The 144,179-nt window shown below is 45.6% G+C and overlaps 2 protein-coding genes across 4 annotated transcripts; both read left to right on the top strand.

Moving 5' to 3' along the window:
• Nucleotides 1–69,956: 69,956 nt before the first annotated feature.
• On the top strand, nt 69,957–143,875 carry LOC120927474 (CD99 antigen-like). 3 transcript variants are annotated; one of them, XM_040338175.1, is made up of 15 exons: nt 69,961–70,114; nt 70,206–70,295; nt 110,142–110,174; nt 112,562–112,579; nt 114,021–114,071; nt 115,606–115,704; nt 116,701–116,736; nt 118,820–118,882; nt 121,952–122,002; nt 131,787–131,807; nt 134,513–134,536; nt 134,870–134,896; nt 138,715–138,828; nt 140,578–140,631; nt 143,795–143,875. In XM_040338175.1, exons 2-15 carry the CDS (start codon nt 70,241–70,243, stop codon nt 143,818–143,820), a joined length of 672 nt encoding a protein of 223 aa, XP_040194109.1. In that variant the 5' UTR covers nt 69,961–70,114; nt 70,206–70,240; the 3' UTR covers nt 143,821–143,875. The 3 variants fall into 3 exon arrangements, with proteins under 3 accessions (XP_040194111.1, XP_040194109.1, XP_040194110.1); XM_040338177.1 differs by lacking the exon at nt 114,021–114,071 and having other exon boundaries at nt 69,957–70,114; XM_040338176.1 differs by lacking the exon at nt 134,513–134,536 and having other exon boundaries at nt 69,965–70,114.
• LOC120927473 lies at nt 93,993–97,787 on the top strand. The gene is made up of 2 exons (XM_040338174.1): nt 93,993–94,335; nt 94,522–97,787. Exons 1-2 carry the CDS (start codon nt 94,014–94,016, stop codon nt 95,181–95,183), a joined length of 984 nt encoding a protein of 327 aa, XP_040194108.1. The 5' UTR covers nt 93,993–94,013; the 3' UTR covers nt 95,184–97,787.
• Nucleotides 143,876–144,179: the final 304 nt, after the last annotated feature.

Raw genomic sequence — 144,179 nt, 5'->3', positions numbered from 1 at the left:
GCAACTTCTGAGGCACTAAAACTGTTTAACGGTGTTTCTTATTATAAGGTTAACGAGAGTAAATCCTTTATCCTGGGGTTGGGGGTTGACTCCGATATTCGCTCTAAACTTCAATCTCAATATCCGTTTAATTGGATTGATAAGGGTATAAAGTACTTAGGTATTACTGTAACGGACACATGCATGCTGCCGAGACAGTTATAATCTTCGTGCAGGGGGACTACAAGGAACTGCATGGCTTGTCACAAGTGGATGTACCGCATTGTATTCTGAGCTCAAAGGGTTAATTGGACAAGTTTCTTTTCATTGTTGAATGCTAATGTTCCCTTCGCATAGATAATGAACTCTTCTTTTGTGTAGGTAAACAGCCCCCCTGTGAGGTGTATGCTGATGGGGATTATGTGTGAGTGATAATTGTTTTAAAGATTAATTGAATTCTATGTGCCTGGCCAGGAAATGTTAAGTGGGGTGAGGTGCCGAAGCGGCTAGAAACTGGCCAAGTGATTAATTCAAGGAGATGTCATTGTTTCAGGGGGTCTGTGTTGAAGCCCCCTACTGGGAAAAGGGGAGGGCGGAAACTGTCATTGTTCTTGTAACAGTTGTAACCAGATATAAGCAGGTGAAATATGCCAAATAAAGTCAGTCTGCTTGACCCTTCAAACGTAGCACGTCTCGTTTCTTGGAAGGGCGTTCGATGGGATATACAAGCGGTACCTGCATATCGCAGCTTGCCAGGGAAAAGGACGTCGCCAACGGCTGAGACCCTCACTACCAGTGGGTAGCCGTTACAATTACATTGACCGCTCGAGTGGAAGACCTAATCGCGGCCAACTACACCCCATTCCTTCATAGCCTGGGTAGTAAACTACAGGACCTTTCTTGGAAAGAATCTACTTGGTCTGGACGCCTAGCTGCGTTTAAAATGATGGTTTTACCCCAATTTATTTATCTATTTAGGAATCTCCCTATTCCTGTCCCAGATAAATTTTTTCTTACTGCGGAATCTCAAATTAATAAATTTCTGTGGCAAGGTCAGAAGGCTAGGTGCGCTGCGCACAAACTGTTAAAATCTAGAATGACTGGGGGAGTGGGACATGTTTCTCTTAAGGATTACTATATGGCCGCCATATTGGCCCAACTGAAGCATTGGTTTCCAAGTGGGACTACCACTAGATGGCTGGAGCTGGAAGCTTCTCAATGTTTTCATTACACTTTATACGACCTGATACTCTCCTGCAGGACTCTACCTAGGGTTCCTCCAGACCTGTCGCCCACTATATTAGCTTCTATACAAACATGGAAGAAATTCTTGAACAAACCTCTGGTGGAATCTAACCACAAGGCTATTCATCTCCCTATCTCAGGCCTTTACTTAGCCATCCCGAACTTAAACATTAGTACATGGGAGTCTAGGGGAATCTTAACCGTTGAGGACTTGCGCGTAGGCCCGGCGACCAAGCCCTTCAGGTCTCTTCAAATCGAATTCGGATTGGAAAATAGGGATCATTATGCTTATACCCAGATATCCCATCTACTAGCAACTTCCTTTACATCGTCCATTATGGTTCCTTGGCGAGTGTTCCTTTATCTGTCAAATGCCAACTCGTCCATTAAGGGAATATCTCTCTTTTACAATTTATTTGGCCAGAAGACTATGTTTGATAAAACACCATCCATGAGAACTTGGGAACTAGATTTGAAGCCCCAGTGGAAATTCGCTGTAACATCTACTTACAAAGCTACGAGGAGCGCTAACTTATGTGAGTTATCTCAAAAAATACTGCTTAGATGGTATCTGACACCTACGAGATTAGCTGGTTTTTCGAGGACGTTGTCTCCTTTATGCTGGCGACAATGCGGAGATAGAGGTTCATTGATACATATATTGGGGAGGTGCCCTAAATTGGAATTCTTCTGGAGGGAGGTCTTTGATCTTGTGGGTCAACTGACGGGCTCCAGGTTACCCTTTGATCTAGGTTTAGCGGTTCTTTCCCTGGGTATTGAGGCTGTGCCCCGTTCTCATAGATATATTGTAGCCCATATACTGATGAGCGCGAGATTAGAATTGATGAGGCGATGGAGGTCTGTGGAATTGCCCACCCTTAAAGAGGTGATTAGAACTACTAATTTACATATTACATACGAATCCATGTTTATGGCCTCTCAAAATAATTTAAACCGTGGGTGGCGGGTCTGGAACCCCTGGGTGGAATGGTACACGCAAAATGCAAATAGTCCTTGACACTGGTTTTCTTTTTTATTGGAGGTATTCTTATCTGTCGCATCCTATTCTCTCTTTTTCCTATTTTCTCCTTTTCTCTTTTTATCTCTTTCTCTCTCAATCTTCCTTCTCTCCCCTTTATTGCTAACCCATGATATGAGTTCAGAGGTTGTGTGCTGATTGTAGTTTGGAGGGGGTTGGCGGGGCCCTGTGGGTCGAGGACCCGACTCCCCGGATGCAGTATGATCCCTTGGGGGCGCCGGGGGTCTGGGTCTTTGTTCTTGGGGGGCTCTGAGGCCTCTTATATGTTATTGCTACAAGTTTAAATATGTTTCACATGGATGTAACGAACATTAAGTGATGATCGTACTAGTGAACTCATTTATTTTATTTTATTTTATTTTACTCTCTTTTCCTTTCTTTGTTGGTGCTATGTCATATATAAGTACTTGACTATAGAGTACAACAGTACAAGTTTTACTAAGTTGTATCTGCAAATATGTAGCACCTTGTATCCATTGCTTGAAATTTTGCTTGAAATTTTATATGTTATGTTGAACGTTGTGTTTTTCAATTATTAATAAAAATTTATTGAACGGAAAAAAAATCATTGGAATCCATGCGTCCAGCGCCCTGCATGTAGATTAGGGGATGGATAAGGGGACGGCGCTCCTGCGCCCTTTATTGATGAACTGTCACTTGTGGTAGGGGGTGTTTTTATTTTGATGCAGCAGCTGGAACAGAGAATTTTACCTGTTATACTCTACAGCTGGTGGTGTGTTGCTAGCAGACATGTTGAAAGGACCTGTGATACCTTTTGCTATATCTCATCAGTGAGGAGCAGGAGAATTGTAATGGCTGGTGCTTTTGCCATGACATAGATTGCAAATTTCAACAGTGTGATTGGCTGAACATGTGCTAAAAAAGGCCCACACAGCTAAACTGTGGAAATAGGGTGGCTGCTCTCTACTCTTCCATAATGGCTGCCTCTGGAGGACATCCTGCCTTGTTTGGGTTGTTTCTCCCCCTCACTTTCCTCTCTATTCAGCACCCAAGTCTCATCAGTGACCTCATCATCATCATCCCCTCCATCCTCCTCATTACTGAAGCGTGTTAGAAATATGCTGTGGCTGGGGAACATGACTGCCAGTTTGTTGTTCATCAGTGTTCTCCCCTTTCTTTGGGCTCATGTTACTCCCTTCCTCTACCTTTGAACCAACATCAGAATCAAGTAATGTCTGTGCATCCTCAAGAAGCAAGTGGCTGATGCTTTGTTTAAATAATTCAGCTGACTCCTTAATGCATGATGCTAGGGCTATGGCAGGAGTTGCTGTGGACAAGGAGGCAGAATAAGCCGCTCTGGCAGCTGCGGTGGACTGCGCACTAGTGTCATCTTGGGTCATAGAGGATGAGGATGGCTTCGTAAGCCAGTCCACCACCTCCTCTGCATGTTGTAGCTGGATAGCATGGGCAACATCACTAAACAGAGACAAACGTGCCCTGCCTGAGGACGGACCACATCCACCTTTGCCTGTGGACACAGACGCTGCTGGTTCCCTCATAGTGGCATGGGAACATCTGCCCCTCCTTGCTGGCCTCCGGACATAATGGGGGGGGGGGCTTATTACCCAAATTTAATAGAAACTGGACAATGTGTGCTTGGATGTACTTTATTAAATGAAGAGTGGTGTTTGGTGCACTTTAAATTGAGGGCTGACACTGACAAAAATTTAAAAACTATAAAGAAAGAAAGGAGGAACACCAGCGTCACAGTCAGAAAAAACTGCAGCTGAAATACAAAAAAAAGACAAGAAACCCCCCCCCCCCAAAAAAAAAACCCCCACTGCAACCAAAAAAAAGAAAAAAAGGGTACACAGCACTGTATACAGCACTAAATGTTATGTAATGCTGTGGTAAAGACTGCACTACACTAACACACTATACTGACACATTACACTATACTGACACAATATACTGTACTAACACTATACTGACACGCTATACCAGGGCTAAAAATTTCAAGTCTTGAGCTAGTAGCCAGGCCTTAGGGCTTACTTGCCACCAGTTGCCAAACCCAACCCTTACCATGCCCTGCCCCTATTCCCACCCTTAAACACAACCTCATAAATGATCTCTTGAAATGACACTTAACTGTTTCGTGCAGAAATAAATTACAAAAATTAATAACTTTATCAGTTTCCATTAGTGCAGTCTCACCAGTGCCCATCAGTGCAGCCAATTAGTGCACATCAGTGTAGCCTCACCAGTGCTCATCAGTGCAGCCTCACCAGTGCGGAAGTAGGAAATGACCTCATACAAAGGAACATTATACCATTTTCTAATATTTTCTATTATCTTTATTGATGACAAAGATGTAGAAACATTGTGTCTGATTATATATGTAGCCCAGAACAACTATAATGTCTGTGTAGAACTTGATAGCATCTATTTGAATACAGCTAGCACAGTCCCACAAAGTTCAAGCCTAGGAATTGTATGCTCAGACTAAAGCTGAGGGAAGTTCTGCTCTCCCCCCCCCTCTTTCTTTCCATTTGGCACTTTTTTGGGGATGGGGGGTGGCGCTCCCCCCACTTCTGGCGAGATTGCCATGGAGATCTCAGCAGAGGTTCCCCCGCAGCCTTCAAAAAGCGCAGAGCAGTTGGAAGCCAGCTGACAGTTTTCCTTAGTCAACATGTCAGCGCCTGAACCCAAAGCCTATTGAAGAATAAGCTTGAGTGAGGACAGCGCTGGATCCAGTGGCAGGCAAATGTCTTTATATTAAAAGTCAGCAGTATTTGTATTCTGGAAATGTCCTTTTGTCCTCTGAGAATGTCCCATTCTAGCAAAACTAAGAATTCATTATTCAGGTCCATAGCAGGAATCTGATCAACCTGGTGGAAATGGTGATATGCCGCCAGAATTGTCCCTGTCCCAGGGAATCGTCCCTGTTGTTGGGTAACTAGTCACATTTAATCAATGTTGGCGAGGGTATGTGCCAATTTTGTTTGATTGAGGAGACAATATACCCCTGCCACTTTTCCAGTAATCCATGTCCTTAGTCTGCTTGTCTTCAGGAAACTGTGGGCTTTCTTGTGCATCATCTTTGGAAGAGGCTTCCTTCTGGGACGACAAACATGCAGACCAATTTGATGCAGTGTGCGGCGTATGGTCTGCGCACTGACAGGCTGGCCCCTCCAACATCTGCAGCAATGCTGGCAGCACTCATATGTCTATTTCCCAAAGACAACCTCTGTATATGACGCTAAGCACGTGCACTCAACTTCTTTGCTCGACCATGGCGAGGCCTGTTCTGAGTGGAACCTGTCCTGTTAAACTGATGCATGGACTTGGCCATTGTCCATGCTGCAGCTCAGTTTCAGGGTCTTAGCTATCTTCTTATAGCCTAGGCCATATTTATGTAGAGCAACAATAATTTTTTTCAGATCCTCAAAGAGTTCTTTGCCATGAGGTGCCATGTTGAATTTCCAGTGACCAGTATGAGAGAGTGAGAGCGATAAAACCAAATTTAACACACCTGCTCCCCATTCATACCTGAGACCTTGTAACACTAACGAGTCACATGACATTGGGGAGGGAAAATTGCTAAATGGGCCCAATTTGGACATTTTCACTTAGGGGTGTACTCACCTTTGTTGCCAGCAGTTTAGACATTAATGGCTGTGTGTTGAGTTATTTTGAAGAGACAGCAAATTTACACTGTTATACAAGCTGTACACACTACTTTACAAAAGGGTATTTATAGCGCAAATGTTTTGCCTTCCATTTCTATTTTAAACTGAATGGGTTGTTTTACAAGGAGATGATTTACATATACTTTATGTAGCACCCTCTTGTGTTAGTGCAGTTGTTAATGTAGGAAGATTTAAGCTTGGCTGAGGGCCAAGCTTGGGGCTGTGAGTCTGGGTCAGGGTTCAGTAACGTAGGGGCGAAATGCCTCAACTGGCAGCTCTGTTTGGCTCTTCCCCCTGGTCTGGAAGTTTGTAGAAACTTTCAGAGCTGGAGGGTGAGAGTAAGGAGGCACTGCCATGCATATTCGAGCCCTCAGCCAGTCCCCAGCTTTGGGCCGGCAGGGGGCAGAGCTTACCTCATAAATAGACATGAGCATTGTTAGCAGGGCAGTTGGGTGGAAGATGGAGATGGAGTGCCTGTCAGTGTCCCTTGAGGGTGCACCCCAGTCTGGGTGGGGGGGGGTGACCTTGGGCCTGGGGCTCGTGTGCTGGAAGATTCCCAATAAAACAGATGGAGGAAGCCCTTCCTGGAGGCACGGGAACAAGGAGGGAGGACAGCAGGAGCAGGTCAGCACGTCTGGGATATCTCCTGAGAGTCAGTCTGGAAGACTGTGGGGAGAAGTTAGCCTGGAGGGTTGGCAGTGCCTGAACAGGTGGTGCTGGGACCAGTAGCCACAGGAGTAATGCAAGCTGGACACTGAAATTTTGCTACACAGCCAAGGGGCCTCGGGTTCCTGCATATAATCGGCTATTTCTTCAATCTGACTGAGTGATTGTCAGACATTCACAGTGTACCAGCTGGGTTCTGCAAGCAAGTGAGTGCTGGAGGAAGAAGAGGAGCTGTATATAGAGACTGTATAGGAAGAATTGTCCCTATGGTTTATCTTGAAGTCAAGTGGGCATCCCATAATCTTCCATCCCTGTCCAAGTTATTATTCCACAATAAACAAAAAAAAACAGTCACGGACTGTTCTCCAACTCTGGAGTGCCTGTGGCAATTTGGTTGTCCTGGCTGTGCAGGGTGGGGGATCCCAGTCTACTTGCAGGCCGGCTCATTAGGGGGTGCGCTACATTTAAATTGTCCATCCTATTTTGTGTGAAATGCAACAATATAAATGAGACTTTGTGCTGAATTCAACTACTGCCACCAACTATAGCCAGAAGACTTACTAGGGGGATGGAACCCTGAGAATAGTCAGTGCAAAATCCCTATACAGGCTTTGCAAAAGCCAGCAGTCATTTCTTCAGCAATTAACTAACCAACACTCTTGCTGTTGCCCGTGGGAAGGATTGCTGTGGAAACCTTCAGCTCCTCATACAAGTCTGCACTATTTGAGGGGAATGCAGAGTAATAGGGAAGCAGCACATGTCTAATCAATACAAGTTCCTCGTAGGATAAAGAGCATTTTTGAGCAAGTTCCTTTAAATCTGAAGCCACCAACTTAACCACCCGTTTCACATGATTTCCTTTAGGCGTGGCAATTAGATCAGATGTCAATCCAGGACAAAGACTTGTTATATTAGATTGCAGTATTAAACACAGCAGTTTATCCACATTACAGTGTTCATCTAGTTGGATAGACAATTTAGGTTTCTATATGGGACATTTTAATATACGATTTATACTGTGGTGGAGGATATATTGTAAGCATACAGCAAGAGAATCTCATTTAATTGCTGCAGTTGTTATATATACATGTATAAAAGACTTTATATATCGGGCCTTCTGCATGCTGCTTTTGTATCTAGATACAGTAAATTGTGTTATATTTGTATAATGGTTTTCATATACTATTACAAATTTCATTTTTATTTTAGACCCGGTTCACACTGGGGCGACTCGTCAGGCGACACAGCCGCCTGACAAGTCGCGTCCCATTGTAGTGAATGGAACCGTTCTAATAGGAGCGACGCAAGTCGCTCCGACTTAGAAAAAGGTTCCTGTACTACTTTGGGGGCGATTCGGGGCGACTTGCATTGACTTCAATACTGAAGTAATTTTGCAAGTTGCCTCTCAAGACGCCTTGAGATCGCCTTGCCGAATCGCCTCCAAAGTCGGGTCGCCTGTGTGTGAACCGGCTCTTATAGTAATAAAAACTTGACAGAAGTTCTAACCCTTACATACTTTAGCCAAAAAAAAAAGGAAATTATTTAAAGTATTTAACGTAGTGATAGGTAGATTCACAAAGAGTTAGCCTGGCTTATCAGTAGATAAGCCGACCTAACTCTGAATCTACGCCGGCGTTTGTTTAAGTGTATTCTCAAACAGAGATACACTTAAACAAAGCTAAGATAGGCCGGCTTGCGCCGTTCTATCTTAGCTTGCAATGTTTCTGTTGGCCGCTAGATGTCGCTTCCATTGCGGCCGGCGTAGATTATGTAAATGAGGGGATACGCCGATTCACGAACGAACGCTAGGCCTACACCGTCGCATTACGTTGTTTCCGTAAGGGATAGGCAGCCTAAAGTTATTCCACCTATGAGGTGGAATAACAATGTTAAGTATGGCCGCCGTTCCCGCCGCGAGGTTAGAATTTTTTACGTTGTTTGCGCAAGTCGTCCGCGAATCGGGATTTACGTCGTTTACGTCCGCGTCAAAATCAATAGGCCCGTACGGCGTACTCAGCCGCAATGCGCCCTGGGAAATGTAGGCGCAGTACGCAAAAACGTCAAAAAACTTGAGGTCAAGCCTCATTTCCATACTACACGCCCCCCTCCTAGTAATTTGAATTAGGCGCCCTTACGCCCGTTCGGTTTAGGCTACGCCACCGTAGATTAGCAGGTAAGTGGTTTTGAAAATCACTACTAGCCTAGTTAATTTACGGCGGTGTAGCCTAAAAACACTAGGCTAGGCCAACCTAAAGTTAGTCCTCTGTACGTGAATCTACCTATAAGTATTTAATGTAGAAGCTGTTCCTGTGGACTAGTCACCAGTAATGCCAGTGGGCTCCCTGCAGGGGATCTTCATCCTATTACAAACTAAAGATGGCCATACACTAGTAGAATTTCATTTACAACTTTTCTTCAAATTTGAAACTTTTCTACTTGTCAGTGGGGTCAAATTGGCATTCGTTTGTGGCAGCAGTATCAAGAAAGCTCAAAGTAGCAGGATTGAATTTTTTTCTTGCATGAACACATTTATAACAGATATTCACTTTTTGAGTTCAGGTCCACTTTAAGTACAAGGTAAATAAAGATGTTATAGAACCAGGGATTTAATGAAAATCGATCATAATCATTTTTATTTTACAGTTGTAGCCAGGTGCTTGGCTAAGAATGGAGAGCAAGAGAAACGATGGCTGCAGCTGCTCTCTGTAGCTGCTGCCCTGCGGTGCTGAACTGGTTAACAGCTATATCAGCAAGAGGAGGGAGCTGCTGAGCAGGAAACATTCAATAGACTGAGTTGGGCGGCACTGAACTGTGGGAACTGTAGTCCAGAGAAGAGCAATTCTACTGTAATTAAGAGCTTTTGAATTACATTTCCCAGAAAGAGATTGACAGGAGGAGGACAGGACACAGCTTCTTCTTGCTATAAGGAAGCCTTGAGAGTGCACATCCCTATCCAGTGTGCACTACACCTGCTGCATAACGACAGCTTGAGCAGGATTCAGAGTGCTGAGTCCAGGTGTGCTGACAGCCAGAGTCACCTAAGTGCAGAGCGGAGAGTGGACTAACTGCTGTGTGTGACTGGATGGTGAGCTGCATTATTGTTGGGACTAGTGAGCTGTTGCTGTGCTGATTTAATATCTGCTGCTAAATAGACTGATCCCTTTAGGACTGACCATACAGTCATCTAGTAGCCTTATCACTGCCTGTAGGCTTGACTGGGGCTATTCTCATGTGCACCAATGATAAAGCTGGGCCCCAATGCTAGCCAGCTGAAGAATTAGGACTAAAGACTGTCCCTTTACAACTGCTACAGGCAGACATTCACCTATTGCTTATGCTAAGAGATACCACTTAGTGGACATTGCACCATATCCTAGCCATTCTCCTAGAGTGCCCTCTAGACTAGTTATTATAATATTATTCACATTGCAGTTAAAGCTTATTTGGGCTGTGTATTACTGACTTTGCTGATTCATGAGTTAATCCCAGTCTAGTGGTACACAACTCTATTCTAAGTTACCTTGTCATTATTCTGTCTAGCAGATATTGTCTGAATCTAATTTCTATGTGATGATTTATGCTCAAAGCACCATTTATTGTAACCTGTATCAATACATTAGGTTAATATACCCCTAAATGGTCTTGTGTTTATTTCCTGGTACTAGCTCATAGCCATGTTTAAGGGATCTATGCTCGTGTTCTTATAAGTGCTTGCAGTGACTTTCATTTAACCAAGTTTATCATAGAGGCTGAGGTTGTTCTTGATGTCGATGCACAGAACATAGAGCCCAAATTACCAAGTGGCTATTTAGGGGGTGGCGCTATACAGTCCCTTATGGGACAAAGTACATGTAATCAAGCTCAGCATATCATCACTGAGCTTCTGCGTTGCAATGCAGAGGCTGGTGTGAATGAGCCCTTAATGTTGGTTAGCTGAGGACTTTCTAGGATAAATCATTTTAGATGTTCAAGTGTGTTCTCTGTTCTGTATCTGGCTCACAGCTTCAGTGGGTGGGGCCGAGCCCTCCTGCTGACATCAGCTGGGGAGGAGAAACAGAGCGCCGAGCCGCCGACAATCAGCTGAGCAGTGGGAGCGGAGCTTGTACAGGTAGAATTGTGAAGTATATTTACAAAACAAAGGCACAGGGAAACCTCTGATAATGGGGCAGAGAGGATGGGATGATGTAATAGAAGATATGAGAGCACATAGAGGAGCGAAGGGGGGGCGGGCACATTGTACGAGCAGAGAGGGGAGGGGGAGAAGGACTCAGGAAACAGATAGCAGGGCTGGGGCTAACGGAATCACACAAACAGACCACAATGTCAGGGCTCAGCAGCCATGATTATCGTGGTCTGTTTGCAGAGGGCTGGGCATAGCTAGGCAGGATCAGCCAGGTATGTCAGGTGATACGATGGTCCAAATGACACAGCACAAGCACTGTGCTATATAACAGGCTTTAGGAGACAGGATCTGTATATATTTTTTTGGGGTTAACAAGCGCTTTAAACTACCGTAGCCTCCTTTCTGTCTTCTGATACGTTGCCGCACTGTATGAACCTATAATTCCAGGTATGGAAATCCCCTTTTATGCATAATTGTTCCATGTGTGTGTCCAGCTGAGGGATACTTAGAATCCCTAATCACAATAATACCACTTGGATGCAATAATATCAGCCATTGATTTGTACAGGGTCTGCGGCTGTTGCAGATTCTCACCAGCCACCATCTGTGTGAACGGGCTCTAAGAAACTGTACAGTTTTGCATTTAATTGTATTAATTAATTAATTCCTGACATGTCTCAATATACAGCAACAGCAACCATTTCACAAAAGTTCCACCTTTCATCATTAAAAATCTGTCATAGACTTTATTCAAGAGACTTTGCAGAGATGTTGATGACACCATCAGTCAGCTGCAGACATAAAGAGCATTTCCTCAGTTTCCTTTCCTCCATGGATCAGGCTGCAACATTGTACCTTTTGTGAGGCTCGGTTCACATATGAGTCGCAAATACTTGTCGCTTCTGGTTTCATAAAGATGATCGTGGACATTGCGGTCCTCGGTCATCTCTATCGTAGGTCAGAGGATCCCCTGGCTACTGACCAATTAGTACCAATCCAAGCCAACCAAGCCTGCAACAACTCATCAGCACTTTGTCTATTCCAAACTCCCCACAATTCAGCCTGACAAAATGTAAAATAATAAAACATAATGAGTGATTCCAAAGAAAAATATGTTGGAGAAAGCTGAAATGAAATAACAAACTCCAAGAAACTAAGGCCCGGATTCACAAAGCACTTACGCCGACGTATCTCCAGATACGTCGTCATAAGTACAAATGTGCGCCGTCGTATCTGTGCGCCGAACCAGAAACCAAGATACGCCTAAAAATAGGCTTCATCCGACCAACGTAACTTGCCTACGCCGGCGTATCGTGGGCGCATATTTACGCTGGACGCATGTGGCGCTCCCATTGATTTTCGATTCACATATGCAAATGAGGGAAATACGGCGATTCACGAACATACTTGCGCCCAGCGGATAATATACGCGGTTTGCGTAAGTCGTACGTCCCGCGTAAAGTTATTCCCCATATATGAGGCGCACCCCATGCAAAGGTATGGACCAGGGAACATAAGCCGTCGTATTTTACGTTGGATGTGAATATGGCTGGGCGTAGGTTACGTTCACGCCGTAGGCAGTGATTCAATGTATCTTAGGCAGTTGTTTTGACGTGATTCTGAGCATGCGCACTGGGATGCCGCCACGGGACGGCGCATGCGCCGTTCGTTATATGTATCTGTCTGGCACTCGGCCCATCATTTGCATGGGGTCACGCCTCATTTGCATGTCTCACACCCACTTCCACCTATGCCGGCTTACGCCTTAGAAACCCAGCGCAGATTTGGGAGCAAGTGCTTTGTGAATTCGGTGCTTGCCTCTCTGCGCTGCGTCGGCGTAGCGTACAAAAGATATGCTACGGCGGCATAAATATGCGCCGATGTCTGTGAATCCGGGCCTAACTGTTTACCAGTCACTGCAGAGAGACTATAAATTGGCCCCATACCTGGAGGTGCTAAAAGATCCCAAAGATGAATGAATGAATGAATGAAAAATTTATATAGCGCGGCACATGCGAACTGAATCGCCTCTGGGCGCTTGTTGATTAAGTCTCATGCCTTTCAAAAAAGCAGGGTTTTGATCTGCCTTCTGAAAGACAGGTGGTTTTGCTCCAACCGAATGCTGGTTGGTAAAGCATTCCAAAGCCTGGGGCCCTGGAAAGCAAACCTTCTTTCTCCTTTGGACTTGTATTTGGTTATAGGAACCTTGACCAGATTTTGGTCGGTGGAACGCAGAATGCGACTGCAATTGTGCAGTTTGATCTTGTCGCATAGATATCTAGGAGCCTTCCCATGGATGCACTTATGTGTCAGGCAGAGTGCTTTGAATGCAATTCTGTCCTTCACTGGCAGCCAGTGAAGGGATCTCAGTGAAGGTGAGATTGATTCCCAAGATTTTTTCCCAGTCACCAGTCTGGCGGCCGTATTCTGTACGACTTGGAGACGAGCGATTTGGTACTTGGGTAGCCCGAGGTAAAGGGCATTTGCATAGTCCAGTCTGGAATTCACGATTGTTCCCACCACGACTGCTACGTCTTCTTTAGGAATAAATGGAATCAGTCTGCGTAGTAGGCGCATCAAATGGTGCGCCCCGCTGACTACGGACCCTATTTGTGCGTCCATTGTCATGAAGGTGTCAAACGTGACTCCCAGACTTTTGACTTTGGAGCTAGGTGCGATGATTTGTCCCAGAATGGGAGATGGTGTCCAGTTTGTTGTCGGTGGTTTCTTCCGCCTGGCATCAAAGATAAAGAGTTCTGTTTTAGCATTATTGAGTTTGAGATAACTCTTAGGCCGGGTACACACGGACAAACATGTATGGTGAAAGCGGTCCGTCGGACCGTTTTCACCATACATGTCTGCCAGAGGGCTTCTGTACGATGGTTGTACACACCATCGTACAGAAGTCCGCGCGTAAACAATACGCGGGGCGTGTCCGCGGTGTCGCCGCGTCGATGACGCGGTGTCGCCGCGACAATGACGCGGCGACGTGGGCGGCCCGCCTTTAAAATGCTTCCACGCATGCGTCAAAGTCATTCGACGCATGCGAGGGACGGCGGGCGCCTGGACATGTACGGTAGGTCTGTACTGACGACCGTACATGTCCGAGCGGGCTGAATTCCAGCGGGCTGTTTTAAAACAAGTCCAGGAATATTTGTCTGCTGGGAAAAGGCCCGGCGGGCAAATGTTTGCTGGAATTCGGCCCGCTCGCGCCCACACACGACCAAACATGTCTGCTGAAACTGGCCTGCGGGCCAGTTTCAGCAGACATGTTTGGTCGTGAGTATGGGGCCTTAGACATCCAGTTTTCTATTGAAGAGAGACATTTCTCTAATCTTAGATGATGATCCTTTTTGTGGCAGATGCGAAAATACAACTGCGTGTCGTCTGCATAGGAGTGATAAAGTAGTTCATGGCTACTGATAATATCAAAGAGAGGACGAAGATAGATATTAAACAGCACTGGAGACAAGGGGGATCCTTGGGGGACCCCACATGTCACCGTGCGTTTTTCAGATGTGAAGGATCCCAGTTTCACTGTTTGTGATCGGTTTCCAAGAAACGAGGAGAACCATGGTAAGGCATCTTCTGAGACTCCGGCGACTTCTGTTAGTCGTCTCAGTAGCAATTTGTGGTCTACTGTGTCAAAAGCAGCGCTTAGGTCCAGCAGAACCAGGAGACATGATTCTCCTTCGTCTGCGGCCTCAAGCGCATCGTCCCATATTTTCAGTAAGGCCGTTTCTGTCCCGTGTCCGGGACGGAACCCGGATTGAAATGGATCGAGTAGGTTGTGGGTGTCCAGATGCTGTTGCAGCTGATTTACCACCACTTTCTCCATTATCTTGGACAGAGCATTTAGACCTGTTATGGGACGGCGGTGAGTTGGGTCCATAGGATCCAAATTAGGTTTTTTCAAGATCGGCAGGATTGTGCCCTCTTTCAGCAGGGCAGGCACTATGCCTTCCTTAAATGACTGATTTATAAGCTGCGTGATCGGAGGCGCCAGGATGTCGGCACATTCCTTCAGTAGCTTGGTGGGAATGATGTCATTCGGTGCTGTGCTGTTGCGCAGCAGGCCAATAAATTTTTTTGTTGTATCGATGGAGATGGGTTCCAAAGTGAACTTAGTTGATTGTAGAGGCGTTCGGTCGTTGTTTTGATTGAAGACGGGGCTGAGTGGAGAATTGTTTTGCCGAATACTTACCCGAATTTAGATAGACAGACCCCAAGCCTATACAGCAGTGGTCTCCAAACTGCGGACCGGGGGTCGGATGTGGCCCTTTGCTTGCCTTTATCTGGGCCCTCTCACATCCATAATGGGAAGAATAATTCAAGTGATAAAAATGTATTGTATAAATTGCATATATAGAGTTTTAAATTCTATGAATTCACCGTTTATAGAATTTTCTCTAACCAATTATTCTTTAATCAAATATATATTACATATATATATTATATTTTACACGCATATTTCTCCATTTACATGAAGGGCATGTTAATATAACCCAGCCAGCACAGAGTTCCCACATATATCAGAGTCTGCAGGATTCCACCTTATAGTGCAAGGAAACTCTGATATAAAGGGGAATGCTGCGGATCATGATCTAAGGGGGAACCTGCAGACTTTGGTGTAAAGGGGAACTCTAATGTAAGGGAGGGGTGGAGCTCTGGTGACCAAAGATTACCTTTATATCAGAGTCCACTGTATTCCCCTTTACATCAGAGTTTCAACTTGCATTTAAAATGGGAACTCTAATGTGGAGGGGGCTCTGGAGCACCTTCCGCAGAGTGAGAGAGTCACAGACATGATACAGGAGATGGTCAGAGACTGGGGACATAGTACAGGAGATGGTCCGAGACTGCAGACATGGTACAAGAGATGGTCAGAGACTGCAGACATGATACAGGAGATGATCAGAGACTACAGACATGATACAGGAGATGGTCAGATGCTGCAGACATGATACAAGAGATCAGTGGCGGCTGATGCTCACAATTCTTGGAGGGGTGCAAACAAACTGAAAAAAAAAACATCCATAGCCGCCACTGTGCCCCATTTAACTAGCACCCCCCGCCCGCTCGTTGTCTGACCAGCACTTACCCCATCTTGGTGGCGGGTCAGGCAGCGGGTGATGGTGGCGAGCTGTGTCCTCCATGATTCCACCATGCACCTCTCCTATGTCCTCCTGCTAGACGTCCAATAGGTTTTCCTGTTCTTTCAACCAATCAGGTGATGGGTATCAGACCCGCGCTTCCTGATTGGCGGAGAGGTGGGTCAGTGTTAAAAAAGCTAATTAATTATTATTTATTTTCTAACACACCTAGGTGGGCTCAGAGCGCAATGCGTCCACCATATTTTGAAGCCTGTTAGAGTCTTTGGCTCTAATCAGGTGCTTAAAAAAACACCCCCGCCGCTGTAACTCAGGCGCCCGGTATCCTAAAAGGGGCTGGGCGCATGAATAGGGGGTGGCCGCAGTGGCCGTGGATAGATTCATGATGTGCGTGAATCTATCCGTTATACATATAGTGGGGGTGTCGTGATAGAGGGGGCGGCGCCCATGCATCCTTGAGTCCAGGTTCAAACTAGTGCGATCACAGACATTGCATGGGATTCGCATCCACGGTGGAAATCACATGCAATATCTCTGCAATGCAAGTTCAGCCACACAGTTGTATGGCTGAACTTGCATTAGATTTGCAGGAAAAAAAAGTGCAGGGACTTTTTTACCCGCACTGGAATCGGATCACATGGATGTTCTCACCTATCCGATCTGATTCTTGTGCAAGTTCACAGTTCGCACTGCAATCTGTGAACTGATCTGCGGGTGTCATTGACAATGTATTGACACCCCCAGGGGTTTGCAGAAGGCAGTGTGAACTGCCTGTGGGAGAGATGCGATGCGGGAACCAACGCTGTAATCTCGCTGGTTCCTGCATCACATCAGTGTGAACCCAGGTTAATGGACGGGCTGCCACTGTAGGGCCTCGTACACACGACCGAACATGTCTGCTGAAACTGGTCCACGGACCAGTTTCCGCAGACATGTTCGGTCGTCTGTACGGCCGACCGGACCGGATTCCCGGCCGAGCGGACAGGTTTCCAGCGGACAAATGTTTCATAGCATGCTATGAAACATGTCCGCTGGAAGCCTGTGCGTCGGACATGTTCGGTCGTCTGTACGACTCACCGGACATGTCCGCTCGCATGCGTCGAAGTGATTCGACGCATGCGTGGAAGCATTGACCTTCCAGGGTCGTGCACGTCGCCACGTCATCCTCGCGGCCACGTCGCGACCACGTCACCGCGTTCGCTGTCCGCGGGGATTTTGGTCTGATGGTGTGTACATACATCAGACCAAAATCCGTCAGCGGACATGTCCGATGAAAAGGATTGTCCGTCCGTGTGTACGCGGCCTAAGAGATGGTCAGAGACTGCAGACATGAATGGGTTGAAATTACACTGCACTTGGGTGACATGTAGGGATGAGCCGAACACCCCCCTGTTCGGTTCGCACCAGAACTTGCGAACACACCAAACGTTTGTGTGAACTTTAGAACCCTATTAAAGTCTATGGGACTCGAACGTTTGAAATCTAAAGTGCTAATTTTAAAGGCTAATATGCAAGTTATTGTCCTAAAACGTGTTTGGGGACCTGGGTCCTGCCTCAGGGGACATGTATCAATGCAAAAAAAAGTTTTAAAAACGGCTGTTTTTTCAGGAGCAGTGATTTTAATAATGCTAAAAGTGAAACAATAAAAGTGAAATATTCCTTTAAATTTCATACCTAGGGGGGGTGTAAAGTTAGCATGTGAAATATCGCATGTTTCCCGTACTGTCCGTACTGTCAGAACTGTCCCTGCACAAAGTGTAATTTCAAGTGTTATTTACTCCCATAGACACCAGGGCATTTTTTACTCACACTGGCCCCAGTCTGGCCCCCCCAAAGTCTGAAGGCCAATATATTGGCCCTTTGTTTAGAAATTTTGGAGACCCCTGCTATACAGACTGAGCGCCCACAGCATGGTCTCCAAACTGCGGCCCGGGGGCTGGATGTGGCCCTTTGCTTGCCTTTATCTTGGCCCTTGGGGCACTGTTCCTCCCACTGACAATAGGCCATAATTAATATCACTGCTACCAAGAATAGGGCACTATTTTACCCACCGATACCAATGATGGGGCACTTTTCCTTCCACTGACACCAATGATGGAGTACTATTCCTCCCACTGACACCAATGATGGGGCATGATTCCTCCCACTGACACCAATGATGTGGTACTATTCTTTCCACTGATACTATTGATGGGGCACTATTCTTTCCACTGATACCAATTATGGGGCACTATTCTTTCCACTGGTACTATTGATGGGGCACTATTCTTTCCATTGATACCAATGATGGGGTACTATTCTTTACACTGATACTATTGATGGGGCACGATTCCTACCACTGACACCAATGATAGGGTACTATTCTTTACACTGATACTATTGATGGGGCACTATTCCTTCCATTGATACCAATGATGGTGCACTATTCCTCCCACTGACACCAATGATGGAGCTTATTCTTACCACTGACACCAATGATGGAGCTTATTCTTACCACTGACACCAATGATGGAGCTTATTCTTACCACTGACACCAATGATGGGATTCTATATACTCCCATGTTAGGCCTTGTACACACGATAGGATCGCCAGAGGACAACGGTCTGAAGGACCGTTTTCATCAGTCCAAACCGATCGTGTGTAGGCCCCATAGGTTATTTAACCTTCGGTCAAAAAAATGAGAACTTGCTTTAAAATTGAACCTATGGACTGGTCCTTCAGACCGTTGTCCTCTGGCTATCCTATCGTGTGTACAAGGCCTTACGTAAGTCTAGTCATGGACACAGTGAGGCATGGGCACAGTGAGGCATGGACACAGTGAGGCATGGACACAATGAGGCATGGGCACAGTGAGGCATGGACACAGTGAGGCATGGACACAGCGAGGCACAGTGAGGCATGGACACAGTGAGACATGCACATGGACACAGTGAGGCACAGTGAGGCATGCAGATGGACAACCTAGGCTTATACTCGAGTCAATACGTTTTTTTGTGGTAAAATTAGGTGCCTCGGCTTATATTCGGGTTGGCTTATACGAGTATATACGGTACTTACATTGGTCAAAGCTGAACCAATTTTCCTATGTAAAAATTGCTGTACCCAAACGTCAGCTTTAGAGCTGAACTACAGGGATGGTTTCTTCATTTGTATACCTATATTGGGCCAGCTTAGCTCACTGTAAGTGTGTATACGTGATCCCTAAATATATTATAGGTGTGATTAAGTTGCAAATACTGACCTGCCCTTGAATGTTACCAATGAAGACTTATCACATACATTACAGTACATGATTCTAATCTCTGTAAAGGCACAGATCAGAATTGCATGACAAATAAGCAACTGAAAATGAACTTGCATAACCGTGAAATAGACAGGATAAAGAGAAATTACAGAGACCAAAATAGAGTTTATTTTAAAAAGAAAAATCTGTTTTTGTCTCAGGAGCTGTAGTCATTGTACTACAACCTGCTATTCTGGAGGTAAAAAGGAGATTTTTTTGGTGAAATATTTTAATGTTTAAAATTGATGATTTTTTTTTTTTTTACAGTGTGTACCAAAAGCTCAGCTTGGCCACAGGTATGCCTATGTGATATCAGATCAGCCTCTGTGAAAGCTGTAAATGACTGTAGTACCCCCATCTAAAACAATGATAGCCACATCCTTCTAGGTGCCCAGTGAATGCCCTTCTGCATGGTAACCACAGAGGGTGGCTCAGGCTACTATGGTGATTTACAGCTTCCACAGAGGCCAATCTGATATCACATACTTACATTGGGCCAAGCTGAGCTTTTGGTACACACTGTGAAAAATTGAGTTATTTTAAGCATGCAATTATTTTGACAAAAAAAGTTTTTTTTAACACCAAAATTGCAGGTTCTAGTACACTGAGTGTGAAAATAGCTCCTGAGACAAAAACACATTTTCTTTTTCTCAAATAAACCTCTATTTTGTTCTCTGCAATTTCTCTTTATCTTTTTTTGAAGAGCTGTTCTAATTTCCAGCTAAACAAATTAATAATCATTTGGTTATATGTCATGGCTTTCTGATCTGTGCCACTACTGAAATTAGAATCATTTGCGTGATAAGTATGTATATATATATATATATATATATTAGAAACGCTTCTAAACGCAAATGCGGCAAAACCCAGCAAAACGGACGCTTTGAAGGTTACTATCTGTCAAGCGGGGGTTTACCCTAAAAAAAAAACCGTTTTTTCTAACATGCCATCTAGCATAGTAGCGTGAGCTACAGTATGCCTTTATTTTATTTTTTTGCGCCGTACTCACTGTTTAATCCCGGAGATAAGTTTCAGTCTAGTAGGCGTTCCTAGTCAGAGGGTGTGATACATTTGCCTATATGTCTCAGTTTACTGCTCCCTGCTAGCCATATGGGTTAGAGGTAGAAAGGAATTTCATGTGTGATTCATTCCTCTGACAGGTTATTGACGTGCTAATGTCCCCTCACTATTCTAAACGTTAATTGATCTATTGTGTTGTGTGAAGAAGATCTGTGTTTACCCTTAAAAGATGTGTATTGTATCCTCAGGCTAAATGATTAGAGAAGTAGTATGTTAATTATTCTGATTGCTTCAGTGTATTAATTAACTCCCCTGATGTCTTTATCTAAAGAAATGTGTCTGCATGGTCGGCTCCGACTTGTCTCCTATAATCTGTATGGGAAACCCCACTGTGTGAGGGGGGGCGTTCCTAACAGGCTGTAACCACATATAAGCTGAGTTTTTGTGGCAATAAAGTGTCTTGTTCTAGCAGTAAGCTTGGCATGTGTGGCTTTCTGGGCGACCCCAGGGATATCCCTCCTCGTGGAATATTGGGGTGATTTTCGTTATGGGAAGAAGGGAACGTTGACGGGGATATCATACCGATACCGTCACAATTGGTTGGTAGCAGCGGGATCTTCCCTTCTATTCCCCTTTACACCTGGATTCCAAGCAGACACTGGAAGAACTACTGGAAGTTCGTGGAAGGATTGCTAGCAACAAAACCAAGCGGGTCATCATAGCAGAATTAATGGAGCTAGACCAGGAGAACGTGATTGCAGCAACGCCAGCAGTACAAGAGATGGAGACACCAGTGATTCAGGAAGAGGAATCACCAGCCAACAAGCTAATGAGAGAGAAGCTAGCTTGGTTCGGCCCGAACCCAACGCCGGATGTGGTGCTGAAAGTGATGGACCTGTTAGCGAAGGAGGCTAAACAAATAAGAGACGCAGAGCTACAGGAGGCTAAACAAAGAAGAGACGCAGAACTACAGGAGGATAAACAAATAAGAGACGCAGAACTACAGGAGGCTAAACAAATAAGAGACGCAGAGCTACAGAAGGATAAACAAATAAGAGATGCAGAGCTACAGTTAAAACTGGCAGCAGTCCAACCAGCAGCCGCACATTCTCCAAACAGTGAGTACAGCACAGCAGACGCAAGGAAGATTCCGTTTAGCGCTTTTAAAGCTTTTGATGAAAAGGACTGTGAGATTGATAACTTCCTGGCGGATTTTGAGCGACAATGTAACCTGCACCGAATAGCTAGAGGAGAGTGGGTCGCAATATTGTCAGGCAAACTGTCAGGCAGAGCTTCTGATGCTTTCCGGACCGTGCCAGATCAAGATATCCATAGCTACGCCCGGGTTAAAGAAGCGCTCCTGGCTCGTTATGCAGTAACCCCAGAGTCCCACCGACAGAAGTTCAGGGACTCACGCAAAACCACGAAAGACTCTTATGCGGAATGGGCATGCCAGTTGTCCCGGTCAGCCTCTAACTGGGCTAACAGCAGCCAGGCCACCACCGCAGAGGACATTTTGCAACTAATGCTCCTGGAGCAATTTTACAATCACATCCAGACGGACGTCAAAGACTGGGTGAGAGATCGCAGGCCAATGACTCTACCAGAGGCCGCGAAGTTGGCGGATGAATATGCGGATACTCGCAAGACAAACCAGGTCACACCACGGGTACAACCTCCACGACCAACGGCGCCCTCACACCCACCAGCCGCTAGATACCAACCTCCTAACAGACCGATGACATCTAGCCCTCGCTATCCACGCCAGGAGGACAACGAACAACGCTGCTTCCGGTGCAAACAGCTGGGTCACTTCAAGCAGAATTGCCCCCTGAATGACAACACCAGGTCAAATTGGTCTCAACCTGGGTACCGCCCACCAGCAGCAGCCCATTGTGTAGACTCGGCTTGGGATCTCCAGGAGCTGGGTCCGGAAGAACCATCGGACACCGTTTACGAAGTCCTCACGGTACAATCTGGTATTACGGACAACAGGGAACACCATTGTCAGCTGGTCATGGGCGACAGCCATGAGACGGAGGGGCCCTGGAGGGAGCTGGGCAGAAAGAGGCACCGCCAGCCACCCTTCAAGAAGAAGAGGTCCTGGAAGCCGTATAACAAGCTGACCTGGGAGGAGAAGAAGCGACTGGAGGAGAGGGAGTCGCAGCGGGCATCCCAGATGCGGGCCGAGATGTTCACCAAGGGCCCACCGGTGGCCCCTTACACCACCACCCAGTTCCTGATGATGAAGGACCACGTGGAGAGCCTGCAGGACATGAGCAAGCAGGAGCTGATCCGTGAGTACATAGAGCTGGAGGAATGCATAAGCCGCATGGAGGAGGAGAACAACCACCTGAGGTCACAGCAGGCTGACCCCCCCAGGCTCCATGAACTGGAGATGGAGCTGGAGAAGCTCCAAGAGGAGAACCGGCGGCTGCGGAGGGAGCAGGGGGTGGCTGATCTTATGGGGCTCTGATCCCCCCCCCCCCCGGACTCTGAGCACCAGTGCTACAGCATTTCAACAAATATAACTTTTTCTTTTTATGAATCTCCTGTGATTGTCACTTCAGAGCCATAACCTGCCCCCTCCCATAGCGGGACACCTAGATGGCGGCGCACAGACCCATTCGCTGTCTTCACACTGACTTCTGGTGACTTTGCAGATCGCACAAAGACTTGGGGACTGAACGGCGTGTGATCTGACGACCCGGTGACATACCTGAGTCTGAAGCAGTTGTCAAGGGAGGTCAGTCATGCCAATGGAGTTAACCTCGGACTAAAAGCTCTGAACCCGTCAACCCTACTGGACCAGGGAAGGTCCAACCGGGTTTGCCGGAGCAGGGAGCAAAAGGGGGGCCATTGTGATACATTTGCCTATATGTCTCAGTTTACTGCTCCCTGCTAGCCATATGGGTTAGAGGTAGAAAGGAATTTCATGTGTGATTCATTCCTCTGACAGGTTATTGACGTGCTAATGTCCCCTCACTATTCTAAACGTTAATTGATCTATTGTGTTGTGTGAAGAAGATCTGTGTTTACCCTTAAAAGATGTGTATTGTATCCTCAGGCTAAATGATTAGAGAAGTAGTATGTTAATTATTCTGATTGCTTCAGTGTATTAATTAACTCCCCTGATGTCTTTATCTAAAGAAATGTGTCTGCATGGTCGGCTCCGACTTGTCTCCTATAATCTGTATGGGAAACCCCACTGTGTGAGGGGGGGCGTTCCTAACAGGCTGTAACCACATATAAGCTGAGTTTTTGTGGCAATAAAGTGTCTTGTTCTAGCAGTAAGCTTGACATGTGTGGCTTTCTGGGCGACCCCAGGGATATCCCTCCTCGTGGAATATTGGGGTGATTTTCGTTATGGGAAGAAGGGAACGTTGACGGGGATATCATACCGATACCGTCACAGAGGGGAACATGATTGACGGCCGGCTATGGCGCGTCACGCCTCACGGAAATAGCCGAAATAGGACGTGGCTCTTCACGGCGCCTGCGCAGTCAGCTCCGATGTCTGTGCGCAGGCGCCATAAAGCGACGTGAAAAGCCGAGTCCTACTCGGGAAGCGTGACGCGCCATAGCTGGCCGTCAATCATTGTCCCCTCTGACTAGGAACGCCCATTCCCCGCGGGGAGCCTGAAACTTATCTCCGGGATTAAACAGTGAGTACGGGGCCAAAAAAATAAATAAAGGCATACTGTAGCTCGCGCTACTATGCTTGATTTAATGGTAGAATGTTGTTATTGAGGGTGAACCACCGCTTTAAATCATTCAGGAGAGGTTATAGAAAATGTCCCGTGTACATTAAGCCTAATGCTGCGTACACACGAAAGGTTAGTCTGATGAAAATGGTCTGATGGACCGTTTTCATCAGACCAAACCGATCGTGTGTGGGCCCCACATGGTTATTTATCCATAGGTTAAAAAAATAGGAACTTGTTTTAAAATTATCTGATGGATAGAAAACCTATAGAAAAAAACGATCGTCTGTGGGTACGTCCATCGGTTAAAAATCCATGCATGCTCAGAATCAAGTCGACGTATGCTTGGAAGCATTGAACTTCATTTTTTTCAGCACGTCGTTGTGTTTTACGTCACCGTGTTCTGACACAGTTTTTTAACTGATGGTGTGTAGGCACGACTGACCATCAGTCAGCTTCATCGGATAACTGATGGAAAAATCCATCAGACCGTTTTCATCAGACTAACCTATCGTGTGTACAGGGCATTACTGTTGCATTCACCGGACAGTAAGTAAATGGAAATTCTACCAGTTGGCTAGAGTAATGCCGCGTACACTTGAAAATTCCGAAAACAAAACCGTGGATTTTTTTTCCAACGGAATGTTGGCTCAAACTTGTGTTGCATACACACGGTCACACAAATGTTGTCGGAAATTCCGAACATCAAGAACGCGGCCACCTACAACACTGCGACGAGACGAGAAAAATTAAGTTCATTGATTCCGAGAATGCGTCAAATTGATTCTGAGCATGCGTAGGATTTTTGTGCATTGGATTTGCATCCAGACGATCGGAATTTCCGATAAGAACTTTTGTTGTCGGAAAGTTTAAGAACCAGCTCTCAAATTTTTATTGTCAGGAAATTCCGGCAGCAAATGTCCAATGGAGCATACACACTATCGGAATTTCCGACAAAAAGCTCACATCGAACATTTGTTGTCGGAATTTACGATTGTGTGTACGTGGCATTAGACCCCTTTAACACTGGATCGCTTTGCAGGTGCTACAACGCTAAAAATAGCGCCTGCAAAGCGACCTGAAACAGCCGCTGCTGTCTCTCCAGTGTGAAAGCCCCAAGGGCTTTTACACTGGAGCGGTGCGCTAACAGGACGGTAAAAAAAGTCCTGCTAGCAGCATCTTTGGAGCGGTGTGTATACCGCTCCTCCACCACTCCTGCCGATTGAAATCAATGGGGCACCGCGGCTATAACGCCGGCAAAGCGCCTCTGCAGAGGCGCTTTGCAGTGGTTTTAACCCTTTCTCGGTTGCTAGCGGGGGTGTAAAAGCTCCCCGCTAGCAGCCGAACCACGCCGCGATATTGACGGTAAAAAGGGGCCTAAGGGAAGGCAAGATCACTTTAGATTTTTATTTATTTACATGACCCTGTTGCAGATGTTCACTCACTTCTTGTCTGTTAAAACCGTTGTCAGCGGGTCGAAAAGTGGTATAAACCAGACAGGGGTTCTAATCTTTCCCAGCAAGCTGCGATATATTACATTACATAAAGTGTGAGGGTGCTCTCGTGCCTACCAAATAAACTCAAAATGAGAATGAAAATAATAAATGTGAAATGAAAGTTTCTAAAAATATTACATTACATACACTAAACTCTTTGGTTTAGATGCAATGTCACCTTTTGACTCCCTCAGAAATCACCAAAGTGAGCAGGCTTCATTCATAATCAGTTGCATAATTTGAATTCCATGTGCTATGTATCCTTGTCCTCAAGCATTTAGAAACTGATATTTTCCCAGATGTTCTACCAGTATAACTTGTTCTCTTACACCCATAGGGATAATGTTAGTTTCAATATATATTTCCAATAACACCATGTCCTATTTACATCTCATGTATTTAATGACCACATTTTTATGCCATGAAAGTTAGCCCCCATTCACACCTAGGCGTTTTGTCGCCTGTAGTGTGACACCGCTGCCGCCAGAGGGATGATTTAACATTGCCCTCTATGGAGATGGTTCACATCTCCACGCCTGCCGCCTGCCTATATATAACGACGTGCGGCGGGAAACACACAGCTATTCAAATGAAAGCTGTTATGTTCCCCGAGCGCCGAACAACTACATGGCGGTGGGGGGGGGGGAGACCTACACAAGGCTGCATTCTGGGGGAGAGACGCAAGGCTGAATTTTGGGGAGACCTACACAAGGCTGCATTTTGGGGGAGAGACGCAAGGCTGCATTTTGGGGAGAGACACAAGGCTGCATTTTGGGGAGAGACGCAAGGCTGCATTTTGGGGAGAGACGCAAGGCTGCATTTTAGTGGAGTGACGCAAGGCTGCATTTTGGTGGAGTGATGCAATGCTGCATTTTGGTGGAGTGACGCAAGGCTGCATTTTAGTGGAGTGATGCAAGGCTGCATTTTGGTGGAGTGACGCAAGGCTGCATTTTGGGGGAGACACAAGGCTGCATTTTGGGGGAGACACAAGCCTGCATTTTGGGGACACATGGCTGCATTTAAAAAAAAAGTATCGGTATTCGGTATCGGCGAGTACATGAAAAAAAGTATCGGTATTTGTACTCGGTCCTAAAAAAGTGGTATCGGGACAACCCTAATTCAAATACATTCACCTCATTCCATACAGGTGGTCAGATGCTTGCATACATTGAATATACTTGGTATATTGTATTATTTCTTCCTTCACATTTTCACACTCTTTGCTTTGTCTTTCTCTTTTCTCCCCTGTTTGCATCCAGCAAGTTGTCTTCACCACGTCTAAATACCTAAATGCATTGAGTTGCTGCCATGTTATTGGTTGATTAGCAATTTGTTTTACGAAGCAATTGAACAGGTGTACCTAATAAAGTGGTTGGTGAGTGTAAATTTAGCCTTCTAATGCCGCGTACACACGATCAGGCTTTTGCCCGGCCAAATCACATCAGAATTCCATCGGAAAAAAATAGAACATGTTCTATATCTAAACTCCGATGGAATTCATCGGAATTTCCGATAAAAAACTCTGATGGGGCTACACATGATTGGAAAATCCGATGGAAAAAGTCCATCAGACTTTTTCCATCGGAAATTCCGATTGTGTGTACGGGGCATTAGGTTAGAAAGTGAATTCTTCTTCTGGCAATGGGTTCTGTCAGCCATTTGACTGAAGATAAGGCTTGTTTTGAATAACAAAGCTTATTCTAGTGGTTCCTGCTTTTGGGGAAGACATTTACATTTAAGTGTTTAACATTTTTGACAGGTTGGCTGTAAGTGTATGGCTACTGTTTGGAATTTCCACAGCAGTGTTAGCCATTCTAGTTTACCCAGGTGTGAGTACCAGTGTTGATTGTGTGTGTTCTCTCTGCGTGAGGTCCTGGTCTAGATCTCTGTAGTTTTGCTAGTCAGAAGCTTGGGGTGTTTCCTAAATAAAACATTTGAGTGCAGAAATATCCTGTAATTCATAGTCTAAAATATAAAAAGTGTAATGCCTCGTACACACGACCGTTTTTCATGTCATGGAAAAACCAACGTTTTTCTCGACGTGATTCCTCTCAAGCCTGCCTTGCATACACACGATTGTGATAAAAAATGCTTGAGTAAAGCGTGGTGGCGTACAACACGTACAACGGCATGGCGCCACCATTTGATTATGCAAATTTACCTTCTCATAACTTGCTTCTGAGCATGCACATTTTTTTCCCGTCGTTAAAGCCTACACATGACCGTTTTTCACGACGAGAAAAACGACGACGTGAAAAACGACAAGAAAAAATAGAGCAGGTTCTACATTTTTAATGCCTATTTTTCTCGTAGAGAAAAATGCTCTGGAGCCTACACACAACTGTTTTTGACGTCCAATTTAAAAAATGGCATTTTTCTCGTCATGAAAAACGGTTGTGTGTACGCAGCATTAGTTATTATTGGGGCAGAGACATAAATAATCACATTTAATACATTAGGCTGCTGATTCCATTATAACCAGATGCATAGGCATCTAATATTATGACACAAATGTTAGAAATGTGAACAATTCACAGTGTTCCCCTCATTGTCAGGAAATGAATACGTAATTTCCAAAAAATTCTCTTCCTCTTTGTTTTCCAGAGCCAATAGTCATGTTTCAGCCAAGTTTTCCAGTCTGGTTCTATTGTTACAAACCAAGGTGGGATTTTCGTTGCTGAATGGAATGAAGCTGTTTCAGAGGCTGATTACTAACTTGAATATCCAAATGTGATGATCAGCAGCCAAAAGGATAAGGAAATTGGCACATAATGAATCACATTATCGCTGGTGCGTTTAATTGTGAATCAGCCGTATATCCCTAGAAGACTTCCCATTTCAAACAGCATGTTACCATTTAGAATATGGTCTTTTTCTCTGTTCCGGCTTTCCAAACACAGATAGATGCATTTATAGTTCATTTAATGCAGTGCTTTTACTGATACTTCAATACCACTAATGGTAAGGTACATAGAGTTACATCACGCTTTGTGGAGCACGGCATCTGCTCGATCGGGACACAGTGTCCTTGACCTAGTGGTAGTTGTCAAAAGCAGTGTTTTAAGAACTAAAATGGAAAAACAAGCATTTGTGCATCTGAATGGAACAAAGGAAAAGCAGTGCTGTTAAAACTACAAAATACCGTGAAGGCATGTTTGATTAGACATGAATATTTTAGATATTGCCAACTGTTACAGAAAAGCCATTATCTTCAAATAGTTTTTAATGGCAAGATACAGTAGTTTCTAAGAACTCTGGTACTTAATAAAACATTGCTGTAACTTTTACTGGGGACCAGAGTGATACTGTACTATTTTCTGGGAATCCAGTTGTTGGCTTGTTCTTGTTTTACTACTGTGGTTTCTAATGCCTAGTACACACGGGCCGAATGTTGGGAGACATGGCCGGTTCTATAAAAAAAACGGCCAACATTGGGCACTTGTGTACGTCAGCCGGTCCGACAGAAGCTGGCCATTTGACAAGCATGCTGGAAAACCAGCAGCCAACTGGCTGAGAGCGCTGATCGGAGTGTTCCGGTGGGGGGTCGACCCCCTCTCAGAATACAAAAGTTCAGCGGGGGACAGTGGCGGTGCGTCCATAAAGCGCCCCCTCTCTCCTGCCACCTGTCTATCACCATAGATAGATTCATGCATTACATAAATCTATCTATAGTCGCCGCTGCCACCCCCGATTCTAATAGGCGTCCAAAAAGGTGAACAGCTGGCGCCATGCTTGGCGCTCGCAGTTCACTCAGCGATGTGTTAGGAAAGCAAATTAATATTTGCTTTCCTAACACTGAACCGCCTCTCAGCCAACCAGGTGCTCGGGTCTATTACCTGTCAACTGATTGGCTGAAACGACAGGCACTGTGTTTCCAACCAATTTTTCTATATGCTGTGATTGGACGCCTATCAGGCGTCCAATCATAGCAGAGGATGGGAAGAGAAGACGGTTGAAGACATTGTGGATCGTGGAGGACATCGCCGCCGTTACCTGCTGCCCCACCGAGACAGGTAAGTGCCGGGCAGGCAGGGGATGCACACTGGCAATATTTGATGGGCACAGTAGCGACAATTGAAGGGCACACTGGCAGCAATTGATGGGCACAGTAGTGGCAATTGATGAGCACAGTAGCGGCAATTGATGGGCACACTGGCAGCAATTGATGGGCATACTGGCAGCAATTGTTGGGCACACTAGTAGCAATTGATGGGTATAGTAGCTGCATTTAATGGCACAGTGGCGGCAATTTATGGATACAGTGACTGCGTTTGATTGGCACAGTGGCTGTGTTTGATGGCACAGTGGTGAAAATTGATGAGCACAGTTGCTGCAATTGATGAGCACCAACCGCCACTGGCGGGGGAGATCGCAGTACTAACGTTGGATTGTTAGTGTAGTGGCTCCAGTTTATTCATTCAACCCAGCTGACCATAGATTTCTTCAGAAAAAAGAACGGATTCCTCCATCCACACAATCAATTTGCTAAACCTGGAGAGTGCAAAATCTGGTGCAGCTGTGCATGGTAGCCAATCAGCTTCTAACTTCAGCTTGTTCAATTAACTACTTCAATACCAGGCACTTTTTTTTTTATATCATCCAGTTTATTGAAAGGAAGGCAAGATAAGCTTAATTTGGGAGTCGCAGCTCCCAACCAGAATACAATACAAAACAATTCATCAAAAAGGTACGATATCTAATGATATTACAAATGGTGGCAAGTAAACATGTCTATAAATGTCAAGTGACAGCAACAAGATATACATAACATAGGGGTTGACATATGTCAAATAAACACTAGAAATAAATCTACTGCTGGCTGATTGACTTTTATCCTTGCTCCTGCCTGATTATTAGACCCTGAAACCACCCAGTTGGTCTCCGGATGCCAGCTAAGACCAGGCACAAGGGAAAGAGGCTTTACTTTCCGCCGATCGTGGACGCCGTCTCGCCCAGTGTGAATCCACACGTGGAGACCCTCGCTACACGTGGTTGTAACATGGCGTCGCAGACGGAGATGGAGGAGCAGCCGGCCAGCATGCAGCTTGGCTTCCAGGAGGTGATGGCGGCGATCGCTACCTGTCAGGCCACTCTTACTGGCAAGATAGAGGCTGTGCAGCTGGACGTTGGCCTCGTGCGCCAGGACCTGGACAAGCTCCGCTCACGGATGTCGGAGGTAGAGCGGCGGACTGGCCAGACAGAGGACGTTGTGCAGGAGCATTCGGTGTCCATCCGCACGCTCCAGACGAGGGTCCGGGCCTTGGAGTACAAGGTGGACGACGCCGAGAATCGGAACCGAAGGAACAATCTTCGGATTGTCGGTCTGCCGGAGGGCGTGGAGGGGAAGAACCCAACGGTGGAGCGTGCCCATCGAATCCCCCCGGTCCCCGGACCACCTGGAACTCGCCCGCGTACATTCATTTTCAGAATGCTCAATTTCAGGGATCGGGACGAGATCCTCCGAGCTGCCCGTAAGGCGGGGGACATACGATTTCGGAATGGTACCCTGCTTTTTTTCCCCGATTACTCTATGGAGACTCAGAAAGCCCGTAGGTCTTTTGACCAAGTTAAAGTGGGGCTCCGAGCGCGGAACATGAAATACAGCATTCTTTTTCCCGCCAAACTGAGGGTACAAGATGGAGAGACAGTCAAGTTCTTCACTGTCCCACGTGATGCCGCTGCATGGCTGGAGTCGTTACCCCCTCTACGCTGATGGATGATGGTTCCTCTATTCTGGGATGTTAGCGGTTACTTCTCTACTGTGACTGGGCGCTTTGTTTTACTGGACTGTTCCCGTATGTAGCAGCTGGACTGCAGTAGTCATTCTTGGATTGTCTGATGGCCTGAGGTACTGAGGACTGCGGTGTGGAGGTTCGGATGTTGTTTTCCCGGTCACCTGCACTGCGGAGGTATTGTGTCCGCAGGTACATGTGGGGGGTGCTGCTGTTCTCATCCCCCCCCCCCCCACTGACATGTTCACCTTGGTTTGGGTGCCCGGACCGTACGGGGGGTGGTGGGTGGGGTGGAGACCTGAGTGGGGATGGCCCTTGCAATGGTCACTCTGTTGATACATCTCCCGTACCTGTGCCTAGGCAGTATCGCCTATGTCTCCCTTATCTCCCACCGCAATACCATCCTGGATCGTAGACCCTCCTGCGAGACGCTGACTGGGTCGGATGGCTGGGGAACTATGTCCTCTGCACTGAAGTTCTGGATGCGGGACTTTACCTTAGTAGACTAGGACATACGGGATCCGGCTGGTTGGTGTATGCACACAGCGACAATTGCCCTCGTTTTTTCTGCTGTTCTACACTGGATGAGTAACTAAGTTTGTGCCCCTGAGAACATTCAGGAGACTGTTTATGTGTTTGCTTGCCAGCATCTCTGTGGATCTGCTGGGAGATACTTTTCGCTCTAAGAGCTCGCCCTCTTTAAGCTAGTTATGTTGGGGTTCGGGGATATGATGCATCACCATGTTTTGCTGGGGGTGCGGGGTGGGAAGGGGAGTTTTCTGCCGTTGCAGATGATAGGGGACTGTTATGTTCTGTTGTTCTGTCAGGAGTTATCTTACAGCAATTGGCAATATGCTACCTCACATGTACACTGTGCTTACTATGCTAAATGTCAGGATGTACTTAGCTCTCTAAGGGGGAATGTGTTTACCTTGTGTATGTGCTCTTTGGGTCTGGTTTGGGAGGAGGGGGGGACCTGTGTGCCATGCTCGACTTTTACCTGGTGTGAACTATGGCGAACGTTTCTGTGATTTCCTGGAATGTCAGGGGCCTAAACTCAGCCATAAAAAGGTCGCTGGTTTTTAAGTATTTGCAGAGATATAACCCCCATATATGTATTCTCCAGGAGACACACCTGGTGGGTAATAGAATCCTGGGCCTCCGGAGGGCGTGGGTGGGGGCTCACTACCACGCCACTTACTCTACATATGCTAGGGGGGTGAGCTTATTGGTCCACAGGTCTCTCCCGTTTCGGGTGCTGAATATCCGTGCGGACCCTGGCGGCAGATTCGTAATCATACATGCTTTGCTCTATGCTAAAGAATTGGTCCTGGTGGGATTATACCTCCCCCCTCCTGCTACTGATCAGCTATTATATGAGATTATGCAGATAGTGTTGGGCTTTAATACGCAGGAGGTCCTTCTGTTTGGAGACTTCAATATGGTGCCCTCACAGGACCTGGACAGGCTACATGCTGCCGCCCGGCCCTCGTCGAGTTTATTGCATTGGGCTGACACATTTGCTCTCACGGATGTGTGGCGCCATTTTCATCCCGCAGCCAGGGAATACACTTGTCACTCCTCCTCCCACCGTGCTCTGTCCCGTATAGATCTGGCGTTTGCCTCTGCTGGGGCATTGCGGTGGACGAGGAGGGTTGAGCACCTACCTCGCGGGATTTCAGACCATGCCCCCCTTCACCTTTCCATCTCCCTGGGTGGGCCCCCAAGTCTGCGGCTGTGGCGTCTGTCCGGGTTTTGGGCCTTGGATGGGAGGTTAATGGAACCCATGGTTGAAGCTATCTGTAACTATTGGACGCTAAATGGGGAGTCCGCTAGTGCTGCTGGTCTGTGGGATGCTTTTAAGTCATGGACTAGGGGGGAGTATATATCTCACATTGCTGCGATACAGAGGGAGGCCTCTAAATCTCTGGAGGCGCTGGAGGGGGAGGCTGGCCAATGCGAGAGGAGATTTGTTTCATCACCTGATGAGGCTACACACCGGGCCTGGCAGGGGGCATTGCGTGATCTCTCCCTACATAATGTGGAACAGACTAAAAAGTCCATGCTGTACTCTAGGCAAAGAATATTTGAATATGGCAACAAAAATGGTAGACTGTTGGCATGGCTGGCGAGATCCCAGGGGTCCTCTACACACATTGCTGGTGTCCGGGATGTCCATGGGGAGCTGCTCTCCTCCCCTGAGGACATTAATACTAGGTTTCTTGAGTTCTATCGGGGAGTCTACTCCTCCAGGGTTTGTTGTTCTGCGGCGGACCTGCAGGAGTACCTGAATGCCATCCCCTTTCCCTCCCTGTCTGATGAGCATAGGGTACAATTGGAGGGGGACATTTCGCTGGAGGAGGTCCAGGCTGCGATTGGGAGTCTGCAGAGTGGCAAGACCCCGGGTGCGGATGGCCTTCCTTCTGAGTTCTATTCGCAGCATGCAGATATCCTTGCCCCTAGACTTAAGACTCTCTTCTCTGGGCTTGCGGAGGCCGGAGCGCTTCCCGAGTCTATGGAGGAAGCCATTATTGTCTTGATACCCAAGCCCGGTAAAGATCCCCAGGACTGTGCATCATACAGGCCCATCTCGTTGCTAAATGTGGATGCCAAGATATTGGCAAAGATTTTGGCCACCCGCTTGTCCACGGTGATATCCACGTTGATACATGTAGATCAAACTGGATTCATGCCGGGCAAGGGCACGGATATTAATATTCGGAGACTCTTTTTGAACCTTGCGATTCAGCATGAGAATGTGGGGACCCGGGTCATTGCCTCCCTTGATGCCGAGAAGGCATTTGACTCGGTGGAGTGGGAGTATCTTTGGGGGGTGCTGCAACACTTTGGCTTTGGGCCTGGCTTTCTCCGGTGGATTCGGCTGTTGTATCGGGCGCCAAGGGCCAGGGTGCGTACGAATGATTGGGTCTCAGAATCTTTCTACCTCCACAGGGGTACGCGACAAGGGTGCCCTCTGTCCCCCGGCCTGTTTGCCCTGGCGCTGGAGCCCCTGGCGATCTTAGTCCGGGAGTCTCTGGAGGTTCGGGGTATGCGGATTGGTGGACTGGAGGAGAGGATATCCCTCTACGCCGACGATACCCTACTGTACTTGAACGATGCGGGCCCGTCCTTGGCTGCCGCACTGGATCTATTTGATAAGTTTGGCTCCTTGTCTGGTATCCGTATTAATTGGTCAAAATCTGTGCTTTTCCCCCTAGACTCACAAACTGTTGCGTCGTCCAGCCCTACCCCGTTGCAGTGGGTTACCGAATTCAAGTACCTCGGGGTCAGGGTAGCTAGGTCCCCCTCACAATACTATACACTTAACGTGCTCCCCTTGCTCCGGCTCCTCAGAGAACGCTGCCAGTCCTGGTCCGGCCTTCCGTTGAATTTAATTGGTCGAATTAACATCTTGAAGATGATTCTCCTACCTAAATTTACGTACGTGTTCCGGAACAGCCCGACTTGGATCCCGGCGGCCTTCTTTCGGGAGGTGGATGGGTGCATCCTTTCCTTTATCTGGAATGGGGCAGTCCCTAGATTGGCTAAATCCACGTTACAGCTTCCTACGCAACAGGGGGGACTGGCGCTGCCGAATTTTAAAATCTACTACTGGGCTGCAATGTTGGTCACAGTGTACTGGTGGTTTGCGGCTAGACGCTCTAATGCCGCGGTCTGTGTGGAGGCAGCCTGGTTGGGCTCTCTGCAGGCACTGCAAAACCTGGCATTTCGGGGTCCAAGGGCCTATGTGGGTCTTCCGGACCCGACCAGAGTGACCCTTAGGGTATGGGTGGCGGCTAGGCGTAGGTTTTTCCGGGAGGGACGTTGGGCCCCGATACAGCCTTTATGGGGAAATCCTAACCTGCCTCACTTCCAGACCATACCTGATCCGCAGGTGTGGGCGAGATTTGGCGTTAAGATTTTAAAAGACATCATGCCGTCGGGTACCCTGCTGTCGTTCTCGCAATTGACTCAGACCCATAAGCTACCTGGCTGGATGTTTTTCCGGTACGCTCAGCTTCGACACGCAGTTAGGGCCCAGTTTCCCGGTCCTCTGGAGCTTAGGCTAGACCCGGTGGAGGACCTCTTGTCTTTTGATGACCTCTCGAAGCCTCTATCTGCCCTGTATGGCGTGCTGCTTCCCGTGGACTCCCTTAAACTGGACAGGCTCTGGGAAGCTTGGAAGTTGGATATTCCGGGGTTGGAGAGGGAGGATTGGGAGGAATGTCTGGAGCGTGCTCCCAAGTTGGTAATCTCTGCCGGAGATAAGCTTATGCAAACGAAATTTATGCATAGGGTCTATTTCACTCCGGTGCGTTTGTCCAGGATCTACCCTGGCAGGGACCCGTTGTGCCCGCGGTGTCGGGTGCAGCGGGGCTCCTACCTACATATGTTTTGGACGTGTCCGGCTCTGGGGCCCTTTTGGGTGGGGGTGTTTGACCACCTAAATGCACGTTTGGAGCTTTCCGTCCCCATGCCACCCGCGCTGGCCTTGCTGGGTGTCATGGACGACGATCAAAGGTCCCACCACGGTAAATTACTGATCCTATATCTCCTGTTCTACGCCAAAAAAGAAATACTAATTAACTGGACCTCCCCGACTCCCCCTTCAATATCTGCTTGGGAAGATCGGGTAAATGCAGCGCTTCCAATGTACAAATTAACATATATTAGTCGGGGATGTCCCTGGAAGTATGATAAGGTGTGGTTGCCGTGGACGGGACTTTAACCGTCCGAGTGGTGTCCCGTCTCCCGGGACTGGCACCGTCCATTATGTCTCCCTGGGTCGCATTCTTCTTTCTACCTTTTACGCTCCTTGGGTTAAGGTGGTGGTCCTGTTCAAATTGATAACTGTGCATAGTATGTGGCATATGTGATGTTCTGTTCTGTATGGCACTACTCTTGTATATCGAATTGTCTGTATTGCTGTTATACTGTGTATTCTACTTTCCTACAATAAAGCACTCCTGATTGTTAAAAAAAAAAGAAATAAATCTAAGCTCAATGTAGATAAGTAAAGAGAAGGCAAATGGGGGGAAGCGTAGAGAAAGGGGAAAGAAATAATGTGAAAAAAAAGGAAGGTGGGGGAGGGGGACACAGAGGTGGTCAGACACACTCCAGCTCCAGCGATATGTCTGTGGACCATAAAGAGTACTGAAAGGCAACAGGTGCATGGGCAAGATATTCTAAGCCCCACCTGTCATATTTACGTAAGTTTGTGAGAATTTAAATTGGATCCAGGGAGACCACGTTTGAAAAAATCTCTCAATGCCGTCGGTGGACTGAGCTACAGTCTCCTCCATGTTGTAAATTTTAGTTACCTTGGACAGCCAATCGCGAATCGAAGGGACTCGCAAAGACTTCCAGAACAGGGGTACCAGGGCCTTGGCTGCATTCAAAAGGTGCTTAGAAAGTGAGTTCCTGTACCTTTGATATGACCCGTTTGAAATATGCAAGAGGCAACATGCCGCATCATCTCCATCTTGGTCTCCATGATCACCTTAATTGTCTCACACACCTCCTGCCAATAGGGAGCAATCAGGGGACACTGCCACCAAATGTGGAGGAGAGTGCCCCTGTCCTCACCGCATCTCCAACACGTATCCGGAGTCTGTGGAAACCAAGAAGGCAGCTTCACAGGCGTAGCGTACCAGTGGGTGAGTAATTTGTAAGCAGTTTCCTGTGTCCTTTAGCTAAGGGAGCACTTGTGGGCCAGAATACATGCTCTCCACTATTGGGACTCCGAAATCTGCATGTCCAGGGCCTGCGACCATCTCTCTCTGAATCTGTCATCTCCACAGACCGGCTGATCTCGCAACCATGCGTAGGAAATCAAGGTTGTTTTCTGAACGGGTTCGCCCGCCAGGCACACCGACTCCATCTCTGTAAGAGACCTACTGAAGTTAAGTCTTCTAGGGGCATGGTTCAAATAGCTCCTCACTTGGAAGTAGGTCCAAAGGGGCAGGTCAGGCGTGTCAGTGTCTAGTTTAAGAGCACTAAAGTATTTGAACAAACTATCCTTAAAGCAGCCAATGGCGAGGAGTGGTTTAGTTGCGTTGGGTGGATGGAGAAAACGATTCTCCAAGCCCGGGGGGAAGTCGGGGTTGTCAAACAAAGACGTTAGTGGGCTCAGTGGGGTGGATAGGTTGGTCACCTTCGACAAGCTATGGAAGACTCCCAACGTGGCACCTAACTGTGGGTGTGACTTTAGAGAAGTAGGATATTTTGTCCAGGGCACCCAGGGGGAGAAGCACAAGGGTATGGGGCATAAGTCTTTCTCTATTCGAATCCAGTCCTTAAGTTTGTAATGGCAGTGCTAATCAATAATTCTAGTGACATGGGCTGCGAAGTAGTAGTTTTTAAAGTCGGGGGTGCCTATACCCCCCTTGTGTTTGGGTAGTGCCAGCAATTTGGCTTTAATTCTTGGGGGTTTGTGGGCCCAGATGAATTTCTGTTGGAGTGAGGAGATGTCTTTAAAGAATCTCGAGGGGATCTTGACCGGTTAATTTGCGAAAAAGATATAGAAGTTTCGGCAAAATGGTCATTTTGCATATGGCCGCCCTACCGAACCAGGAAAAGTTGCGGGTATGCCAACTTCTCAGGTCCTTGTCTAGTGTCTTAAGAATAGGTGGGAAGTTACGTTCATAGATTTGTGAAATGTTTGGCGTCAACCACACCCCCAGGTATCTAAGGGCATTCAGTTCCCATCTAAAGGGTCAATTAGTTTTAAGTGTCTCGAATGACTGTGTGGGAATGTTGATGTTCATCGCTTCCGATTTCGAAAAATTTATTTTAAAGTTAGATATGTACCCGAACAGGGAAAATTCCTTCATTAAGGATGGTAAAGACACGTAGGGGTTTGTCAGGAAAAATAGCAGGTCATCTGCGTAGGCCGCAATCTTGTACTCTCTACCTGCCAGTGGGAAACCTTGTATCGCCCTTTCAGCTATTATCCTCCTAATAAAGGGTTCAAGGGAGAGTATAAAAAGGAGGGGCGAGAGGGGACAGCCCTGCCTTGTGCCGTTGTGTATTTGAAACGATTCAGACAGGGATCCATTGATCCTAATACGAGCTGAGGGATTCCTGTAAAGGGCGGAAATCCACGACATCATGTGTGACCCCAGCCCCACATGGCGGCAAGTGTCCAACATGTAGTCCCAAGCCACTCGATCGAAGGCCTTCTCAGCGTCAGTCGACAAGAGAAGGCCCTCGATCCTCCGGGTACACGCCGCATAGATTAGATTAAGTGCCTTGGTGACATTGTCCCTGGACTCCCGTCCGGGCATGAAGCCAGCTTGGCTTGGGTTGATGATATCGTGCAGAAGCGGTCTCCATTGCGCGCCAAGCCACGCCCCCATACCAGGCACTTTTAGCCCCTTCCTGCCCAAGCCAGTTTTCAGCTTTCAGTGCTGTCACAATTTGAATGACAACAATGAAAAAATACTTTTTTACTGAATGAAATAGATTTATTTAGTTTGCTTTGTTTGGATCAGTTGTGATTGTCCAGAAATAATCACATGGTACAGATAGGCTGGGATTGGCCCTGTCTGTACCATGCGATCACACTGACCAATCACAGCTAGCAAAACAATTGTACATAATGGATGACATGAAAAGAAGCCATCCATTGTTTACAACTGTCATGTGACCTGCTGTGATTGGTCATAGCGATCACATGGTACTGACAGCGAGCTGGTAGACTGATCAGTCCTTGGCTGTGTTCAGAAAAAAAAAGTTTACTTTCTGCTATAAAACATATCCAATAAAAAAAATTGAAACCATCATTAAAAAAAAAATTATATATATATATATATATATATATATATATATATATATATATATATATATATATATATATTTACAGTATATGTATCCAGAAATTAGACCATCTACCCGCTTATTGGACATATAGAATTCCTGTCTAGTCTACCCATAATGGCCTTGGATTCCCTGTGGTGGGGCTTACTTTCTTTTTCGTGACCTCTCCTCTTCTGTTTTCCTTCTCCCTTTGTCTCATCCTTATCCTGTTCCTTTCTTTTTTCTGTTCCCTCTGTTTCCTTTTATTGTTATTTTTTGGCAGTAGCCAGTGTGCTGAGCCTTTATTGCTCTCTGTTTCTTCTTCTGGTGTCAATCGTTTGCTGGTATTGTTTTTTGGCCCAGGGTTGGGGCACTGCCCTCTTGAACATCTGTAGGTCAATGGGATCATTTTTTTTTTCTTTGACCCCTATAAGGGCGCTCAGGCCCTTTCTCTCTCTTTATTTTATTATATGAACATGGGTCAATCACAGGTGCTGCTCAGTGTATTCTACATGTTGATCTCTGAGACATTGGGCCAGATTCAGGTAGATCCACGCAATATTTGCGTGGGCAAAGGGCAACGATTTTTGCTCTGCGCCCACGCAAATATTTTGAAATGCCCGCGATTCATGGAGCAGTAGCTCCGTAAATTGCGCGGGCGATATGCTAAATAGCCCGGCGTAAGGGCGCCTAATGTAAATGATCCCGCCGGGGGCGGGAATCATTTAAATTAGGCGCGCTCCCGCGCCGAGCTAACAGCGCATGCTCCGTCGGGAAACTTTCCCGACGTGCATTGCGGCAAATGACGTCGCAAGGACGTCATTTGCTTCTAAGTGAACGTGAATGGCGTCCAGCGCCATTCACGATTCACTTACGTAAACGACGTGAAATTTAAATTTCACGAGCGGGAAGGGCGGCTATACTTTAGCATTGGCTGCCCCTGCTACAGCAGGAGCAACCTTGCGCTAAAGTCGCCGTACGGAAACTCCGTACCTTGCGTGCGCAGGGCCTGCGCAACTTTTGTGAATCGGTGGTAGTATGCAATTTGCATACTATACGCCGATCACAATGGCCGCGCCCCCTAGCGGCCAACGCAAGAATGCAGCCTGAGATATGAAGGCATAAGGAGGCTTATGTCTGTCATATCCTAGGCTGCAGTCCGCGTAGCGATGTTCCTGAATCAGGGGCATTCGCTACGCGGGAGCAAAACAGCTATTGCGCCGCGCAACCTATGGTTGCGCGGGCGCAATAGCTTCCTGAATCTGGCCCAGTGTTTGTTTATGTGTAGCTCACTCTATGCTTTGATCGTCAAGAGTTGCACTGATCACTGTTTTCCTAATGGACCGTATTGGTATTGAGGCACCCTCACCTGGTTACCTTTTGTCTTTTTTTGAAATTTTTTATTTATCATCAAAAAAGCCGATCCACGTGTGGACCAAGATCAAACAAACACAACATTCGGGGACAACATTACCCTTCATCAGACAGAAAACAGCAAGATTGTACAGTCACATATACAGGCAAAAAAAAAAAAAAAAACATCCTTCATCTTACTAGTCTGAGACCGAAATCTCTCTTTATGTCTTCCAGTCCCGTGAACCAGGTCCCCACGGGGCGGCTTCCCGACCCATTTTCCGTTTTCTAGTGAAGCAGGGAAGAAAAAAGGACAGAAGAAAGAGTAGATAGAGGATAGGTAAAGTTTAGGTAAGAGTTGGGGAGGGGGGGGGGAGGGGGCTGCACGAGCATGGCAAGCCCCAAAGGCACCCCTGAGGGCGTAGTGAAGAGTTTAGTTCTCGTTTTGTTTCCTGGTGGATCAGGTCATCCCGACTACTGGGGCATTCCCCACTACCGGTCGAATCGCCTGGTGGTCGTCCGTTTCCCTGAGTCTCTGTCCCTCCTCTGAGAATCTAAAAATGTTGTACAGTTGCCATGTGTCTGAGTATGTTTCCCTTCGCTGTTGGCTGGAAAGGACTAGATCTTCCATACGGCTGATCTCATCCACCTTGTTTAACCACATAGCCACAGTTGGCGGACGAGAGGACTTCCAGAGGAGAGGCATGCAGGCCTTGGCAGTGTCCAAAAGGTGGCGCACCACCGACTTTTTATATACTCTAGGTGATAAGTCGTTAGCATGTAGGAGGAAGTATGCTGGGTCATTTGGGACTACACTGCCCGTAAATTGCTGGGTGACCCGACGTACCTCACTCCAGAAGTCTCCAAGCCGCGGGCATGACCAGAAAATATGCAGCATGGTGCCTCTATCCTGTTGGCATCTCCAACAGGTAGCTGTGGTGTCAAGAAATAGTTTACTCAACAAGTCGGGGGTCCTATACCACCGCGTGAGTATTTTATAGTTTGTTTCTTGCGTTCTGGCGCATACCGACGATTTATGTGTGAAGCGGACTATGTTTTGCTTTTTGGTGGCTGAGAAATGCGTCCCCAAGTCTTCCTCCCATCTGGCTAGGGCCGGGATCTGGTAGTCCCCTGGCGGTGTGTTCAGTAACGTGTACATCTGGGATAGGGTGTGGGGGATTACCCCAGAGGTATTACATATGTCTTCCAAGGTCGTCAACGGAGTTTGTTCGGTCTGAGGTACCGGTATGCTGTTCAAGAAGTGGCGTAATTGTTGTGTTCTCAGGAAGTCAAGGCGGAATATGCCCTCCGGGTCCATCAGTTCCGCCGCTGACTTCCACCTCCCCCCTGCACTAAAATGAGATGCCTGGAATAAGTCAGCCCTCGCCAGGTCGAGAAATCTCCCGTCTTGGGTTCCTGGTTCAAAAAGGGGGTGGCCAATAATCGGTCTCAATGGGGAGCTCCGCGACGAGAGGGAGAACTTTTCAAAGAGTTCTGCACATATTCTAGTCATCTGTCCTATTAGGGGATGTCATGAGGTATGCGTGGGGAGTGATGAGTGGCACCAAGGGGCATGTCGGAGGGGAATCCTACACTGACTTTGTTCCACCTGTGTCCAGAGCTTAATGTGCCCATGCCTGCACCAGTCAATCAGCCTGACCAGGTGTGTCGCCTGGTAGTAGGTTCGTACGTCCGGTAATGCCAGGCCGCCATTTAGCTTGGGGAGAGAGAGTACCTCTCTTCGGAGTCTGGACTTTTTCCCCGCCCATAAGAAGTGGGAAAATATCGAGTGTAGTTGACGGAAGTAGTCTCCCGGTATGCAAATCGGAATCGCCTGTAGGAGGTATAAGAATTTCGGTAGTATGGTCATTTTCAGGATATTGCATCTACCCAACCAAGAGTGGAGGCCACCCGTCCACTGTGACAGCAGCTTCCGGACCTCTGCCAGAAGGGGGGGGGAGTTCAGTTTATACAGATGTGACAGCGAGGGGGGGATGTGCGTGCCTAGGTATTTTAATGCGACCTCCGTCCATTTAAATCTAAAAGTGTTTTTAAGCCGTGTGAGCTGGTGCTGTGGAAGCCCCACCCCCATCGCCTCCGATTTTGTCATGTTGATCTTCAAGTTTGAGAGCTTCCCATAAGCCTCAAACTCTCGGAGGAGAGCTGGGAGTGATGTGTCTGGGTTCGTAAGTGTGAAAAGTAGATCATCCGCGTAGGCGGAGACTTTGTACTGTGTTTCTGCAACTTGTATTCCCGTGATTGCGTGATTTTGGCGCACCCGGCACAAGAAAGGTTCAAGCGAAAGTGCAAAGAGCAGGGGTGAGAGGGGGCACCCCTGTCTCGTCCCATTGGAAATGGGGAAAGCCTCCGACAGCACCCCGTTCACCCGAACCTTCGCCGTCGGTCCCCTGTAAATTGCCGCCACCCAGTTCCTCATTTTCTCTCCTAACCCCACATGCTCTACAGTGGACATCATAAACTGCCAGTCTACCCGGTCGAATGCCTTTTCGGCATCCGTCCCTATACACAGGCTAGGTGTTTTGCCGGAGGAGGCAATATGCAGCAGGTTAAGTACCTTTACCGTGTTGTCACGGGCCTCCCTAGTGGGTACAAAACCCACCTGATCCAAGTGTATTAAGTGGGGGAGGTGGCTCTGTAGCCTGGAGGCTAAAACTTTGGTGTATAGCTTGAGATCAGTGTTAAGGAGGGAGATGGGGCGGTAGCTTCCGCAGTTAGTAGGGTCTTTTCCCTCTTTTGGGATTACGGAAATTTGAGCCTGTAGTGTGGTGACATGAAAGGATTTTCCTGATCCTAGTTCATTGAACAGTCTCACTAAATGTTGGCCCACTGATGGGAGCAGTGTTCTGTAGTATGCCACTGTGAGGCCGTCTGGACCAGGGGCTTTACCTGGTTTGGCTGACTTCAGTGCCCCCTGTATCTCAGGGAGGGTAATGGGGTCTTCCAGACTTTCCCGTGCCTCAGACGACAGGGAGGGCATTAGGGACTCGGAGATATATGTTCTTATCTCCTCCTGTGTAGGAGGGGGCTTTGTCAGATTGTAAAGGGAGCTGTAGTATCGGCGGAATTCTCGCGTAATTTGTTGGGGAGTGGATTGTTTCTGTCCTCCCGGGGATAGCACATGGGGTACGTATGAGGCCAGGCGACGCGCGCGTAGAGTGTTGGCTAGCAGCCTACCACATTTATTACCTGACTCGTAGGTGAAACGTCGGCATGTTTGCAGCGCCGCTTTGGCCTTAAAGTGTAATAGGTCTGTTATCTGAGTACGAACTACATCGAGTTCTGCTCCTGACTGTCTGTTCGGTGTCACCTTGTGCGTCGTTTCTAATGTCTGTAATTTGTCCAAAAGCAGGTTCAGTTGTGCCATACGTTCCTTTTTGAGGCGCGCGCCGTGTTTGATCAAAAGTCCACGTACTACCGCTTTATGGGCTTCCCACACTACCCCCACGTCGCTGTCAGGTGTTGTGTTGGTGGAGAAGTAGTGTCCCAGTTCTCTCACCACCTCTGTCATAACTTCGGTATTCTGTAGGAGGCTCTCATTCAACCTCCATACTGGTCTCTGATCCCTCGTCTTGTCAAAAATTGAGTACTTCAGAGTGATTGGGGCGTGGTCCGACCACGTAATTGACCCAATAGCGGCCTCCCGGATCGCGTCTAGTTGTCCGTGGGGTAGCAGAAAATAGTCGAGTCTCGAATACACCTGGTGGGGTTTAGAAAAAAAGGTATAGTCCCTTTCTCCAGGGTGTAGAAGCCGCCAGGCGTCAACTAGTTGCATGTTGTGCAGGGAGGTGTCAATCCGTTTGAGAGTGTCACGCGTCAGGGCTGATGTTCCCGTGGATGTGTCTTCGGTCGGAATTAGGGCGGCATTCAGGTCCCCCCCCACTATCAATTGGCCCTCTGTGAAGCGGCCAAGCTGTCTCAGCCGTTTCCTAAGAAATACGTCCTGTTGGGTATTTGGGGCGTAAAAGTTAGCTAGTGTCACCGTCTTGTCTCCTACCTTGCCCTTCAGGAAGAGGAAGCGCCCCTCCCTGTCCGTCAGAGCATCCATGGGCGTCCACGGCACTCTCACCGAGATCAATATGGACACTCCCCTAGATTTGGCCTCCGAGTACTGAGAGTGATGTGCTATCGGGTAAAATCTGTTTTGCAGGAATGGTAGTCTACTTTCTTTAAAGTGTGTCTCCTGTAAGAGGACGACATCCGCTCCCATGCGGCGCATGTCTTGTAGCACCATACGCCTTTTTTCGGGCGTGTTCAGGCCCTTCACATTAAGCGAAACTACGGTAAGGGTGTCCATGCTCGTGCAGCAGGGGGGGTGTAGAAGTGGGGGATCAGGAAAAGCTGACCGGCGCTACGATTTGGGCCACGTATTCGACGCCCTAGGCTATTGAAGTGGGGAGGAGGAATGGGAAAGGCAGGGTTAGGTAGTGGGTAGAAAAGGGAGAGGGAGAGTAGATAGAAGAGGAAAGCAAGTTCAGATGGCAGGCTCCAGGTGGGGCCTCCAGATAAAGAATACTAAGGCAGCCAAGATTGGCTGTATACACTCTTCGGGAGTATCCCGAGCACCGAGTGTCTTCCTAAGTGGGGAAAGTGGGCTAAACAGAGGCCGAGAGCGAGCCCCCGACCCTCTCCACCCATCCCCGGCCAAAACATGTATTATGAAAAAAAAAAAGGTCAAATCTGTAACCGACATCATATACTATATGTATCTATAGTTGCAGGACTGTCAATAATGAAAACATTTAAGTGCAGAGAACATAACAATGCAAACAGTGCATACAATGCAATTGGGACGTTACGTTACCCATAAGGCCATGAGATCAAAATCCCCAACCCTCTGTGACCGATACTGCCCGGCTCTCCAACCCAGAACCCGCTCCCCACCCCACCAACCCCATGCCAGGCCAGCCCCCCTCCCGGGGATCGGGCCATAGGCCGAGAGGTAGGTATGAATGGTCCCTTATATAACAACCCTGGTTGCCTCTTCACAGTGTCTAGTTCTGCAACCTCAGGAGGGACCATGACAAAGTGAATCGTCCCTGTGTTGTCCAGGGGTCCCCAGAGGGGGTGCCCCCAGACTTTCCTTCTCAGGCCCCTCGGGAATCCCTCCCCCTCCCAACAAAGCCCCCACGTCCGTGAGAGAGCCCCCCACCCCGGAGGCAAGGCCTCAAAGCCCTGGGGGTGCCAGTTGCCAACGTCCTGACTACCGGACCCTGCGTCTCCAGCAGCAACGGTTCTCCCCCCACCAGGCGTCACAATCCACATCAACCTCCCGACCCCACACGTGGCAGTTCTCCTCCAGGGAGGCATATACAACCCCTGCGGTGGCTCCGTATCGTGTAGTCCAGGCCAACTGGTGGGGGGTCCCCCCCCAAAGCGTCAGCGAGGACATCCCGGCCGGGAGTCCCCACATCCGGGCCAACTGAGTCTGCCATGCTGCGGGGGTCATTAAGGGGGGATATCCCCAGTTCGTGGTCAGTCAGGGGGGGGGATCATCAGGCACAGGCATCCAGTGCCATCTACCCACCGGGTACCCGAAATGGGGGTGCAGAGGGAGGCGAAACCGAGGGCCGGGAAGGGGGTGGCAGCGGGGATCAAACCCAGGGGGAGTCACAGTGCATGTAACCATTACACAGTCCGTCGGGGGGGGGGATCGGGGGTCATCAAGGGGTATCGGAACGGATCCCCGGGGGGATTCCGCGGTGCGGGCAACTTGCGGGCAGTGGATAACAGAGCAGAGGGGGGGAAGTCAACTGTACGGCCTACGGCCTACTCACGTCCCGCTCCACCTCGCGCAGAATGGCGTCTCCTCCTGCCCCTCTGAGGCCTCTGCATCTGGGGGCCCCCGATAGGCCGCAGCGCCAGAACGGCCAGTTTGGCGGGGGATAAACTGTAGCCAGTCCGGTACCTGGATCGGCTCTGCACCCAGGTATCTGAACAGGGCGGGTAGATCTGCGGCGGTCTGGAGCGAGAAGGCAGTGTTGTCCTTGCGAAAGGTGACCGCCAGCGGGTAGCCCCAGCGATACGTGTGGCCTGTTCGCCTGGCCAGGTCCAGCACAGGCCGCAACATGGCTCTTCGGCGCAGGGTCGCCCTTGAGAGATCCGGGAGGATACGTACTTGGGCCCTGTCTACATCGAGGTCTCCCAGGTCCCATGCCCGCCGCAGGATGTCTTCCTTTTGACCATAGCGGTGTAGGCGGCATACCACGTCCCGCGGCCTGTCTTGATCTGCCGGTTTGGGCCCCAGCGCCCTGTGCGCTCTGTCCACCACTACCTCCGCCTCGGGGTCCTCCAGGACCAGCCTGAAGATGCTCAGGACCCTGGCTCCTACATCTTCCCCCCCTTCGGGTTCAGGGATGCCACGGAGCCGCAGATTATTACGGCGGCTCCTGTCTTCTACATCCTCCAGGTGGAGCTGTAACGAGATGGCGGCCTCCTGGTGACGGTCCCGGGCCTGCTCCAACGCCGCTACACGGTCTGCCAACGAGGAAACAGTTTCCTCTCCCGAGGTGACCCGGTCGGTCAGTGTCGAGACCTCCCCCCGCACCTCCTGGATGTCTCGCCTGTGGGTTTCCTCTAGGCGGAGGATCAGGGCCTCAATGTCGGTTCTGGTTGGTAAGGCTTGCAGTATGGCTCTCACATCCGGATGTAGGCCAGGGTCTGAGCGGACGACATGTCGCTTTGTAAATTATTCTCCGGGGGCTGATGTGGAAAGGTCATCCAGTCCTCCGATCCCCCAGCCTCCAGCTCCTGTTCTCTTGGGGTTTCTCCGTCTGGTTGTGCGGGGCCTCGTGGCTCAAGTAGGCCGGAATCCAGGGGCGACTCCTGTAGAGTCTTAAAATATCTCTGGATATCTCCTGAGATCTTCCCCGCCGGGGTCCCCCTTGTTGCTGCTCTTGTCCCGTATCTTTTGGCAGTGTTCATGCCAGTATTATTATATATTTGGCCGAAAACAGGGGATCAGGCCGGGAGCTCTGGTGTAAAGCAGCTTCACTCAGCCATGTCCAGGCCACGCCCCCTACCTTTTGTCTTTTATCTGTTGTTATTGTTTATACCATATAAGAGGCCTGATTGTCTGTGGTATGTATGCTTCCAGTTTTGAACTACTTTTGGCGTCTGTTCACTGTTTTGTATGTTTGCGTTTTTACTCAATAAAAATATTGTGAAAGAAAATTGAAATTCTACCCGAAAAGGTGAACTTAGCCTTTAAATATGTAAAAATGCACATGTATTCTTATTTGAAGGTTTATGTTGAAATGAATGGTCTGGCAACAGGGTCTCTTTAAATCAGAAAAATGCTTTTTTTTTTTATAGGAATAGTATTTGGCCAATTAAAGAAAAGAAAAAATGACAAAGTAGAAATTGTGGACACAGTGGGTGCTTGGCGATCGTTTGGAGAATTATTTGGACAATTATCAGATCTGTCATCATTGCTTCCACTTGGGTGATTTAATGCTACTGAGAGTTGCATATCATTGTCCGAGATTTTCACTAATTTTAATGTCTGACAATCCTCATTCATCCCTCTTGAATGGAGCTGGCATTAACACAGAGAGTAGCTCAGCAATTATTGTGGCTATGGGAAGACAAGAAATGCAGAAAAAAGTTTAGTTGGCAGCAAAGTATCTACAGTCTTCTCTTGCAGCACCTGATTCACTAACCGCTAGGGAAAACATTTACACAGAGTCATAGGTGTGCGCAGCCTATGGTATTAGGGTGTGCACTCCAAAGCTCAAACAGACATGTAGCAGTAGGGCAATGGACAGTACCAGTAGAGCAGTGGACGATATCAGTAGGGCAGTGGATGGTGTCAATATTAATATTTTTTTTATTTTTAATTCTTTTACAAAAAATTTTTTTATTATTATTATTTTTTTTGATTTACAATACATTTTTTTGAGGTTGTTTTTTTAGAAGCCCTATTGACTGGCTATGATGAAATATCAGGGGTCTAAACAGACCCCTGATAGCTCAATTTTTAGAGAGAGAAAGGAACTGAGGACGTAGATTCCCCAGTCCCTTTCTCTGCAGCCAAACAGCAGGGGGAATCTGCGCAGCACAGGGTGATTAGGGTGTGCCCACACCTGGCACACCCTGTGCACACACCTATGCACAGGGTATGTTCTTCCTTGTATTTGTTTGGGTCTCCAGTGATTGTTCTGATTACTGGCATGTTAAAACTGAGTTCTGACCCCAAAAAAAAAAAATCATCAAAAGTCAGCAGCTACAAATACCGCAGCTGCTGACTTTTAATAATCGGACACTTACCTGTCCCAGGGTCCAGCGATACGGGCGTACGAAGCCCCGCTCCTCTCCCCCTCCTCTTCACGGCACAGGCATCACTACTGTGGGCGCCCAGGTGAAGCTTCACTGCGCATGCACGAGCCACGCTGCGCACTGTGACTGGCCGGGCAATCATCTGGGACCTGTGACCTGTTGCATATGCTGTGTGTGAGAAATAACTTTTTATTTTGAAAATTTTGTGAGAAAAACAAAAACAAAAAAATTCTTCCTTTTCCCAAGAATTGTGTGAAAAAATTACAACTTCAAAAAATGTACCATGCCTTTTACAAAATACCTTGGACTGGGGGGGTATTTGTACTGTTCTGACATGTCAGGGCCTCAAGAAATTAGATCGGGTGTGATCAATTTTCAATGATTAGCACCATAACTTGTAGACTCTATACCTTTCACACAGACTAAATAATATCCACTAATTCAGGTTACTTTTACCAAAGTTATGTAGCAGAATAAAAAAGGTGTTTTTTTTTCAAAATGTTCGCTCTAATTTTTTACTTATAAACGCAAAAAATTAAAAACCCAGTGCTGATTAAATACCACCAAAAGAAAGCTCTATTTGTGTGAACAAAATGATAAAAAATGTTCTTTGGGTACAGTGTTGCATGACTGAGTAATTGGCATTCAAGTTGCGAGAGTGCTGAAAGATGAAAATTGGTCTGGGCAGGAAGGGTGTATAAGTGCCCTGTATTGCAGTGGTTAAGATTAATGAGACTAAGTAAATACAAAATATCACAAAATAGGAAAGTCAGGTATGCTGGCACATCTAGCACTTATGAATTATTCATTTATCAATAAGTATTGTCAGGGAAAAAAAATCCCCCTAGCAGCTACAGTATTTGTATCTGCTGACTTTTTTTCTGCAGGAGCCTGCAGGTCCTCTTTAAAGTGTAGCTAAAAGCAGAACTATTTTTTTTTGTTTTTGATACAGAGCAGAGGCATTAGGACATCTGTCAGTTTTTATTACTGTCTGTGCCCCCGTTAGGGAGATTTACCCTCCCTATTTGACCTGTTATCATTGAAAGTGGAAGTAAAAGAATATCAAATTTTTGGTTGACACTGGAACTGTAAGGGCTCTTTCACACGGAGCGGACCGTTTCTGGGTCCGCTCCGTGTGTCCGCCAAAGCTCAGTGGGGATCCCCGCTGAGCTGTCGGCGGATAGGGCGGTCCCCGCACACAGTGCAGAGACCGCCCTGTCACTGCTCCGCTGTCCCCTATGGGGGACCGGATGCAGACGGACCGTCTGTCCGTCTGCATCCAATCCGTTCCGCCGAACGGAAGAAAAATAGGGTTTCTTCCGTTCAGAAAAACCGGATCCCGACTGACGCGGACGCTAGCGGATTCTCCATCCGCTAACGGACGCGTTCCCATAGGGATTCATTACAAGTCCGTTAAAACGGTCCGCTCGTGTGAAAGGACCCTAAGGCCACGTACACACGAGAGGATCCATCCGCTGAAAAATCTCAGCGGATCAGTTTCAGCGGATAGATCCCCTGGTGTGTACGTTCCAGCGGATATTTATCCGCGGATATTTCCGATTTCCAGCAGATAAAAATTTGTAGACATGTTTACAAATCTATCCGCTGGAATCGGCTCCAGCGGATCGATCCGGTGGTCTGTACAGACTCACCGGATCGATCCGTCCGAACCCGTCCCTCGCATGCGTCGTAATGATTCGACGCATGCGTGGAATTGCTTATATGACAGCGTCGCGCACGTCGCCGCGTCATCATCGCGGCGACGGTGCGACACGTCACCGCGGTGTAAATTCGGCACGGATTTCGATCCGATGGTGAGTACACTCCATCGGATCAAAATCCTCAGAGGATTTATCCGCGGATCAATCCTATCGTGTGTACCAGGCCTAAGAGAAGGGAAATCTTCCAATGGGGACACTAGTTCTGGTGACACTTTGGAGGGATTTTCTCTCACTTCCTGTTTCCTGAATTACATTCTTAAGGATACTTTTCAAGTCCAAAGACTGCTGCAGTAAATAGTAACCTCTATCTTTTCGTTTTTTCTAGGCCAGGGGTAATGAATTAAAATTCATGGAGGTCCTATCAGTAACATTTACTTTTAGCAGAAATCCAAATTGCATGTTTGTGCGATGACTCAGATCCTTCACAACACACACTTATTTCACAACCCCATCCCTACATCAGTGTCTAGTCTCACATCACAGTTTCCTTTTCACAGCAGTGTCACCTGCCCCTCCCCTTCACATTAAAGCTCCTGCCCCCGCCACCCCCTTAACCATACCTCCCAACATTTTAAAACTCCACTGCGGGACATTTTTGTTGAGGGGGGGGGGGGTTGGCCGATAATCAAAGTTGTTGAGCGGGGGGGCGTGTACCATCAAAGTTGTTGAGCGGGGGGGGCAACGATCGCGGGTGAGCAGGGGGCCGTGGATGGATGTGAAACACTTGTTACTCACCACTGCACAGCCTGTCAGTTCTCCTCCCATGTCTCCCCTCTGAACTTTTTCTTCTCCTTCCTGTGCGGGAAAGTTAACCCCTTCGCGGGACTGCGGGAGGATGCAGTCTGTGCGTGAAGTTCCCGGGTTGGGAGTAGGGTGAGTAGGGTGAGCACGTGTCCAGGATTGCCCGGGACAGTCCCGCATTTTGCAGGTCTGTCCTGGGCACATTCATTCCAGGACAGTACAGTGTCCCGGAATGAAACTGACACAGCCACCCCCCCGGGCCAATCTGATGCCCCCAAAAAAAGGCCTCCACATCACCGCTTTAGTCACTGACAACACTTGTCCTGGCTGGGAATGCCCCGAGGAGCACAATCCTGGCCCCCTGCTTGTGATTGGAGAAATAAATCCCGCCTCTTGTGTCCAATCACTGTGCTGTGATTCGTTACAGCACAAGCTGATTTTTGGGAAGGGAGGGTGTCCCTGAATGGTAGTTTGGAAATGTGGTCACCCTAGTTGGGAGGTACGCCTCCACCACCCACAGTGGTGTCCTCCGTCTCCTTCCATATCACCCCTCCCCAGTAGTGTTCTCTGCTCCCCTTCACATCACCTCCCCCACAGTAGTGTCCTCTGCCCCCCCCCTTCATATTATCTCCCCCACAAAGCAGTGTCCTCTGCCCCTCATAGCGCCCCCCCACAGTGGTGTCTTTTGCCCCCCTTCACATGATGGTCCCCCACAGCTCTGCCCCATTCACATAACAGCCCCTGCAACTCTACCCCCACTCACATCACAGCTCCCCACAGCTCTGCCCCCTTTACATCACAGCTACCCCCAGCTCTGCCCCCCTCTTCACATCACAACCCCCCCAGATCTGCCCCCCTTCATATCACAGCTCTCCGCAGCTCTGCCCCTCCACATCACAGCTCCCCACAGCTCTGTCCCCCTTCACATCACAGTCCCCCCCCCAACTCTGTCCCTTTTCATATCACAGCTCTCCACATCACAGTCCCCCTTCACATCACAGCTACCTCTAGCTCTGTCCCCCTTCACGTCACAGCCCCCCACAGCTCTCCCCCTTCACTTTTCTACCCACCATGCCTTTTACTAAACATCTTGGACTGTCTACTGTCCAAAAAGGGGTAATTTGTGGGGTATTTGTACTGTTCTGATATTTCAGGGCCTCAAGAAATTAGATAGGCCATCAGTGCATCGGGTGTGATCAATTTCCAATGATTAGCACCAAAGTTGTAGACTCTATACCTTTCAGACAGACTAAATAATATGCACTAACTCTGGTTATTTTTACTAAAGCTACAGGGAGGCCCGGAATGGAGAGACAAGAAATAAAAAGTAATGAAGGGCCGGGCATGACGAGGAGGAGAGGCAACAAAGGGTTAAATTATGGGGAAGTCTAGAGAGGAGGAGGCAGGAGGTTAAAATGAACTGGGGGGAGGAGCGGTATAAAAGAAGAAGGCAGGAACTTCCGGGATCACTTTGAGGAGTTTATACAGAGAGAGGAAGCTTTTTCCACCCACCCTTCCTGTTGTGTTTTCTTTTCTTGCAGGATGCATGGATTCAAGTCGTCATAGCAGCTGTGAAAAGGCGGCGTCTTTGGTCTTTGACGGTGGCAGAAAACAAATGTCATGGAAGTGGTGGGGGGCTCATTCGTTGGTATGTGCCCCTCTGATGTATTCCAGTGGAACGGTGTCTGCTGGAATACGGTCATAGGCGTGAGCAAGGGGTGTTCCAGGTGTGCCTGGGCAAACCCTAATCCTAGGGTTGTCAACCTGTCAATGGTGGGCAGGTGACAGGTAAACCGCAATCCTAACTTGCCAACCCTCAGAACCTGGACAGGAGAGGCTGCGCAGGTGAAATATAGCGATACCGATCTGTCTTTTCCTCCTGCAGCAGCTGAAAGTATTCTTCTCCTCCTCTTCCAATTTTCAACATTCAGCTGCCACAAGAGGAAAATATAGGGGATCAGTACTAATATATGCCACCCCTCCTTTCCCTGTTCCTCTTCCTTCTGTTGCCTGGGTCCCCCATGTGCTCCCTTGCTCCCCCTTCCTCCCATTGTTTCAGGATGGAAAGCGGGGAAGAGGCCGGTAAATATGTCAAGTGCATATATGTTAGAGCTTAAGGGTGCACACCCTAATGCACACCTATGAATACGGTTATGGTTCCACTGCGGGAGGGGGTTTTCTCCGAGCTGTTGATACGGCTGGAGGCCTGGTATGGTAAAATGATGGTCCCGCAGTGTAGTGGTGGAAAGTGTAAAAGTTTGGGGTGCCGTCAGAGACCAACAGACTGGGAGTTAAAAAACTGTTGTTTAAAGATGTTGTAGATATGTTAATGGGAAGTTATTTATTAAAAGTTATTTAAGGTTTGGAGTTATTTATTATGTTAATAAAGAAGGCTGTTATGGCCAGTTATACTCCAACTCCGGTGTGGTCTATATTTGTGGTAAAGGAGGTAAGATAAGGGGATGTGTTAAAATAATGGTTTAAAAGGGGTGGTATTGGAGAGTTGGGAATATCTCGAATACACTGTATGTAGCAGGAAAAAAAAAACTTTTTATTTTTTTTTAATTTTCTGAACATTGATGTCTTCTGCTTGCTGCAGTTGAGTGTTCTCTAGCAGTTGGAGTGAAATGATACAACATAAAGGGTTATGAATATTTATTTTGCCTTGGCCAAGCACTGTAATGTTTATTCCAGTGCTGCATGCTTAAGGAAGGAAATGCATATTCAAGGTGACCTTCAAGAAAGATCTTTCGCTCCCAGGTTTGGCCTGGAGAGGATGCTAGTGAGCCTGAGAGATTTCATCTGTCCTGCTGGAGGGTACATCCAGAGCCATAAGATTGCTGCCTGTGTGGAAAATTATAGGAGTAGGGATGAGCTGCTGAGGCGTGTTCAGGTCCTAGTCAGAACCTATTTAACCGCTTAACGACCGCCGCATGTACATATACGTCAGCAAAATGGCACGGACAGGCAGAACGACGTGCCCGCACATCGCTGCCTAGACGTGAGTCGGGGGTCCGATCGGGACACCCCCCCCCCCCCCCGGTACATATGGCGGTCGGTAAGCCACTGGGAGCGATCCGGGATGAGGGCGCGGCTATGCGTTTCTAGCCGCCCCCTCTCGCGATCGCTCCCCGGAGCTGAAGAACGGAGAGAGCCGTGTGTAAACACGGCTTCCCCGTGCTTCACTGTGGCGGCTGCATCGATCGTGTCATCCCTTTTATAGGGAGACACAATCGATGATGTCAGACCTACAGCCACACCCCCCTACAGTTGTAAACACACACTAGATGAAACATAACTCCTTCAGTTAACTCCCAAACTGCAACTGTCATTTTCACAATAAACAATGCAATTTAAATGCATTTTTTACTGTGAAAATGACAATGGTCCCAAAAATGTGTCAAAATTGTCCGAAGTGTCCGCCATAATGTCGCAGTCACGAAAAAAAATCGATGATCGCCGCCATTAGTAGTAAAAAACAAATAATTAATAAAAATGCAATAAAACTATCCCCTATTTTGTAAACGCTATAAATTTTGCGCAAACCAACCGATAAACGCTTATTGCGAGTTTTTTACCAAAAATATGTAGAAGAATACGTATCAGCCTAAACTGAGGAAAAAAAAAGTTTTTTTTATATATTTTTGGGGGATATTTATTATAGAAAAAAGTAAAAAATATTGATTTTTTTTCAAAATTGTCGTTCTATTTTTGTTTATAGCAGAAAAAATAAAAACCGCAGAGGTGATCAAATACCACCAAAATAAAGCTCTATTTGTGGGAAGAAAAGGACGCAAATTTTGTTTCGGTACAACATTGCATGACCGCGCAATTACCAGTTAAAGCAGCGCAGTGCCAAATTGTAAAAACACCTCTGGGCATTTAGCTGCATATTGGTCCGGGGCTTAAGTGGTTAAAGCGGGGGTTCACCCAAAAAAAAAAATTTTAACATGACATTCAGCCGAGTTGTCAGAATGACAATCCAATCGGCTGTTTTTTTTTTTTTTTTCAGTGCCGTACATACCGTATTTTCACCACCGCTTCCGGGTATGTAATGTGTGGGACTGGGCTGAATGTCATGTTAAAAAAATTTTTGTGGGTGAACCCCAGCTTTAAGTTGTCCCACCAGTAAGCTGTCACTTCACACTGTCAAAAATAAGCAGCCTAAAGGCATTCACCGCCCCACAGCTGTACGTATACACACTGCTTGCACACATGTTGCTGCAGGGCGGGGAATGCCTTGGCCGCTTCTGAGTGGAAGTATGCAGTGACAGTTTACTGGTGGGACACCTCAGGTGGGTTTCAGACTAGGACCTGAACATGCCTGAGCTCATCACTGCTTAGAAGAAGGCTTCTGTGTGCTGAAAGGTGTCCTGGAGAGCTGGTTAGAAGATGATGACTATGGACGGTGCAAGAAGTTCTCACTGTTTTTCCTGAAAATATTAAACATGTCTTACTTTTCTGCTCTGTGCAATTGTTTTGCACAGAGCTGCCCCAAACCTTCCCTTCTGGAGTCCCCCGCTGGCGATCCTGGCTCCTCTTCTTTTCCGAGTGCTCCCATAGCAAGCTGTTTGCTATGGAGGTACTTGTAAAGGCTCAATTCCAAGCCGGGCTGTGTCCATCCCGCCCCCCCCCCCCCCTCATAGGATTTGACTGATAGCAGCAGGAGCCAATGGCTCGAACAGCTGCCATGTCTCCTGTGAGAATAGAGCGGGGAAGAGCTGCTGCAGATGGGCAGAGCACTGGATCGAGACTGGGCTCAGGTAAGTGTTTAAAGCGGGAGTTCACCCATTTGTAAAAAAAAAAAATTCTCCCCATAGCTTCCTGCTCGTTCGGTCTAGGGGAATCGGCTATTTGTATTAAAATATGATCCGTACTTACCCGTTTTCGAGCTGCGTCCTCTTTCTGTCGCTTCCGGGTATGGGTCTTCGGGAGCGGGCGTTCCTTCTTGATTGACAGCCTTCCGAGAGGCTTCCGACGGTCGCATCCATCGCGTCACTCGTAGCCGAAAGAAGCCGAACGTCGGTGCGGCTCTATACTGCGCCTGCGCACCGACGTTCGGCTTCTTTCGGAAAATCGTGACGCGATGGATGCGACCGTCGGAAGCCTCTCGGAAGCCTGTCAATCAAGAAGGAACGCCCATTCCCGAAGCCCATACCCGGAAGCGACGGAGAGGATGCATCTCGTAAACGGGTAAGTACTGCACATATTTTAAAATAAATAGCCGATTCCCCTAGTAAAAACGAGCAGGAATCTAAGGGGGAAAAGTGCCCTCTAAGGGTGAACCCCCGCTTTAAGGAGAGGCTGGGGGGAGCAACTTTTTTACCTTAATGCAGACAATGGCAGTGTTGCCAACCACCAATTAATTTACGGGCAGCCCATAAAAATGATGGATGCGGGACGACGTGCAACTGTGCATGCGCCGTTACAAAGCCTGCCAGGCTTGGAAAAGCTTGTACACGCTCGCTCATTATCGGCCAGGCGGGGACACTCTGAGGTAAAGGGGAAACTCTGTGTTGGCTGGGTTATATTAACCTGACCTTTATGTAAATGAAGAAATATGTTTTTTGATGTTTGTTTAACTTAAACACTCTGGCCCGGATTCAGAGAGCAATTGCGCCTGCGTAACCATAGTTACGCAGCGCAATTGCTTACTTGACCCGGCGTAACGAGTTCTCCTGATTCAAAAAGCTCGTTACGCCGACTACAGCCTAAGATATGCGTGGCATAAGGCTCTTATGCCCGCATATCTTAGGCTGCATTCTTGCGATGGCCGCTAGGTGGTGTTCCCGTTGTGCTCAGTGTATAGTATGCAAATTGCATACTAACGCCGATTCACAACGTTACGCGAGCCCTGCGTACGCAGTTTACGTTGTTTGCGTACGGCGGTTTTCGCGTAAGGCTGCCCCTGCTATTAGCAGGGGCAGCCAATGTTACGTATACCCGTTGTTCCCGCGTCGCGAAATTTGAATTTTACGTAGTTTGCGTAAGTGATTCGTGAATGGCGCTGGACGCCATTCACGTTCACTTTGAAGCAAATGACGTCCTTGCGACGTCATTTGCCGCAATGCACGTCGGGAAAGTTTCCCAACGGAGCATGCGCTCTACGATCGGCGCGGGAACGCGCCTAATTTAAATGATTCCCGCCCCCTACGGGATCATTTAAATTGCGCGCGCTTACGCCGGGCATTTTGCCTGAGCGCACACGCAATTTACGGAGCTACTGCTCCGTGAATCGCGGGTAGCGCAGAAAATTTGCGTGGGCGTGGGGGCAAAAACGGTGCCCTGCGCCTACGTAAAAAAAGCGCAAAGGTACCTGAATCTACCCCATTGCTAATAGCACTAGCTACACGTTTATGCTTAAATATTAATATTTGCACTGTAGCACTGATAACAGCCATTTTAGGTACTTCACTTTTTTGCAGTGTCAGTAAAAAAAAAAAAATGTTGGCGTCCTGCTAGGAAATTTCACTGGGTGGGGATTTGGCAACACTGGACAATGCATTAAAGTAAAAACAACATTTGTCTTTATAACCACTTTAACTATAGACACTGGCTGCTTTCATCGAGTCTTAAAAGACTAGCTATTTTTCCTGTTTCCTGTGTCCTGACCCTCTCTCCAGAGTGTATTGAACATAAATAAACCTTTGCAAAAGACTATAGGCTACATTTACAATCGGTATGTTGCTGCATCCCAATATGCGGTAACATACTGCACAGCGTTTTTCCCCCCAAAAAAATTCTATTCACTAAAAACGCTGCTAAAATAGCACTTGCACTATTTTTATAAAGTCATGTGGTATTTTAGTAGTGAAAGCCTGTGGTAATTTATTGCCGGCTGTAGCTGGAATCCTTAACAAACAGTGTAAATAGCTGGTTATTAAGGAGCGGGCGGCCGTTGGTGTCCTTAACAACCAGTAAACAACCTTGATCATCGGTTGTCAAGACAAGGTGGCTTACCGCTCCTTAACAACCATGTTGTTTACTGGTTGTTAAGGATGCTGGCGGCTGCTGATTCCTTAACAATTGCATGCCAGGAACACTACTTATTTACTGCATGCATTTATTTATTTCTTTTTGTGAATTTACTGTTTTATGCGGTATTTACCAAGCGTTTTTGCTTTACGTGGTAAATGCATAAAGCAATAGTGAATTGACATTTTCAGGATCGCTTGTGGTATTTGGGAAAACACCTAAATACCGTATGTGATCTGCTATGTGAATGGAGCCCTATGTGAATGGAGCCCTATGTGATCTGCTATGTGAATGGAGCCCTATGTGATCTGCTATGTGAATGGAGCCCTATGTGATCTGCTATGTGAATGGAGCCCTATGTGATCTGCGATGTGAATGGAGCCCTATGTGATCTGCGATGTGAATGGAGCCCTATGTGATCTGCTATGTGAATGGAGCCCTATGGCTACCCATACATGGATTGAAATTTGGAGGTTTTAGCATTGATTAACTGAATTTCAATCCATGTATGGGTAGGGTGGTTGTGCAGAAATCAATTTACTGATTGACAAGTACACACGGGCAGAATGTGGAGAGACATTTGGGGAACAAACCCGGTGCATTTAGATGTAAAGGGGAACTTTGCAGATTCAGATCTAATGGGGAACTCTGTTGAATCTGATGTAAAGAGGGACTCTTGTGATTAACTCCATGTGATTAGAAATGTTATTTAATCACAGAAATATATGTACAGTGTATACTACATAAAAAAATTGCTGTGCATTGCTTTGTACAGAGGTAATGAATTTAATGTACCACAAAAAAATTAAAAATATTGGCGTGAGCTGCTAAAGTATTTGGGTTTGGCTTGACGAAAAGGTGGAAACCCTAGTGTATACACCAATGCAAAGGACCATCAGCCTTGTCCCGAGTATGGCCTTGTAACACATATATGCAGCCCCATGGATAAAGACCCACTTCTGTGAAGCCTCATCTATCTGTGTGCGCTCAGCAGGAAGGGATTAACATACAATGCAGGAGGACGGTTTCTACATTTTGAACTCTTTGTTAGGACAGACAGTGTGTTCAGATCTAGTTTACAGCTGATAATGAAGAACTGCAAACACAATACAGACAGGGTTAATTATGTTAAACATTACTCCACAGCCCCCTCCGAGAGCTCGGAAGACTTTTTTAAGCAAGTAAAAAACAATCAAAAACCAGTGGGTTGAAGGAAAAAAAAAGCCTAAAGAGGAGTTCCGCATCGCCCCCCCCCTACCCACACCAAAAAAATGTAAAGTCAGCAGCTACAAATACTGGCCCATTTTCTCTCTAAATGTCCGCGGGTGGCGCGTAAGGCATTTACACTCCGCCGCCCCAAACTACAGGAGCAAGTGCTGTATTCCCCAAACACTTGCTCCGTAGTTTGGGGCGGCGGAGTGTAAATGGCCCGGCGTAGCCACGCGTATCTTCAAGGGGGAGGCTTCTATTCAAATTAAGCGCGCCCCCCGATTCTAAGTAACTGCGCATGCGCCGGGCTTAAAAAAGCCCAGTGCGCATGCTCCAGTTCTCGGCGGAAAACGTCAATGACGCCGACGTGTGCGTCATTGACGTAAAGTCGTATTCAAGAACTACTTAGGGAAACGACGTAGCCGACGGAAAAACACGATGCGGACCCGACGCTATCCGTAACATGGCCTACGTGGGACATGCGGAAACGTACTCCTCATATAGCAGGAGTAAGTTTCCGCTTACGCAAACGACGTTAGCGACGGGTACGCGACGCGAAATCGTTCGGGAATCGGCGTAGCAGGCTCATTTGCATAAACAAATGAGACCTTCACGTAAATGCCATCTAGCGGCGGGCGGCGTAATTACATTTAAGATCCGACAGTGTAAGTGACTTACACATGGCGGATCTTAAGTGTATCTATGCGAAAATGATTCTAAGAATCAGTCGCATAGATACACGGGCCAAAAAAGAGAGATACGATGGAGTATCCTGAGATACTCCATCGTAACTTCTCTCAGAATATGGCCCTATGTAGCTGCTGACTTTTAATATTAGGACACTTACCCGTCCTAGCAGATTCTCTGATGGGCTCTCGGGAGCTACCGCCTACCGTCCCCATTTGTGGTAAGGGAAACCGGCAGTGAAGCCTTTCGGCTTCACAGCCGGTTCCCTACTGTGTGAAGTGCGCTGCGCTTTCTAACTGGCGGAGGAAGGAGGAGGGGGTCTCCCAAAGGTGGGTGATGGGTACCTGTCAAAAACAGGTACACTCTCCCCCGACAGGGGGAGGAGGCAGATAAGCTGAGCTTCCACTTTTGGGTGGAACTCCGCTTTAGGTTGCAAAGCCCAGTTTGTGTAATCTGTGCGTGTATCAATGGCTGACTTATTGTGTATACAGAACTGGGCATTACAACTCATTTCGGCTGTCACTTATCAGAAGAAAAAACAGAGTGCAGGAAGTGTCCTGTCTCATTCTGGGGCTTTGCAGGAATAGTAGATGATGGCCATTGTGTCCTGATGCTCAGGGTCATTCATAAGTTGCTGATTTGTTTGTTAAAGATAATGACTGCTCTTTGGGTGGTCTAGCAATTAACACTCGATCTGCCATGCCCAACCCAAAAGGTGGATACAGAAATGTTAAAAAGGGAAAAATGCTTTTACTTCCCCCTTGTATTAGGAATACATTTGGCACATGAAAATTGCACTAACCTTTTCAGGGCCCTCCTACAGAATTGTACAAAAATTTTACAAAAAATTCCACCTAACTATAGCTCCAGCGAAATCTACACTGCACAAAAATGTATATATATAAAAAAAATAGGGCCAGATTCACAAAGGATTTACGACGGCGTATCTCCAGATACACCGTCGTAAGTCCGAATATGAGGCGTCGTATCTTGGCGCCTGATTCAATGAATTAGATACGCCAGAATTTGTCCAAGATACCACTGACGTAAGTCTCTTACGCCATCCTATCTTAGGTGCATATTTACGCTGGCCGCTAGGGGGGCTACCGTATATTTCCGCGTCGAATATGCAAATGAGCTAGATACGCCGATTTACGAACGTACTTGCGTAAGGCGTACGACCGGCATAACTTTACCCCTCATAAAGCAGGGGTAAGTCATGTTAAGGTATGGCGTATAAGGTATATTTTACGCAGTTTGCGTAAGTTGTACGTGAATGGGGATGGGCGTAGGTTACGTTCACGTCGACTAAGCATTGAGCCGGCGTAACTTAGGGAGAAAATTTGACGTGATACTGAGCATGCGCGCGTATGCGCCGTTCATTAGGTGCGTCATTTACGTGGGGTCACGATTCATTTCCATACAACACGCCCCCTACCAGCCTACTTTGAATTACGCGGGCTTACGCCGGCCCATTTACGCTACGCTGCCGTAACTTAGTAACTTAGGGCGCAAGTTCTTTGTGAATACGGTACTCGCCTCTCTAAGTTACGGCGGCGTAGCGTATTTAAGATGCGCTACGCCCGCCTAAACTTAAGCCATTCTTTCTGAATCTGGCCCATAATATATATAGATCTATATATATATATATATATATATATCATGGAGAGAGAGAGAGATCTATATATATATATATATATATGTGTGTGTATATATATATATATATATATATATAAAATATATATATATATATATATATATATATATATATATATATATATATATATACACATACATACATACATACATACATAGGTAAAAAAAAAAAAAAAAACAGCTCTCGTTTTTTCCCGGCGGTTTCTAAGCTGGCAGTTTTCCTATGGGAAAAGACTGCGGTGGAGCATACACACGGCCGGGTGCTCCCATGGCAGTTTTCCTGTCAGGAAACCCGGTCGTGTGTAGGGGGAAAATGTTATTGAGCAGGTTCTCGGTTTTCCCCTCGGGTTTCCTGGCGGTAAAAAGTCAGCTGGGAAACCCGTACGTGTGTACGAGGCTTTAAAGATTGCTGTTCACAAGCGCAAACCATCCAACTTGAAGGAGCTGGAGCAGTTTTGCAAGGAGGAATGGGCAAAAATCTCAGTGGTAAGATGTGGCAAGCTCAAAGAGACTTATCCAAAGCGACTTGGAGCTGTGATAGCCGCAAAAGGTGGCTCCACAAAGTATTGACTTTAGGGAGGTGAATAGTTATGCACACTGGGCTGGATTCAGAAAGATGATCGCATCTTTCTGCGGGCGTAACGTATCTCCGATATGTTACGCCGCTGTAACTTTGGGCGCAAGTTCTGTATTCAGAAAGAACTTGCGCCCTTCCTATACTTCCGCCACACATACGTTACGCCGCCGTAAGCCTGCCTAATTCAAATGGGGATGTTGGGGGCGTGTTTTATTTAAATTTTACTTGACCCCACGTTTTCGACGTTTTTTTTGAACGGCGCATGCGCCGTCCGTAAAATATCCCAGTGTACATTGCTCCAAATTACGCCGCAAGGACGTATTGGATTCGACATGAACGTAAATGACGTATTCGCGAACGACTTACGCAAACAACGTAAAAATTAAAAAACTCGGCGCGGGAACGACGGCCATACTTAACATTAGCTACACCTCATATAGCAGGGGTAACTTTACGCTAAAAAAAGCCTAACGTAAACGACGTAAAAAAAAATGCGCCGGCGGGACGTACGTTTCTGAATTGGCGTATCTAGCCCATTTGCATATTCCTTGCGTAACTATACGGAAGCGCCACCTAGCGGCCAGCGTAAATATGCAGCCTAAGATACGATGGTGTAAGACACTTACGCCGGTCGGATCTTAGGGAAATCTATGTGTAACTGATTCTCTGAATCAGGCGCATAGATACGACGGCCCGCACTCAGAGATACGACGTCGTATCTCCTATCTGAATCCGGGCCATTGACTTGTTCTGTTTATTTTGTCCTATTTGTTGTTTGTTTCACAATTAAATAAAAAAAAAAAATCAAAGTGGTGGGCATGTTCTGTAAATTAAATGATGCAAATCCTCAAACAATCCATGTTATTTACAGGTTGTGAGGCAACAAAACACGAAAAATGCCAAGGGGGGAATACTTTTGCAAGGCACTGTATATATACACAAACACTTTTGCAAACCCAGATATTACCTTCTAAAAGAAGAATTGTCCTGTATCCACAGAATACGGGCTTATACCAAAAATAAAAAAACTGTACTTGCCACAACACAAAATAAAAAATACCATCTGAAATATAAATCCTCAAGGACTAACCCACTTAACAAAAGCCAGTTATACAGCGGATGGCTGTATGCGGCCCCTACTTTGATATACACCAATATTTTCTTGCATAGGCATAAACATGCGCATGTTTGTATTATGTATTCTCTGAACACAGATTTTACACCTTCAGGGAATATGTCACACACACATGCATGTTTTTACGCCCATAAGTGAAAGCATCAGCATTTACTTGAGTGCAGCCATGTATGCACTTCTACAGTGGGCTGTACACCACCCATGCTTTACCAGGCACAATGTGCATGAGGTCCTATAATGAGGAGCCACTGGAACAGCAAAAGGTTTGACCGCACTCACAGCTTTGAAACAAATGTGAAGACTTTATTGAAGATAAAAATCATGAGACAACATCGTAGACATCATGACATCAATGCAGACCTGGCAGAAGTCCCATAATGAGGAAGCTGGTTTATCTCATCCTAATCTCAGCAGGGCAATGGCTAAAGTTGGCCATACAGTAACTAATATATATATATAAAAAAAAAGTATACTGTATTAGCTAGATTCTGGTAGGGCGCCGCATCTTTAAGGCGGCGTAGCGTATCGTATTTACGCTACGCCGCCTTAAGTCAGAGAGGCAAGTACTGTATTCACAAAGCACTTGCCTCCTAACTTACGGCGGCGTAGCGTAAATGGGGCCGGCGTGTTTTATGTAAATGTTTGGTGACCCGACGTGATTGACGTTTTTTACGAACGGCGCATGCGCCGTCTGTGTACATATGCCAGTGTGCATTGCTCCAAAGTACACCGCAAGGACGTCTTGGTTTAGACGTGAACGTAAATTACGTCCAGCCCCATTCACGGACGACTTACGCAAACAACGTAAAATTTTAAAATTTTGACGCGGGGACGACGGCAATACTTAACATTGACTAGGCCAGCTATTTGTTTGACTAACTTTACGCCGGAAAACGCCTTACGTAAACGGTGTATCTTTACTGCGACGGGCGCACGTACGTTCGTGAATCGGCGTATCTAGGCATTTACATATTCTACGCCGAACTCAACGGAAGCGCCACCTAGCGTAGGGTGACCAGACATCCCCAGTTTCAGGGGACAGTCCCCTGATTGAGGACACTGTCCCCGGACCAAGTCTGTCCCTGGTTTTGTCCCCAGAATGGATTTAATAGGGGGCAGGGACAATCAGTGCAGAATTAAAAAAAATTGAATTCCACCCCCCCCCCCCCGCTCCGCCGTGCCTACTACCATAGGGGGGTTATATTTTTCCCATCATCTGTGCCCCTTTCTGATGATCATGTGCTGGTCGGAGCACATGATCATGAGCATGACCATTCAGCTCCGCTCGCATGTTCTTCTGCCTTGGCTCAAATCCCGGCCAGCCACCTGCCTATCTCTTTGCCTTCTGTGGCGGAGTAATCTTCCTCCGCTCCCCATTCAGTAGTAGCCGGGGCCTGAAGAGTAAGACTTGAGAGGCTGTGAGGTGGGCGGCGACGGGCAGAGAGTCGCTGATTGTTCCCATTACTATTAAAGAAAAAAAAATATGTCCCCGGATTTCATTTTAAAAATCTGGTCACCTTAAACTAGCGACCAGCGGAAAAATTGCACCCTAAGATACGACGGCGCAGGCTGTCGTATCTTAGCTAGGCTTAAGTGTATCTCAGTTTGAGCATACACTTAAACTTACGATGGCGCAGATTCCGAGTTACGTCGGCGTAACAGAGTTTCTGTGCAGTGCACTCTGCAGCCACCTCAGAGATATGTGAACTGGCTCCATAGACTGCATAGAGAGCCGGTCACATTCTCCTGCTATGCAAATTATCCACCCTGCTCACACCAGTCTGCACTTGTTATGGTCTTTATGACGAGAATGGCCTGAGAGGGATAAAGAATGTGGCCTGAACAGCATGGACATGTGACTGCCCCTCAGGCAGCTATCCTGTTTAAAAAAAGAGTCATGGTCACTTTAAGAAATCATACAGTATGTCAGGCGGGAAAATAGGGTCATGTGACATTGGAGAATAGTAAGGAATGTCACATGACCACACTGGAATGTTCCAGAAGGTCACATGACCAGTGGGAACATTCTGGGGTATGTCTATATAAAGGGGTCACCCACGGGAATCTCCTCACAGATGGTCAGAGTACAGAAACAGCATAAATAAGTGCAAATACATACAAAAAACTTCTGAAAAAGTAGATGCTCAAACTGGAGTAAATTGTGCAAGAGGCCTAAGACCCCTCTCACACTGAAGGTGGTTTTCAGCTGCTTGCAGGAGGGGAAAAAAAGTCCTGCAAGCAGCATCTTTGGGACAGTTTAGGAGCTCTCAAACCGCTCTGGCCATTAGAAATGAATGGGCAGCGCTGTCAAAGCACCTGCAAAGCTGACGCGCTGCAGCCCCAGTGTGAAAGGACTCCATTCACACCTAGGCAGACAAATTGTCGCCGCAAATCGCGGTACAAATAGCGGCGTTTTGTACCGCGATTTGCGGTGACAAAACGCCGGTATTGTCCGCCATCTCCTAGTCGAACGCCGAAAGCCGCCTGAAAAAAAGGTCCGGGACCTTTTTTCAGGCGGCAGGCGTCCGGCGTTCAGCGTGGAGATGTGAACCATCTCCATAGAGGGACATGTGTTTTCATCCCTCTGGCGGCAGCGGCGTAGCACTACAGGCGTAAAAACGCCTAGGTGTGAATGGGGGCTAAGGGATAATGGCACCCACATACGCATTGTGCAGCGATCACCACGCAATTCCAAATTGTGAGGTGTAAATGGTGCCTTTTTGAAGCTTCACAAAATGAATAATTCATTCAGCTCTATGCACAACGCCACACTGAGGTGTGTTGTAAAGTGTTGTGTGTTGCACTGAATGAAAATGTTGACATGCTGCATTCATACGCAACACATGCCCTTAATATATGTGTAGCCATACCCCCGAAGGAGCTGCTGGTTTGATTTATGTGGCACGTTACCTCTGTTTCTCCGCCGTCTAGGGTACTGGATGAGAGCTGTAATAAAGTCAATGTCCACACTGTAGGTATCTTTCTTGTGCTTTATTACCCAACGGGGTAAAAATGGTAAAAGTAGTAGTAGGTAAGATGACAGCAGAAGTGGTGAATAATGGATTCAGGCTTGTAACTGGGTTCCCGGAGGCACTCCTTCTTCCAACAACAAATTGCGTCGCCACTCTAGCCAGAGTGGGTATAGTGCATCTGGATAGGCCGCTCTCACCTGACTAGCAACCAGAGTGTCACTCGGAACTTTAGCAAAGTCTCTGCCACAGAACTTCCCAAAGGTGGAGACGTTCTCGGTCCAAAATCCTTCTCAACACTAGATTAGGCACCCGAATTTCCCTTGAACAACGTTTAGCAATCTCAGTACTGATAGGTGACCATCGTCCAGCCTCTCAGAAACAAAATGTCCTTCGATGAAGCAGTAGGCCTCTCTCGAGATACCAGCCTCGTGTGCTCGGTATTTCCCAGACAGGTTCTCCATCGGTCAGCTCCCTCCCTCGGGGCAGCCGCAGACCCAGTCTACACACTGAGTCTGCTAGGTAGATTCTTTGCTCCGGACCAACGTGGTCCCGGAGCCAGGAACACAGAAGCACACACCCCGGCCATGAGGGTGACACACAGGGTGGTGGGACGACTGCCCAGGTGGATGGCGGCGAAGACGACCCAGAACCAATGGCGTCCGCCCCCTAAATACCCCCCCCCCCCCCTAGCATGCACAGTGAGGCGATCAACCCTCCTGTCTCCTGATTGGCTGCCAAGGAGAAGTATCCACACTACCCTGACTCCACTGCTGCCACCTGTCGGTCCGGGGTGTGAGGCCTCCCGAACAACAACAGTTGACACACAATACAGCCAAAGCTGATGCAGAGGCCCTAAAATGTAGTCAAATTAACACGGTCAGAGGCAACTAACTCTCTGGCCACCCTCTAAATTTACAGCAGCACCTGCTATGAAAAGTAGCCAGGCGCTACACATGAATCGAATTGTATTTTAGCATGAAAAGTACAAAGCGTATTCTTTTGTAAACAAGACAGGTGAGAGAAAAGTGAGGATTGTGTCCTGAGGAGCAGAGACGTGACAATTGCGGCAAAAATAAGAGATAATGGCACCCAAACACGCGTTGTGCAGCGATTCCAAATCGTGAAGTGTGAATGGTGTCTTATTGAAGTATCACAAAAGGACAATTCATTCAGCTCTATGCACAATGCCACACTGCAACATGCTGAGGCGTGTTGTTAAAGGGGTGTTCCAGCCAATTTTTATGTTTATTAAAGTCAGCAGCTACACAAAGTGTGCTGCTGCTCCCCCCGCCATCCCCAGTGAGGGAACCAGGAAGTGAAGCGCTCCGGCTTCACTACCCGGTTCCCTACGGCGCATACGCGAGTTGCGCTGCGCCGCTGATTGGCTCCCGCTGTGCTCTGGGAGCCGAGTGTTCCCAGAGCACAACGGGGGGAGGACGGGAGGTGACGTCATGCCCGCAGTTTTCCTGAAACTGTGTGGCCGGAAGTGGGTGCAAATACCTGTCTTTAGACAGGTATCTGCACCCCCCTCCCCCCTCAAAGGTGTCAAATGTGACACCGGAGGGGGGAGGGTTCCGATCAGCGTGAGTTCCACTTTAGGGTGGAGCTCCGCTTTAAGTGTTGTTGTGCTAAGTGAAAATGTTTATACGCAATGCATGCCTTTATTAGATGAGTCGCCATTGTATTTCATTTCAGCATGGTAAGTACAAAGCGTATTCTTCCGTGAATTAAACAGGTGTGAAAAAAAATTTGTTTTTTTGGTGTACGAAAAGCGTATTTTCGTAAGATTGCGTCCTGAGGAGAAGACAGGGAATGCGTGAAGTGAAGCTGCGTTGGCCTTTTAAGTATATAGAGTGTTTTTTTTTTTAAATGTGAGAAAAGTGTTTTTTTTTTTTGTGTACGAAAAGTGTGTTTTCGGAAGATTGCGTCCTGACTCCTGAGGAGAAGAGAGGGAAGGAGTGAGGTGAAGCAGCGTTGGCCTTTTATGTATACAGAGTGTGCTGTTTTTTTTTTATGTGAGAAAAGTATCTTTTTTTTTACGAAAAGCGTGTTTTCGTAAGATTGCGTCCAGAGGAGAAGAGAGGGAAGGAGTGAGTTGAAGCTGCATTGGCCTTTCATACATACAGAGTGTGTTGTTTTTTTTTTTCTTTTTTATGTGAGAAAAGTATCTTTTTTTTTTTATGTGAGAAAAGTTTTTTTTTTTTTGGTGTACGAAAAGTGTGTTTTCGGAAGATTGCGTCTTGAGGCGAAGAGGGGGAAGGAATGAAGTGAAGCAGCACTGGCCTTTTGTGTATACAGAGTGTGTGTTGTTTTTTTTTTTTATGTGAGAAAAGTGTATTTTTTTTTGGTGTACGAAAAGCGTGTTTTCGTAAGATTGCGTCCAGAGGAGAAGAGAGGGAAGGAGTGAGTTGAAGCTGCATTGGCCCTTTATGCATACAGAGTGTGTTGTTTTTTTTTTTGTGAGAAAGGTATATATATTTTTTTGGTGTACGAAAAACGTGTTTTCGGAAGATTGCGTCCTGAGGCGAAGAGGGGGAAGGAATGAGGTGAAGCAGCACTGGCCTTTTGTGTATACAGAGTGTGTGTTATTTTTTTTTTTTATGTGAGAAAAGTGTATTTTATTTGGTGTACGAAAAGCGTGTTTTCGTAAGATTGCGTCCAGAGGAGAAGAGAGGGAAGGAGTGAGTTGAAGCAGCGTTGGCCTTTTATGTATACAGAGTGTGCTGTTTTTTCGTTTGTTTTTTATGTGAGAAAAGTATATATATATATATATATATATATATATATATATATATATATATATATATATATATTTTTTTTTTTACGAGGCGTGTTTTCGTAAGATTGCATCCAGAGAAGAGAGGGAAGGAGTAAGTTGAAGCTGCATTGGCCTATTATACATACAGAGTGTGTTTTTTTTTTTTTTATGTGAGTAAAGTATCTTTTTTTTTTTTTTTGGTGTACGAAAAGCGTGTTTTCGGAAGATTGCGACCTGAGGCGAAGAGGGGGAAGGAATGAGGTGAAGCATCACTGGCCTTTTGTGTATACAAAGTGTGTGTTGTTTTTTTTTAATGTGAGGAAAGTGTATTTTTTTTTGGTGTACGAAAAGCGTGTTTTCGTAAGATTGCGTCCAGAGGAGAAGAGAGGGAAGGAGTGAGTTGAAGCAGCGTTGGCCTTTTATGTATACAGAGTGTGCTGTTTTTTTGTTTGTTTTTTATGTGAGAAAAGTATATATATATATATATATATATATATATATATATTTTTTTTTTTTACGAAAAGCGTGTTTTCGTAAGATTGTGTCCAGAGAAGAGAGGGAAGGAGTAAGTTGAAGCTGCATTGGCCTTTTATGCATACAGAGTGTGTTTTTTTTTTTTTTTTATGTGAGTAAAGTATCTTTTTTTTTTTTGGTGTACGAAAAGCGTGTTTTCGGAAGATTGCGACCTGAGGCGAAGAGGGGGAAGGAATGAGGTGAAGCATCACTGGCCTTTTGTGTATACAGAGTGTGTTTTTTTTTTTTTTTTTTTTTTATGCAAGAAAAGTGTATTTATTTTTGGTGTACGTAAAGTGTGTTTTCGTAAGATTGCGTCCTGAGGAGAAGAGAGGGAACAAGTGAGGTGAAGCAGCGTTGGCCTTTTATGTATACAGAGGAGCCTTGCTGCTTTCACAGGGACACACCCATACTGCCAGTGTCTTGTTACTAAAACCTTGTAGAAATTCAGGAGGGGGCTGGAACAGCTCAATCCTCCTCCGCTGCCTGTCTATTGGCCCTGGTCAACCCCCCCCCCCCCCTGGGCACATTTTGGGAGGAGAATGGTACAGGGGGATGGAAAGTTCTTTGCAGTCTGATTTTTTTTTTTTGTAACAGGGCGGAAAGTTTTCTCCAGGCTGTGAGAGAGAATTAGGCACGCTTTCCCCTCCCTGGAGCTGCTGAACTTGCTATACTGGTAAGGGACTGGTGCTCACAGCTCACAAGCTTGCTCTTTTCTGAGTCTGACCATTGTTTATAAGACCTTTTCCTATTTGTGTACCCAACAGCTGGCTGGTCGCTGGAAGTGAAGACGCACAACACGATGGCGAGACTCCCTGTTCTATTCTGTTTGCTGTTCCTCATCGCAGGGATCAGAGGTAAGATCACCTGAGTGGATCTCCAAGCTTTACCACCACCATACGTCTCCTTCTCTCAGCTGTGTAACTGACATTTTTTAAATATCATTGCACTTAATACCAATAACTGTCACTTTTTTTTTTTTGGTAATCCAGGTTCCTTATCCTGGTGTGTTAGCTTTGTGAATGGAGCCGTGTGTGTGTCAGGCTGGAGCGCTCTCTTTGTGTACGCCGTTCGATTTGCATGCTTGGGGAAGAGCAGCTGACAACTGTTTTAGGGCTTTCTAAATATAACCGGTGTGTGTGGATCTGTTTGAAAGAGATGCCCCTCCACCCTGCAGTGTGTGTGAATGCCAGCTCTTTGTCTCATTCGCCTGCAGATGGGTGGGGCACCCGACTCATTGTATAGGTGTACAAGGGGATTCCAGTGTTCAGGGAGGTGAGCCGCCCCCCCCAGGCTCATCATGTCTTCCTCCAACAATAGGTAACAAGGTGTGTGCCGCTTCTATACATACCTCTGTTCCAGAAGATACCGTCACGTTTGATGGGAAGAATTATTATTATTATTATTATTTATATAGCGCCAACTGTTTGTGCAGAGCTTTACAAAATAAAGGGAGACAATACAAGACCAGAGGGTCAATGTTATGGAAGAACGGTTTGCTATATTGTCTATGGGGCCCAATCACACCTAATTTAAAAGGCTTTTGCACCACACGGAAAAAGCGTTTCCTGTGGTGCGACATATTGCGTTTTTACCCCACAAACCTCAATCTGTGTGCATTTATAAAAATAAAAGCCATAAAAAAAATGTTTTCAAAACAAGTGAGTTTAGGGTAAGGCCTGATTTGCAATGGCATGCATGTATTTAAAGCGGATGTGCCACTAAACAAATATATTAAAAGCCAGCAGCTACAAATACTGCAGCTGCTGACTTTTAATATAAGGACACTTACCTGTCCTGGAGTCCAGCGGTGATCGCAGCAGATGACGAGCCGATCGCTCGTCACCCTGCTGCTCCCCCCGCCATCCACGCTGAGGGAACCAGGAAGTGAAGCGCTCGGGCTTCACTGCCCGGTTCCCTACGGCGCATGCGCGAGTCGCGCTGCGCCCGCCGATTGGCTCGGTATCTGCACCCCCCTCCCCCCTGAAAGGTGTCAAATGTGACACCGGAGGGGGGAGGGTGCCGATCAGCGGGACTCCACTTTAGAGTGGAGATCCGCTTTAATAATATTATTACCGGATGTATATAGCGCCAGACATTTGCAGGACATTCCTAAATACATGTAATGATTTTAGGCTGCCTTTACACCTCCTAAATCAGGGATCCTCAAACTACGGCCCTCCAGCTGTTGCAGAACTACACATCCCATGAGGCATTGTAACACACTGACATTCACAGTCATGACTAGGCATTATGGGAATTGTAGTTCCTGAACAACTGGATGGCCGTAGTTTGAAGACCCATGTCCTAAACGTACAACAAAACACGCAAGAATGCCCGTTTTTGCACTTGCGGTGCCATTAAGTGTTTAATGACGCTCCAAACACGTTTTGCTGCACGTCTTAAAAAAATAAAAATAAAAAATGCAACGCTTTACGACTGAAAAGGTTCTAGAGCTGCTTTGGGGCGCCTGTCGTTTTCAGGGCAGCCCATTCAAGCGACTGGGCTGCCCTATGCGTGACGTGTGTGTGAACGCGAGAGGGAACACGCATTCCTGCTACTCGGGTGTGAACGCAGCCTTAAATAAGATCATTCACACTGCGTCTACCTGCTTTTTAGGTGCATTCAGTTTAACTGCGTTTAGTGAAAATACATTTCTGTGCGTCCGGGGGAAGATTGGATGCGTCTAAATTTATCACACTCCAGCCATCATGCAACAAGTGGAATCCCGGTATTTCCCATGAGGCCTATTTACACCTATGTAACAGGCCTCCATTATTGCCTAGAAGGCCAATACACACCTATGTAATGTGCCTCTATTAGGGCCAATACACACATATATGCAATGTGATTCTATTATTGTCTATAGGGCCAATACACACCCATGTAATGTGCCCGTAGGGACAATACACACCCATGTAATGTGCCTCCATTTGTGCCCATAGGGTCAATACACACCTATGTAATATGCCTCCATTAGGGCCAATAAACACATATATGCAATGTGCTGCCATTATTGCCCATAAGGCCAATACGCACCCATGTAATGTGCCTACATTAGTGCCCATATGGCCAATACACACCTACTGTATGTAATGTTCTGCCATTAGGGCCAATACACACCTATGCAATGTGATTCCATTATTGTTTATAGGGCCAATTCACACCCATGTAATGTGCCTTCGTTACTCGCACCTATGTAAGGTGCATCCATTATTGTCTATAGGGTCAATTCATACCTATGCCATGTGTTTCCATACGACACGGAAAAACCATTCAGGTGTTTCTCTTTTGGTATGACATGTGTTTTTGGGCCCCATAGACTTCAATAGGGGTGCGTGGAAAGGCGTACGCACAAGTGTGAACGTGGCCAAGAGTACTTGACTTGGAAAGAATAAAGTTTGTATATACTGATAGCTACTAACCTCCTGTATCTAAATAACTTATCGCATGAACTGGGAAAGTTAGAGGTTGAATTTGATTGGTTACTGTTGGGACAGTTTGTGTCCAGGGCCATTCACCCATCCCTGTACGCCAGGGATGGACTGGCCATTGGGACTACAGGGAGTTTCACGGTGGGCCGATGGCTCAGTGGGCCGGCTTCAGTGACAGGGGACTGCCGCCCCCCTCCGCTCCCCTGTCTCTCCCTGCCCGCAGCGCTCATCTCCTCTCCCTCCCCACAGCACTCACCTTGGGGAAGCAGGGGAAGGACCAGAGGATCAGGCATGATGACAGAGGAGCAGACAGCTGACTCAACAGCTATGGCCTGGGAGTTTCTCACTTCTGCCCAATCTTAGCCCATGGGGGGGCACCAAACTGATTCTTTGCCCCGGGTGAAATAATGTCTAGCTTCCCCACTGGTACTGCCTATAAGAGTACCAGTACCAGCCGTTCTACTCTAATAAACTAGAACGGCTGGTGGCTAGTGAAGGGGGGAGAGGCGGCTTGGGTGGCTGGGGGGGTTGCGGGAGTTGTCCGGCCGCCATGGGAGAGACCTGTCAAAGTGGGCCAGTCTGGATGAAGTCCAGGGCCAAATTTTTGTCCCAGTCCAGCCCTGCTGTACGCATATAAGCGCTCCAATGTGTGGTTTTCAGCCAAAGCCTGCCATTGATTTGTATGCAAACCCCCATCGCTCCTGGGCGCAGAAATGTACGCTTTTATCGGCGGTGTGCGGCCCTCTGCGTCCCCGTAAATGAACCCTTAATACAGAGTATGGCTATAGACTGGCAGATGCTGCAGTCTGCCCATCCCTGGAGCTTTTGTGTGGTGAAGGGATTGTTCTTTTTTTTTTAAAGCAGTTGATTGGCAAAGATTTTACAGCATTGATATTTATTTCTATAGCTCCGGCTTCCTTGGCAGAGCTTCATGGTGGATCAGCTGATTTCGTGTTAGTAAAAGACGATTCGCGCTTTTCAGTCTGTTACAGCGTGATGAATGTGCTTACTCCATTACGAACGCTAGTTTTACCAGAACGAGCGCTGCCGTCTCATTTGCTTCTGAGCATGCACGTTTTTTTCACGTCGTTAAAGCCCACACACGACCATTGTTGCATGAAAGAAATTTGCACAGTATGGCCTGCCTTAAAGAATTTTTTACCCTAACAATACTACTTCTAATTCCTTATATGTGCTTGTATGAGAAAGTATCCTGTTCTCTTTGTATTGCTTCCTTTATGTGAAATCCCTGGTGTTCCTGTAATTCCCCTGCTATCCTATTAAAAACTGACCACACTAAGCAGGAGAGCACATTGTGGTCAATTCTCTAGCTATGCTGGGAACATAGCCTGCTCTCCCCCAATGATCAGACTTGTCCTGACACGCCCCCCCCCCTGCACAACCATTTGCTGGGAAGCTCAGTGTACTGCTGCTTCTCCTCCCCTCAGCTATAATGCAGCTGAGAACTGAGGGAATGTTATCCCTTATAGCTACAGTGGCACCTCGGATTGCGATTAATGTGGTTAACGAACGTTTTCCAATAAGAGCACTGTATTTAAAAAAAAAAATCCTAACTCAGTAACTGTTGTCTTGCAAAACGAGCAGGATTCTAACCAAAGTGGTGTGCAGTTCCGCGTTTGGCCTAAGGTGGGGGGGGGGGGGGGGCGCCGGAGCCGAGCCCATCGGCGCCGTTTAGAAAATCTTGGGATGTTGCATGCCATTGAAGTCATTGCGGAACAAATTATTTTAGTTTCCATTGACTTCTATGGAGAAACTCGCTTTGAAATGCGAGTACTTTGGATTACGAGCATTCTCCTGGAACGGATTATGCTCATAATCCAAGGTTCCACTGTATATGAAAATGTTTTTCCTTTAATTTTGTATTTTAAACTGAATTGGTTATTTTACAAAGTGATCGTTTACAGACACTTTAAGGTAGTGGTAAACCCTCACATATACCCACTGAAGTGACTGGCCTCAAGTGATATACAGAGATGAAACAAATCCTCCAACATAAGTTTTTATTTATTTTTGTACCTGTTAAAAGTGCTCAGTTTGCACAGCATTTCTTAGCTCCAGAAGGTGGGGAATCAGATGTTACACACTGCACAGCAGGGAGCAGAGTGTAATCTGAGACCTGAGTGTAGTCTTGTAAGGAAACATGCACAGCTGAGGCTGTCAATCACTTACTGTGTGCTAGAGGGGGGGCAGGGCCATCTCCTGGGATTCTTTGGTGTTATTAGTGACTTGTGTGATGGCAAGGGAAGGTGTTGTCAGACAGAAAATACACAAAGTGCTTTGGATTGAGGCTGATACACACGATAGAAAGATGCTTTGTTCATTTTTTTTCATTTCAGAAGTTTACAACCGCTTTGATTAACCACTTCCCCCCTGCCATATAGCAAAATGATGACTGCAAAGTGGTTCTGTTATTCTGACTGGGCGTCATATAACGTCCAGCAGGATAAGCTGCGATCGGTGGGGTGGTGTGTCAGCCTGACGCACCGCATCTCCGATCGAGGTAAAAAGCCTATGACGTAGGCGTGGACACATGATCAGCTGTGTCCAATCACAGCTAATCAGTGTAAACAGGAGTATCTGTGTATCGGCTTTTCCTCTACTCGCACTGACGGGCACGAGTAGGGAAGAGCCGATCGGCTGCTCTCCTGACGGGGGGGGGAGTCTGCGCTGATTATTTTATCAGGGATAACCACCAGGTTGGCCCACTAGTGCCCATCAGGGATGCATATAAGTGCCACTCATTACTGCCTCAACAATGGCCGTCAGTGCCCATCGGTAAAGGAGAAAACCTGCTTACTTTACAGTTTAATTTTTTGAAATTTGCGGTCTTTTTTTTTTTTTTTTTTTTTGTAGCACAAAAAATAAAAACCCCAGAGGTGATCAAATGAAAGCTCTATTTGTGAGGGGGAAAAAAACAAAAAACATTTTTCTTGGGTACATGGGTACAGTGTTGCATTACCAGTGTCTAAGTGCCCAGTATTAAAGTGGTTAAAGCATACCTTTCAACTTCAGAATGAGGGACAAATGAGCATACCCCCCAAACGAAGTTGTTGAGCGGGGGGGGGGGAATTCCGTGGATCAGAGTTGTTGAGCGGGGGGGGCACCGCGGATCGAAGTTGTTGAGCGGGGGGGGGGGGATTCCGTGGATCAGAGTTGTTGAGCGGGGGGGGGGGGGTCCGCAGATCAAAGTTATTGAGCGGGGGGGATTACGTGGGTCGGAGTTGTTGAGCCGGTGGTGGGGGGCCACAGATCGAAGTTGTTCAGGGGGGGGTCGGGGGGGTTGGCGCCAACCGATCGCGGGACTGCAGGATTTACCACAAATCGGGGGGGGGGGGTGCAGTGAAATCGCGGGACAATAGCACTGCTCGCGGGATGTTCCCGCGAAACCCGGGTCGGTAGGGAGGTATGGTTAACGAGAGGCTGAGGAGGAAGGGGTTAAGTGGCAGTAGTGATTGTATGTATGTATGTATGTATGTATGTGTATGTGTGTATGTATACTCTCTAGCTGAGAAACTAAACCTAAAATGAAGAAGACAGCCCTGGTATATAAATGACATCAGCACATATTGTTGTTTTCTGCCTAAACCTTTCCAGCCACACTGAAGCAATATTTATTAGTTGGCAGCTTGGCCAATGCAGAGCGTTGTGCGGCCAAAGTGTACAGAACTGTACAGGTATGACTAAGGCTGTTCAGCTTTGTTCAGAATATCCAAGAGAAGCAGCCTAGGCCAGGTCACACATGGATTTGGGGATTTATTGTAGGTTTATGATCTAACCTGAAATCCCGACTTCCCATGCAGTGTGATCAGACGTAGGGCAAGGCGTTTGCTGCACATAGTCAGCCTTAGATGTGTCTACAAAGAGTGAAAAGGTAAAAGCGTCAATCGCTAGTCTGAAGTCAGTATATACTCATTAGGTTACTCAGATGGAATTAAAGGCTTATATTAAGGTGTGTCTTAGCCCACAACGCGCTCATCAATATGTGCATAACCTCATACAAATGAACAGGCAGCCTGCTATTAAAAGGCTTTATGTAACTTGCTGATTAACAAACACACAACTTGTCTTTCTGAGAGCTTGTGTAGGTTTAAATTAAAGCCAAACTTTCTTTTTATTATTCCTTTAAAGCTGAACTCTGGGCATTACACAAACACCCTTGGGGCTCATTTACACTGTTTTCTGTGAAACGTGACTCACCGTGAAGCAAGGGCCAGCTTGCAGGCATTCAGGAGGCAATACTGCCATCCCCTTGAATGCCTGTGGTGGGGTGTGGGTGTGTGTTTCCCTTTTTTTTTTTTTTTTTTTTTTTTTTTTTTTTTCTTCAGCCAAACCTTTTTTTTAACCACTTAAGACCCGGACCATTATGCAGGTTAAGGACCTTGCCCCTTTTTGCGATTTGGCACTGTGTCGTTTTAAATGACAATTGCGCGGTCCTGCCTCCCAAACAAAATTGGCGTCCTTTCCCCCCCCCCCCCCCAACAAATAGAGCTTTCTTTTGGTGGCATTTGATCACCTCTGCGTTTTTTTTTATTTTTTGCGCTATAAACAAAAATAGAGCGACAATTTTGTAAAAAAATTCTATTTTATGTTACTTTTTGCTATAATAAATATCCCCCAAAAATATATAAAAAAATAAATAATTCCCTCAGTTTAGGCCGATGCGTATTCTTCTACCTATATTTGGTAAAAAAAATCGCAATAAGCGTTTATCGATTGGTTTGCACAAAATTTATAGCGTTTACAAAATAGGGGATAGTTTTATTGCATTTTTATTAAAATATATATATATATATATATATATATATATATATATATATATATATATATATATATATATATATATATATATATATATATATATATATATATATATATATAATTTTTTTTTTTTACTACTAATGACTGCGACATTATGACAACACATCGGACAATTTTGACACATTTTTGGGACCATTGTCATTTTCACAGCAAAAAGTGCTATGGAAAAAAATAGTTTACTGTGAAAATGACAATTGCAGTTTAGGAGTTAACCACTATGGGGTGCTGTAGGGGTTAAGTGTGACCTCATATGCGTTTCTAACTGTAGGGGGCTGGACGTGTGACGTCATTGATCGTCTTTCCCTATATCAGGGAACAGACACTGCCACAACGAAGAACAGGGAAGGTGTGTTTACACTCACCTCTCCACGTTCTTCAGCTCCGGTGACCGATCGCGGGACACCGGTGGCAATCGGGTCCCGTGGGCGCAGTCACGGCGCTTCGGACCGGGTCGCGAGCGCGCCTGCGACCCCACGGCTGGGCTTAAAGAGACTCGTACAGGTACGTGATTGTGCTATTCTGCCGACGTATATCGGCGTGAAGGGGTCCTTAAGTGGTTAATGGGAAGCTTGGGGTTTGGCCTGCAGTTGGGTAACTTCAATTATAGTAATTTTTGCCACAAAACATTGTGGATGCCTTGGTTAGGAGGGGCAGTTGAGTGAGGTAATAACTATTTTCGCCAACCTCAAGTGTAATTTAAAGCTGGCCATACATGGGTCGCGTGTTTCCCAAATAATCACCGGCAACACTGATCGTCTGTATTTTGACAGAGGGGAAGGCTTCCCATTATCAGAATACAATAACACTGCAGGAGGGATTACCCCATTCACATCGAATGTGTAGATGGGGCAATCAAGGCTTTTTTTTTTTTTTCCTCCAACCTGCTAATGTATGGGATGCCTAAGGCTTGCAGTGCACCCCCATCACACTGCAAGGGTAAATACTCATTAGGACCCCATTTATACAAGAGTCAGAGCCAGAATGATAGCTATCACTGCTCTGCCTATACAAAGAAATGACAGGCCGATGAAGGCTACAAATGTCTGCTGCTGATTAGACTTCAACCAATTACCTGCGGTTAGAGAAGGATAATTGCCCCTGGATGCAGACAGACTGGAGGTCATTTTACTAAAACTAGAGCGTGTAAAATCTGGTGCAGCTCTTCATAGAAACCCATCCGATTCTAGTTTTTCTTGCCAAAGCTTAACTGAACAAGCTGATTGGCTAACATGCACAGCTGCACCAGTTTTTGAGTGCTCCAGAACCCCCCCCCCCCCCCCCATTGCATCCAAGGATGAACATTGGTCCCCAACAGCTAATTGCTGGATGTGCGAATAGCCATGGACAGCTGCGGCCACTATCAGGCTGTTATTGCTTTGTAGAAGCTAAGTGGCCTTGGCTATTTACAAACACCTGTCATTCTGACCTCAGGAATCTTCTGGTTCTTGCTGCTGGAATTTTGCCCTATAGCCTTAATCGCACACGTGAATGAGGCCTACGTTTGGGGTAGAGGAATAAGTGTAATATAGCGTATTCCCTGCTTTGGCAGACCTCTGACAGTCACTTCTCTCCCATGTTCCAGGTTGTGAATGAAGCCTCGACGTCCTCGCATACAATGCAGGGTTGTTGGCCCTGCATTGTATGTGATTGTCAGTGTGCGGCTGCTCCTGAGCACCTTTTAGGCTGGATTCATACTTGTGCGGTGCGAATTCCAACTCTGTTATTTCTGCAAAGAGATAACAGAGCTGTTCAGCAGATCATCTCCATTTTAGCTGCGAATTTGGAGACCTGGGTGTATTAAGGAGAATGAGAGAAATCCTGATGAGAAATGAACACATCTGCTTATCAGATGCGTTCCCATAGAAGATAATGGGCCTGAATTCGCAATGCCTAGAAAACGTTAACGGTTTTTGGGCAATGCGAATGCATCGCACATATGTGAACCAGCCTCATTAAAATCAATGGGGCAGATTCACGTAGATGGGCGTATTTCTGGGCGGGCGTAACGTATGTGATTTACGTTACGCCGCCGCAAGTTTTTCAGGCAAGTGCTTTATTCACAAAGCACTTGCCTGTAAATTTGCGGCCGCGTACCGTAAATCACCCGGCGGAATTCAAATTCGGAGGGTAGGGGGCGTGTTTCATTTAAATGAAGCGCGTCCCCGTGCCGAACGAACTGCGCATACGCCGTCCCTAAAATATCCCGGCGTGCATTGCTCTAAATGACGTCGCAAGGACGTCATTGGTTTTGACGTGGACGTAAATGGCGTCCAGCCCCATTCACGGACGACTTACGCAAACGACGTAAAATTTTCAACGCGGGAACAACGGCCATACTTAACATAGGATACGCCACCTAGGGGGCAGCTTTATCTTTACGCCGGCATACCTCTTACGGAAACGGCGTATCTTTACTGCGACGGGCAAGTGTACGTTCGTGAATCGGCGTATCTACTAATTTGCATATTCTGCGCCGAACTCAATGGAAGTGCCACCTAGCGGCCAGCGGAAATATTGCACCCTAAGATACGACGGCGCAGGCCACCATATCTTAGGTAGGTTTTAGTGTATCTCAGTTTGAGCATACACTTAAACATGCGACGGGCTTAGATTGCGAGTTACGTTGGTGTATCTACTGATACGGCGGCGTAACTCTTTGTGAATCTGGCCCAATGTATTTTATAATGTTATGCGAATTGGATGCAGTTTAAGCCGCACTCAATTTGCATAGGTGTGAACCTGGCCTTAGAGAAGAGGCTTTAGAGAACCAGTCGCAGAGTATGGAGGATGCCTGCTGGAGCAAGGAATAGGGTAAGTATTCGTTTTGTTCCTCCACCTCCTAGACTTAATGAGTATTTTTAATCCTTTCAGTGCTGGAGGCTCCCTACAAGGATATTTTTGTGCAATCCAAGGAATTTTTAATTTAAGAGTTTTGGGTGAACCTCTGTTCTTTTTATTGGTCCTATAATCATCTCGCTTTATAATCTGACTGAGGTAGGGCCTTCTATTACAGCATTTTGGCAAATCTAGATTTTTTTTGTTTTGTCAGGTGAGCTTTATGCCCCTTTTCACACACTTGTGCGCCTTGGGACTGCAAAGTCGCATGACAAGTCATACACCATGATTTCCAGTACCGTTCATCTCTGTGTGACTTCAAGTCGCACCGACTTCAAAGTAGTTCCTGTACCACTTTGGTCCGACTTTGATGTGAGTTGCAGGCATTCCCTGAAGTTGCGGTGGTGCTAAAGGGGCCTTTCAGGGATATACAATGGTATGCTGTTCAGTGGTAGCTAAATATCTTAAAGATGTATGGAGGAAGCCCAGTGAGTTCCTGGGCTAGTATTGTTTTTTAATGGGCTTGTGTTGATGGCCAAAAGGCAGCTTGCCGTTAGCCTTGGTTCACACCAGGAAGTTGACCTTTTCCTGATCTAAGCTGCAAAGCCCTTCTTTTGTTTATCAATTAACTGTTTTTTTTTTTAAAAGGGCTGCTCAGACCTAAGCAAAAACTCATGTAGATGATCCCTATTGGTGTCTGATCTAGACTGGGAGATTTCTTCTCATTTCCTGTCACTACTGGGAGCGGTTGCGCCTCTGTGGTAGCATTACTACCTAGCAAACATTGACTTAAAGCTGATCCAGGCAGATCTAGACTCAAATAGTGCAGCTCTTGCATCATTAATGCATAAATAATTAAATGTATTTTTAAATGCAAGTCGTGTAAGTACCTGGATTGGAATCCCTGCAGAGCAGAGATCAGACTTTAAGAAGAAGCAGCACAAGGAGCCAGTTCTTTTTTTTTTTTTTTTTTTACTTCAGTGTTGCCAACCTACCAGATTGAAATTTACTGGCATTTCCACAAGTTACAAAATTACAGTTTTAAGTGCAATTTTAGAGTATTTTGTCTACAAACAAATACAACATGCCATTAGCAATATCATTTAAGGTAGATAAGGCAAAAAACATATTTTATTTTTGATATGGTAAATAGCTCAGGGACCTGCCTCAGGAGGTCAAGAAATTAGACTGCGCGGCACACACATAAAATTGACTCTCGCAGTGACACTGACAGCAGTGTGTAGCAGCACAGATGATGATGTCACAGTGACAGTCTCTCTCCAAACAAAGTGGTCTCTTCAGTCTAAACAGCACTGACGGTCCTGGTCCCAGCCTGCCTTGCTCCCATACCGCAGACCAGCACACGAGGCTCTGGCTGTTCTGCTTGGCTCCATTGCACCATGACCTCACACGACATGCTCGGGCACCACCTCCACTAGAGATTGCCTAATCGCACTGTAGCATACACTCGGATGGTCCCAGCTGGCTACGGACCAAGCCGAGCGTTAGACATATTTTTTTACTGGCAACCTTTTACTTTTACTGGCGAGAAAATTGCCTTTTTTTTTTTTACTGGTTGCCAGTAAAAATAGTGGCGGTTGGCAAAACTGGTGCTAACACACAGCATGCTGATTGGTTGGAAGAGCAAAGTGATAGAAAGATGAGCTCATTAGTGTGCTCCTCCTTTCATAAGCTTGACATAAGCGAGTGGAAAATTCTATCTATCTATCTATTTATCTATCTATCTATCTATCTATCTATCTATCTATCTATCTCTCTATCTATCTCTCTATCTATCTCTCTATCTATCTATCTATCTATCTATCTATCTCTCTATCTCTCTATCTATCTCTCTATCTATCTCTCTATCTATCTCTCTATCTATCTCTCTATCTATCTCTCTATCTATCTCTCTATCTATCTCTCTCTCTATCTCTCTATCTATCTATCTCTCTATCTATCTCTCTATCTATCTCTCTATCTATCTCTCTATCTATCTCTCTATCTATCTCTCTATCTATCTCTCTATCTATCTCTCTATCTATCTCTCTATCTCATATATATATATATATATATATATAAATGTGTTAAGCTTTAAAGGTAATCCTGGCAGGTATAAAAGGCACAAGTGCAGTTCATGTTGTCAACACGCTAAATCAATGGACCCCCAACAAATCTGCATTGCAGTGCTTTGTAATGCACTGCGCACTGGCGTGCTGCGTTGGGAAATAAATTTGGCAAAGGTCCATGTTTTAGGTTCATTGTGGTGCATTTGGCAGCCCATTGAAATTGGCATTTCCATGCATTAACACCACTTCAGACTGAATAGGTTAAAATGTATGTAAACCTCAACAATGAACTTTGCTTATTTAGTGCCTTTTTGGTAAAACTTTTTGATAGATTGGAAAAAAAAAACACCTGTTGATCCTGCCGGAAATCTTGCGATCTGTGCTGGCTGTTATGTAGTTTTTGTAATCCTCACAGCAAAAATAATATCAGTATGGCAGCCAGGCAGCTAGCATTTTCAGAAGAGGGCAGCAATACAGGCTCCGTTTGGTTTTAAACATTACTGCTGTTTTTGAGTTTCTCCTTTTTTCCTTGTGCCCACCAGTGAAATGAGAGGATGGACAAATGGAAGTTTGTGCAGTAACTACCCAGAATGCTTTACTGGCCCAGTGTTTACCTATAACCCCCTCATTTTGAGAAAGTACATCATAGAACGGAACAGACTTTTCCGACAGTTGTCTAATTTCAGTTTAGTTTGGGACAAAGTGGTCATATTAAAAAAATAGAATAATAAGCAAGTTGCAGAACCTTAGGAAGCTAAAAAATATTCCCTACACATTCTTATACCTGTTGCCATCATCCACTGCTATTTTTATTGGTTGAATCTTGAGGAGAAGATCTATGACATAATAGTGAGCCTCATGCACATGACTGATTTGAAAAGTTGTCCATGCTGCATCTAACCTGCTGTGTCTCCATACACTTTACACTGGCTGCCGGCATGCAGAGCCTGGTAGCTCAAACCACATAAACAGATTCATGGTGTACAGGCCTCAGCACTTGTGTGAATGAGGCCCATTTAAAGGGTACACTCACCATTCAAAAAAAACTGTAGGGTGAACTTACCCCCCCTCCTCGCCCCGGTCTTGCTGACTTGGATTGCGGGGATCTCCTGTTCTGAGCCCCGGTATATCCACGTCAGGAGCTTGGGGCTTAGAAATCCCCTCAGCTGAATGTCCAAAACGTACCTCATCAGCAGGGACATTTTGGAGCATTCTAATTGGTCTGCACCGCCCATGTGATAATGCTGACCAACTGGCAGCCGCATAGCCCATCCTGTCAGCTATGAAGACGATGCATGGATGCCGAGGGGATTTTCAAGCTCCTGACACGGACATACCGGGGCTCAGAACGGGGGATTCTGCCTTCCTCATAGCATGCTATGAGGAAGGCTCCGGCCGAAACATGTTGGCACTTTAGATGTCGCACTGCTGTTAGTGATCAATAAAGATTTAAGAAGCAATCGAGTTGCTGGCAATTCTTTCTATTTTGATGTTTATGGGACACAACAAGCCATTTACATACATACAGTGTAAAATACAATTAAAATCAGAATTGTGAACGCAAACTTTTTTATTTTCTTGCTCTACACAGCTAAATGCTATCGATTAAAACCAATATGTGCGAATGGACCCGCAACATACAATACTGCTGCGTTCACATCCATGTAAATTAAGGATCTGAATTCAATGTATGTGTGTTTTGAACACACTCCGTACCAAGACAGCAGGCCTTCCTGGACGCCTAGAAAAAAATAAACCTGTAAAATGGCCTAAATCATAAGGTGTGTGTGTGTTTTGGTTGTGTGGGTTTTTTTTTTTTTTTTCTGCACTACCCAAGAGCTATAGCTCCCTGAGGCCCAGTACAGTTTGTGTGATTAATCCCGGCAGTTTGTTTGTTTCTGCAGCCAGTTGATCTCACCACCTGCTGCCACAAATATGTTTTACCGCACTTCCAACCGCCAGTATTGCTTAGGAACGAGTCTGGTACTGCTATAATGCTACGTGATTGCGCTTTGCTCTGTATTCACAGATTTTGGCTCTCCGCCTCAGTTTCTGCTATTAATCAGTTTTTGAACTCTGAAAACAGATTTAATTTTTTTTTTCCATTTGGTTAGTTTTGTATTTATAACGTGTGTGTGTGTGTGTGTGTGTGTGTGTGTGTGTTTTTTTTTTTTTTTCCAGTTACTTTCTGGTTTTGAAACCTAGACAAATGTCATTACGTCTCAGGAGTTATCGGGAGGGGGAGGAGGGTTTTTTTTTTTTTTACCAGCTAAACATGCCCTCTTGCCTGCATGTCTGAGCTAAGAGCAGATGGATTCCATCAAGTAAATGCTACACAAATGATCTGCCCCTACTCAAGATGGCTACATCCATGAAGGCTTGGAGTGTTTTTAAAAGGTGATTTCTCTGCAAAATTAAAACATGGAGACATGGATGGATTCTGTTTTAGTTAAATGCTCAAATACAATGTAGTTCCGCTTTGAAAGGAAGAACTTCAGCCTAATTACAATGCAGTATAACATGCAACATGCAGGGATATACAATGTAATGCTGACATATAATCACCCACATAGGTTGGACTTGTGTCTTTTTTTTTTTTCTTTTTTCTTCCTCACCTTCTATGTAACTATGTAACATTTCCTTACACGTTTTTAATATAAAGCCTAGTACCTGACACCCTCAAATTTTGTGTTACTTTAAAAAACAAACAAAAAAAAAACACAAAATTTGAGGGTGTCGGGTACTAGGCTTTATATTAAAAACGTGTAAGGAAATTTTACATAGTTGCATAGAAGGTGAGGAAGAAAAAAAAAAATTGAAATGAATGTACAAAAAAATGGGCACCACTAGTCAAATTACAAGTTTTTAGATTTTCAGGATAAAAAACTAAAACATTTTATTTTAATATTTTTTTTTTTTCTGATTAATATTTGTTGAATCTTAACTATGGAGCCAGATTACTTTTTTTCTTGATGAGCACCTTGTCTAGTTTTTACTGCTATCCAGGGCTGTGTTTGAGGGATTTCCCCTTTATTTCTCATCCTGCTCTCAATATTTTACCAGACAGGAAGTGAGTGGAACATTTCAACAGCAAAATGGAGAGAAATAAAAATGGTTCTCTTTTTAGTTACTATGTGGGTAAACACAGGCCTTGTATTGGTGTATGTGGTAGTACACCCGTGTAAATGAGGGGCATATTTGAAAAGCAATGAATGGGATTTTCACCAAACATTGACTGATAAATCAATCGCTGTCATTTAAAATCACATTAACCTGTAAGATTCACTTGCAGTAATTGTTTGGTAAATGTCAGATTCACTACTTTATAAATCAGATGACGGCCAATAAGTTAATATCCAAAGTGCAGTACATCCAGGACAGCATACAAACATTTCTGAACCAGAAGCATTCTGCCAAACAACATAGGTATAATTCCTTATGGGCCACTTCACACTGCTGTGCTGTCCAACATTAGATGTGATTCGCGCCACACTGCAGTGCAAATCGCATGCGATGTCTGTGCAATGTGAACACAGCCATACAGACTGGCTAAATTTGCATCGCATTCAGACCAACCTTGCACAGCACCCTTTTTTTTTTGGTCTGGAGCAGAATCAGATCGCATTGGTGTTCACACCCATGCGATCTGATTCCTGTCTGAATTTGCAGTGGTATGCAAGGAAGTTGTATTTAACTAGCCCAAAGAAACTGTGTGGGTTGTAAAGAGGATTGTTGGCTACAGTGTTGCCAACCTACCAGATTGAAATTTACTGGCACGGCACCCAAAATTTACTGGCACTGCCCCTTTTTTACTGGCATTTCACAAAAGTTACTAAATTACATTTTAAGGTGCAAATTTCAGTATTTAGGCTATAAACAAGTACACTAGGCAAATTGCAATGTGATTTAAGGTAGATATTAAGGTAAAAATACATATTTTTGTTAATTTCAATATATAATACGGGCAAATTATGCCCCTGCCTTCACCCCCCCTCTGCGGTGCCACAATCTCCCCCTGCCTCCATCGTCCCCTGCCTCCATCCCCCTCTGCGGTGCCACCAACAACCCCTGTCTCCATCCCCCCACCCTCTGCGGTGCCACCATCCCCCTCTGTGGTGCCACTATCTCCCCCTGCCTCCATCCCCCTCTGCGGTGCCACCGCAGCCACCATCACCCCCTGCCTCCAATCTCCATGCGCAGTTCCAAGCCGAACCGATCTCGGCTATTTTTACTGGCGCATTCCCACAAACACAGACCTTTACGAACGGGGGGGAGTGCCAGTTTTTACGAACTGTCCGTAAAAAATACAGACGGTTGGCAACGCTGGTTGGCTAACTGTGGTGTACATGTGGGCTCACACACACACACACTCACCTGGAGACCTAGCAGCCAATGTTTTTCTTCAGCCTCAGAAGATCTTCTCTCCCTTTCTTTTAGTTACATTGTCGCAGCTTTATTAGCAGGGATTCGCCTTGCCAGGGAGAAATCGTACCCTTGGGCTTTGTTTAGGTGGCATGTCTGTCTTGAATTTATGGCTAGGACAGTTGGGATCCCACAGTGCTACTACAAACTATGCTTACAAATGTTCCCTCCCCTTTACTGCTATCTATTCTACCCAGGGCAGATCCTAGGGTCATATGCGCCTGGGTGCAGAAATATTTCTGGTGCCCCCACATGGGTGTGGTCATTTTACTGACTCCTCCCCTTTACAAATGTTTCTATGGCAATGACTCAACCACAGAGATGCTCCCCCATGAAGTCTTTATTACCCTGGGATCCTTACATGATCTCTTAACAATGAACAAAATACAGGAATAGAAGCAGAGTACTTTATTGGGACCTGATGGACAGAGAGGGCTTCTGTTAGAGAGTCTGTTAGAAAAAAAAACAGAGATACTACAGACATGATACAGGAGATGGTCAGAGACTGCAGACATGATACAGGAGATGGTCAGAGACTGCAGACATGATACAGGAGATGGTCAGAGACTGCAGACATGATACAGGAGATGGTCAGAGACTGCAGACATGATACAGGAGATGGTCAGAGACTGCAGACATGATACAGGAGATGGTCAGAGACTGCAGACACGGTACAGGAGATGGTCAGAGACTGCAGACACGGTACAGGAGATGGTCAGAGACTGCAGACACGGTACAGGAGATGGTCAGAGACTGCAGACACGGTACAGGAGATGGTCAGAGACTGCAGACACGGTACAGGAGATGGTCAGAGACACATCAGTTCTGGACGGACACACACCTATGCTCAGAACACTAGTTCTGGATGGACACAAACAAGGAGAGAAGGAGGAAGGGGAAAACTCTGCCACTTTGGCGCCCCCACCTCTGCAGGCGCCTGGGTGCAAAGCACCCTGTGCACCCTGCCTAGGATCGGCCCTGATTCTACCCAACCTGTGAGGGAAATCTTCTTTTATTTTTATTTTTTGTCTCATAGAATATGCAAACCGCATCCAAGTTGCACTGAAAATCTGATCACAGCAGTGTGAACCTAGGCTATTGAGATGTTTACTTTTCAGGTATTCATGGTGGCATCTGGAAAACATATCAAGTGTGGAATACTGTATATGCTAGAAAATGTTTTCTGCAAATCCAGTGTATGTATAGCTAAAGAATAACAACCCCTTTTAATGGTTTATTATAGCAGGATATCCTGAACTCCGGTTTGTTACTGAACAATTTTACTCTGTTTTAGACTGAAATTTAAAAAGTGTGTGACTCATAGAACAGGAATGACCGTTTATATCATCTGATTCAAATTACACAGAGGACTGCCACACTTGGAAAACATTCGGTAAACTCGGCGGTAACAAGAGAAATTAAATTTTTAAGTTACTAACTGCAGGCTTAGAACGAACTCTACATGAGTTTGGTTCACTTTGCCCCATGTAAGCTCGCACCGCATGTTGTGTGCTGACTTTGCTCTCTTGGACAGCACATTGATTACTTCTGCCTGATCAAAGCTGAATGACAAATGCTGTGGCTTTGATACCTGGCAGCTGTTCGGTCTCCACAACAGATATCTTGACTGTTTCTCAATTCATTTCTGGTTCCCGCTAACCACACACCAGCACAACAGAGACCGTTTGAATAGAAGAGGGAGATCACTTAGAGTAGGGATACAATAGCGATTAAACCTCTTTGCTACTAAGGCAGGCCAAACATGGTGCAAGTTTTCTTACCTGCAACTATGGGGTGCTGACAGGGGAATTCCTTCTGCCTAGACATTGTATTCTCCTCCCGGTGGGGAAAGCGCGCCCTCCCCTCGGGAGAAGACCTACTGGAGGCTTTAGAAGGCGCTAGCGATCATCGCAAGTAAAATTCAGAAGGCTGGTTGCATTCAGCCTGCCCATACACGGTTTGAATCTCGGCCGGTTACTTGCTGCTGATCATCTCATTAAGGCAGTGCTTCTCAATTATTTTCTGTCATGCCCCCCCTAGGAAGAAGAAAACATTTCGCGCCCCCCGCGCGACTGTAAATAGTATCATTTGTCTATAAAATTGTTATAAGTACACCTCTGCATAACACTGTATCCACATATCCCCCCACACAGTATTGCCCTTCTTCACATATCCCCCCACACACAGTATTGCCCTTCTTCACATATCCCCCCCACACACAGTATTGCCCTTCTTCACATATCCCCCCCCCCACACAGTATTGCCCCATCACATATCCCCCCCACACAGTATTGCCCCATCACATATCCCCCCACACAATATTGCCCCCTTTTACATGACACCATCACATACCCCCCCCACAAAGTATTGCCCCCTTTACATGACCCCCATCACATATCCTGCACACAGTTTCCCCCATCACATAACTCCCCTTTTCCCCCCACAGCACAGCCCCCACTCCTCCTTAACATTTCCATATATTTTTCCTCCCTCTCCACTCCTACCTGTAACTTTTCAGCGCGGAGAGCAGGAGGCGGGACATTCGTCAAGTGAAGCCGCAGCAGCACTGGGCGGGGCAGGGAGACTTTTGGGCGAACTGGTGATTGGCTGCTAGGATCGCCTCCTAGCAGCCAATCACCTGCCGTCCAACATGACAGGCTGCTACCTCTCTGGTCCCGTCCCCCAGTTCAAAAATGTCCCGCCTCCCGCCGTCCGCTCCTCTAACTAGTGGAGGAGGCTGGGGACAGAAGCGGATACTAAATGGCGCGATCGCCGTGGTCCGGAACGAGCCCCCCTTTATGGAGCCTCGGGCCCCCCCTGGGGGGCGCGCCCCACTATTTGAGAAGCACTGCATTAAGGTCTCATTTACACTTGCTTCGTCTTCAACACACATTAACGCCTAGTTTACACTTGCTCCAAAACAAGGCTTCGGACAGGCTTTATTAAAGCTCTCTGAACGCCCCTGTCACTAAATAAAATGGTTAGCTTGCAGTCCTGGCTTTGCTTCAAAATATACCTCATGTAGCTTTAGCGGGTCTTCAAAGCCTCCATAGAAGTCTACGGCAAAGTTTGCTTGAAGCCCCAAGCAAGGTGTAAACAGGACTGTAAGTTAACCATTTAATTTAGTGACAGGAGCTTTGACTGGCGTTCAGAGAGCTTCAACAAAGCATGTCCGAAGCTTTGTTTTGAGACAAGTGTAAACTAGCCCTAACGGTACCCTGGTTTTACAGTGTGATTACAGTTGGATAACAATCAGTTTAATCTCCCAGAAGCAGAGAGATTTCATCACTAGTATAGCCCTTCAGGGGTAATTGACAGTGTCACGTATCTGATGGTAGAGCCCAATATGCAGGGAAGAGGCCTCTTACACCTCTGACTCCAGAACCCCTGCTAGAGCAGATGGGAAGCTCGGGATTGCAGAGTGGCACAAGCGCCAGGCAGGAACACTGGTGCAGGAGCTGAGCTTTGGGAGACAATGCGAAGATGTTTGCAGTATAGGTGATGGCTGGAACAGCTGAAGGCAGGAGCAACTGCAACTGGTGAACCTTGGCACCCCAGCTGTTTTGGAACTACGTTTCCCATGATGCTCTGGCACTCTGCAGTGTAGTGGAGCATCATGGGAAATGTAGTACCAAAGCATCTGGGGTGCCAAGGTTCGCCATCACTGCACTAGGCCTTTTCTTCTCTCTTGTTTGTCTAAATGCATCCAGCCACTGCATATTTCATGTTTATTTTGAAAGTCTGCTGGCAGCAGGACTCGACGCTTCGCCTTTATCTCCCGAATTTTCCCCTGTAGTAAAAAATACACTGTATATTCCTCCTATACTGTTTTGCAATGCTTGTAAAGTATCTTTTGTTTTGCTGGGATATTCAGAACAGTTTACTGCTCCACCTTTTGCTGTACAAATGTTGTCGTGTAAACAAATGTCTGTCTAATGTTTTGCATGCGTCTCAGTGAATGAATCCTGAGACTAAATCGCATTAGCAGGAACAATGGGGCTCTTTGTCATGTGTGCAACTTTCATCCTGCAGATTCTTTGCCACACCCTTGTACAGATGTCAGTCGTTTTACTAATACATTATGTCCTTTCTGAGTTTGCTCTACTTTTTTTTTTTTTTTTTTTTTTTCCTTTCTTTTTTCCTTTCTTTTTTCTCTTTATGCAATGAATTGGTTGATATCTGCAATCCCTAGCAAGAGCAAGCAAATTCTAAACTGGCGATGTTCCCAATTGCAATTTTTTAATAAATAAAAGCACCACTAATGCATTGTATTTAAAACTACCGGTAATGCCTGTAAGAGTCCTCTTTTAGGCTAGGTTCACACTGCTGCGAATTCAAAATCGCGGTAAAATCGAGATTTTGCCATGATTTTGCCGCGATTTAAGAGACATCTGTGCAGGGTTCAATGTAAATCGCGGCCCAAAATCGCAAAAAGTAGTACAGGAACTACTTTTTGAAATCGGTGCAGCGCCGCAGATGCGGCGTCGCACCGATTAGGACGGTGCCATTGCCAGCAAATGCCGCCGATTTGAGATGCGATTTGACATGTGAAATCGCATCTCAAATCGTACCAAATCGTACCCAGTGTGAACCTGGGCTAAAAGGGTTTAAAGCTGAACTCCGGGGAAAGAAAAAATAGCTTCCTTTCAATGGGGCTGTCCACTGATGGGGTTAAAAGCTAGTTTACGACTAGGGGGCCACAAGAAGTAATTTTACTTGCCTATCCTGTTTTCTGGCAGACTTTCACAGACTGTAAGACCGGTCCCCACAGCTTCTTCTTCCCTATGCTCTATGTGCCACTCAATAATTTGGGTGTGGGGACAGATTGTCCTCTCCTGAGTTGCAAATCTAATAATTGTCAGGAGTTCCGATAGGTGTTTCAGGGTTCATCCATGTTAAAGCCCAGGTTCACACTGGGTACGATTTGAGATCCGATTTCACATCTCAAATCGCATCTCATATCGGCAGTATTTGCCGGCAATTGTCGGCAATGGCACTGTCCTAATCGGTGCGACGCCGCATCTGCGGCGCTACACCGATTTCAAAAAGTAGTTCCTGTACTACTTTTTGCGTTTTCGGGCCGCGATTTACATTGAACACTGCACAGATGTCTCTTAAATCGCGGCCGAAATCGCGGCAAAATCGCAGCTGCGAAATCGCGATTTTGAATTCGCAGCAGTGTGAACCTAGCCAAAAAGGCTGAGAGAGGCTCTAGTGACACCATAGTGAAATTGCTTTGCTCTTCAGTTTATGAACCTCGGAGTAAAGTTACAAATGCAACACTTTATGGCCACCGGGATCTTTTCATGTACACATGATTGTCACTACTATGTAAAGTAGCGGAGTCTAATTAATTAAACATGTATGTGTTGCTTGTCACAGTTTAGTGAAGCCAGTTCCAGGCTGTTTGCTCAGGATTAACACATTCCACGCTAAGTGAGGAGAGTGTTGTGGGGGTTTACTTAAATAGCATGAGGCACAGAGCCCTAATAAGCCAGGAAGGTCGTAGAAACCAGTACCTTTTTTTTTGTTTTGTTATCTGGTATTGCTAAAAGTGCATTCAGGGGACAGTACTAGGGGCAGTGGCATAGTAGAGACGGGGCACGTGGCAAGAAAAAATGCCTGTGAGGTTTTGGCAAATGTATTCAAATGGGTTACCTTAACACTACGCACATTAACGGAGCACCTAGATGTCAAAGGGACATTACAATGATGTTTTTCCAAAAATTGCTAATGCCTTGGATTACTCAAAAGGGATATCGTGGGATGAAAATATAGTGAGTGAGTAACTTGTATAGCGCAACAAATGCGAACTTAATCGCCTCAAGGTGCTTGGCATCAAGAGTCGTACAGGTCTTTGTAGTTTAATTTTTTTTTTTATTTAAATGGCAAAGGGGTATTGGCACGAAACGTGCTTGAGAAGGGGATATATGTTGTGCACAATTGGGTCTTTCTCTAGTCGTCTTCCAGGACGGCACCCTGAGAGATGACTGGCTTCTCCTGACAGGAAACACAATCAAAAAGAGGTTAAAAACCCCGCCCCTTCCCGTGCTCCTCAGTTCTTGATTGTGTTTCCCCACAGCGAAACGTTTATTTTTTTCTGACCTAAGGCCTGGGGCTGGTGGTCCCCCCCTGGGAACTGAACCGCAGGCACTGGGTAGCCTTTGGGTTTAGCGAAGATTTCCATTCCTAGGGGGTTCCTTCTTGCTCAGGGGGGCCTCACTATGTGGGTTGAAGAACCCCCCTGAGTGCTGGAGTCTCCTGGGGATAGGTGGCTATTCTGGAGCTCCAGGGGCTGATCCACTCTCTCTCTCTGAGCTTTCCCCTTACCTTGGAGGTCTGTGGGTCAGGCTCTCTCCGGTGGTGGGGGTTTTCTGTGCGGTCTGGGGCTGCGACTGGGTCGTCCTGGATTCCCTGGAGCGTTCATTGCCGTTTTCGAATTTGGCGCCAAAACCGGCGTCTCACAGAGCCGGCGGCGCAGGGCAATGACGTCACACGCGCGGCGCGTGTCACTTCCGGGTCGGCTCAGCAAAGATGGCGCGCTGCAGCTCCAACACGCCAGTCGGCTTCCCACGGCACCGGAGACACACGAAAGGGCAGCAGCAGCCGAGAGAGAGCGGCGCCTTCATCCTCACGCGATGGAGCGAGAGGTCCGGTCGTCTACGACCCCGGCTGCGGAGGAGACCACAGGGGGTGAGTCTTCCTGGACACAGGTATGGTGGGCTGGGACCCAGTAGTTGTTCCCTAGTATTTACATACATGCCTGTGTATCCTTTTCTTTCTAGGGGAGGATTTTGTTGCCCAGGGGGGTGCTAGTCGTTCAGTTAAGGACACTAGTCGCTCCAAAAAATGTGGCTATTGTAGTTGCAAGTTACCCTCAGATTATTCCAAACCCTTTTGTGCTAAATGTATCATTAAATTGGCAGGGAAGGAGACCTCTGAAATTCTGAAAGGATTTCTTGAGGTCCAGTCTGAGATGCTCTCTACTCTTAAAGAATTTCATGTGTCTTTAAAGAGCAAAGAGCCTGAAGCCCCCATCGCAGGGCCCTCTTCTCAAGAAAGTTCCTCTTCGCAGATTTTTAGAGTCCGCCAGGAATCCCTTGGTTCCTTAGTATCTGACTCTGAAGATTCAGAGATTCCTCCCCAGGAGGAAGGTTCTATTGGTCAGGCGGAAGAAGAAAATGAGGATACTAGGACAGGCAGATATGTCTTTGCTGCCGACGACATGGAAGGTCTCCTTGAGGCAGTGTACGCCTCCGAGGAGATTCCACAGCCTACGGAAGAAATTTCCACACAGGATAGGTTATACCAAGGCCTGTCTAAACCTCAGGCCAAAGCTATTCCGGTACATCAGTCCCTTAAGGATATCATCCTTAGGGAATGGGCAGAACCAGAGAAAAAGCTTTTAAGATACAAGACCTGGAAACGACGTTGCCCCTTTAAAGAGGAGGAGGAATCTAAATTTTTTAAAATACCTAGATTAGATGCTCCCCTCGCGCAAATTTCCAAACAGTCGGACCTCTCCTTTGAGGACACAGGCAACTTGAAAGATCCTATGGATCGGCGGGCAGAGACCTCCTTGTGTAGGGCCTGGGAAGCTAATGCGGCTGCCTTGAGCCCCGCATTGGCTTCGGCCTGTATTGCTAGGAATGCTAATTCTTGGATCTCCAAGTTGATGGAACATGTGTCCCAGGGTTCAGACTCTAAGGGGATTCTAGAATCCCTTCAGCTCATAGGGAGCGCAGTAGCTTATTTAGCAGACACCTCAGTAGAGACGGTACGTTCTACCGCAAAGACAGGAGCCCTCCTCAACTCTGCCAGAAGAGCAGTATGGGTCAAGATGTGGAATGGGGACCTTGCGTCTAAGAACCGCCTTTGTGGTCTTCCCTTCGAGGGCTCCCTTCTCTTCGGTACGGGCCTGGATCAGGCCCTGACTAGGTCCTCAGAAAAAGGGGTGCGTTTTCCTACTAAGCCTAGACAAAACAAGAAAAAGTTTTTTCGAGGCCCCCAGGGGGGGTTTGGAGGTAAGAACCGTTCCTCGGAGAAGAAGGCCCCTTACAACAGACGTTGGGGTGCTGGGAAGGAAAAACAAAAAGGGGGTATCCTTTTTTCCAATCCAAAACCCAGCGACAAGGACTCCAAATGACGGGAAGGTCGGGGGAAGACTCTCCCAGTTCCTTCCCAGGTGGGAGAGTATTACTCAAAGTCCCCACATTCTCCAAATCGTAAGGGAGGGGTACAAACTAGAGTTCCGTCAGCTTCCCCCTCCAAACTTTATTCTGACTCACTTACCCAAGGACCCTCTCAAGTCAGCAGGCCTTCTGCAAAATGTCTCAGAACTGGCACAACAGGGGGTCATAGTTCCAGTCCCTGTGTACCAGAGAGGGTTGGGAGTGTACTCCCACATCTTTGTGGTCCCCAAGCCTTCAGGCAAATTTCGATTGATTATCAATCTGAAACCCCTGAATACCTCCCTCCTCCACAAGAGGTTTCGAATGGAGAGTATTTACAGCCTCAGGAGGCTCCTTCTAAGAGAGGTATTCATGGTCACCATCGATTTAAGAGACGCGTACCTCCATGTCCCAATCTTCTTGGGTCATCAGAGGTTCCTCAGGTTTGCGATCGCCTCCGCCCAGGGAGTACAGCATTGGCAATTTGCTGCCCTTCCTTTCGGACTGGCCTCCAGTCCAAGGGTCTTTACCAAGGTCCTGGCGGAGGCGATCGCTTTCCTGCACCTACAAGGGATAGCGTTAGTTCCCTATCTCGACGACTTGATACTATACAATCAAAGTCGAGATCTCCTTCTTTCGGATCTAGCCACTGTGATGACTACCCTCGAGTCCTTGGGTTGGATCATCAACAAGGAGAAATCCTCACTCCTTCCAGAGCAGAAGAAACTCTATCTAGGGTTTCTGATAGATTCCTTGGAGAGGAAGCTCTTTTTACCCAACGACAAGATCCGGGGTCTCATGTCAGTGGTCAGATCAACGTTAGAAGGAGTAGAGTCCTCCTTCAGGGACATCATGAGAGTTCTAGGCCTAATGACCTCCTGTATTCCAGCAGTCCCGTGGGCTCAGCTCCACTCCAGACCCCTCCAATTTTTCCTTCTTTCCTCCTGGGACGGAAGAAGGGAATCCCTAGAGCTCAGAGTCAGTCTCCCAGAACCAGTGAAGCTCTCACTGGGCTGGTGGCTCATCCCACAGAACCTACAGCAAGGTCTGTCGTGGGGCCAGATCAATCCGGTCAGGATCACCACGGACGCCAGCTCATGGGGGTGGGGCGCACATCTGGACGATCTCCGTGCCCAGGGTACCTGGGGACAACGACAGAAGGGGGCCTCTTCAAATTACCGCGAGCTATTAGCGGTCGGAGAGGCTCTGAAGGCATTCGAGGACAGAGTCTTGGACCAGGAGGTCCAGATCATTTCCGACAATGCGACCGCGGTGGCCTTCCTCAACCATCAGGGGGGCACCAGATCTCGCACCCTTCTAGACTTGTCCTTAGAGATCCTGGGCTGGGCCGAGCAGAGAGTTCTCTCACTCTCGGCGGTACACCTGAAAGGGACCCTCAATCTGGAGGCAGACTATTTAAGTCGCCATCCCATTCTCCAGGGAGAATGGGAACTAAATACAGAGATTTTCAGTCTAATATGCCAGCACTTTGGCAGCCCAGAGATAGATCTCTTCGCCCGCAGGGCAAACCGGAAGGTGAAGAGGTTCTTCTCTCTCTCCCGAGAACACGGCTCGGAGGGGGTGGATGCACTGGCACAGGTATGGAGGTTCCAGCTAGCCTATGCCTTCCCTCCCTTGAGCCTGATTCCGAGAGTCCTGCAGAAGGTAAATCTAGCAGTAGGGAAGTTCATTCTCGTCACACCCTGGTGGCCCAAGAGGGCCTGGTTTCCCGCTCTAGAGCGAGGGTCAGTGTTGCCTCCCCTACTTCTCCCTGTCCGGGCGGACCTTCTTCGTCAGGGTCCGATTTATCACCCAGAACCCGGCTTCTTCAAGCTGACGGCCTGGTGCTTGAGAGGCGGAACCTGAGGGAGAAGGGCTGCTCCGAGAGAGTTATTGACACGCTTCTAGCCAGTAGGAAGGTAGTCACTAGGCGTATATATGCCAAAACCTGGGGTATCTTCTCTCGCTGGTGCTCAGAGAGACAGAATTCTCAGCAGGAGACCTCGGTCATCTTAGATTTTCTCCAAGATGGAGTAGACAAGGGGTTAGCCACAAGGACTCTAAGGGTTCAGGTGGCAGCCTTGTCGTATTTTTTGGATAGACGTCTATCCCTGGACCCCCTGGTCAAAAGGTTTCTTATAGCCAGAGACAGGTTGTCCCCAGTTCAGATCTCTAGGGTTCCACCCTGGGATCTTTCGTTAGTGTTAAACCAACTTACCAAGGCTCCGTTTGAGCCAATTGACACTATCCCCATCAGGTTACTCACCTTTAAATTTGCCTTCCTCTTGGCAATCACGACAGCCAAGAGGATAGGTGATATGCAGGCGCTCTCCATTAAAGAGCCATTTTTTCGCTTATTTGAGGACAGGGTTGTTCTAAGTCAGGACCCCCTTTATCTTCCTAAGGTAGTGACAAAGTTCCACAGGTCACAGGAAGTAATCCTCCCTTCTTTTTGTTCAAATCCCCAGAATGAAGGAGAAGCTTCCTTTCATTGTCTGGATGTTAGACGATGTCTATTAGCTTACTTAGAAAGAGTTACAGTCTTTAGACGTTCTACTCATCTATTAATTTGTTTTTCGGGTCAGAAAAGAGGCCTTCAAGCGTCCAGAGCCTCTATTTCTAGATGGATTAGGCAGACAATTTCCTTAGCTTATGTACAAGCCGGTAAGGTAGCTCCTAATGTTAAAGCACACTCCACACGATCACTAGCAACCTCCTGGGCAGAAAGGGCCGGAGCTTCGGTGGAGCAAATTTGCAGAGCAGCGACGTGGTCAAGCCAGAACACGTTCCTGAAACATTATAGAGTTGACCTACTGTCACCTCAGGACTTGGTTTTCGGGAGAAAGGTCCTGCAAGCAGTGGTCCCGCCCTAAGGTAGGCCTGAAGCTACTTGCTTCTCTCTCAGGGTGCCGTCCTGGAAGACGACTAGAGAAATGACCAGTTACACTTACCGGTAGCTGTATTTCTGGTAAGTCTTACAGGACGGCAGGCCTACTTCCCACCCTTGTGATACATTATTGGTTTGTATTATATTTTCTGTGGTGTTTTTCCCGTGCACTGGTGGGTTCATACTTTATCTCAAACTGAGGAGCACGGGAAGGGGCGGGGTTTTTAACCTCTTTTTGATTGTGTTTCCTGTCAGGAGAAGCCAGTCATCTCTCAGGGTGCCGTCCTGTAAGACTTACCAGAAATACAGCTACCGGTAAGTGTAACTGGTCATTTTCACATGATTTTTTTTTTTTTTTTTTTGCATTTTTTTTTTTTGCATTTTTTTTTTTTTTATTGTTTCTTGCTGTTGCAGAAACCAATCATAGATGATAAAAGAAAAATCTTTCCTAACAGACTTAAACCGGAACAGACGTAAATACATGGCATCCGCTTACATCGGTCTAAATGGAAAAGGACACAGCCTTGTTCTGTTTTGTGTGTTAAAAAAAAAAAGAAATGAACAGAAATAGTCATCAGTCATCCGTTTACATCTTGCCTTTGCCTGTCCATGATTCAGTGTGAATCCGTCAGAAAAACTGACAGGCAGATCCTGTGTGAAAGGGCCCGAAGACATAAAGCAAAGTTTACATATAAACGCTTAATCCAGTCCACAAAAAATAAGCAATTAAGGTGTGGGGTGTTTTTTTTTTTTTTTTTTTTTTTTTGTGTAATAGTAGGAAGGTTTGAAGAGTTCAGGGGCCAGTGGTATGTAAAGCAGAGTTCAAAGGTTAGTAGTAGTAAGCATCCCAGAGTTCAGAGGTCAGTAGTATGGCACACGGAGTCCAGTAACACTAAGTTCAGAGATTAGTAATATGTAAAACGGTTTGCATCTATGTATTTTGGTTGTTTGTTTAGCTGTTTGGATGGATGGTTGTGTAGGTGGAGTGCAGTGTAATGCGGCGGCAATAACCTACGCGGTGCGATGAAAATATGTAATGAAGCTATGCAAAAAATATTCGCAATAAATCCGGAGGGAAGACGGCACAACTGGGAACACTCGCAGGTTTCAGCCAAACTGACGGCGCCTGTAGGGGGACAGAATGCAACCTGGCTACTGTATCTTGTGCCTAAGTGGGAAGATTTCCAGAGGTGTTGTGAGCTCTATGCTTTCCCTGCCGCTAGTTCTGTCCCTACCAGATGGGGTACCTGTCCCTTCTCTACCTACTCGCCAAATGCATGCTGAGCCTGGGGGCCAGAGCCTTAAAGTGAATGTAAAGGTTCGTTGATTTAAAAAATTAAAAAATAACCAACATGTTATACTTGCCTGCTCTGTGCAAGAGTTTTGCACAGAGCAGTCAAGATCTTCTTCTGGCAGTCAAGATCTTCTTCTCGGGTGCCCCAGCTGCGCTCGTGGCACCTCCTGTTAATCGGGTGCCCCCACAGAGATCCACTTTCCCTAGGGGCACCTGTGCCGGCACGCTGCTGCGTCCACTTAGATGACCAGACTTTGCCCTGCTCCCGTGTCACTGGATTTTATAGACAGCAGGAGCCAATGGCTCCTGCGGCTATGAATCTATCCAATTAGGATGGTGACAGCGGCTGGAGCTGCTGGGCTTGTGCTCGTCACTGAAACGATCAAGTTCAGGTAAGAGAAAGTGGGGGATCTGGGAGCAGCTGCAGCACCGTTTTTTTTTACCTTTTTAATGTATACAGTGCATTAAGGTAAAAAAACTTTGAGGGTTTACAACACTTTTAAAGTGATTGTGTAAAGGCTGAAATGCTTTATCTTCATGCATTCCCCCAGCCCCCTCGATCCAGCAATGTGCATGAGAGCCTTGGTTTTCTGGGGACTCCCTCTCCTGTCAATCGCAGCCAATAAGGAAAGAGCAGGGTCGGAGCCAACCCGCGGCTCTGTGTCTTATGGATGCATAGAGCAGGACTCAGAAGTGCACCCAGAAGTGCCCCCATCGCAAGCGGCTTGCAATTGGGGACACTGGTTTAAGGGAGAGGAGACTGGAGCACTGGCGTAGTACCCGAGTAGCTCTGTGCAAAACCAATTGTAAAAGTAGGTATGTATGACATGTCTGTCATACAAAGCCGAACCTTTTAATGCCACTTTAAATAGGCTCTGCCTGACCCAAGATGGCTTCTGCAGTCAAATGGGGCAGAAGCATCCAATTGGATAGTTTCCCCAGTGAACCAAGAAACCATAGAGGAGCCATGTTCCTCTTGACTCCCTCTCCATACAGCTGTGAACGAGCGCCACCTACTGTGGAGAAAGTAGACTGCACCTGCCTACAACTGGTTCAGCTTTATTTGTGCGTTCATTGTCCTTTTTTATTACATCCATATATTTCCAGATTGTATTTCCACCTTGCCGGTTTGCCTGCATTCTGGTAATACACCAAACCATATATGCTTCCATGGGCTGTTTTAGAAAACAAAAAGGGAATGATTCGCAGTGGTTGAGCATGCAAACAGGAGGCAAAAACACAACTGAGAAAACATTTAAAGGCTTTTAATCATGTAGGAATCTTGGGGGAGGCAAGCAGGGCGGTTGCTCTTCCAAATTGAAAGCATTCCAGTGTTTGCTTGGAGATATACATCCATCTACATACCAGGAGCTTGGATAAACCTGGTACAGCCACTAGAAGTCCAAACCCAACTGTCACCTCTCGAAAGCAATGGTGCCTCTTAATGTAGGATCCTCCCAAACCACCCAGTCAGAGTAAGCCCAGCTGTTTTGTAGAAAAACCTGATTTCCTCTACTAAGAAAGCAATGATTTCACAATAAACGAAAGAATTACCATGCCCTAGAGTGGTAAAAGATTATGCAATGAAAGCCTGACGGAAGCACTAATCTGCTTTTTCACCAGGACAGGAAGCACCCAGACTTTCCCTAAAAGAAACATAAGCACTCTCTTCTTTGTAAATAAGATTAGAGCCTTTATCATGTTTTGATTGCAGTTTGTGTCCCTGTTGGGCACGTTCTTTTTGCTTCTGTATGTATGGTCATCCCAAGTAGGACACAAACTGCAATACAAGCGATCAGATATTCTAATGCATTCCTACTCCATCCAAATCTGGAGTGCCACTTTAGTAGGAATGCATTAGAATTGCTTTCTTAGTAGGAGGAAATCGGTGTGCTTTGCCAATTGGAAGTGATGCCAACAGGGGTCAAGTCCTGGGGAAAAAAGTGTGGGAACTCCCACCCAAGATCCACTCCCCCACCAAAAAAAAAAAAAATGATACGCTCATATGCATAATTACTAAACCGCATGTTTTTTTTTAGGCAAGTTCTTTCTAAATCCCGCGCTAACTCGCGGAAGACCTCCGGAATGTCTCCTGGGAACAATGACAAAAGCTCCCAGGAGACATTGCTGCATCGAGGAAGTGATGGAATACCCGCACACTACCCGATGAATCCATATACAGGAAGCGGCCAGTAACATAAAGGATTACTAAGGTTCGCCTGCCCCTGACAGTGACTGGAGCTGGGCATCGCCACTTAGTAAAGGATTGGCTCGGCTGCTGTAGTCCTGCAAAGGGAACTGCGTTCCTGCTGTGAAAAAAGTGCAGGAACTCCGTTCCCACGCGTTCCCGCAGGACTAGAGCCCTGGATGCCAACCTCCTGAAACCGGGATGGATCCAAGCGGCTAGGCTGCTACCTGTTGTCGCCTAGCTGCTTGGATCCACCCTGGTTTTAAGAGGTTGGCTGGTTGGCATCACTTCCAATTGACAACGCACTTAAAGCGGATGTGCCACGGGAACAAAATATTAAAAGTCAGCAGCTACAAATACTGCAGCTGCTGACTTTTAATATTAGGACACTTACCTGTCCTGGAGTCCAGCGCCGATCGCAGCAGAGCACGAGCGATCGCTCGTCACTCTGCTGCTCCCCCCGCCATCCACGCTGAGGGAACCAGGAAGTGAAGCGCTGCGGCTTCACTGCCCGGTTCCCTACGGCGCATGCGCGAGTCGCGCTGCGCCCGCCGATTGGCTCACACGCTGTGTGCTGGGAGCCGAGTGTTCCCAGCACACAACGGGCGACAGACGGGATGTGACGGAATGCCCGTCTTTCGCCCGTATCGTGTGGCCGGAAGTGGGTGCAAATACCTGTCTTTAGACAGGTGTCTGCACCCCCCTCCCCCCTGAAAGGTGTCAAAAGTGACACCGGAGGGGGGGAGGGTTCCGATCAGCGGGACTCCACTTTAGGGTGGAGGACCGCTTTAATTCAATTTTTCTAATAGTTAATGGACACAATTGTCAAGACAAATATAAAGGATGGAACTTATTTTTATGTAAAAAAAAAAAAAAAGTGAAGGAACTTTGGACTATGAATGTGGGGAAAAATCATCATTGTGCATAGAGCGTGTGTAACAAGTCCAGTGTCTCTGCCTTGCTGCTGGGATCTACCCTCCCAGTATTCAGAAATTTGAATAATTAAAGTCTGGATTGATGTGTATTCAGAGAAGGTAGCTGCAGCTGTCAATAAAGCAGTCTGAATCGTTGTTTATAAACGCTGCTCAGAAGAATATAGAAAGATACAAAGGGGTTGATTTGCTAAAGGCAAATGCACTCTACACTGGGGGGTAGATCCACAAAGATCTGCCTAAGATACACTACGCCGCTGTAACTTACTTTTTCTTCTTGTGAATCCTCAAAGAATCCGCGCGGTAAGTTACGGCGGCGTAGTGTATCGATTGCGGCGTAAGGGCGCGCAATTTCAAATGGGAGTGATGGGGCGTGTTCTATGCAAATACATTGTGACCCGACGTAAACAACATTTTTTTTTAACTGTGCATGCGCCGTCCCTGGGGGTATCCCAGTGCGCATGCTCGAAATTAAACCGGAACCCGCCAATGCTTACGACGGTGACGTCATTCTACGCAAATTCCTATTCGCGAACGACTTATGCAAACGATGTAAAAAATTCAAAATTGTACGCGGGAAGGACGGCCATACTTAACATTGAGTACGCCACCAGATAGCAGCTTTAACTATACGCCGGAAAAAGCCGAACTCAAACGACGGAAAAAAATGCGACGGCCGCTCGTACGTTCGTGGATCGTCGGAAATAGCTAATTTGCATACTCGACGCGGATTACGATGGGAACGCCACCTAGCGGCCACCGAAAAATTGCATCTAAGATCCGAAGGCGTACGAAGACGTACGCCTCTCGGATCTAGCCGAGATGCCGTTGTATCTTGTTTTGAGGATTCAAAACAAATATACGACACAGGAAATTTAAAATTACCCCGGCTTATCAGTAGATACGCCGGCGTAATTTCTTTGTGGATCTACCCCTGCAAGTGCACTGTAGTTCTAAAGGGAAGATCTGAAATGAGGGAAAGCTCTTCCGGTTTTATTATCCAATCATGTGCAAGCAAAAATGCTGTTTTTTTTTATTTTCCTTGCATGTCCCCCTCGGATCTACAGCAACTGCACTTCCAATGGCACTTGCAGCGCAAAGTGGATTTGCCTTTAGTAAATGACCCCCAAAGTAACGCGGTTACCTTTTTTGTATCATTTTATTCATCTGCAGATTGAGCCCCGGGTTAACGCTGCCGTGACTTGTCATGCAACTTGAGTTCAAAGTCACATGACGAGTCATGACCTATTAACAGCAATTGAACCCTTCTAATTGGTGCGACTCAAGATGCTCCAAATTAGAAAGGTTCCTGTACTACTTTTGGAGCAACTTTTAAAACGACTTGCACAACTTTGAAGCCACAGCCGTGTGAACAAGGGCTAAAGGGATGAACTTGGATGCAGATAATGTCAGTTGAAGCAACTGACAAAAAAACACCCCAAACATTTCTCCCCCCCCCCCTAACTGTGCCTTTGATTAACCCCTTCTTAACCCTTAGTTTATGCTAATCAGCCCAAATTTACTGTATATTATCCTCCATTTAACTTTCCTGATTTTTTTATTTTACACATTTACCATTTTAAAAGTGCAAAATTTAAAGGGGGAGGGGGGAATCACTTTACTTCATTTTGTAAATTGGCATTGCAATGTTACAGAATAAATGTGCAGTTTTATTTGGAGTAACATCTTTAAAGGGGAGTTCCAGGCTTTTTTATTGTTTATTAACAGCCAGCAGCTACAGTTTTTGTAGCTGCTGACTTCTAATAAACAGACACTCACCTGCTCCACGGTCCAGCGATGTGCTGGAGCTCCGCTCCTCTCCGGCCGGCGTCTTCATTCTTAGTGTGGGCACCCGGCCGTGACAGCTTTCGGCTTCACGCCCGGGCACTCACTGCGTATGCGCGAGCGGCGCTGTGCACTGTTATTGGTCAGTCCTATCATGTGTACAGAAGTCTATCGGACTTTAGTCCAAAGTACAATCACACATGCTGAGAACCAATGTTAAAATTAACCAACACTAGCAGAAGTTGACCAAAGGGTGGCGGTAAAAAGCTGAAAAAACATGTGATTTTGGGAAATTGTATTGAAAAAGTCCTACCGTGTGTATGCATACCAAGTTCACGGCCAACGCCCTTCAAACAAAAATCTGCGGAAAAGTTTGTTTGAAGTCCGATCGTGTGTATGAGGCTTAAGGCTGGATTCACACCTATGCATTTTTTAGTGCATTTTGCAGATTTGCACTACAGAACATGTTCCATAGGAAACCATGTTAAATGGACTGCAATGCAAAAAGCACTAAAAATGCATACAATAGGTGTGAATCGGACCTGGAGGACACATACACAAGAAAATCTGTATGAGCATTATTTCTGTTTTAATAGAATAAAGCTTGCCTGTTGCCTTCTCTACTCTGGGGAGTGTCTCGTAGCTGTCTGCTGCTGTCATCTCTTCAAGCTAAATACCCATGAGGTTTCTGTAGAACCCCTAAGATGGTCATCGGGGAATGCATTATTTGAATAAACAATTTTTTTTTTTCTTTGTCTTGATTCCTATATCGCCATCTGTTTACCAGACTGTTTTTCCAACCTGTTATAAGCATAAGGTTAATCTGATCATAGGATGTGTACCTAACAAGTGTTTTCTCACTGTGGGGGATCAGGATCAATGTCTTCCATACTGACAGAACGACAATCTGCCTTGTTTACATAGGCAGACCACTGTTCTGCCTGTGTACATAACGATCAGCGGGTACTGGTGGACCCAAAAATGCAGGATCGCATATATACGTGGTCCTTTGCAGTGCGGCCACCCTGTAGCAGTAAATCGGCTATCGGACGATCGGCAACTGGTTAAGATCATCAGCACTATAACTCACAGGCAGCAAGCAGTATATAATGGCTCTGGCTGGTTCTGCCCCATAACATGGCTGCTGGGTGCTGATTTTATTAACTTATGATCAATATGCCAGAGAGAGACAGACAGACACACCGTGCAGTGTAGTCTATTCACAGATGCCCCCAAAGCACACCTGTGTTGAAGCCTTGAAGGCACTGGCAGCCCCACGATCGGATCCGATTCCCCTCTGTTCCTGCTGCTGGACGCTGTCATCTGAGCTCAACTGCCCTGCCGCCGTCCACCTCACAACCTCTCAAGTCTTGCTCTCTGTGCCCCAGTTACTACTGGGTGGGGAGCAGAAAAAGATCAGTCCACCAGGAAAGGCAAGGAGATGAGCAGGCAGGCGGCTGGCCGGGACTTGCGCCAAGGCATAAGAACATGTGAGCGGAGCTGAATGGGCATGTACCCGAAATTGAAGAAATATTCCCTCTGCTCCGACCAGCACATGATCATCAGAAAGGGGCACAGATAATGGGGGGGGGGGGAATACACCCCCTAAACTAGTAGGAGCGGGGATGTCTGGTCACCCTACCAATAGGTTATCCAAGAGAAATCACTTTCTGGCGGTTTAACACTACAACATCTACCAAAAACTGAAATATCTGTCAACTGATCTCAGAAACCCATGTACCTTGGGTTGCCTTATGCATTTTTACACAATGGTTTTCAGAATAAAAAGTCAAAAGGGGAAAAAAATGAATACTTTTTTTTTTGTACAGCTCCTAAACTTTGAAAAACAAGAGGCAGACCTCCAAAATCAAAAACCGTTGACAATTTGTGGTGTGAGGAAAATCTGCTTTTAATTCTTTTTTAAATGTTCACAATTGGTAACAAACTAAATGACTAAAGGGAAATAAACCCGTGACTAAAACCTTTTTAGTATGTCAAGTTTGCTTAAAGAGAAACTAGACCCCTACCTAGCTAAAAAAATAAATTTCCCCTAGTAATTGTTTCCGAAGTCCAGGATGGTCCTCCTTCCAGCCCGATGTTTCTCTTCATTACTGCCATCTTGCACATGTACAGACATGCTGTAGGACTCTCAGGTCTGTTGGACCCGCCAGAGCTGCTCGGTATGTCTGCACATATGTAAAACCCCCTTGACATACGCTGTCGTGTGCCGGTGATCTGCCAATATGGTTCCGGCTATCCAGGTGGTTCCTGTAAGGACTGCGCAGGCGCAATCCTTGCCGACGGAAATCTCAGAATGTCGGCCGGCATTCAAGGCGACGTGGAATTTGAGGAAAGTGGCCAGTCGGCCTGGATGCCGGTGATCTGCCGTGCTGGTTCCAGGTATCCTGGAAGTTCCAGCGCATGCGCTAACTGATGCGCTGAGCTGGTTCCAGCTATCGGGAAAGTTCCTTCAAGCACTGCGCAGGTGCAAACTTGCTGACGGAAATCCCCGAACGGCGGCCGGCATCCAGGGCGACGTGGATTTTGAGGTAAGTGACCAGTCGGCCTCACGTCCTCGCTGCGCTCGGACGGCTCGCTTCGCTCGCTCGGCCTCCTGGCTCTTTTTTTAACATCCTCCAATCCACGGGGATGTTAAAGAATGAGCCTGGATGCCGGGCGAGGTTCGGAGATTTCCGTCGGGAAGTTTGCGCCTGCGCAGTCAGTGAAGGAACTTCCCCCATAGGGGAACATTGAGGACAAGTCACCGGCCGAGGTTTGAAAATCTCCGTCGGCAAGGATTGCGCCTGCGCAGTCCTTACAGGAACCATCTAGATAGGGGAACATTAACGACAAGTCACCGGGCTAGGTCCTGTGGGCTGGCAGAGACCCAGTGCTTTCTGGGTATGCATGTGCAGCTCTGCCAGGTCTTATTGTTCCTGTTCTGTGTCTGCTCATGTGAGTAACTACGCTGCATAAATCTCCCTTGTCTAGTAACTTACAGAATTTGTTTTTTGTAAACAAAACCTATATAAGGGAGGTAGGAGTCAGAGGAGGGCAAGTCCTATTTCTTGGTGAATGTTCACTTTTTAAGATGGATTTGATGAACTACAAGAGTGATCTCATTCGGTTCTAGAAGACTGTGTTCAAGTCTGGTCATCGTTTGCCTGTCATGTGATTTAAAAAAAAAAAGCTCCAAATTCTCCTCCCTAAAAATAAGCCAGGAGATGAGTAACTCTTCTGTAATGCTCCACCCAACGTTAGTCAGAGACGCATTCCTGTATGCTGTATCTGTTCACTGAGAAATCGGTGCAGCCCTCTGACTTGTGTGCTAGACCAGAGCTTGCAGAGTCTCATTCTTAGTCATGAAAATTCTGTCCAAAGGAAATTCAGTGGTTGAGCTGAAACCTATTGAGTCGTGTAAAAGCAAGCAATTCATTTGTCATTTTAACCACTTGTTTACTGGGCGCTATACTTCCCCACAAGTAGAGCTTTCTTTTGGTGGTATTTGATCACCTCTGCGGTTTTTATTTTTTTGCGCTATAAACAAAAGCGTAAATTTAAAAAAAAAATTCAATATTTTTACTTGTTGCTATAATAAATAACAGTCCAGGCCAATACTTATTCTTCTACATATTTTTGGTTAAAAAAAAAAATCGCAATAAGCGAATGGTTTGCGCAAAAGTTATAGCGCCTACAAAATTATTATTATTTTTTTTTTTTTACTAGTAATGGCGGCGATCTGCGATTTTTATCGGCACTGCGACATTATGGCGGACACATCGGACACTTTTGACACATTTTTGGCACCATTCACATTATAAATATAAATATGCACTGATTACTGTATAAATGTGACTGGCATTGAAGGGGTTAACACTAGGGGGTGAGGAAGGGGTTAAATGTGTGCCCTGCATAGTGTTTCTAACTGTGGGGGAAGGGGACTGACTGGGGAAGGTGACCGATCTGTGTCCCTTGTACATAGGGACACAGCTCGGTCTCCTCTCTCCCTGACAGGACATGGATCTGTGTGTTTACACACACAGATCCATGTCCTTGTCTCTGTAACCGCCGATCGCGGGTGCCTGGCGGACATCGCGGCCGCCAGGCAAGCGCATTGGTGTCTAAGTGATGCAGCGGGCACCCTGCGGCTGTATAAAGTCGTACGGCAATCAGGAAGTGGTTAATAGAATATTTTTAGTTACCTCAGCAGATCTTTGATTTTTGTATTTGGAATATAAAGTGGCTTCTAGGCGCAGGTCACCATGAGTCTGGCTTCTAGGCGCAGGTCACCATGAGTCTGGCTTCTAGGCGCAGTTCACCATGAGTCTGGCTTCTAGGCGCAGGTCACCATGAGTCTGGCTTCTAGGCGCGGGTCACCATGAGTCTGGCTTCTAGGCGCGGGTCACCATGAGTCTGGCTTCTAGGCGCGGGTCACCATGAGTCTGGCTTCTAGGCGCGGGTCCCCATGAGTCTGGCTTCTAGGCGCAGGTCCCCATGAGTCTGGCTTCTAGGCGCATGGCACGCCACACCCCGTGTGTCTTTATGTACATTTGTACACACGCTTGGGTGTGCTTAGGAGCAGAACTCATGGTGACCTTTGCGTTGCACATCAGGCTGAATGTGGCCTATTTTGTGCATTGGACGGCTCATGTTGGTCTACACTGTGCATTGAGCACTAGAGATCTGCACTGTACATCTGGCTCCAGGGCTATGAACTATGCTTTGTCTCTACCAGTGATTATGGTGACCTTTGTTGCACTTCTAGCACCAGGATTCCCCATGGCCTATGCAGTATGTCTACCGCCAGGGTTCACAGTGACCTGAGGGTGTGCATGCTATACACCAGAGCTTTTGTGTCCAGTGCGGTGTGTCTGACACCTTTTTTGGTCTAGACTTCACTGAATTATCTGCCAGGAGATGCAACCTAGGGGATATCTTCAGAAATGCAACCGTCCAAGCCAACATCCACTTCTTACTTTATAAAAATCGTCACTTCAGTGTCGATATGATTGTGATCGCTTTACCATTTCACTGGGGTGGATTTACTAAAGGCAAATAGACTGTGCACTCCCCTTTCCCAAGAGCTTAGTAAATGCGGTAAAACTGCCAATTTCAACGTGTGTGGTGGTGTGTTTTTTGTAACGTGAAGCTTCACCACATCTACTTAGCTCTGGGGAAACTGAGTGCAACTGCACTTCCAAAGTACGCAGTCTATTTGTGTTTTTAATAAATCTACCGCACTGGTCTGACACTTTTTGCTGCCTCTGTGGTGCAAAGTGTGTGTGTGTGTGTGTGTGTGTGTGTGTGTGTGTGTGTGTGTGTGTAAATGCTCTGCTTCCCTAATTTAATTCTTTGCAATGTATAATTTTCATTTGTTTTTATTCCAAGTTTTTTAAGAAATACAAATATACTTTACATTACATTTCCAAACAAAAAAAAAAAACATACACAAAAAATCACATTTAAAATACCAACAACATTACATATACATAAATGACAAAATTAACAACAATAACAGCAATGTATAATGACATGTTTTCATCTATATACTTGGCACAACCTCCCATTTTATTTTTCTTTATTTTTCATAAAAAAAGGTATAATATTGGCACTAAAATGTATTAGACTTGCGTATTTTAAGAATTTTATTGGTCAACTGTAGGTCAAGACACACAAAACGACTATTCCAAAACATTAGTATGGACAGGTCTTGCTTATGTATTTCTCTTGTTGCTGCATTTGACTGTTTTTACTATACAGTATGTGTATTCACTTTTCCGATATAAAGTGTGATATATGGTTTTTAATTTTTTTTTTTTAACATTTTTTTTTTTTCCTCAATTGCAGGTCAGGATGAGTTTGATTTGGGCGATGCTCTAGGTAAGCAAGAAATACTATAATGAAGTTGCCAATAATAGGTGCTCTGAGGCTTGCCATTACAACTTTTATTCACAGGAGGATCCAACAGGCTAAGGCTGCATTCACACCTAGGCGTAGGCGATTTGCGGCGTATTTGCCGCGACAAATTGCAGTGTTTTTTACCGCGATTTGCCGCGACAAAACGCGGCGTTTTTTACTGCGATTTTCGCTGGAGGGGTGATTACACATTGTGTAATATGGCCGAACGCCGAAGACGCCTGGAAAAAAAGGGTCAGGGACTTGTTTTGAGCTTCAGGCGTTCGGCGTGGAGATGTGAACCATCTCCATAGCCGACAATGTTAAATCACCCCTCCAGCGTATTGCGGGCTGCAATAGCGGTGGGCGTCGGGCGTGAAAACGCCTAGGTGTGAATGGAGCCTTAATGTTTAAACATTTTTGACCGTCTTTTCTCAGATTATTCATGAATCCCTACTATTGTCAAAGCGACAGAATCGCTTTTAAAAGAAGCTCAGCCTGTGAAAGAATCCTGTATACACAGATAATATAAATGAAGGATGGGCTTTCTCACAACACAACCCCCCCCCCCCGCAATTCCAACCTATTCATCAAGCCCTCCCCCGTTTCTCCACCCCCCCCTTTTTTTCTTAATTTGGGGACAGTTTAATATACGGTGTGTGTATATATATATATATATATATATATATATATATATATATATATATATATATATATATATATATATATATATATATATATATATATATATATATATATATATATATATATATACATACATACATACATACATACATACATACATACATACATACATACATACATACATACATACATACATACATACATACATACATACATACATATAAAATTAATTTTGATTTGTTTTTTACACATATCGGGTGTTCTTTGTCTCATATACGGAGAACTAAGCCTTGAAGCAGTGACCACCGCAAAACATGTTGGCCATTTCTGCACTATATATGTGATAATATGCTTTGTTAATGTGATGTGATTATTATTATTTTTTTAAAGCGGTTGTAAACCGCGCAAACTTTTTTTTTTTTTTTTAAACCTGCAAGGCAAAAGGCATAATCAGCTAGTATGCACCGCATACTGGCTGATTATGAAATACTTACCTCGGAACGAGGTGAAGAACACTTGCCTGGTCCACGCCGAGCGAGATGTCATCTTGCTCCGGCGTGTATTCCGGGTATCGCCGCTCCAGCGCTGTGATTGTCTGGAGCGGCGATTTAAATTCGGCAAGGTCCGGCGGCTGCCGGTCCTTTCGCCGTGGATCCCCCCTGCACATGCGCCGCTGCAATCAGGTTTAGGAGATATTCTTAATACCTACAGGAAAGCCTTATTATAGGCTTACCTGTTGGTAAAAGTGAAAAAAGTGGGTTTACAACCACTTTAAATACTGTATTATTGGCGTATAACACTCACTTTTTTATCCTGAAAATAGAAGGTAAACTGTGCCTGCGTGTTATACGCCGGGGGCTGTGGAAAGTTATTTTCCTGAAACTTCCCTCTTAAAGTTAGGGTGCGTGTTATACGCCGATAAATATGGTACGTATTTAGGCTCTTGTTTGCTCCTCTATGGTCCTCTTTTTATTAAAAGTAAATGTATTGATAAACTTTTTTTATCATCTTGATATGTTTTACATTTTTCACCATGGGAAGCACAATTTATCCTTCATAAATCCTTCATTTTATATTTTCCTACCAGTTTAAAATAAAGGGGGAAAAAATGTTTAAAAAACGAATGCAGCCACTATCTAGGGGCTAATAAGCAGCAATACTATACATTTTTGTTCTTTTGGGTTTGGATACATTTTAGTAACTTGGGGTTGTAAAGGTTTGTTTTTTACTTTTCTAAATGGGTTCCTTTAAGCTAGTGCATTGTTGGTTCACTTACCTTTTTTTCCTTCGAATTTCCCTTCTAAATGTTTTTTTCTTTGTCTGAATTTCTCACTTCCTGTTTCTCTTCAGTAAACTTGCCCCCATCATCCGAGCTGTTCTGGCTGGGGGTTAGTCAGCCAGAACAGCTTACTGAGGAGAAACAGGAAGTGAGAAATTCAAAGGGAAAAAAAACATTTAAAAGGGAAATCGAAGGAAAGGGTAAGTGAACCAACAAGGAACCTATTTAGAAAAGAAAAAAAAACCTTTACAACCCCGTGCCATGGAATTCCAACAAGAGAACTTTATTAATATTTGCATTTGCTAGCTGGCAAATCAAGTCAATATCGTAATTTTTATAGTTGCCACAGGCTATAAAATTCCAGACTAAAATCACTGTATAATAATGTGTGTACCAAGTTATCTTGGCAAATTAAGTCAATATAATTTTTTTTTTCCATTGCTTATAGGTGATGTTGATCCCACAGGTAAGCTCTACATTGGTCAGTTTTATTTTAATGTGTGTGTGTGTGTGTGTGTGTGTGTTGGGGCTCTGCACATTAACAGCGCATGTAAGATTTGCTGTGGACACGGCCTGTATTTTCACTAAGCGAACTCCCAGGATGGCTTCATTCATAGTTTTCATGTCCGATTCATCTATTGTTAATGCACTTTTTTTTTTCCTTTGAAGATAAATCCTGAATCAGATGGGGTCTTCTGTGTAACAATGAACACTTCAGATGCTCCCTGAGTCCTTATTGTCATTCCAGAACGAATGTCCACATGCTTGTGTGAACAATGCTCAAAGCACTGCACATATTTGCCATTCATGGCCCCTATCACACTGGGGCGTTTTTCGGGCGTTATTCAGGCGCTTTGGCGTAAAAAAAAAAAAAAAGCCTGTAAAGCGCCTAAAAGAAGCCTCATCTGCAATCCCAGTGTGAAAGCCTGAGGCCTCGTACACACGGCCGAGGAACTTGACCGGCGAAACGCATCGTTTTGCTCGTCAAGTTCCTTGTGAGGCTGTCGAGGAACTCGGCGAGCCAATTTTCTCCATTCCCGTTGAGGAAAAAGAGAACATGCTCTCTTTTTGGCTCAACGAGTTCCTCGACAGTTTCCTCATCGAAAAATGTACACACGACCGGTTTCCTCGGCAAAAAAAAAAAAAACCCAGCAAGTTCCTTGCTGGTTTTTGCAGAGGATCTCGGTGGTGTGTACGAGGCCTGAGTGCTTTCAGAGCCCTTTCACACTGCCAGCGCCCGAAAAACGCTGGTAAAGCACCGCTAAGACCCTAACGTTTTAGGGCATTTTTGCAGTGCCTCAGTGTGAAAGGGCAAGGCGTTTTTACAGCGCTTTCAATTCATTTTAATGCAGAGGAGCGTTTTTGGAGCGTTTTTTTTCAATGCCCAAAAGCTGCTCCAAAGATGCTGCTTGCAGGTCTCAGTGTGAAAGGGTCCATTGAGATGCATGGAGAGCGTTTTAATAGCGCTATTTTAAACGCTGTAAAAACACTTCAGTGTGAAAGGGGTCTTGTAGTGGTGTATGGTTGTTACTTTTTTTTTTTTAAGCCAGGACACAAATGTGTGTCTGATAAACTATCATACCCCCTTGTCAGTACTAAGATACGAGTGACAGCAGTAGTGTGTGCACATGCAGACCTGTAGTATGTCAAAGTACACATTTTGTCAAAAGGTGGTTGTAAATTTTATTTTCGTGATGCGTTTTTTTTTACATTATCCCGTGGACAGCTAGCTGCTGGCCATCAAGTGTCTTTTGGTTCCTATGTTTTTTTTTTCTTTTTATATAAAAAAACGGCACATACTGTATATAGCCTTTGATTAGTCTGATTTTACTGATGTTTTAATAATATGTTTTTTAAAAAGGGACGTGTTACCAAAAGATTTTTAAGTTTCTCTGTATCACTTCCAGTTGCACCTACTCCAGAAAAAAAAAACGACCCAACAGTTAAACCTGGTGATGGTGAGTTATTTGAGATGCGATGTGTAAAAGATAGTAATGTCGGTGTTCTCCACTACAGGTCTTAGGCTGCATTCACACCTGAGCGTCGGTTGTTCGGTCGTTTTTTTCCGGAGTTTTGTCGCGCGTATTCATGCTTATTTGCGCGTTTGCATACAGCGTTGTCCGACGTTTTTTACTTCGACGTTTTTTATTTTGGCCAATAGGAAAAATTATCATCTTTTCATCACTTGTTGCTATGTTGGTAGATTTTTTTAATCTTCTGCATGGGCGACAAGTTCTATTGATTAAAGCGACGAAACGCCCGTAGCAAACGCCCGTTGTCGCGCAAGTCGCTTGAATCGAGCGTTACCATTACTTTCTATGGGAAATGGAAACGCTCAAATACGCCCAAACCGCCCGATACGCGCGACAAAAAAGGGTCCGGGACTTGTTTGAGCTTCAGGCGATCGTCGTTTCAGCGTTCGGCGTTGAGATGTGAACAGTCTCCATAGAGACTAATGTAATTTCAACCCTCTGGCGTATTGTAGCGTCGCGCTTCAGGCGTTAAAATGCCTAGGTGTGAATGAAGCCTTAGCTTGTAGGTACTGTATGTGTTGTAGAGTAGAAAGTGGGTTATAGTTGCAACTATGAACATTGTTTTGTAAGATTGTTGAAGCTTAACCTTCCTTATTGCCTGTCCTAGCAGTTGTTGACTGTAATGCATACTACATTGCATTACAAACTTTTTTGAATTGGGAAAGGATATCTGCTGAGCCTAGAAAATGACGTTGCATCTTGTAGCATTTGCACTATCAGTAATGAACATCTGGTAAAGCTGTCTGGTAGAGAATGCCCATGGATTAGACTAGGGTGTTGTGCTTAAAGTTGAACTCCAGGCAGTCTTTATATTATACAGTGTGTGTGAACATACAGATAGATACTGTATATCTCTGTAGGAAGCGGCACTTTTACCTCCTCGGGCCTCTAATGTGGTCACAAAACAGAAGGTGTGTGTGTGTGTGTGTGTGTGTGTGTGTGTGTGTGTATGTAATATAAATAAATAAATAAAAAAAAAAATATATATATATATATATATATATATATATATATATATATATATATATATATATATATATATATATATATATATATATATATACACATACACACACACACACACACACACACACACACACACACACACACACACACATATAATTTTCTATATCTGGTTGGGTTTTTTTTCTCATGGTTTGGAAAAGAGACCTAGGGAGAAGCCATGGGGGTGCATGCCTTCACTTGAAAAGATACAGACCTAAGCCTGAGGGGCTGCTAGCTATTCAGAGTGTTTGCAAGTGAAGATTTAATGCATGTACTCGGAGTTTTGTGGAAAGGATTTGGGGAAAAAAATGGCTGTATTTATTTATTCTCTCTGCTTCTGCTTTGCATTTATGGATTAAAGCATGTCACTGTTTAGGTTTCAATAACTTGAGTCCTCTTATGTATGTCAAGTGACAGATTTCAGAGTGTGAGTTACCTTTTACCTTATCTTTAGTTCCCAAGCCAGCAACCTTGGCACCTAAAGCGGATCCCAAGCCAGCAACCTCCGCACCAAAACCAGCACCGAAACCAGCTCCAAAGCCACATGATGATGGTGAGGACGTTTCGCTTAAAGGAGTTTTGTGGATAAAGTTATGAAGGATGCATAGTGGCCTTATAGCAGATTCATAAGCCCGAGGCCCCCACAGAAAGCAGATACCACCTCTTTTGCCATGATACTGCTTTACACAGTCCAAGGCACACATCTCTGCTTATGCATTGTCGGTTGTGAACGGTGTGCCAAAGCAATGTCAAGATCCTGCTTTTAGGCAAAATGTAATGTTCATTGAAACCTACAAGCCACCAGCCAAAGGCTGCCAGACCTTTTTAGTTTTTCCATTTATAGAGCACTGTGAATGGGTATTGCGGCTAAGTGGGCGCTCGGCCATGACTTTTTCAAATGGTGACAGCTAGCGCTGGGGGGAGGGGGGCGTCAGGGAGGGTTAGAAGATCGCCACTAGCTGTCAAAGTGGGGGGGGAGTGGGAGATGGTCATGTTACATCCCTGAATATCGGTGTAACATATTACGAAAGGTGACCTTATCCTTTTAAGTGGTTACCACAAATCATCCAATGAGGCCACTTTATTCAGTGACTATTGAGGGCTTTTCTCTCCCCTTTAGAAAGAAACCCTATCCCTCTGTTATTTCTACAGGACAAAAAGTGAAGGAAAATCTTCCTCCAATGGAACACAGATGGCAAAAAAAATAGACATGAGTTCTAACTATTCTCTACCCAAAATTTAAAGAGATTTTGCCTTTTTAGATTTCTTGATGCTTTAAGCATTTAAAGCAAATAACGCTAGAACGTATTCTACATTTAACAAGGTTATGCTTCTTGGCCTTATTTTTACCACGGAATAGTTCAGAAAATGTACATTACATGTGTATATTCTATGTACATAATACGGCTAAAATGTGTCCAGTTTGGTTACCACACTGGATGCATAAATAACAGGAATCCATTCCCCAATATATGTTACTAGTATGTTTAAATGTATTGTGTTTGAGCAGTCTGTGCTAATTCTGTTAACTTTGTGTTCTTTTTCTTAGATGGTTTTGACTTGGGCGATGCTGTTGGTGGAGATGGTAAGCATTGTATTATCGCTGAAAACTCCTCTGTGTTCTTGGACTTGCTAAAATTAATGTGTAGTAAATGGGCATCAATCGAGATCTGTTTCTAGCATTTATTCCTATGTGTGTCACAGAAACGTGGCATTCTCCCATTGCCTTCCTTGCAGTACACTTCTTAACCCATACTCCTAGGCTTGTAACTTAGCATGGCAGTGGAATTGGCATTTTATTTCTCTGAAAAATGCACCTCCTATTCACTGGTGTGTGTGTGTGTGTGTGTGTGTGTGTGTGTTTGTTTTTTAGATAAAATCTTTGCTTGCCGGGAGTAATCGCATGTAATAAACCCTACGGGCTGATTGTACCCAAGTCAATCGATGGCTTGACTGGTACAATCAGTATGTCCATAGGATTGAAATACTGCTGGTCCCTGCTGAACTGGCCGAGATCTGAGCCATTATACTTCTTCCTTTTGTCTAAGCAGAAACAAACTTTACGCTTTTTGCCTTCAATGCAACCACCTTCCCATTTATGCTTCAGTGACATTAGTCTAACTCCTTTTAATCTCTTGTCCTACTACCACCCTCAGCTTTGTCCTTGACCTAACTGTCATCGCCCACCTCCTCTGCCTCCATTCCTTTTATCCAGATACATACCTACCTCGATCTCAAAGCCTCAGGTGTTTGTTCTGCACAACAGGTCCTAAGTGTTCTAGCTGCACCTGCACAGCGCCCCCCATTTATTTCTATAGGGCTGTTTCAAAAAGCTAAAGGCTTATGGGACAGAGGCCCATAGAAATCTATAGGGTACTACTTTGCAGATGCGGTCAGGACACTGAAGACTATTTTTAGTATTGGATGTGCAGAAACAGCAGAGGCCATCCGATTAATTTAAATGTGCATCTAGGGGATTTGTACATCTGTTGAATGACCTGTTGACTAATCTGGTTTCATTTTTGAAGATAATTCTCTGTAGCAGCAGCTTCCATTTTATACAGTCAGACAATCCATTTTGATCCTGGTCCGAACCTTTTTATCACAACATTTTTTTTTTGCCAGCATTTAAAAAGAAATAAATGTCTTTAAAGGCTTTTGGAACAATGTGGCCAGAGAGGAGCACAAATGGGTGAAGCCTCAAAGTATGGTTAGCAAAAGGGTAATGCTATAGAAACAAGCAAGTAGCTTCCTATCACTTGCAAATTTCCACCAGTGAAAGTATCGCTAGTGTGAAAAGGGTCCGTAATCCTACAAATGAGTCTCCTTTTTTTTTTTTTTTTTTTATACATGCAAAATTAATTACTATAGCGACATAATTTTCTAAAGAACTGAATTTCAAATTGGCAAATAGCATAGACAACCTAGTAGCACCCCCTTCCCATTTAGTTTGTTTACCCTTCTCCAGTAATCCCTAATTCTGACTATTTGCTAGCATCAATATGCCCCCCCAACACCAATATAGGTTTTTCCCTTTACCAAGCAATTTGAAATTTAAAGCTTCCCTTCTTACTGTTGCACTCATGAGCAGCAGCTACAGCATGTTCCTCAACCTTCCCAATATAAAAAATGACCTGCTGTTGTTGGGATGCTTCTATTGTCAGATTCCAGCATCTTCAGGAGGGTCAAGAAAGGCAGCCAATAAAACTCAGAGACCTACCAATTCTTCACGTTTCCACTCTTCTGGGAGGAGAGGTGGCCTTCCTTGACTTGCTCCCTATCTCGGCTAAGTTGGCGCCCTTACACTGCCTTGGTCTTGCTGTGTTAGCCTGTAAGCATGCAAACCATAGGCACTAGTGGGCGGCATTGCCGCTGGATGGGCCCGGACACAAAGGGAAAATCTGCTATTGCTTATTGGGTCCTGGACATCGAAGCAGTGATAAAGCTGCGCTCAGTAACAGTCTGGGACACAGTCTTCACAGACGACAAATACCCCATAATTTAGGAATTGGTAATAAGAGGCCCAGAATTGGCTTTCTTCAGGGGATTGGCGCTAGCATGAAGGCATCTAGATGTTCTTGCTTTTTGCACAGATTTTTTGCTTAACACCGGAAAAGGTGTTTTCACAAGTTATTGCTTGGATTGATCACATGCCTTTTTTCTTACAGAACCAACAACTCAGAAACCTAAGCCAGGTGGTGGAGGAGGAGGAGGAGGAGGAGGCGGCGGCAGTAAGTTCTTGGCGTTTAAACAGTTTTTAAGATGCAGTAATTCCGTTGAGCTACTGAGTTACCTCTGGTGGCTGACCCCAAATCTATTGAGTAGAATAACAAAAATATGGAAGAGAAGGCTTGTAATTTTCTATTTTTTTATTTATTTTTTATTTTTATCCAAAGCTATTTTTAGGTAAACACCAAAGTAATACCTAAAAGTATGCATGCACTAGAAATACACCCCCTATTTTTTTTATTTATTACCTGTGATTGCAGCACGATTTATTGTGGCAGAATGGCACTGCCTTTAGGCGCCATTAAAGATGTATGCCACCTGAACAAACTTGGTGGGATTTGTCAGTTTTGCAGAGGGTTTTGAGATCGCGAGCAGAATCGCCACGATTCTGCCCACGGTCGCAAATGCCCAGGTGTAAACGGGGCTTAAGTCATATGCTTGCTTCTAACTGAATGCTTTCTTTGATCCGATTCACATTTTTCTAGGCTGATGTGGGTGTTTTTTTTTTTTTTTTTTTTATCATCCGGGTTTGTCATATTTAATGTACAGTACTGTTATTTAAATCCTTGCTCTAGTTCCTACCTGCAGATTGGGCATAGTAGTCACCATCTCTGTTAAGACTTGCTGAGATGAGGGCAATTACATTAGATGAAATTAATAAAACATTTTATAATGTTGTTCAAGCTTTAATACAGTATTTAAAAAATAAATAAAAATTATTTAACACATTCAGCAGAATAAAATAAGCATTCCCCAGTTAAAGAGGAACGGCAGTCTGCTCACATAATTTGTTAAAAAAACATTTTTTTTCTTTCTTTTCGTAAAGGGGCTTCCAGATTGCGATAAACCTCGTGCCCTCAGACCCCCAGGGTTGTGGGGAAGGGCCTTTTTTGTTTGTTTACAAATGTAATTTTTGCTGTATACAGTATATACAGTCTACAGATGCACCACTTTACATGCAGACTAAAGGGGGCCCTCCAGGCACTATATTTAAAGGCATTTTTCATTTTTATTGTTGCACTTTAAGCAACATTAAAATCACTGCTCCTTCAAAAACAAGCTTTGTTGCATTGATACATGTCCCGCAGGCAGTACCTAGACCCCCATACCCTTTTTATGGCCAATTACTTGCATATGAGCCTTTTTAAAGTGGGAAATATTGATGTCTCATGTTAAACTCCCATGGAGTTCTGCTGCAAACTGAACTGGGGATTGTTCGGCCCATCTCTATTAGTTTTGTTGTTTCCTGAACGATATTTGGAGTGGAAGTACTGCAAGCCATACTGTAATGCACAATGCAAAGGGAGTTGGTTGATAGGAGAAGAAAGCACAGGGATTACCTCATCAGTGTTTCTGCCCCTTCGCTATACAGTCATAGGCAGGGCATTCCTTGACAAAGCTCAGGGCAGCCATCACAAATTTTGGTCCCCCTTACACAGCTTTAGGCAGGTCCCCCCTGGAGCAGAGACTAAGGGGGGGGGCAGCTGGGCCTGTAAGGGGCCCTGGGGATCATCGGGCCCCTTACAGGTGCATAACTCCCAACTTTTTGAGCTGGGAATGAGGGACACCTATCAGCAAAAGTATGCAGGCATAGGACACACCCCTTGCCACACCCCCTTTAAAGGAGAATTGTACAAAAAAACAAGATTGGTTAAACCCACAAGTGCTTTTCTACCACTACTATTCCTTTATATTGGCTTTTGGAATTTACAAATGAAGCAATTTAGAAATCGGATGAAAGGTTTAGCGCTGGAAAACACTTTTAGATAGATAAAAAGTGCATTTTATATACATCTATAGAGATCAGACCAAAATGAGGAGGAATGAGGGACAGAGGGACATTGCTCCAAATCAGGAACAGTCCCTCCAAATCAGGGACAGTTGGGAGGTATGCAGGTGTAATGCAAAAAAAACGGGAGGGGGGCCAGCCGGGCCTATAAGGGGCACTGGGGATCATCGGGCCCCTTACAGGTGTAATGCAATAAATATATATATATATATATATATATATATATATAACGGGTAGGGGGCCAGCCCGGCCCCTAGGGACCATCGTGCCCCTTACAGGTGTAATGCCTGTACTCCCCTGATGGCGGCCCTGACAAAGCTAGTGTTAATTTAACTGCTGCGGATAAAGTGGGGTCATTGCCTGCCTATGCTGTCTTTGAGGGATGTCTGTTAAAATACAGGCTGAACAAAACTACAACATTTTTGCCAGAGAAGGCTGTTCAGCCATTTGGATTTAAACTTTAAATCTAGCAAAACCATGAAGTGTAAAAATGACTTCATAGTTAATACTTGGAGTTCATTCTCTGATTACATTTGAGAACCCCAGCGGGAGTTCCCAAGATAAGGCTGCCAGCTCCCACAGCTAATAGTGGCCCCTCGCATGTAATCTCTCACGCAGCGATCACATGCCAATGGATGAGCCTGCATCCAGGGCCGATCACTAGCATGTGAACGCTGCAGGAGGGGCTGCGATTAGCTGTGGGAGGCAGCAGCCACTGCTTTCATTGAGGCTGCTTCCCGCAGATAATAGCAAAAACCCTTGCTGGGGTTCTCAAATCTAAGTGGAGATCGGGTGCATTTGTGGGTGTGCATACACTCTTATGCCTTGCAGCTCTAGGGTTTGAATCCCAACCAAGACACTATCTGTAAGGAGTTTGCATGTTCTCTATGCTTGTGTGCATTTCCTCTCACACTGTCCAAATGACATGCTGGTAGGTTAATTGGCTCCTTGCTAAGTCGGCCCTAAAATATGTATGTACTGTATGTATTTGAGGTGGAGACCTTAGAATATAGGGCTCTTGAGGAAGGGACTGATGTGAATGTGCAATATGTAAAGCACTGCATACATTGTCAATGCTATATAAATACTTGTAATAAATAAAAAAAACATACAATAGTGGTAAATGGATTGGAAAAGACATCTTCTTCCCCCAACACCCTGGATATAGATTGTACAAGGTCCTCCGCTAGTTATCATTCCTACTATAAATTTCTCATTTATTTTCAGTGCATGTGTAAAGTTTTGTATTTCACTTGTAATAATGAGGTTTCTTTCTTTTAAGGCTTCAATGATGATGAACTGGTTGATGGTTTACCTCCTCATGATCCCAGTGGTAAGAATGCATTTCTTTCACAGATTTGAAAAGTGGCTTTCAAATTGTGCTCCATGGTCTCGTGCATTGGGCCTGGCCCTTCCACTTCTACAATACTTTGCTAAAACTTGGTTATGCAATAGTGTTACACTCCTTAATGCACTACTTTTAAATCACTGCTTTTTATTTTTACCACATATTTTGAATTGCTAGACCCTTAAAGTGGAAGTAAAGGCAAAACCTATCTCTAAACCTACTCCCACCCACATTCTAAGCCTAATCAATCTATCCCTGTAAAGAAAGATTCACTATTCCTAACCTGCTCTGCACATGCTCCGGTCCCAGGCTGAGCTGCCTGCATCGGCTTTAGTGTGTAGGAGAGGCAGTCAACAATGGAAGCCCCATAGTGCCTCTATAGGTGATGTCACTTTCCAGCCATTATCGGCTTTCTCCTGAACATGGGGGCTGCTGATGGAGACCGGACTAGAGTAGCTGCAGAATAGGTAAGTATAGGGATGTTTTCTTTACAGGGCTAGACAGATTTGGGTAGATTCAGGTAGGGGCACCTAAACTTAAGGACGGCGTAGCCTAGCGTGTTTACACTACGCTGCCTTAAGTAAGAGAGGAAAGTACATGATTCAGAAAGCACTTGCCTCCTTACCTAGGGTGGCGTAGTGTAAACACGGCGGGCGTAAGGGCGCCTAATTCAAATTGCTTGGAGGGGGGCGTGTTGTATGGAAATGAGGCTTGACCTCACGTTTTTTGACGTTTTTTTTACACTGCGCATGCGCTGGGCGCCTACATTTCCCATGGCGCATTGCGGCTAAGTACGCCGTACGGGCCTATTGATTTAGACGCGGACGTAAACGACGTAACTCCCGATTCGCGGACGACTTACGCAAACGACGTAAAAAATTCGAACCTCGCAGCGGGAACGGCGGCCATACTTGACATTGGCTAAGGCCACTAGAGCATAGCTCTAACTTTAGGCTGCCTAAGGCCTTACGGAAACAACGTTAATCGACTGCGGCGGGCTCGCGTTCGGGAATCGTCGTAAAAGCTCATTTACATGATCTACGCCGGCCGCAATGGAAGCGCCACCTAGCGGTCAGCCAAAACATTGCAATCTAAGATAGGACGGCGCAAGCATATCTTAGATATGTTTAAGTGTATCTCTGTTAGAGAATACACTTAAACGCCGGCGTAGATTCAGAGTTAGGCCTAAATCTTTCTGAGCCCAGGTTCACACTGGGTGCGATTTCATTCGATTTGAGATGCGATTTCACATGTGAAATCGCATCTCAAATGCCGCCAATTGTCGGCAATGGCGCCGTCCTAATCGGTGCGACGCCGCATCTGCGGCGCTGCACCGATTTCAAAAAGTAGTTCTTGTACTACTTTTTGCGATTTCAGGCCGCGATTTACATAGACATCTGTGCAGAAACCTGCACAGATGTCTCTTAAATCGCGGCCGAAATCGGGACTGCCGGCGGGAGTGAAATCGTGCGAGTTCAGCTGAACTCGCACGGCTTCACTCCCGCAGCCCAGTGTGAACCAGGGCTAAATCTACCTAATTAAGCTTAGATTTTGGCTAAGATTTAGTAGGTTTATTGTTGGGTTTTTCCATTTTTTTTACTTCTACTTTTCAGGTAAAAATTGTTAAGTCTATGGAATAGATTTTTAAACTAAATTTGTTTAAAAGAGTTTTTTTTGAAGGACATCTAAACTAAACAAAAAGTGTAAATGTATTGCAGCTTACCAGTCCCTAGATGTGATTTGCTGAATTGGTTCCATCTATTCAGGCTAAGAACATTTTTGGCAAGTACAGAAAACACCAGTGGATCTTGCTACAAATGCATTGTCACTTTCTGTGAGATGACCATGAAGGTGCAAACTTCCATCTGTAAACTGCTGATCCTTCATCCTCCATGTAATGGAGATGGAGAGGCAGACCTGTTTGGCATCAAGCTTGGTTGACAACTATTTTGTTTGTGGATAAAGTGGAGGAGTGAGCATAGCCAACCGAGAAAAAGAGGCCTGCTGTTTTCAGGATTACCAGGGGAAAATATATTAAAAAAAAACGCCAGAACACAGAAAACTAATTTAGCCATGTCATCTAAGGCAGTGGTCATCACCCCTGTTCTCAGGGCCCACTAACAGGCCAGATTGTATGCATTACCTTGGGGAGATGCAGACTAGAATACTGCAATCACTGAGCAGAAAATGATATCACCTGTGATGTGTTTAAGGTATCTTGCAAACCTGGCCTGTTAGTGGGTCTTGAGGACAGGGTTGATGACCACTGATCGAAGGACTCTTAAGCTGTAATATATTCAATTTCTGATTTTAGATGCACTTTTTTTATTTTTTTTTGCTTGATCTAATATAGTAATTATTGGCTGCTGCACTATATTCATGCCAGCTGACCACTGTTGTCTGTTTTGGCACATACTGACACGTGGAAAATCATAAATGATGGCTTTAAAGAGGAATATCATCCCTATCTTTTTTTTTTTTTTCTTTATGATGCACGTGCAGATGTTCCGAAGGGCTCTGCCGACCTTCTGTTAATGGCAAAGCTCTTCGACACATCTGTGCAAATGCTTGGGATTTTCCTTGCATGTGCAAATACACCAAAGGTTCGGAACGTCCATAAGTCACATGTGCACATACGTAGCTTCCCGTACATGTGCCGCAGGGTTATGTTGGATCTCGAAGCCTGGCGGCACATCTGTGCATGCGCAAAATGCACAGAGTGGGGGGACACGCATGTCATTCTTGCCTGGAAAAAAAAAAAGAGTATCCAAAAATGAGGGGGTGGGGGGATGGAGACAGGGCAAAACTAATGTTCTTTTAGGATGAAGGTCCACTTTACCCGCAGTCATTTCTGCTTATTGTGTGAGGCAGGAAAAGGATACCTGCTTTGGACTGCTGATAGAAATAGAAAGTCCTATTCATTGCAGTAATTACACTATAGAATATTACAGTGGGCAAAACCACATCATAGTAGTTATCATACAAGTAGCAGTTTATAAAAATGAAAACTTCAAGGATGTGCTGCCAGCAGAATTATTGTTACTGGCACACAGATCATAGAATCGTGCATAATCCACACAAGTAGCAATATTTTTAGTTCTCTGAACAACCAACCACCCATTAGTAATGCACCATCACCTATGCTCATAATACCTTCTGGTGATATCATTAAAATAAAATATATTTATATACATGTTTACATTTATTTGTCTGTTGGAAATTTAGTTACAAGTTTGCAAACCTATATTGGGAAAATTCATTTGAATTAAAAGGGACACCTGTGTGATTAGACTCTCATAATTGCTATTATATCTAAGGCCTAATTTCACACCTATTCAGTTTTTCTTTTGATCATTTTTTTTGGGGTGCATTTTGCATTTTTTTGCATGTTTTTCGTGCGTTTTTGAGGCAGTTTGCATTTGTAGCGGTACCCCCGTGAGGCCACTGAGTGTAGTAGTTCCACATGTCACCCTGCCCAGCCTGTTCTTCACTTCCAGTCTCACTCTCCAGACAATGAACAGTCCACCAGCTTTGTTTTTGTTGTTTTGAGGACTTAAACTTGGATGGGTAAAGGGAATATGGGATACCCAAATCAATATAGTATTTAATCGAAGAAAATGTAGACATTCTCTAAAGCCCCAGACTCCTCCAGCACAACACCTCTTGATGAACTGTTACTTCCTGTGCTGTGCAATACTTGCTTCCTATCGCAGCTAGCACATGGTTAGGCCCAACTCTGAATTAGGCTTAACTTTGTTGATGCGCCATTTGCTGGCAGGGGACCGCGGGCCCCTTTGGTGTAGCAACCAATAGCAATAGAAAGTGTCCTTTTGTGCTAGCTGTATCTAGGTGGACTACTGGTCCCAGTTAGTCCTTTGCGGACTTTGCCAGCCCTCCTGGCTGCAGCAGCCCAACTTCACTGCCGGTAACATCAGTCTCTCCCTCTGGATCTACAGCCACTCCTGGCATGCCTCTCCCAGATCTCCCGACTGTGCCTGTCACTCACCGAACAGGTGAATCCTTTCCAAAAACGCAGCGGCTGAAAAAAGCATAGATGTGAACGTGTTCCATAGAAAACCATGTTAAATGGGCTGTAGTGTGTCTCAACAGACTGTGTTTGTGTCTGTGTTTTTGGTGTGAACCAGGTCTTGCCTCCTCTTCTTCTTCTTTTTCTTTTTTTTTTTTTTTACTAGAGCCAGTCCCGGTCTTGTTTGTAACCTGGGGACCGCCTGTACGCTTTTTTGATGTGCTCCGGTGCATTTATGTTTTGCCACAATCCAGATTCCATACAGAAAAAGTGCAGCATGTTCTTACTTTTGTTGACTGCACTGGAACACACTGCACTGGCGTTAACCACTTGCCGCCCGCCAATGACATATTGACGTCGGCAAAGTGGTTGTAGAATCCTGACTGGACGTCATATGACGTCCTCAGGATTTTGAGCCGCTGCGCGCCCCCGGGGGCACGCATCGCGCGATCGTTGTTGCAGGGTGTCAGTCTGACACCCCGCAACACCGATCAAGGTAAAGAGTCTCTCACGGAGACTCTTTACCACGTGATCAGCCGTGTCCAATCACGGCTGATCACGATGTAAACGGGAAAAGCCGGTAATCGGCTTTTCCTCACTCGCGTCTGTCAGACGCGAGTAGAGGAGAGCCGATCGGCTGCTCCTGTGACAGGGGGGGTTTGTGCTGATCGATTATCAGCACAGCCCCCCCGAGGATGCCCACTAGACCACCAGGGATGCCCACTGGACCACCAGGGATGCCCACTAGACCACCAGGGATGAAAAAAAAATAAAAAAGGTATGCCACCCTAGACCACCAGGGATGAGAAGGACACAAAAAATGGATGCCAATCAGTGCCCACAATGGGCATCACTGATTGGCAGGCACTGATTGGCATCCATTAGTACAACACACAGTGCCCATCTATGCCCATCCATGCCGCCTATCAGTGCCCATCCGTGCCGCCTATCAGTGCCCATCCGTGCCGCCTATCAGTGCCCATCCGTGCCGCCTATCAGTGCCCATCCGTGCCGCCTATCTGTGCTCATCCGTGCCGCCTATCTGTGCTCATCCGTGCCGCCTATCTGTGCTCATCCGTGCCGCCTATCTGTGCTCATCCGTGCCGCCTATCTGTGCTCATCCGTGCCGCCTATCTGTGCTCATCCGTGCCGCCTATCTGTGCTCATCCGTGCCGCCTATCTGTGCTCATCCGTGCCGCCTATCTGTGCTCATCCGTGCTCATCTGTGCCACCTATCTGTGCTCATCTGTGCCACCTGTCAGTGCCCATCCATGCCGCCTATCCAAGCCCATCCATGCCGCCTATCAGTGCCCATCCGTGCCGCCCATCATTGCCGCATATTAGTGCCTGTCAGTGCAGTACCATCAGTGCCCATCAGTGAAGGCGAAAACATACTTATTTACAATGTTTTATAACGAACAAAAAAAACTATTTTTTTTCAAAATTTTCGGTCACAAAATGATAAAAATTTAGTTTGGGTACAGTGTAGCATGACCGCGCAATTGTCATTCAAAGTGCAACAGCGCTGAAAGCTTAAAATTGGGGTCTGGGCGGGAAGGTGTATAAGTGCCCTGTATGGAAGTGGTTAATTAAAGCCAATGGAATACATAGAAAACATTGTGCATTCATTTTTGATGCAGATTAAAAACGTGGGCTGCATCTGGTGTGAACCGGCCCTTTAGAACTTGTATGTGGCTTGTATGAGGACATCGACCAGGTAAATTGGCAGACAGTGCCTGGAATCCCAGACCGCAATAGGAGACACATTTGCACAGATCACTCCAAACAGACGCACAATTGGGAGGTATACGGAGGAAGGTTTTCTACTATTTTAGAGCAGCAGGAAGCACTGAACTCTTGTAGTAGATAGTCTTCTATTCTGTCTCATGGCTGCTGTTATGATTTCTGTCCCACAGCAAGGCAGATCTTATCAGTTTTTCACAACGAATTCCCCAAGAAATCTGCCCCAGGGCAGCCATGTACAAGTACACCAGGCACAATCCCCTGAAGGTCAATAACCTTTCGTACCTAGGCAACAAAATATATGATTCAGCGTCTTCCTGTTATGAATGTACTGAACCCCCACAGCTTAGTTTTGTCATCGTGATTTCCTCTGCTGTGACAAGTTTTTTTTGTAGACATACCAGATGCTTTACATGCTTTTCCTGTTTTTAATATGTTGCTTGGTAACAATGCCCTCTAAACATTATTTTTTTTTTTTTTTTTTTAAGAACCACAACTTGCCACATGTTGGTGATCAGATTGCAAAAAAGACTGCAAGCACTGGATTTTTTTTTCTTCCCCGCCCATTACGAAATTCAGGGGATTGCATACATTGTTATGGAGATGATTAATACACGGATACAATAGAGAATGTAAGGAAGTGGGCATTTAAATGGGGATTCCCTGATTATATAGCATACACATACATTCCTAAATACAAAAGTTTGAGATATACATAGAATATACATATCCAAATACATAAAGGGAACATACAAAGACCTCGTACACACGATAGGTTAACAGAGGACAACGGTCTGATGGACCGTTTTCATCGGTCAAAACCGATCGTGTGTGGGCCCCATAGGTTATTTAACCATCGGTTAAAAAAAAGCCAACTTGCTTTAAATTTAACCGATGGATTCCTAACCGATAGGTCAAAACCGATCGTTGGTAGGCACAACCATCGGTTAAAAATCCATGCATGCTCAGGATCAAGTCGAAGCATGCTTGGAAGCATTGAACTTTGTTTTTTCAGCACGTTGTTGTGTTTTACGTCACGCGTTCTGACACAATCGTTTTTTTTTTAACCGACGGTGTGTAGGCACGACAGACCATCAGTCAGCTTCATCGGTTAACCGATGAAAACGGTCCACCGGTCCGTTCTCATCGGATGGACTGATCGTGTGTACGAGGCCAAAGGGTTCCCTATAGACTTTGTTGCCCCTCTTTACGTATTTGGATATGTATCTTTAATGTATATCTCAAACGTTTGTTTTTACGAATTTATGTATGATATATCCTCAGGGAATCTCCATTTAAATGCCCACTTCCTTACATTTTCTGTTTCCTTGTCAATTTTTAGAGCTGGGATTCCCTGTTAGCAGACAAGCCTGTTTTGAGCTTGGGACTCTGACTATATATCCCTACAGCACTTTACACTAATGATCAATACAGGCTATGAGCAAATTGAGAGGCTGGCGAGAGATGTGCTCCTCTTTGCCTACTTGTTTTCTAGATTTGCAGACTAATACAGACAATGGCATATTCCTTCCTACTGAATACGTCACTTGCCATATTCTATGAATATAAAGAAATTATTAGAGGTTCACCATTTAAAGTATTTCTCTAGGCAAAACCCTTTTTTTTGTTTTGGATTGACTGACTGAGGAAGGGTTAGACCCTCTCCCCAAGTTTATTTTTTTATTATTATTATAATAAAAAAAAAAAAATATATATATATATATATATATATATATATATATATATATATATATATATATATATATATATATATATATATATATATATATATATATATATATATATATAATATGTGTATCTATCTATCTATCTAACTGATACCTCACTGGGGAGATTTAACCCACTGTACTTGTGGGTAATGTAAATCTTCAAGGGACAACTCTCCCCTAATTTTCAGAAATTTCTGTTCTGTATCTGACAATAACAAAAATACATGACCGAGGTTTAAAGTGGAGTTCCACCCATTTAAAAATGAGCAGCTACAAAAACTGTAGCTGCTGAATTTTAATAAACAGACACTCGCCTGTCCAGCGATGTGGCCACCCGAAGCCTCGCTTCTCTCCGCGGCGCCGACATTGCGGCTTCACAGCCGGTCCCGCACTGCAGGTTATGAATGGCCGGGCAATCTTTTGGGACCTGTGACGTGTCCCAGAAGATTTGTAGGGAGGGAGAGGTGAACTTCTGTCTGGCGCCATGAGCCGAAGTGGGAAAAACAAGGTACCCACATACACCCCCCCAGAAAAAATGTCATGCCATTGGCATGTCAGGGGGTCATGAGTACTTAAAGCAGAAGTTCAATTTTTGGGTGGAACTCCGCTTTAAGCCTTCAATACTTTATACTAGTTATGACTTTGCATACACTTCAAACTATTAACAATGTTTTCATGTAACTTGTGGAGAAAATATAAATCTTATTAAGCCCATCCCAACCCCTGCCTGTCTTCCTGCCTGTCTTCCTATTAACTGAAATCATATCAGGACTGTGTTATTACTTGAAGAGGTTTGTTATGGCAAATAATGATTGGCCCCGATAGTGTTTCAAATAATTGGATGGCTCTTTATTTCATGCATATGGCTAACCTCCCACTGAGAACAAGTGATACCATGTTTATGCCGCATACATGATGTACCATCCATCAGGTTTCACAGAGCAAAGAAAAACTACTTAAGCTGGATGTACAGTTTTATTTTTTATTTTTATTTTTTCATCCACTGGGTTGAATAAAAAACATAAACAATCCCTGCCTCTACAAAAACCATGTGGATGCAGGGATCTTCCCCCATTGTATTCTAAGGCCCCGTACACACGACCGAAGATGTCTGCTGAAACTGGTCCGCGGACCAGTTTCAGCAGACATGTTCGGTCGTGTGTACGGCCGACCGGACAGGTTTCCAGCGGACATTTGTCCAGCCGACCGTTTTCCAGCGGACAAATGTTTCTTAGCATGCTAAGAAACATGTCCGCTGGAAGCCTGTCTGTCGGACATGTTCGGTCGTCTGTACAGACTCACTCGAAGTGATTTGACGCATGCGTGGAAGCATTGACCTTTCAGGGCCGCGCAAGTCGCCGCGGCCACGTCACCGCGTATTGTGTACGCGCGGATTTCTGTCTGATGGTGTGTACAACCATTAGACATAAATCTCCGGGCGGACATGTCCGCTGAAAACGGTCCGGCGGACCGATTTCAGTGGACAGTCGGTCCGTGTGTACGAGGCCTAACAGTAGGAGCCTGTTTTCCCTCAAGGTGCCGCCAGATTAAATAGATTATCGCTGCAGCCGTGTTTACATATGTGCGGCTGTGGTTCACAGCATAGGGTCTGGTGCGTCCCTGTTCACCGGTTCAGGTCTGATTCAGGTCCATTTGCCTGAATCTGCGCCTAAACCGAACCATGGGACCCTTTTTGCAACACAGACCGTGGTCTCCCCGGACCTGTGTGAACCGTTCACACTCGCGGTGACGTAAAACACTACGACGTACTGAGAAAAATGCAGTTCAATGCTTCTGAGCATGTGTCGGCTTGATTCTGAGCATGCGTGGATTTTTGACCGATGGACTTCCACACAGACGATATTTTTTTTCTATCGGTTTTTTATCCATAGGAAAATTTTAAAATATATTCTATTTTTGCACCGATGGGAAAACAAACCGATGGGGCCCACACACGATAGGTTTGTCCGATTGAAAACAGTCCATCGTGTGTACAGGGCTTTTGTGTGGTAGCTATGGTTTTTCTCAATTTGCGCACACGGCACCACTGATACATTTGATATTGCTGCTGTCAATCAAGTTGACTGAATAGCGACTTGGTAACCAACAATCACATTTTGCTGCATTTGTTCTCAAATTTATCTTGTGCATATTTAGGTATTTCAGATTAAATGTATTCTGTATGCTTGTTGGTATAGCAGTATATAAGAAGTTAAGTAGAAATGTGTTGCGTCAAATTACTTTTTTTTTTTTTTTTTTTTTCATTCAGGACATGATGGAAAACCAAGTGGTAAGTGAATTATTTTCTTTATACTTCCATGGGTACATACAGCATTGATTTGATATTCCTATGATTTAAATGGTCAGTCCAGTATAAAAATATATATATATATATATATATTTTTTTTTTATTTATTAATTTTTTTGGTGGATGAATAATTGAACCACCCATGTGGTGAAACCTCAGAACGTGAATGCTAAGATCTGGACATAGTCCCTGTCACCTTTTTCAATTCCTAATTTGTTTTTATAATGCAATATGTATTAGTGTAGAGATCCCAATGTGGAAAGGAATCCCTTAAACGGCAAGATGGGTTAAAATAGAGCCGCAGACCAATGTCATTGCTCAGTTAGACTGCACTGAAATTATACTTTTTGCGGACTGACCTTTTAAAAATCTTTTATTGCTACCAGCGCATATGCTTTTGTGTGATTTGAATTTTGCAGTACAACACGGCTTGAACTAACTCCCTGATATTTACTACATGATTGCACTATACCTTATTAACATACAGACGATAAAGAGTTCATCCTTACGAAAATGAGTTGGATACATGCTTGATGAGATCGGTGCACTTAAATTAAACCTCACACACGATCAGATTTACATCAGACAAATCCGTGGCTTTTTGTCCGAAGGGCGTGAATTTGTTCTGCATACAGACGGCAGAACTTTTTCAGCCAACATTCACGAAACTACGTGTTTTTTTTTCTGCTTTTTAGCGCCACCCTTTGGGCAACTTCTGCTAATGTTGTTTTCTGTTTGGCATTGGTTCAGAGCATGCGTTTGAACTTTGGATTTTAGTCCGATGGACTTGTGTACACACAATCGGATGATCTGATGGCACGCATTTGTTGTCGGACAATTTCAGAGCATGACCATCCAACATTTGTTGTCGGAAATTCCAACAACAATTGTCCGATGGCGCATACAGACGGTAGGATTATCCGACAAAACCCTTCCATCACACAATTGTTGCCGGAATATCCGATCGTGTGTACGGGCCTTAAGAGTGTTTTCTCTGTCTGCTTGTGAAAACAAGAACTTTTGAATCTGAATCCGGTTTGAACTCTTCTGTAAAATAGAAAATAATTGCTGGCAGACACATGTAGCCAGACATTTGAAGTGTTTAAGACATACAATACATGGCCAAAAGTCATGTGAACAACCCTAATTTTTTTTTTATTATTATTATTATTATTATTATTTTTTTAAAAGCCCTTCCAGAAGAGGTTGTTACCGCCTCAATGGAATCAGGGAGATTATGGGTGAAACTCTATTCTATTCCATTTTGGTATAGAATGTTCAACAATGGCTCTGATTAGGGTTGTCCCGATACCGATACTAGTATCGGTATCGGGACCGATTCAGAGTATTTGCGGGAGTACTCGTACTCCCGCAAATACCCCCGATGCCTAAATAGAATACTCCCTGCCGCATCCCCGCTGCCGCCGCTGCTTGGGTAATACGGGCGGGGAACATTACAGCTTTCATTTGAATAGCTGTAGTGTTTCCCGCCGTGCCGCGTATAGACACTCCCCCTTGCTCGGGTGAACTGTCCAATCCCGAGCAAGGGGGAGTGTCTATACGCAGCGCGGCGCGAAAGACTACAGCTATTCAAATGAAAGCTGTAATGTTCCCCGCCCGTATTAACCAAGCGGTGGCGCGGCACGGCAGCATGTAGGTAAGGGGGACATGGCTGCATATATGGGGGGGACATGGCTGCATATATGGGGGGGACATGGCTGCATCTGTGGGGGACATGGCTGCATTTGGGGACACATTTAAAAAAAAGTATCGGTATTCGGTATTGGCGAGTACTTGAAAAAAAGTATTGGTACTTGTACTCAGTCCTAAAAAAGTGGTATCGGGACAACCCTAGCTCTGATTAGTTGGTTTAGCCATAAATGAGTGTTTGGAGCAGGGCATAGATGAGGGGGGCCCCCCCTTTTTTTTTTTTTCAGCCATTAGATTAGGCTGAAGGGGGGTTTCTCCATCCACAGCGAGGAAAGTGGAGGAACCCCACCCTGCTCTGGAACATTGTATTCTCCCACTGCTGTCAGAATTCACTGATTCGTGGCTGCAGGGCTGACCGACAAATGTTTTTCAGAATGTCTGTTCAATAGAAGTCAACTTCTGTCAAATGGGGAGGTCTGCACACAGGTCAAAATTCGTCCAGTCCTTTCTGTACTGGCAGCGCTTCAATTTAGTCTAGACCTAGCGTAAGGCGACAGGGGCTGACTGCAACCAGCAGGCCCTCTCCATAATGAAAGCATCTCTTTTGGGTGGACTGACCCTTTGACTACTAGATCTGTGTGTACTGTATGTAAAGTGCATCACAAGCACCACTTGCCCACCTGAAGCTTAATGCTGTGCATTACAAAAATGAATTGCATCAAGGATCTAAAAGCTCTGCTTGCAATTATAATTGCGCCTGCCTTTTTTCTTTTATCTGCTTTGACAGTCTAATGCTTAGTTGCTTTGGATAAGTCAATCCTGACGGTGCAAAATGCTAGTTCAATCTTCTGCTTTTTGTCAGTGGGAAATAGAAATGTGCATTCAAAATCTGCACCATTCTAACATATTTAGAGGAATATCGAATGCTTTTTTTATGTCTGGTATAAGTCAGAGTTGTGTAGATTTTACATGTATGGGGGTGTCATTGGATCCCACTGATCCTACATATCTTATTTCTTGCTTGTAAATTTTGCTAGGCCGTGCGATGCAGCCATCATCTGGTATGTTTTGGACCTTTTTTCTCAAAAACTCATGGGGGGTTGTACCCCCCCCCCCCCCCCTTTTTTTTTATTATCTTTTTTGTCTTTCCTCCATTGTAATTGAAAAAAAAAAAACAATCATGTTTAAGTTTTTTTGGTGACTGGTCTTCGCTGTCTTACTTTTCTCCTTGGATGTGGGTCTGTTACCTTTTTGTTCATCACACAAACCTGTTATGTAACATGCATGCTTCTTTTTGCATGTTTGCGGTCTGCTTTGCTGTATGCATCAAAATTGAGAATCAGAACCGACCAATCAACGGCATCTAGCTAACTATTTATTTTTGTATTTGGCAGGTGGACAAGAAGCGGATCAAGGAGAAGGTGCTGGTTTTTCCATTCTATCCTATGTTTACATGCAAATAAAAATGATACATTTACCCATCGTTAAAAAAAAAAAAAAAAAATTCAGGCTGATGAACCTTGGCATTTTGGGAAAGGGAGGGTGGCGTTCTCGAGTGAGGGGTGGTGTTGGTATTTTAGGGTGCTGCCATATATGCAACCACCAACAAGGAATAGTTACCGTATTTATTGGGGTATAGCGCGCTCCCGCGTATAGCACGCATCCCTAAAGTTGCCCCGAATTCCTGTGTAAAAAAGTTTTTTTGTACTTACAGTTTTGGTGTCTTGCGCTGCGGCCTCGTCAGGTCCGGCGTCCGTCTGCGGCTTCGGGTGTCCTCTTCGTCGGGTCCGGTGTCCTTCTGCGGCGTCCTCCCCGCTCGTTTCCCGCGCGGGGTTTAAATACTGCGCCAACATCTACAGAGCGCAGTACACTCGTGTATTGTCGAGCAGGCTCGGCAACTCTCGCGCTGATGTCCTGTCCTGCAGTATTCAAACTCGGCGCGGGAAAGCGGGTATTTGCGTATACCACGCACCCACAATTTTGCCCTGATTTTCAGGGCAAAAAAGTGCGCGGTATACGCCGATAGATACGGTATTTCAGACTTGACCGAATATTGTCTGATTTGTTCTTAAGCCTAACTTCTACATATCACAGAATGGTTTGTTTACCCCTAGATATCCCACTCTTACTGATTCAATATCGTTGGAGCAGGATCAAATGTTCACACAGTAGCAATATTGCTGTGTATTAGTGCAAAACCTGCCCTGCCAACATACAATTGAGGATATTGATCAAATTTGCTGCACAGCATAGTGGTACAAAAAAGAGGCGGGAAAATGTTTCTGTAAGATTGCAGCTTGTTTCATCATTTCCTCCTGCATCTCTAAAGTAGCACTTTGCCAGTATAAAACCTACCTGTGCCTAAACTTTAAATTCAGTCAGTTTTATTGATTGAAAATTATCCCGCAAATTATATAGAATGACTAATTATAACTACAGCAAATGGTTAGAAAATCTATTGAAATTGCATTTCCCAAAAGGGGAAGTTCCTTTTGTTTTGCCTCCTCCCTTGTTAACATTTGGCACTTTTTTGGGGCAGATCCCTGAGGTGATCTGAACGGAAATTCACTTTTCTTGGCCCACAGCCTTCTGGAACATCTCATGAGTCCCAGAAGACTGCGGGACCATTCACAAAGTACAGTGCAGCTCGCACTTGTGCAGTACAAAGCCAACTGCAAGGCTTCTCAGCCGGTTTCTCTTATTTAAGATGCTGATGCTAGGCACCTGAAGTCCATTAAATAATCCACTCAGGTGAGAAGAGCACTGGGTCCCTGGACAGGTTTTTATAGTAAAAGTCAGCAGCTACAACATTTTTTAGCTGCTGACTTTTTACATTTTTTTTTTTTGGGGGTGGGAGACTGAAGCTCTTCTTTAAAGCGGAGTTCCAGTCTGTGTGAAAAAAAGAGTCAGCAGTTACAAATACTGTAGATGCTGACTTTTAATATTAGAATACTTGCCTGTCCAGGGAGCCCGCGATGTTGACACCCAAAGCCGACCCGTCCATCAGCTCCAGGCGACGGCATCCTTACTAAGAGAAACAGGAAGTGAAGCTTTGCGGAAGTGACCTATGTCACTGCGGCGCCATAGGATGGAAGTCCTAAAGAAAATATCCAAAAAGGTATGAAAAAACCAAACAAAAAAACGAGGGTGGTGGGGAGTGCTTCTGTTACAGGAGTTACATTTTTGCCTGGAACTCCACTTTAAGCTCTTGGTGCTGAGCGCACGCAAATATGCGACCTCTCAGTGGCCGGGCCTTGGCGATGAGAGGCTGCATATTTGCGTGCATTGGCACCAACCATACTGTGCAGAGAGCGTGAGCTTTGTGCGCTCCTGGTAACCGGCGGGTCACGGATTACTGTATATACTTGGGTATAAGCCGAGTTTTTCAGCCTTTTTTTTTTTTTTTTTTTGTTAAGGCTGAAAATACCCCCCTCGGCTCGTTCTCGAGCCAGTGTACCTAAAATTCTTGACCGGCTACGAGCGTCCATTGTTTAAAAGTCGCGGTCTCCTCCTGGTCCCTTCCGTGATAGGCGGAACTGTGTCTGCTGGGAAACGCCTATCATGGACGTTCTCTCATGCTCGGACTCAGTTTCCCAGCAGACACTCTGTTCAGTGTTCCGCCAATCACGGACGTCCTTTCATCCTCGGACAAGAGGACATCCGTGATTGGCGGAACGCTGAACACAGTGTCTGCTGGGAAACTGAGTCCGAGGATGAGAGAACATCCGTAATGGGGGGGAACTGTATCTGCTGGGAAACGCCTATCAGGGAAGGGACCAGGAGGAGACCGCGACTTTTAACCACTTAACGCCTGCTGCACGACTATTTACGTCCGCAAAATGGCACGGACAGGCAGAAGGGCGTATATATACGTCCTTGCCTTCTAGCGGGTGGGGGGTCCGATCGCGACCCCCCCCCCCGCTGCGGGCGGATTCCCACGGGGAGCGATCCGGGATGACGGCGCGGCTATTCGTTTATAGCCGCTCCGTCGCGATCGCTCCCCGGAGCTGAAGAACGGGGAGAACTGTGTGTAAACACGGCTTCCCCGTGCTTCACTGTGGTGGCGTATCGATCGAGTGATCCCGTTTATAGGGAGACTCAATCGATGATGTCAGTCCTACAGCCACACCCCCCTACAGTTGTAAACACACACTAGGTGAACCCTAACTCCTACAGCGCCCCCTGTGGTTAACTCCCAAACTGCAACTGTCATTTTCACAATAAACAATGCAATTTAAATGCATTTTTTATTGTGAAAATAACAATGGTCCCAAAAATGTGTCAAAATTGTCCAAAGTGTCCGCCATAATGTCGCAGTCACGAAAAAAATCGCTGATCGCCGCCAATAGTAGTAAAAAAAAAATATTAATAAAAATGCAAAAAAACTATCCCCTATTTTGTAAACGCTATAAATTTTGCGCAAACCAATCGATAAACACCTATTGCGATTTTTTTTTATTTATTTTTTACCAAAAATATGTAGAAGAATACGTATCGGCCTAAACTGAGGGAAAAAAAATGTTTTTATATATGTTTTTGAGGGATATTTATTATAGCAAAAAGTAAAAAATATTGCATTTTTTTAAAAATTGTCGCTCTATTTATGTTTATAGCGCAAAAAATAAAAACCGCAGAGGTGATCAAATACCACCAAAAGAAAGCTCTATTTGTGGGCGAAAAAAGGACGCTAATTTTGTTTGGGAGCCACATCGCACGACCGCGCAATTGTCTGTTAAAGCGACGCAGTGCCGAATTGTAAAAACGCCTTTGGGCATTTAGCAGCATATTGGTCCGGGGCTTAAGTGGTTAAACAATAAATGGACGCCCGCAGCCTGTCAGGAATTCAAAAAAATCCCTGTTACTTTGTCAGAAATGATGTGAGCTGATCACTTCCTGTGCTTTCTGCCTGTGCACAAGGTGGAGGTATGGAGATCAGTGGGGGAGAGGGGGGAAATGCGCAGAGAATTGTGCTTTGTGTAATCCATCAAAAGTAGGCGGGGATGACACCAGGTGCTTTTAGAGCTGAAAATACACTGTGTTGTCATGACCGAGGCAGATAGAAGCACACTTTATTTCTGGCATAACGACCGTTCTTTTCCTTGCAGTGTGTTTGACGGGAGGCTTTAATAAACTTGCTCCACTGACTGCACAAGCAATTTTTACCATGTGTACTCTAGTAGTCGAATTACCCTGAACAATTTTGTCTGACTGTTGTGTATGGTGTGTTTTTTTAATTCAGGAAAACAGAGTATGATAGCCGGTGTTGTAAGTGCTCTGGGCGTGGCTGCTGTTGGGGCAGTATCCAGTTTCATCGCTTACCAGAAGAAAAAGCTTTGCTTTAAAGGCCAAGCAGGTACGTGCCTGAATTGTATTCCACAAAGTGTCTTCTATTTTATACATAGGCTTACTATGGAAAAAATCCATGAAGGGTTTGCTGCACAAAGCATTATACGGTCTTCTACGGAAACACAGATGGAACAAACCCCCTTGTGTATTTAGTAAATTACTACATTATGCCAAATGTTTTAGATCCAGTTAAGAGCTCGTTCACACCAAACTGATGGGAAAGCCGTAATCGGTTTCACATCAGTTTTCATGAGCATCAGTTATGTGCTCTATTCACACCAATGTTGATATCCTATCAGTTTCTTACCCATGCAGAAAAAATCTGCATGTGATACCAGTGTTGGAAAACAATTTTTTTTTTTATTGTTTTGTGCCCTTGCAGAACATGTGCAGAAAAGCTGCACCATGGTGTGAACGAGGCCTGAAGCTTGCTTGCAGGAATTCTGGGGGTAATCCACAAAAGGGATACGCCGGCGTATCTACTGATACGCCGTCGTATCCCTGTTTCTATCTATGGAACTGATCCACAGAATCAGTTTACCATAGATAGGCAGAAGATCCGACATGTGTAATTGAATTACACTGTCGGATCTTAAGGATGCAATTCTAGGCCGGCCGCTAGGTGGCGAGGCCATTGCGGCCTGCCTAGAATATGCAAATGAACACTTACGGCGATCCACGAACGTTCCGACGGGCCCGTCGCTCTAAATCTACGTCGAGTTACGCCGCGTAAAACTAGGGCTGAGCCCTAGTTCTCTTAAGCCATGTTAAGTATGGCCGTCGTTCCCGCGTTGACATTTAAATTCTTCGTCGTTTGCGTAAGACGTTCGTGAATGGCGCTGGACGCCATTTACATTAACGTCTAAGCAAATGACGTCGGAGCGACGTCAGTTAGCGCAATGCACGTCGGGTAAGTTACCCGATGGAGCATGCGCAGTACGTCCGGCGCGGGAGCGCGCCTAATTTAAATGGGACTCGCCCCATTAGATTCGGCACGCCTTGCACCGGACACATTTAAGTTACACAGCCGCAAATTTCAAGGTAAGTGCTTTGTGGATCGGGCACTTAGGGAGAAATTTTGCGGCGGTGTAACTTAAATCGGAAGATTTAAGTTGCGCCCGATATTTGTGGATTTGGCCCTCTCTGTATTGCATATGTACATTGGTCCAGCTTGGCACAATGTAAGCATGTATTATTCAACTGTTGCGGTTGTTGCTACTATAGTAATTGCTGCGATTTTCCAGGTTCTGCTGGTGTTCTATGTGAGCGGATCCCCGCTGCACAATGATCATATGGGTTGCTTTGTTTGCAACTGCCATCATTCATAGACCGCCTTGTGTTTTTTTTTTTTTTTTTTCAATGAATACAAGGGGTTCTCTGAACGAGGTGGATAAAAGGGGTGTTTAACATAATGTCTGCCTCATCCAATCAGAGAATGCCTTGTATTCATTCAACAAAAAAAAAAGTCCCGTGGTCATCATGCAATGAGCATCTGTTCATACAGAACACCAGGAGGACCCATGTGATGGTGGCTGCTGCGGTAGTAGAGCCAAATGCAGTGATTTCCAGCTTCCTCATTGGTCCATCAGGTATGAGTAATGCACACTTGCATTGGTCCAACTCTGCACAATGTAAGTGCAATCGAAAATTCCTGGAGTTCAGCTTTAAATGGAAGCTCTAACCAGAAGATTTTGCTGTATAGTGGGGAGCTGTTGAAGTCACTCACCATTACAAATTGTGTCCCCTTCAATTCTAGAAGATCCAGAAAATGTAAACATGGACAATCAAAAAGATCAGAATGACCCACAAGGTAAGCTCTATTCTAGCTATAGTACTGTGTTCCGCTTATTCTTCTAAACCTTATTGTAACAAGTCCCTGTTTGTTACCTGCTTACCTTGCATGGATGATAAAGTGACGCTAAACAATATCCTTATTCTTCAAAAATAAACCATACACATCCTCTACCTAATGGCCCTGTGATCTGTATCTGGCCTTAGAAGGTACTTTTTGAGTTGGGAATACTTACTAGAATAGATTTTTTTTTTTTTTTTTACCATAGTTTAACATCCCTTTTAAAACTATTTTATAGAAAAACATGCCTGACAAAACGAACAGGCTGTCCGTTTTTAGTCTGTGAGCGGTGAGTCTGTTAGTCAGTGAGCAGAGACAGACCTGTCATCCGCCGGCTCAGTGGAGATCTCCCGCTGAGCTGGCGGACTCCGCTGCAACGTATCCGCCCCGTGTGTCAGTCTACAACCTTTCTCACTGGTTGCTGACATGATTTTGGTTTCCATTATGTTTGAGAACGCAGGGAGGTCATAATCCTTACATTGTGCTCAAAATAATGTCATGCATAGAAGGTCTTGCAAAGCATTTCTGCAGTTGCTGACCTTTTTAGAGCAATGCTTTGCAAGATGGCAGCACCCAATGGGGGGGAATAGCCTGGTCTCAGGGGACAGCCTTGAACAGAGTGCTTTTACTAAGAGATCTTACTGTTGTGTGTTTTTTGTTTGTTTTTTCCCTGCTTAGCAGGGAATAAAAAAATAGCAAGATCGCCTGTCAGTATTTGGAGCTCTATGTTTACAGCACAGATTTCCTTTCCCATGATGACAGTCGATCAGCGATCAATCATTGGTCGACACCCATTCATGAACTTGTGCTGCAACTATGCGGAACTGCTGGATCGCGTATCAGATACGCGATCCAGCGCAGAGAGGCCATTTTTGCCTCCGTGAGTTGGAAAGCGGCCTTCCAACAAGCTGGAAAAAGTTCCGAAGCCTGCTAGCAGCTTGTTTAAAGTGGCAATCAACACTCCATTAGCATCTGTGTTCAACATTTTACAAATTGGAGGTGAATGGTACTTTAAAAGCTTCAACAGAGCTTGCTAAAAGCTCTGCACTAGCTTTTTATAAAGCTTGCTGTTCACACTGCTTTTATATAAGATGTAGGCCTTGTGAAAAAGACTAAAGGGGCTGGGTACTTCAACTTGGTGGCAAGCTTGCCATTGCTGACCTTCTTCTAAAAATACTAGTTGCCTGGCTGTCTCTGTCTCTGGCTCTTCTGACATGGGGAAAGCTTATCTGCATAGTTATTCCAAGTCAAAAAGTGTCAATGGCAGTGAATCCATTGTGTCATCTAGAAAACTAGTAAATGGAAAGATCAGCAGCTCAGCCTTCATATTCTAGCCTCAAAGGTTCACGCGAAGTCTATTTTTGTTTGGTGCAACCAAATGTTCGAAACAAATGTCCAGTTGTTTGCACAGTATCCTGTTAGCTTAGAATGTTTATTCAGCTGTCAAGTCTTCCGTGGACCATTAATGGATCACATCCTTTTGTTTACTCACCAATTATAGGCATTTAATGCAGACCTGTATTCAAAGGGCACTAGTTTCTAAAACACAATCTAGCTTGTTGGTCTAATGGCTTATTTAAAGTGAACTTTAGAGTTTACACTACTTCTGTGTTCAGGTAAAAGTTGAGTCATTATACATTTCCCCCTGAAGTGCTAATAAGATGTTGGAAGCTCTCCAAATGTGTCTACAGTTTCATTTTTTTTTTTTTATAGAGAAAAGGAAAATGGTGTTAACTATACAGTATGTGCTATGCTTGTGCTCACTATCCAAGGCATTTGGGATGGGCAGATGTCCTACTGGTGGTGAGATCTGACCATGATCTTGGCTTTATTGGGACCTGCAATGATCTCCTTCCTGACTTTGCATACATATGAACTGGAACATTCATGGTCAACATTTGTGTGTCCTTTTCGTGGACAAATGAACTCTAGCACTTCATTTTTTTTTGGACAGTGCTCAAATATGTCTCTAAAGCGGAACCTTCAGGGCCCCCACAGTGGCGGAACGCCAGGGCCCAGTCACAAGTGTGACCTTTGCGACTCTGGTAGTTCCGCCACTGGTGTCAGTGGCGGAACTTTAGGTTTAATGTAGATAAATGTAAAGTTATGCACTTGGGGGCTAAGAATATGCATGCATCATACATACTAGGGGGAGTACAACTGGGGGGATCTGTAGTGGAGAAGGATCTGGGGGTTTTAGTTGATCATAAGCTCAATAAACGCATGCAATGCCAAGCTGTGGTTTCCAAAGCGAGCAAAGTCCTTTCTTGTATTAAGAGAGGTATGGACTTCAGAGACAGAGATATAAGTTTGCCCCTGTACAAATCATTGGTAAGACCTCATCTGGAATATGCAGGATATCGGAGAACTGGAGAAAGTGCAGAGAAGGGCAACCAAACTGATAAGAGGCATGGAGGAGCTCAGCTATGAGGAAAGATTAGAAGAACTAAATGTATTCACTCTTGAGAAGAGGAGAATAAGGGGGGATATGATCAACATGTACAAATATATAAGAGGTCCATACAGTGAACTTGGTGTTGTTATTCACTTTACAGTCAACACTGAGGACAAGGGGGCACTCTTTACGTCTAGAGGAAAAGAGATTTCACCTCCAAATACGGAAAGGTTTTTTCACAGTAAGAGCTGTGAAAATGTGGAACAGACTCCCTCCAGAGGTGGTTCTGGCCAGCTCAGTAGATTGCTTTAAGAAAGGCCTGGATTCTTTCCTAAATGTACAGAATATAACTGGGTACTAAGATTTGTAGGTAAAGTTGATCCAGGGTAAATCCGATTGCCTCTCGGGGGATCAGGAAGGAATTTTTTCCCCTGCTGTAGCAAATTGGATCATGCTCTGCTGGGGTTTTTTGCCTTCCTCTGGATCAACTGTGGGTATGGAGTTGGGTGTATAGGATTGTACTGTGTTTTTTATTTATTTATTTTTATTTTTTGTGGTTGAACTGGATGGACGTGTGTCTTTTTTCAACCTGACTAACTATGTAACTATGTCAGTAGCTTATTTTTATTTATTTTTAAATTACTTTTTGTTTTTAATATTTTTTTTTTATAAGCTTGATAATGTATACTACTCTGTGTTTTTACGACAATGCATTTTACCTTCCAGTGCAAACCAACCTACTTTCAAAGTAGATGTCGGAATTGAAGATGGTCATCACATCCCAGAGAAAAAGAATTCTAGAAGAAAGAAAAAAAAAGTTTTGCCATTGGTGTTTGATGAAAATACACCAACGTTCTGCAGAAAATGGTCACAAGCACAGTGACAGATATTTGTGGACTTTATACTAGAATATCTGGTCTCTTCTAGATTTGGGTCTGGAACGCAGAGTTTCGTTTCTCTGGGAAAGCTGCACCTAAAACATGTTCAGTTCACTTATTTGTCCCTCAATTGGTTTTAACATTGCCTATTTTAAAGTAAATCGAGACAAGTTGGAACGTTTCAGCTTTTAAAATATGTAATTCCAAAATGTGTGATCTAATCCAAAATGGCC

The sequence above is a fragment of the Rana temporaria genome, chromosome 2 (genome assembly GCF_905171775.1).
Source record: "Rana temporaria chromosome 2, aRanTem1.1, whole genome shotgun sequence".
In the NCBI taxonomy this organism is placed as follows: Eukaryota; Metazoa; Chordata; class Amphibia; order Anura; family Ranidae; genus Rana; species Rana temporaria.
This window is presented reverse-complemented; position numbering and strand designations above follow the sequence as displayed.

Excerpts from the sequence above, each read along its gene's own strand:
- LOC120927474 (XM_040338175.1), top strand. The coding sequence starts at position 70,241 with ATGGCGAGACTCCCTGTTCTATTCTGTTTGCTGTTCCTCATCGCAGGG. Across the intron at positions 115,705-116,700 it reads TCCAAAGCCACATGATGATG|ATGGTTTTGACTTGGGCGAT; the intron begins GTGAGGACGTTT and ends TCTTTTTCTTAG. Across the intron at positions 138,829-140,577 it reads TTGCTTTAAAGGCCAAGCAG|AAGATCCAGAAAATGTAAAC; the intron begins GTACGTGCCTGA and ends CTTCAATTCTAG.
- LOC120927473 (XM_040338174.1), top strand. The coding sequence starts at position 94,014 with ATGCTCTCTACTCTTAAAGAATTTCATGTGTCTTTAAAGAGCAAAGAG. Across the intron at positions 94,336-94,521 it reads GGAAGAAATTTCCACACAGG|ATGCTCCCCTCGCGCAAATT; the intron begins ATAGGTTATACC and ends TACCTAGATTAG.